This window comes from Vanacampus margaritifer, chromosome 7 (genome assembly GCF_051991255.1).
Source record: "Vanacampus margaritifer isolate UIUO_Vmar chromosome 7, RoL_Vmar_1.0, whole genome shotgun sequence".
NCBI lineage: Eukaryota > Metazoa > Chordata > Actinopteri > Syngnathiformes > Syngnathidae > Vanacampus > Vanacampus margaritifer.
In genome coordinates this window covers 6,608,013-6,752,191 of record NC_135438.1, presented here as the reverse complement: position 1 = coordinate 6,752,191, position 144,179 = coordinate 6,608,013, and the positions used below count along the sequence as shown (strand labels likewise).

The following is a 144,179-nucleotide window of genomic DNA, read 5'->3' as shown; positions in this document are numbered from 1 at the left end:
AACTTCTCCTTTCGTACTTCCCGTAAAAGCCGGCATTTTCCGCCTTACTTTAACTTGCTCATAGCTGGATGTTCTCCGCTTTTAATGCGGTTCCAGCCAGAAGTCTGCAAAAAGTGAACTCGAAACATCCGAGCGCTTAATTTGGGCGTTAAACGTGTCAATCTTAGGTTAGCTTAGCAGTTAGCACGGTTTCTCCGTCTTTTCTTGTCATCCCTTCACGAAAATTATACTAATCCGAAATGTAGCTTATTCGCCGCCACAGAAGCGATTATTTGCCACTTGATAAAATAGTAAATTTACGATTTTTTTTCTTGCAAATTTGCCACTTTATAAAGTCACAAATTTGCTACTTTATAAAGTTGCAAATTTGCCACTTTATGAAGTCACAAATTTAAGATTTTTTTCCTCAAAAATTTGCCACTGTATAATCGCAAATTTGTGACTTAAAAAAGTAGCAAATTTAAAATTAAAAAAATTCACGCAAATTTGCCACTTTATAAAGTCTCAAATTTAGGATTTTTTTCTTGCAAATTTGCTACTTTATAAAGTCAAAAATTTATGAGTTTTTTTTCTCACAAACTTGCCACTTTATAGTCGCAAATTTGCTACTTTATAAAGTCACAAATTTACGATTTTTTTTCTAAAAAATTTGCCACTATATAATCGCAAATTTGTGACTTTATAAAGTAGCAAATTTTAAATTAAAAAAATTCACGCAAATTTGCCACTTTATAAAGTCTCAAATTTAGGATTTTTTTCTTGCAAATTTGCTACTTTATAAAGTCAAAAATTTATGAGTTTTTTTTCTCACAAATTTGCCACTTTATAGTCGCAAATTTGCTATTTTATAAAGTCACAAATTTACGTTTTTTTTTCTCAAAAATTTGCCACTGTATAGTCGCAAATTTGTGACTTTATAAAGTAGCAAATTTTAAATTAAAAAAAATCACGTCAATTTGCCACTTTATAAAGTCTCAAATTTAGGATTTTTTTCTCACAAATTTGCCACTTTATAGTCGGAAATTTGCTACTTTATAAAGTCACAAATTTACGATTTTTTTCTCAAAAATTTGCCACTGTATAGTCGCAAATTTGTGACTTTATAAAGTAGCAAATTTTAAATTAAAAAAAATCACGTCAATTTGCCACTTTATAAAGTCTCAAATTTAGGATTTTTTTCTCACAAATTTGCCACTTTATAGTCGCAAATTTGCCACTTTTAAAGTCACAAATTTACAAATTTTTTTCAAAAAAAATTGCCACTGTATAATCGCAAATTTGTGACTATATAAAGTAGCAAATTTGAAAGAAAAAAATCCAAAATTTTAGATTTTATAAAGTGGCAAATTTGCTACTTTATAAAGTCTCAAATTCAGGATTTTTTTCTTGCAAATTTGCTACTTTATAAAGTCGCAAATTTACAATTTTTTTCTTGCAACTTTGCCACTTTATAGTCGCAAATTTACAATTTTTTTCTTGCAAATCTGCCACTTGATAAAGTCGCAAATTTTGGATTTTTTTCGCAAATTTGCCATTCTATAAAGTCGCAAATTTTGGATTTTTTTTTTTTTGCCATATTGCCCCCGGCCCTCTAAAAATATATATATTTATGCGTGGCCCTAATATGCCATCGTATCATGATATCATTTTTAGCAAAAATCCTATTTTTCCCGCCACTGCACTCGAGGTCACTGGGGTAAAAGTTCAAGCAGGTTCCTGGAAATTTGCTTCATGGAAGGTACGTTTATCATGCTTTTGAGTTTTTTGCCACTCAGACAATTTATCCTCCGAGTGTGTGTGTGTGTGTCCTGTCGGCTACATGTCACACGTAGGTGGGCCGACCGCGACGTTTACACACGACGCCACGGTTGCGGTGCGAGCTCGGTACCCGCCGGTCACATTAAGTGGCGGTCGTGCCAGCCGACACACTCTCCCATTTGTTTCACAACACACTGACAGTCGCACACTCTTGTCAGTGGCAGCCGGCCGCACGCGCACACACGCACACACACACTGCGTGAACTTTGGCTCACCCTCAGCGCTTCATCACACCACACAACCTCGCACCTGGATGTCGCTTGGCTGCCGCAGCATGTGGCGGGGTCGTGACCTTCAATAGGCGAAGGGGATGTCGAGGACGACTGAAAGTCAACTTGAGGGCGGAACAAGTACAAGTAGAAGAAGAAGAAGTGAATTCTCCATAGGTTGCTTTTTTTTTTTTTTTTTTTTTTGATGACGGTGCTTTTGCTGTGACAGTGCTGAGTTGCTGGGAGCTGCAAAACTGTTTTTTTTTTGTTTTTTTTGGGGGTGGGGGCAATATTTGAAACATTTTGGCTGAAATTATCTAGATTTTTTTTTTTTATTAATTCAATTCATTATTAATTAATTATCACATTAATTATTTTAATCAACCCATTCACTCCCAGCCATTTTCACTGAAGCAAGCCCCTTCGCTCAGAGCTGTTTTACTGGATTTTGATTTGATTTTCCAAGGTCCACAAAATCTTCTGTTCTATTGCTATAAAAAAAAAACATGGAACCTACCAAAAAGAAAGATTAGAGTCTAAAATCTGTTTCTGTTTTGCAGCAATTAGCATTAGCATAACATAGCTACGTTTCATCATTATTCACGAACCTGTTGAAAAAAAGGGTGTTGCAACATGGCCCTGGCTGATCTCTTATATACTTTTTGTAATAGCTACCATTGCTTTAAGCGACCTCTTCATGTCAGAAGCTGTATCAAAGCCTTCTGTATGCTCTAGCATTTAAAAAAATAAATAAAAATAAACGTATAAATACGTTTTTGGGAGTGAAGGACAAAGTAATAAAAACGTATTTATACATTAAAATGTAAAAATGTCTTTCATGTTCTCTTTTTCATGTCTGTTTTTACATTTTACAAAATACATTTAAAAAAAAAAATGTATTACTCCTGCTCTCGATCTTACCTCCCTTTTTCGCTGTGCGTCGGCCCGCCACAAATTTGGTACTTTCCCTAAAGTTCACACTCAATTTCATTTGTGCAAAGAATGTCGGGTAAGATTACGGGGCGGTGGTGTGTGTGTGGGGGGGGGCATTTAAATTTGGCTTAAAATGATGTTCCAAAACAACCAGCTGACAAAAATGTATCTCCTTATCATCCTTCTTGTTTGTGGTCAAGGAACAAAATGTACTTGTGGGATATTTACTTGAAAAAAATAAAATAAATCCAGGGTCACATTTTAATCATCTTCCCCTTCCCATGCTTCCTCTTTCTCCCTTATTGTTGTTGTTCAGTGCTGTTTGAACATGCTGGACTTATTCATGTTGTGCAGGCGTGTCAAACTCATTTTTGAATTCTGGTTTCCCTCTGTGGTTTTAACTCATTCACTGCCATTGACGGCTAGAGACGTCAAAAATTCATTAGAACTATGTCTATTAGTTTAACATTTTTTTACCACTTTTGTTTACAAGAGTATGAAAACCTAGAAAAAATGTTTTATTGTACATTTAGAACAGATATAAAATGTGTGAGTAGTTAACTAATAAAGTCATGCGATTAATTACAATTAAATTTTTTAATCGCCTGATGCCCCGAATTTTTAATGATCTTTTCTCCAAAAAAAAAAAAAAAAGATCATTTAAAATTATTTTATTTTTGTATTTTTTAAAGAAAAGATTATTAAAAAATTAGGGGCATCAGTCGATTAAAATTTGTAATCGTAATTAATTGCATGACTTCACTAGTTAACTAACTAACCTAATTTTTAATAATCTTTTCTTTAAAAAATAGAAAAATAAAATAAATTTAAATGATCTTTTTTTTGTTTTAAATAAAAGATTATTAAAAATCAGGGGCGTCAGGTGATTAATTTTTTTTTTGCGTAATTAATCGCATGACTTCACTCGTTAACTCACGATTAATCACAAATTTTATATCTGTTCTAAATGTACAATAAAATCAAATCTAGGTTTTCATACTCTTGTTAACAAAAGTGGAAAAAAATGTTAAACTAATAGAAATAGTTCAAATGAATTTTTGACGTCTATAACCGTCAATGGCAGTGAATGAGTTCATGTGAAAGCAAATAAATTAGATGACACCCATGATGTAGTGGTTCATATAGCTGATTTGCAGCTGCCGTGCATTATTTTCCCATTCACAATCCAGACTTTTATCTTGTTTGTGTCACTTGCACGTCCTCCTTGTGAAAAGTGCATTGTTTGCTTTATAACAGTGTAATAACACCGTATTGACTTAGCTGATTACCACTCATGCCCTACAATTAAGGTTAGAGCGAGTTGCATTATGTTGACCTTAAGCGTGCGCTTGCGTGCGTGTGTACGTCTGGGAAAGTACGTGCTGAGTCGCGATTCCTGCGAGAGAATCTGCTGACCGCGCAGTTTGAGTGACTCTTTCTCTAATTGCTTTGAGTGAACGTTGCGTATTTGCAGGTCATTTATCTTGTATTTGGTGTTTCATCGCATACCTTCGCCCTCCTCTTCCTCATTCGTCATGCGTCACACATACACACACACATACATAAATGCTCCCCCCTCCCTCGTCTCTCTTTCGCCATATGATAGTCCCCTGTTGACATGTCCGCTGGCCTGTTGCCACGGCAACCAGACATCTCCGCCGACCCTCGCGCGGACTTGGGTGACAGCCTGCTGCAAATGAGTACAAGTTACCCACTACAAAGACTTATTTGGTTTATAACTGTGTAATGACATAGTAATTACAAAGTTGTTTTTTTTTTTTTTTTTCACATAGTACAGTACTTGAATATTTGTTCAACAACTACTTTACTCCCATGGATGTGACAAAACATTCTTTTTTCGTCTTTTAACATTAGCCATTAATGAGAGGGGAAACTATTATGATTTTTTTTTTGCTTTTTCTTCCAAAAAGATATTACATATGATTGACAGTACTTTTGTACTTGAGTATTTACTTCTACTTAAGTACAGCATGAGTACGTTTGGCACCGGTCTCACACTCATACATACAAGTACACGCACTAAATTACATGGTTACTCTCACACAAACACACACTTTCTCTCACTCTCATACACGCAAATATAACATAACATCTGTTGAGCTTTTTTATTTTCTATGAAAAATAACATTCATTACAGTTACAGTGTGTACAACCAACAGTTCCTTTGACTTGAAACAGCAACAATAATAATATTCATCATAATAATAATTACACTTGAGAACCAAAGGACTTTGTTGTCCTCCATTTTGTTTGGAAATAAGTTAAGAAATAAAAAGTTGCTGAAAGTGTTTACACGTATATGTTGTTGCGCTACGAACTACGTCTCATAGCGTCTCTTTGTAAAGCCAACGTCTTTAAGACCGCTTTGAATTTGATGCTGTGCGTTGGTCCAACGTGAGCCAATTAGACGTCACCCAAAAAAGTTGCAGAAAGCCAAGCGACCGTGAAGAGTCCGTCCAGTGTTTAGTGTGACACAGTTCCTCCGCCATCAAGGAGTTCTTAAGATTGCACTTCTTTTTTTTTTTCATTTCGTCCATTGACGTCCACCCGCATTTGTCCTCAACGTCAGTTGTGTGTCCAGTGTATCCATTGTTTATCCAGTGTGTATCCGGTCCCTCACTAGTAGTGTCCAGTGTGTCCATGCACCCTTTGGAGATGGTTTCCCGCACTCCAAAGCCTTTGGTTTGCTTCAACAAATCCCTTTAAGGAAAAGAGAAGTTTGTTATTACCTCCTCCAAGGAAGCTTTTTTGTTTGTTTGTTTGTTAATAACGTCCTGTCTACTCTTTTTTTTTTTTTTTTTTTTTTTTTTTCCTAGGCTGGTATGAAGTGGTACGGAATACCAGCCAAGGTTATTTAACGAAAAAACAAATGAAAAAAAAATAGTAATTAAAAGGAAAATGCTTTAAAAAAATCCAACTTACTAAAACTGCATTTTATGTTTACAAAACTAACTAAGACTAACTATAATCATAGCAAAAATGTCCTTTGTTTTAGTCTTTGGTAATTAATTTAATGCATGAGCATTTGGGGATGATTTTAAATAATTCATTTTAACTCAGCCAAAATGCTATGCTAGGTAAGAATTTTTTTTTATTTTTCATTTTACATGGTGTTTAAATATCCCACACAAGTAATACATTTTTTTTAACTAAAACTAATACAGAAACTAACTAAAACAAAGCTTTTTTTTTTTTAAATAACTAAAACTAATAAAAAACTAACAGAATCACCCTGAAAACTAATTACATTTAACTACGTTTAAAAAACAAAATCATTTTTTAAAATCATATTCAATCGCTAATTTAGGGCGCTAAAAAAAACGGAAGTCATTGACGCCATCGTTGTATGATACGGCACATTTGGGCGTTAGCGGTTAGCATAAACGTTGACATCTCATGAGACATTCAAATGCAGTCGGATATTTCACATTCAAGATAGAAAAAAATATGTATTATTTATGTATTTATTTAATTATTAATTAACTTATAATGAGTTGGAAACAGTCAAATAAGCGGAATACTGGCATTAAAAAAATAATAATTTTAAATAACGTAAAACATTGTATATTAGCGACAATGCAGGTAATGGGGATGTAAAAATTCTGATTTAATTTTTTTTTTAATATGTTTTGCATGCAGTCTAATCGAGTCAATCAGTTAGATTAGATAGATTAGATTATTTATTCATCATAAATATATCTTCAGCTATCTATGCCAGCGACATACAAGGACCGCCGAGCGCTCACCTGCACGTGCACCCCTACATGATCATGTCCCTCATGGCTGCCTTGCTGATCCGCTTGCGGTGTTTCCTTCTGCGGCGGGGGGACGCCGGCCTGAAAGGAGTCTGGCGGTTGGAGGGCGGGGCCGCCGTCGCAAACTCTGTGGAGGATACGGGCCAATCGTATTAGAGAGGCGGAAATCATTTATTACGATTGAAAATAAATCTTTTTTCTTTCTTAATCCTGTTTAGGTCAGAAGGTAAACGACACCTACAGTCAATTCGAGGCCAGATGTGAACGGGTCATTGAGTGGGAATCGATCCCAGATCAGCTAAATATATATATATATATATATATATATATATATATATATATATATATATAAAGTCAACTACTGTATGTGAACCACTACACTACCAATTGCTACGACACAAAATGCAGCCCCCCCAAAAAAAAAAATAATCGAACAATCGTGCTATTTTTAATCACTATTCTCATTCTATTCCAGCTAAGCTAAGCTGTAGTCCGCAAAATGAACCACTACACATAAGCTACAGCTCGAAAATCAACAAAAATGAAAAGAAAGAACCAGAAAGTTAAACAAGCTTGTACTGATTTTCAGTCAACTGCAGTTGTAAACGGGGTCACCAACTGAGAATTGATCTCACACCAGATACATCATTTAGCTATGTGAACCACTAAACAACACGTAGGGCAGAACATTTCTGCTAAATTTCTTTTCAATGGGCATTTTAACTGAGGAAATTCAGGAATTAAAAAAAAAAAATTGCTGCTCCACTTAATCCATCTAGCTTGGGTGTAACAGAAAAGCGTGATACTAAGGATTTGTGAATGTGGACGATCCTAATCTAACTGAGTCCATTTTTGCACAGCATCTAGTTGTTTGAAGCAAGCTAACGTAATGCTAACATACAACGAGAAAGTCCATAGGCACACGGGCTAACAATTAGCGTCTATGGGACGGTGTTGTTACCCCTCAAGCAAGCAAAGACAGCCACACATGTAGTCAGATGATGAGTACTCACAGGCGGATATTCTTTATCCTCTACAAAGAGAATAAGAAAATAATATTACTGCCGTACTGAGAAGTTGGGAGAGAAGCTGAGTCTCCAATATAGAAATCCTGTATGTCTGTCTTAGGGTGAAATATTCATTGTACAGTTTCATTCTTTTTAATTCTATTTCATTGTGTCGTTACTGTTTTTATGGAGTATAATATTATAGGATGCTTTTCTTTTTCCGTTAAAAAGTAACACCACGAAAATTGAATATTTTTATAAATATTTGAATTCCTGAATTCATTTTTGAAAAATGAATAGTTCCCATTTAAAGCTTTGGTTTGGTTTGTACCTCTACAAACGTTCTTCCCCTTTTAGCCACAATACAAAAGATAAAGTGTGACAATAATGTTCTCGCGGAGGGACCGGATGCACATTTGTAGTCGCAACATTTTCATTTTGTGTCCAAGCTCCCATCAAGGACAAACACTGTGACTGTCAAATTTTCACAGGGGCTTTAACTACTCCCAAGGTTACCTGCTGACCTTGGAGCTTGCATTGAAAAAAAAAAAAAAAAAAAGAGGGCCTGCAGCTTTGAGTCATTGAGTTCTCTGGGGGGGGGGGGGGGGGAAGAATAGCAGGACACATGCGGCCTTGTTCATCGCTGCGTAACTTCCCGCTCCTTTTTACCCATCAGGAATTGTGTGCCGCAGACAAAATGGACACACATTTTCTCCTGTAATCATTTGGAAGTCATTACTTTGGAATCTGCGTCATACTAATCTGGACCCAAGATGAATCTAAATTAATTAAATTAATTTGACCTGCGAACTTTTGAATGCAAAACTGATTAACGTCTCCATATATTTTGCAAAAACTGTCTGCTCTCTAACAATCTTTTTTTAAATTTAAAAATTTTATTTATTTAATTTTTTTATTTTCTCTGGAGAGCTCGGTATTGTTCATTCGGTAATTTTGCCGATTTGACATGTCATCATCATTGCTCTCTCTCTTTTTTATTTATTAAATTTTAATTTTTTTTATTATTATTATTTTATTTTTATTTTTTTTTGTATGTGGGTGAGTATGTATATGTTCATGTGCGTGTGTGTAAGTGTATATTCATTAGTTCATCTAAAACCTATTAAAAAATCCCATACCGTTCACCTAAACCGAACACTTCAGAACCCAGCTCTCTGTCTGCTCTCTAACGATCTACGACTCAACCGATACGTTTCCCGGTCCGACTAGAATTCCTATTTTGACATCATGGAGGCGGCGTGGCTCGCAAACCCAGAGGTTGTGGGTTCGATCCCATGCGATTGTGAACATGTCGAAGTAATCTTGAGCAAGATACTGAACCCCCCCCCACAGTTGCGCCTGATGCTGCGTCATCAGTAGGTGAAGGAGTCGTCGGAAGTGAAGGGCTTTGATTTTCTGGTCATTTTCTGGATTTTCCACCAAGGTAAGGTGGAAAAGTGCTCTATAAATTTAGACAAAGTGCAAATTCTGTAGAAATTGCGTTGGAATGCTGAAAGCTGAATTCTTATGAAGTTTCTTGAAAGATAAATGATGTAAAAATGACAAAGTATTAATAGTGAAATAATTTGACAATGATTAGTATTCAATATTGCATTTGTACTAAAGAGTTGCCCAAGCAGGGTTTGAACCAAGGTCTGACTTAACTTGTCTTGTTCAAAAGCCTAGCTTATGGCGTATTCATGTTGAAAAGTGTCATCTGATGCTGAATGGGGGACACGAGCTTTTAATCAATTCTGTGAAATTTTCTGCATTTTCTAATATGATAGCCAGTTGCATGTGAAGAGTGTCTTCTGCCCAGATTTAGTCATAAGTGTTTTAATTTATTTATTTCCTCAGTAGAACTATTATCTGTGGATGTGTCTTTGTGAGTGCTGTCGCAATTTCTGCTCGTGCCGGCTTGTCTGTAGGGCCTCCTCTATTTCCACAACAATAAGACCATTTGTCTGTGTTTGAAGTCAATGTGTATTGAATGATGTCTGTAAAAGTCTTATCTCATGTCTGGTGAACTCCGGGTGGGCTTGGGGGTTTTGTGGTACCGCCCTTCAAGATAGTATAAGAATGTTGTAAGCGCTCTGAAATCTTCGCACTAGTGAGAGGCTGCCGCCATTGTCTGGGAACTCACTTGTGCCCGGAATATTCTGTAGAAATAAAAGCTTCGGAGTGACTGTTCTTCGAGCTCCAGCCTGCATTCGGATAACCAACTTTCTCACTACCCGAAAGAAAACAAACACGAAAAGATAATTTTCTCCAACACATGTTAGCATGTAATAATGATCAGTTGTATGTATGGAAGTGGGCGTTGAAAGTGTGACTTAGAAAAAGTTCAATGTCAGTCCCATTGAAAATGAATGGGAAAAAGTTGAGATTTAAAGTTAAATTGTGCCAATACTGTGAGTAATGTGGAATCAGATGATAAATAACCCGTAAGGCGTGAATTTTTGAAGCAATTTGAAATCTGAAGTATTATGTGGGAGTTGTTTCACGGCAAAAAAATAAAAATAATAAAATGTGTGTCAGCACCATTTACCACGAGAGCAAGATGGATACCCAACAACATTGCCAGGCTTTAAACAGAAAATTGCCACTTAGCTTAGAGGCACGGACAGCGACACTGGAGTAGTCACAGAAAGCACAGAAGTGGTCTTTCTTAAAGCTAATTCTAGCTAGCTGTGTCCCTTTTCCACAGGATGCTAACAACTGGCTCGTCACAGCTCGACAGCAAAAAAAACTTGCTGTAATCTTTACCTGGTTTTGGTCTTTGCTGAGGATGAAGAGGATGAAGATGAGTGGGCCGGTCTAGCTCCCCCTGAACCACCTCCAGAACTTTCTGCCTCCTCTCCTCTTCTGTGAGCTCGCCTCCACCATTGGCCCGCGCCAAGTCCTTAGCCTCGCCCCGATTGGCCGACTCATTGTCCTTCCTGCCACCCCCCGTTAGTCGGTCCGCTTGCGTCCTCGGGTGTGCCGGCGTCGCCTCCATGTTGGGCCGGCCGGTCACAGAGTCTTTGGGGTTGGTGGAACTGTGCAAAACAGGGGCGGGGCTTAGTTCTGATCGGCGCGACGGGGTCGGGTCAGGGAGGGAGGTACCGTCCGATTGGGCGGCATTGAGTCGATATTGCGTCCTAAGATTCCGATGGTCCGAATCTCTGTCGTCGTAGCTTTGACGATGCGATTCACCGCCTTCCTCGCGACTTCCCTCGTGTCCGCTCCCCTGGCCAACCTGCGGCGGGTTTCCCGTTCTGCCATGCTCGGCCCGTGAGTCCGACGGCCAGCTGTGCACCCTGGGCTGCGTGTAGCGCACCAACTGCGTGTACCCCCCTTGCCGCCACTGCCGCGACGCCGGCTCCTGCTCCTCGCTGTTGTAGAGCTGCTGGTTGCGCTTCAGGTCATCGTTGCGGTGGAGGTCAGCCTTGGAGCCGTGGGGTTTGGGCGGGGCGGGGTGGGCCGCCCGCGGGAGAGGCGGTTGAGGGTGGGACGGCGTGGTAAGCGCCGGCGGATTGGGCGAGGAAGGCTGGCACCTGCACGCCAGGTGGTCCTCCACCGAGATGATGGCTTTTTCGTAGTGGGGCTTCATGTTGATGTACTGGATCTTTATCACCTGCGCACACACACACACAAACACACACTCGTGAGAATGTGTTGTGCAAGTCACATTGGCATGAAGACATTTCCAGACAAGCTAATAACGCTTGGGAAATGTAGTGGCTTCCTGCCAGAACTGATTTTTCCGGTGTCATTTTCCAACATGTTTTGAAATTGATATCATGCATGCGGACGTGTTTTCTATGCTGGCAAACGCGGACCCCTTTATTGGTGTGTCACACACGACTGAACTAATTGTTACTAGCGCACGTCGACCCGATACCTCTCGTCTACGGTCATGCCTAATATCAAGCTTAGCTGCCAGCCTGGAGGTAACAAAATGTGCCCGCGGCATCTGTTCACATGTCCTATCTTGTTTGTATAATCGGAGCAAAAAATGAGAGTGTAAAAATGTCAAGGGGGCCGTTGGTGAGTTGATTTCACCTGTTTGCATTCGCACTGAGCCAACTTCCACAGTACTGTTCAACAAATGCTCCAAGGTCTATCAACACCAGAAGTCCGTTTGACCGTGGCAGATCTTGCCAACAAAGAGTCCCAAGAAAGTCAAAGTGAACATAACGTAAAGTTGTTGTCAAGACCAAACTAACCAAGACATTATTGAGACTGGGGAGTATCGAGGCAAGACTAGGACTAGGACAAGACCAAGACTTGTGGAGGTCAAGACCTGTCCAAGACCGAGACAAGACAGAGTCGTCAGCGTTTGATTCCAAGACGAGACATAGACCCTTAAAAAGTGATCTCGGGACATGTCTCGAGACCAAGACCGATCTTTAGAACTGCAACGCTACCATAACGACATGCCAAAGGGCAATCTTGTGTCTACAGTTTTAGAACCCCGTAAAAAAATACCACTTGAGGCCCCACTACTTCTTTCTTCTTATCCAAAGTCCTTATAATCCTTATCAGTCCCCTTGATTGGGTTTTAGGGTTAAGTCCAGAGGTAGAAAATCCAGGACCTGAAAGTAAAAACCCTGCCACAGTTTGGCAGCAGGCAGGTAAGAGCTAGTTGACCTTTCCGGTTGAGTAGAAGCACCTGTGACTAAAGCCAAACTGTGGCAGAGTTATCTGGACTTTCTGGACCTGGATTTGCAAACACGACACTAGCTAAGTCCAGGTAGTGCTCTGTTTGTCTTTGAAGACCTTTCACCTCTCATCTGAGTAGACTTCAGCAGTTCATGCAGCAGTCCTAAGCCTAAATCCTAAGCCAACGGGTCCAGCGGTATTAAGCAGGACATGGTCAGGTCTTAAAGACTATTGAGCGCTTTTCACACTGCACTCATTCAGCGTGAAAAATCTGCGTGCCCTGGTGTGCCCATATTCGGAAGTAGTGACGTAGCGGCCTCCCAGGAAGACTTTTGCTGCTCCACACTAAGTGCAGTGTGAAAAGTCTGCGTGCCCTGGTGTGCCCATATTCGGAAGTAGTGACGTAGCGGCCTCCCGGGAAGACTTTTGCTGCTCCACACTAAGCGCAGCGTGAAAAGTCTGCGTGCCCTGGTGTGCCCATATTCGGAAGTCGTGACGTAGCGGCCTCCCGGGAAGACTTTTGCTGCCCCACACTAAGTGCAGTGTGAAAAGCGGCTTTAGTGGGCGGCCATTGTGGTTTTTACCTGCAGGTATCTGCTGGAGGTGACGGTGGGGACGCACTGCAACAGTCTGGTGTTGCAGCAGCCCGAACATCGCTGCACCTCCACACAGGGCGGCCACAGCATGAAGTTGGCGTTGCGACGGTCCAGCATGGACCTGGTCACCTCCATCACCTCGGTCCGGACTCTGCACACCGCCTGCTGGGCGATCTCAAACTCCACTAAGGTTGGCGGGGGGGGGGAAATGGAGACATGCTTTTAGTCAAGAATTGGAAATAGAATTCAATGTAGTAGAATTCGACAAGTGGAGCCTACCGATGCTTCTGACGTGTCGTCCGTGTGTTTGGTTTGCGGGAATGCTGTGATCATCTTCTTCCTCTAAAGGTAGAGAGAGGAAAACATATTTGTAACCCGTGTTTCAAACGTAGCCTATAATCAACATGGAAACCAGGAACATAAATCTTCTCGGAAATGTTCTTAGGATTTTCTTTCTTGGCATTTGAGACGACGCTCTTCGTCGCTTCCTCTGGTGTCTGTTTGGTGCGGTACACGCAATGTCACAAAATAGAACCGTGACGACTTGTTGGCCAACTGACTTATTACAAGTTTGAAGACACCAATCATGCTAATCATGCAAGGACACACCTTGGTTGAACATCAGCATATGGTCAAATTATTTTTCATCGTTTCTACACAGTAAGTTCTCTAGAGCAGAGGTGGGCAATCTCGGTCCTCGAGGGCCGAAGTCCTGCAGGTTTTGGAGGTTTCCCACTTCCAACACAAGCTGATTCCAATCAACGGGATCGTTATCAGGCTTATGCAGAGCTTGCTGATGAGCTGATCATATATCAGCTGTGTTGGAGAAGGGCAACATGCAAAACCTGCAGGACTCTGGCCCTCGATGCCCACCTCTGCTCTAGAGTAAAATTTGAGTCTATTTAATGGATGGCAAACTGCGGTCCTCCGGGGCCGGAGTCCTGCAGGTTTTAGAGGTTTCCCGACTCGAACTGCAGCTGATTCCAATTAACAGGATCGTTATCAGGCTTATGCAGAGCTTGCTGATGAGCTGATCATGAATCAGCTGTGTTGAAGAATGGAAATATCCAAGACCTGGTGTAAAGGGGTACTATTATTTTTGTCCAGGCCTGTTTTTTTTAATTTTTAAAAATGTTTTTAAAGGGGAGGGTCCATAGTTTTCACTCAGAAATAAACACTTCATAAACACTGGACGTATACACATGAAATCCTTCTCAATCAACACCTCTGGGCCCATAAAAGGGACAGAAAGTCAATGTTTACCCCTCCACCCAATCACAGAGCTGGGGGGCGTGTCTCTGAAGGCAGACAGACACAACGTTGATGAAAAGAGTGGGGGGTTGAGTCCGTTTTTAATTGTTTGTTTACAAACATAAACGGTCAAAACTTAAGACCCCACCTTTAACCACCATTCAAAAACAACGTCTCATTTTTATCAGTTGTTTTTCATAAAAAAAAAAATTTTAATCACTTTTTTCACTTTTATAAGCGTGTTTTTAGCGAAAGTCATTGTTCACTGCAAAAGGAAGGATTTTTTATATATATTTATTAAAATCCTCTCATTTTAACAATTAGGCTATTTTCTGCTGTAATTTGTCCCGGAGCTGTCAAGAAACTGTTGAGGGGAGTTATGAGCCGTTAAATATAGCGTGCGCGCGCGCTCACACATGTCGTCAATTCATATTTTGCCCCTCGGCTTTAATTATAACCCTGAATGTGCATAAGAGCGAGGTTATCTCGGGATCTTTTCTTTCTTTTTTTTTCTTGTTGTATTGTTCTTAATGAACAACTTGATGCGCTTCCAATTATTCTCAGGAGTTGTTTTCATCTTCTGTGCCATTATCCAAGTTTTGCATGACTGATTCCTTTCTTCTTCTTTTTCATTTCATTTGCTTAATTGCGTTAAAGTCGCAGCTTGTCGGCGAGCCTCGCATGCCAGCGCGGGTTCGGCTTCTTTGTAGCTCAGCTGTAGAAAAACGTCTCAACAATGCATAAAAGTGAACCGAGTTTTGGAGTGGGAAATATATTCTTTCCCATTAAAAGCATAATTAAACGTTAATTTTAAATTATTCATTAAATGGCCCATTTCCAGACCCGTTTAGGCGGCAATTTCCCACGACAAGTGACTCATCTTGTCCTGTTTCCGTGCATACGTTTTCTGTTATGTCACGATCAAAGGATCCGCTTTTTAATAAATGCATGTGTGACTTCATTTTCATAGTCTGTGGCAAACCCCCCCCCCGACATTCATCAAGGTCACAGATACTCTGGTGACGGCTTGATTCTTGCCTCCGCTGACAGCCGTAACCCATTTTTAACGCTCGCCTCGTCCGCATCGGTCTTTGCTGATTACCTTTTTTTTTCTTCTTTTTTTTCTGTTTTTTGCTGCTTACCTATTGCGTCCGCCTCGTGCTGCAGCAGCAGCTTCAGGTCGTCCACGGAGGAGACGGGAGAGTTCCTCACCAGGTCGACCAGCGACGCAGGGAGCGGATCGCCCTGCACACACACACACACACACACACACACACACAGACAAACAAAAGCATGCATTGTTATCTAGTGTGTTGTTTTAGAATGATGTCCTTAATAATAATGATGCTTTCTTCGCAGAGATAATATTTGTACAACTAATGCAAGTTGTCTTCTCACGACAAAAACTTTCGAATGTGTCCAAGTGAGGTTAATTGGCTGCCCTCAAGCACACCATTTGAGTATCTTAGTGCAGGATGGAGTGCAGCGCTATTATAATTAGCTTGCAAAACAGCCTGGCCTTGTGAGAATCTAGTATGATTTTTTTTTTTTTTTTTTTGTAGTGAATGGTGGTGCTGTTAATTAGTGGAAAACTATTATATTTGCTGTTTTCATTTTATTCACTAAATATAATATTTTGTATTTATGTATATATTTGATTTTTTTATACATATTTATATGATTTTTTTCATTTATGATTTCATTTTTTTTTGATTGATTAAATTTTTATTTATTTATTTTTTTAATATAAATGTATTATGATGCAAGAATAAGTGAAACACACTTATGTCCATTTTTGTCTCTTTTTTTTAATTTTTTTTTTTACATGTTTATGTTTTCGGGATGAAACTGAATGCAAGCATCCCAAAAATGTAAGAAATGTAAAAAGAAAAAAAAAATGGACATAAGTGTTTTTCACATAGCAGCGACGATATGCAAATGTGTATATGCTCTTCGTGTCATGTCAACACATGGTCTAGTTTCACTTCCTCCCAAACAGGAAACAGTGAGGATGATTGATGTGTGCGCACTGTCACTCTCTCCGCAAACTTCCAACCTTCTCAGCACACCCTTAAATTGCATATTCACTCGAGCGCTAATACAAGAGCCGTATCACAGTTTGCCAAAATACACGCACTTTACATCCTCTTTTGGCCATTTACAGAACTCTGGCCTTGGGATTTTAGAGCGGCACGATTGGACTTTCACCATACTGTTGCAAGTTGGAGTCCATTCGGAAAAAAACGCACTCCGGAAGAGATCTCGAGGAGGATGAGACCTGGCGCTAGCGCGAGAGAGGATTGCTCACAGTTGGTGCTGCTGTTTTGGCTAGCAACAGTGAGTTCAAATGGGTTCGCCAGAAAACTCTTTGACAAAAGTATTTATGAGCTGGAGAAAAAAAAAATCTTGGAATGGAATATTTGTTCACTCATTTATGACAAAGTGGGACGCGGGGTTTATGAAATTGACGAGCACTATTTGATGACGTCATCGGCCTGCTGCACACACGCGGGAAAAGAAATGTTTACACAGCTGCCGGGGAGGAATTCTTCAATTCAGAATTGATAAGTCGCTTGTTTGTCGTGCTTTTGTGGAAAAGGTGATAAGGGCGGTATTCGGCGGGGCTTTAGCAGGGGTTTTAGGAAGCTCATTCATGGGCGAAGCGCACGCTGATTGTATTGTTACTCAACCTGGGCCAAAGTGGCATTTTTACGGCATAATCGGAGCTGCAAATGAGGTTTGTACGAGCCGCACGAATGATCTGAATGCTGAATGCTTTGCTTGTGAACGTTTCAACAGATAAGCATTCAAGTGATCAAACTTCCTGTTTTCTTTCTTTATTATCCATTTAAGTGCATTAAATAATTGTTAAGTTGATTTATTGTCAATAATAGAAGGAAAAGAATATGAGGAAAATAAACAGTTTTCATCTATTTTATTAAATAATTGGTTAATTAATTAGAATTGAATTAGTAGATATTCAAATGAAAATATGTGCAAATTAAACATCTTCACACATATGCTGCATTTAATATTTTGATTTACTTATTGAATAGTTGGCTAGGTAATTATATTCGATTAACTGTAATGAAATTACAAAACTAAAACGGATGGAAATGGGATTGAAATTTATTTTAGTTATTTTTAATTTCCTCTACCAATAATCTGGCCAATCAAAATCGGTAAATTCAAATGTGTGTAGTTACCGTATTGTATAAACCATATTTCTCATTAAATAATTGATTAATTGATTATTTTAAATTATCCGGTAAAAAGGTAAGTAAACATTTGTACATTTTAATGCATACAATGTTTAATTAATTCTAATTTAATAATGTACATTTAAATAAATACTTTATTAAATCATTATTTCATTTACATTTAAATTACATATAATATATATAATAATTAAATAATAACTACTAAATAAGACAATCTTTATGAATGCTATAGTTACAACAAACGATTTTATATGAACACCATTTTTAACCTCATCTTCAAGAAAATTGGTGAACAAAAATGTACTGAATGTATTTTGTAAATTAAATGATCCATGTATCTCATATATGAGTAAAATAAGAAATTGTACATTCTGATAAATACTAAATTCATTCAAAATAATAGCATAAAACATATACTGTAAGTAAAATGAATAATTTCACATGTACATTTAACAGTTTATTTAATTGATTAAATAATTGTGTATCATATTTAAATGAATTATACATTTTAAATAAACTAAAGGGAAGGAATTATTAAATGTTGCATTAATATAACTATTTCACATGCAAATATTACCTCTTTTTTTTAATTATTAAAAATATTGTTGAGTCTTCCACAGGGATCAGATCAGATCCGCTAACCAATCAGAATCAAGCAATCCCAGTGGTCTGATCTTGCAGCGTCTTCACATGTTTAAGATGCGACGCCACAAAACAAAAGTCCACATTGTGCCTCTCAAAGCCCCTTAGTACCGCCACACTGTGGAAGGAAGTTGCTGTCGGTCCGACTGGCCGCCCCGTCTCCAACGCTTTCACATTAGCGGACACAAGCCTCCATTGTTACACGTTGACACCGTCCGTACATCCTTCCATCCGTTTTCTGGACGGCTCTTCCTGCTCACGGCTGAGGGGAAGCTGGAGTCTGGCCCTGCTGACTTACAGTACGTCAGCTAAAGATCCAAGAAAATTACATTGAAGTACATTGAAGTCTTCATTTATGGTGCGCTTCAGACTTCGGCCATCACAAAATCAGTTAGGAGCAAAAAAACGATTCTCACCAATGGAACCTAATATTGCACCCTGAGGGGAACTATGTGCACTACTCTAAACCCGGTATTCAGATTAATATTGCATTCGTGCAATAAGAATTAAAAATATATTTTTTAAAGCACTTTTCATCCATTTCATGGCATTGTCACGATGGGCATTATCGCCCTCTGGTGTTTACTGCCCGCGTAACATGTGATAGCTAGCGTAGCTATGGATTATCATCAACCCGTAGTTAGGCTAGTTATCGCAGCATACACGGTTATCATCAACACGTAGTTATGCTAGTTAACGTAGAATCCGCGGTTATCAGCTCTGCTAGTCATCACAGCGTATATTACATGATCATCAATCAAGCCATAGTTATGCTAAATGTTACAGCATAACACATAATGATGCTAGATATTACAACATACGTGGTTATCTATCACAGCATACACGGTATCCTTAACAGTAACCCGTAGTTATGCTAGTTATCACAGCATAGGCTACCGTATCTGGCTATCATCAATTTAGCTATGCTAGTTTGCACATGTTGGCAATTTGCTTCACCAAAGTTAAGAATGACGTCTTAACGTAGCATTTGCGGTTATCATAAACCCGCAACTCTGCTAGTTATCGCAGCGTATATTACATTATCATCAATCAAGCCATAATTATGCTAAACGTTACAGCATACACGGTTATCATCGACACATAATTATGCTAGATATTACAGCATCACGGTATCCTTAACGGTTACCCGTAGTTATGCTAGTTATCGCAGCATAAGCTACCGTATCTGGCTATCATCAACTTAGCTATGCTAGTTTGCACATGTTGACAATTTGCTTCACCAAAGTTAAGAATGACGTCTTAACGTAGCATTTGTGGTTATCATAAACCCGCAACTCTGCTAGTTATCGCAGCGTATATTACATTATCATCAATCAAGCCATAGTTATGCTAAACGTTACAGCATACACGGTTATCAGCAACACATAATTATGCTAGATATTACAGCATCGCGGTATCCTTAACGGTTACCCGTAGTTATGCTAGTTATCGCAGCATAAGCTACCGTATCTGGCTATCATCAACTTAGCTATGCTAGTTTGCACATGTTGGCAATTTGCTTCACCAAAGTTAAGAATGACGTCTTAACGTAGCATTTGCGGTTATCATAAACCCACCACTCTGCTAGTTATCGCAGAGTATATTACATTATCATCAATCAAGCCATAATTATGCTAAACGTTACAGCATACACGGTTATCATCAACACATAATTATGCTAGATATTACAGCATCGCGGTATCCTTAACGGTTACCCGCAGTTATGCTAGTTATCGCAGCATAGGCTACCGTATCTGGCTATCATCAACTTAGCTATGCTAGTTTGCACATGTTGACAATTTGCTTCACCAAAGTTAAGAACCAAAGTCAGTTATATCCATCCACAAAACTATTTTCAAAAATGATCGAATTATGTTTCATTTGCATCCTCTCAATGATGTTTCTGCCCCAGCTAGATTCGACCTTTTCGTCATGTCTGTCTGCTGCAGGGTAGGCAGCAGCCTAGGACACCTGGATGACTTTCACAAGTAACTGGCTGACCTAGTTAAGTAAACACACACACACACACACAAAACTTTAAAAAACTTTGCTTTCCGCCCAATTTATCCAGAAATCCTCTGACAAACGTAACATTCAAGTAGCACAGCCACACCATGCCTAAACAGGCATGAATAAAATAGTTGCTCCTGAATGAAGGGAAGCAGCAATTAAGTGGACAAGCGGCGCTAATAATAACCTCCGGCCCCGCTTAATGAACCAGTTTGGATGCTGGGCAAGTTACTTATTTGCGCACTACAACTCAAATATTGTCGTTATCCTTTTCTGGGGAACCTTTTCCTCGGTGTTGTTTTGACTATTTCATAGTTTATACAGTGTTCACACACACACACACACACAGTGTGCAGTGGGCCTCACGGAACAGGAAGCCTGGAAGGCACAGAGATCTTATGGAATGTTTGTGGAGAAAGGTGAGGTGTAATGGAATGTAATTATGGGGCCGGTTGGCGGTGCTTACGTACGCACACACAATTTCTATCATGGAGACTAAATATCATTGATTTTAATATGAGGGGTAAAATCAAATGTTCTCAACCTCTGTTTCCATGAGTGTCATATTGAGCAGATTAAGAGTGCGTGCGGAGTTAATCAACATTTAATCGATTGTTACGTCCATCTCTACTATGGGTCAAACTGTACTTTTAGTGAGATTCAGTGGAATTGCCAGGCCTATTTTGCAGGCATTGAAAACTCCTCCCTGGTCGCTGCTGGATTTCACTTTTCTTTCTTTCCTTTGGTCCTTCCTCGGGTCTCCTGACGACCTCACGACTCTGGCTTGAAGTGTTCGGTTTAGGTCAACGGTATGGGATTTTTTTAATAGGTTTTAGGTGAACTAATGAATACACACGCACGCACACACGCACATACTCACCCACATACAAGAAAAAAAGAAGGAGAGCAATGATGATGACATGTCAAATCGGTAAAATTACTGAATGAACAATACTGAGCTCTCCAGAAAAAGAAAAAAAAGAAGGAAAACTCCCTACAATATTCTTAAAGACAGTCGAATGCTGATGTGAATATGAAACAAGTGTATTGAATTATGGCGCAAAAGCTGTTTTTCACCTTGTCAGTTTTCCTGATTTTTTTGGCCATGGCTAAAAGGTAACCAAGGACGCACTTGGGCATTCGACGCGAGTCACCTCCACTATATAAGAACATGTGTTTCCCAGTGATGTAGCTAAGCAACCAGCATGAGTCCCATCCCCTCCACTACATAATTTCCACCGTACGCGCAGTTAGTTAGCTAAGCTAACACCCTGAAACTGCATCTTCCCTGGATGATATAATTTACAGAACAGCTTGTTGTGGTGACGTAAAATCTCAAGTGAGGTGTTGACGCCACGGATAAGCCTAACAGCAGCCCTGGTAGCCTGTTAGCTTACAAGCTAGCTAGTGGCTAACATCTCTCGTTGTGGTGTGTCAAGACCCGTAATGTCCTGATGGGAAATATTCCAGCCGCGCTAGGCAGTAAACATTTATTTTCGCTACTCAAATATTTAGGAATGTGTTGATATAAGAAAGTTGCTTTGGCAGGTTTGTTAAAACACTCTTCACGGTGGCATGACAAATATAGAAGACATTTATTTTCACTTTACAGTGACTTAAAGCTCCCCTAAATAATTTGGTATTTTGTTTTTATAAACCTATGCGGATCATTAGTGTGCTAGCTTAATAGGCTAAAGGCCCTGGCTGTGTCAACACACTGACCAGCGCGGCTTTTAAGATGTATGGTGGTGTGGTTTATGCTAACTGGGATATGTTACATATTTGCACTTTTTATTTATTTTTTTACACAGTATTGTATCATTGTTAAATTTCTACAAAATAAAAGAAAGTTCCCTTTGCTAGCTAATTGTGAAGTTTTGTACTGGCATGCTACGTTTGATCACATCCTATGTGGGGGGCTGAGGCATCCATCCCGGCCATAAAATCTAGTGACACCCCTGCTAATGGATCCTCATGATTCATTACAAAACATCAGAACTTCGATTAATTAAAAAAAAAAAACATAATTATCCAGCTGATACACCAACGTAGATCAACTAATTCTAATTGCCCCAGAGAGCAATGAGAAAATTAGCATACGAGAAATTAGCATATGGCAGTTATGCCCGTTTGAATGGCCAACTGATGGAAACGAGAAAAACGCAATTTTCAGGATTGTAGAAGTTGTTTATGTATACATCTTCAAATGAAATGTATTCACTGCTCTGTATTCAACACAAAACGCATATTTTTAAGTTTGATGACAGTTGCCGCACAACAGCTGCAACTTGTCACATTTTCGTCCTCCCAATGTCCTTGCACCAAAGTGGGCTTAAAAATCAAATACTCTTACGAGCCTTTGCGCTTTTTTCTGACACGCAACACATCCACGAGCGCATATGTCCGTCAAACACACGCGCAGCTGGACATGCGCGCAGATGCGCACGCACACACACAAAGTCGGCGAAATCCCTGGCAGATTAGTAGTTGTTCTTATGTAAAATGGATCAGCGGCCGCCAATCACCCGAGCTCAACCTCAGGGGACAATAGTGAGAGGGCAACCTGCTCAAAAGTGCATTTACGTGCGTGTGCAAGTATTAAACTTTACTGCATGCTATTAGCTGAAATTGGATGGATGGATGGATGGATGGATGGATGGATAGATAGATAGATAGATAGATAGATAGATAGATAGATAGATAGATAGATAGATAGATAGATAGATAGATAGATAGATAGATAGATAGATGGATGGATGGATGGATGGATGGATGGATGGATGGATGGTTGGGTGGGTGGATGGATGGATGGATGGATGGATGGGGTGGGTGGGTAGATGGATGGATAGATAGATAGATACAGTAGATAGATAGATAGATAGATAGATAGATAGATAGATAGATAGATAGATAGATAGATAGATAGATAGATGGATGGATGGATGGATGGATGGATGGATGGATGGTTGGGTGGGTGGATGGATGGATGGATGGATGGATGGGGTGGGTGGGTAGATGGATGGATAGATAGATAGATACAGTAGATAGATAGATAGATAGATAGATAGATAGATAGATAGATAGATAGATAGATAGATAGATAGATAGATAGATAGATAGATAGATAGATAGATAGATAGATAGATAGATAGATGGATGGATGGGGTGGGTAGATGGATGGATGTGGATGGATGGATAGATAGATAGATGATGGATGGATGGATGGATGGATGGGGTGGGTGGATGTGGTGGGTGGGTAGATGAATGGATGTGGATGGATGGATAGATAGATAGATACAGTAGATAGATAGATAGATAGATAGATAGATAGATAGATAGATAGATAGATAGATAGATAGATAGATAGATGGATGGATGGATGGGGTGGGTAGATGGATGGATGTGGATGGATGGATAGATAGATAGATGATGGATGGATGGATGGATGGATGGATGGGGTGGGTGGGTAGATGGATGGATGGATGGATAGATAGATAGATACAGTAGATAGATAGATACAGTAGATAGATAGATAGATAGATAGATAGATAGATAGATAGATAGATAGATAGATAGATAGATAGATAGATAGATTCATTCATTCATACAAAAAAGCGAAGAGTCACCTCTACTCACAATGTAAACATGTCTATGACATTTTCTATTATGTGTTAGCATCAAGCTAGCAGTTTGTTTATAAGGCAAATTATTTGGTTGTTTTTAATACACAACAGCTTGAAGCCTCTTTTTTTTTTTTTTTTTTTTTTAATTGTTCACTATCTGCAAAACTGATGATTGTTGTTGAGTTTCTGGTCTCGCTACAAAAAAAAATCAAATCTGACTTCAAAAAATCTGCCAAACGATGGCTCTTGAGACACCCTGCATTACGACTTCCTTAGGGCAACATAGTCAGTCGGATTCAAACCACCAACCTTAACCTCAGAATTGTGAGGTGGATGTGCTAAACACTCAACCACCGTAACACACGCCTGCTTCCTCCCACACTCCCAAAACATACAAGGCTCTAAATGATCCATAAGTGAACGGTTTTGCGTGTATTCATGCCTTGTGATTGGCTGGTGACCAGTCCAGGGTGCTCGCCCAGTATGGAAAATGCATCCATAACCATCCTTTCCCTTTCTGTAGGCACATCACAGACTTCTGTGTTCAATTAGGCTATTTAAGCTCCAAATACTTCTCTTAACTAATGATGGGAAATAATAAAGTACAAATACTTTATTACTGTATTTACGTAGATTTTTTTTTCAGGTATAGCCTTCATTTTACTTATACTTTTATTTGTATACTTCAACACAACACATTTTATCCTTCCTTTTTCAACATAGTTTTGTTACTTCCTGCTTAAAATCTTTGAATGATTGACTGCAATCGCAGGTATACTTATAAGGCAGAACAGAGTCAGGGAAGCAAGATATTCCCCATTCGTGATGTTTTTGGCGAGAGTGATTATGGCGACTTGCAACCAGTTAATGCTGTAAGAGGGAAACTCGTATTTTTATTTATTTATTTTTTTTAGTTGTGCCAAGTTATCAAGTTTTTTTCAGGTTTTGTATAATTGACCGTAAAAAAAATATTTTTTAATTTTCAAAAACATAATTTAGTCTGTATTTTACTTTTCCTGAAGTTACTCATATATTATTATTATTATTATTATTATTATTATTATTATTATTATTATTATTATTATTATTATTATTATTATTATTATCATTATCATCTAATTGACACGGGTATCCGTATCCCGATCTGCTCTTACCTCAGCACTGCCGAGCCTCAGGCGCGCCCCCGAGAGCGCGGCCAGGAGCAGCAGCGGGAGCCACGACCTCATGTTGCCGCCCAGCCAGAGGAGCCGCCAGCGACCGGCTGGGCATTGAGCACCTCGGCGTCCACTCTCACCGCCGAGCCCCGGCTTTCCCCCCCTTCCGCTTGATGTGAAGGATTCCAAGTATGTTGCAACCTGTGACAGCTTCACGGTAATAAGAATGACTCACGGTCAGGCTAGACGGGAGAGTCTGGCCGTGGTCGGGCAGGTGCGTGCTCGGTGAGTTGCGGTACACGGATGAGGATGACGCGGAGCGAAAAGAAACGTGTCCCTCCAAAATCCACGCGCGTCCGAGTGCGTCAATACGCACACGTTGCGAACACAAAAATCAGAGCTTCCTATTTGAAGTGGCAGTCCGCTTGAATCAAGTCCAGACTGGCCAAATATCCGTGCGTAAAAGTTGCGCGCGTCGCGCGTAAATCTGTGGGAAGTCAGCGGTCTCCCTCCTCTTGTTCTCGCAGCAACTCATCCACAGCGAGCGCGTGTGTACGTGTGAGGGTGTGTGTAGTGGCGAACGGCGCAGACGTGTTTTCTCTGCGTCAACGTCACGGTCACGTCCTTCTCGCTCCTGCGCGCGTCTCCTCGCTGACTGCGTCTTAAAAAGCTCCGAGCGTCTTTTAACCCCCGCTACCTTCTCTGCTCAAGTTCATTGCGTCAATATACGCAAACGCCTGAAGGAAATGTAGCGTTTTTCTTTTCAAAATAAAACCTATACATAAGCTTCATCCAGCGTGTGTTAATGTTTTCAGTGATTACATTTATTTTGAAAGGTACTGTTGAGAAGCGTCTATTTCCACATTTCTAGCTTTACGTCACTTGCATTTTCCTCAAGGGTCTTTTTTAAGGGCAGGGCTTATCGCGGCTTCTTGTAGGAGTGTTCATATTTATATTTAACATTAAAATCACACAGCAACGCAAGTTCGAATATAAATAGTATGAATGAGTTAATGGGGCCTCACTTAATAGGGAAAAAAGGAATAAACACAAGAATAAAGTTGTATAGACTGTAAAACAGTACTAATTTTTCATTCAACATTGGGAGGAAAACAATATGAGAATGAAACCATAATTTTATGATAAAAAGAAGAAAGTCTGTCCCACTATAAGCAAATGGTTGTTTTTCATTTATGTTAAAAAAAATTGCTGTATAATCCAAATTTTTATTAAAATTATATGTGGAAAAATGCTGTATTCTAATTTATGAAGTTACAAGGAAAACAGCAATTTTATTTAAAAATAAAAATTAAAAAAGGGAATTTTAAAATTAGGTTCTGATATTTATTTATTATACGTCATAATTTTATAAATATAGAGTTGTAATATAGAAAAATACATGTTATTTTTTGCAATAAAATCACAAGATTACAAATTTTTACACAGGCGTATTTTACAAGAAAATTGGAAAAATGTCATATCAACCACTTAACATTAGTCCTTATTTCTCCTCATTTGTAATGTGCCGTTCTCCGAGACAAAACAACACACAAAAGTCAAGACAAATTCTTAGTTTACCAAAGTGGCCTGAGACTGTTTTCCAGGAAGCTCACTGTCTCGTTTCAAAGTCATGGCGGTGCGGGTCAGCGCCGAGGTCAAGGTTCATGGTGAATTCTTCCGCTTCGCTAATGCAGAACGGAGGAAGCAGGCCTCCCTGTGCGGCTATTCCTGGATGACACAAACATACACTAGCTGTGTTTATCAGCTGGAGTAAATGCTAACCTTTGACCTCGGCGTGCACGTGCAGTAAGCGTAGTGAGTGACAGCTTGAATATATCATATCAGATTTACACACCCTCTCTACATACAACATTGCAGTTTGAAATTACTACAAATGACAAACAATAAGAATTAAAGCAGCCACAAGTGATGGATTTATTTGTCAATTCTTGAAAAGATCCACTTTGACACAATGTTCTGCCCACATTAGATAAGGTTTAAAAAATTAAAAAATAAAAGCTTTGCAATTTGTCAGCTATTTATACCCGCTTAAGGGGCTTGTTTGACTGAATTCTCTCAAAGTACTTTGGTAAAGTTGGAAATTGCCCAAAGTGGCTGATTCAATTGAAAATGGCCGACTTCCTGTTCATTGTATTCATGGGACTTTTTCCTTCGTCTTATTATCATAAATATGTCTGCCCAATTTCATTTTGATCAGTGAAACTGGTTTCGGGGCCTTTTTAATTATCTTCTACAGAGTGATTTTTTTGTGTTTGTTTTTAAATGAGATTTGTTCAAGACCGTCTTTTATAAGTTTAAAATTGAATTTTTAGAATGGGTTTGATTTTGTTTAAAAAATATATATATTCTTTTTTTAGTTTTGTTTTACTGAGTTTTAGTATTAGTTTTAGTTTTTTAATATATTGAGAGTCTGTTGAGTTCAAGATATATAAATATATATATATATATATATATATATATATATATATATATTTAAAAAAAGGGCCACAAAGTACTAGATAATAAGTAAACTACAATTCCCAAATGACTGCTCAATCTTATTTCCTCTGATCGGTTGTACAAGAATATTGAAATGAATACATTTTAAATAAACACCAAAACTCATGTAAAAGTTAATTGACAAAGACGAAAACAAAGGGCAATTGCATATCGTTATAATTACAGTGTATGTAAAAATGTAGTTTCAGGCTAAAATGACTGACATCCTGAGTCTTTTTGGGCATGAATTCATGCGGCATTTTTATAGATCTAATTATGACAAACCTACAAACTAGTTAGAACTTACACAATGAATATCGCCACTTTGTGCTGGTCGAAGGAAAACCGATTGGTCTCAAACACTAACAGGCTAAAACTGGTTTTCACGAGACCTGAGGCACCACATGTGTGACTGGGTGAGTGAACTTCAAGCAGGTCCAGACATTCAGTTGTGAAGTCATCAAAAGGTCTCAGACAAGTCACATTTTAGTTTTAAGAGGCTCATATTGGGTTTGCTTATCAGCCCTTTGAAGGCCACGTCAGGCACGCCACTCATTTTCTCTTTATTTGATTAACTGCTTTCACCTGTGTTCCCTCTCGCCAGCCCTTCCTTTTCATATCTTCGCATCTCCCGTCACCGTCTTCCCATTCGTTCTTTCCACCAGCGAGTGTTAATTAACTTCCCGTCCCGATAGCCTGATCTAATTAGCAATTACGGCGCAATGTCTTTCCTCTCCTCGCCTTGCCTGTCGTCTCCTCTACACGGAGGCGCTTGCAAAGTCCCGGCGGAGTTCAAACTCAGGTCACAGACTTTACACACCTCTGCTGCTCTTTCCGCACTATATCGGGAAACTTCGCTCAGCACTTTATCACGAACAAGCACAGGTACATACAGTATTTGAAAGTGGTGGTTCCGAGCAAATGTTTGATTTTGACTTGGACAGTCAAAGACTCTCAAAACAGCAAAATGGAGTTTGATTTATTTCTTGCCACAAAATTGGATTAAGCTTGTTAAACTCAAAAATAGCTCGTTGGTCGAACATTAATTTTAAACAAATTGTGTGATTATCAAACACATTTATAATGGATGAAATATTTAAGTATTTGCATAGTTATGCTGTACTCTTTATGAACAAAACATAAAAAATAAAAAATAAAATAAAATAAATAGAAGCTTAGTAGACAACCCTATCCCTTGTTTTAATATTTTTTTAAAAAGACAAAAATTAGCAATCTAAAAATAATAATAATAAAAAGAAGAAAAATAATTATTAGAAAATGTATTAATTAAATGTTGAAAAAACTGGATTGTATTTCATTTAAGAAAAAATAATGTCTAAAATTCAGGCATAAGAAGAAATTTCTTATCCACAATATAAGTATATAGTCTTTCTCTTTTCTCAGTGTAATCGTGCGCCGACCATTTAGCAATCCGTTGATAACAAACAATAGGTAATGCCTAAAATCAACGTTCAGAAGACACACTGTACGTAATCTACTGTAAAATACCGACATCAAAGTGATTGAGGATAGTATTGAGTTCATCTGAGGCGTATGGGGGGGGAAAAGGGGAAGCAGGCAGACGATGCGGAGGGAAAGAGAGGAAGGTCTGAATCACGACGTATTGTTGTGGGTTTTCCCAGCATCAGCAGCAAAGTGGAACGTTGTAGCTAATTATACAAAGGGCACAATGAGGTAGCAAATGTGGAGTAGGTGTGGAACATGGATGTCAGCGTAAGTGTGACCTGTTTAAAGATTGGACACAAGTGAAGTCATCGTTTTTTTTTGTGTGGTGGAGATGTTTTTTTTTGTTTTTTGTTTTTTTAACGAAATATTAGGCCTACAGGGCTATACAGTTAAAAAAAATACTGGTACCTTTTGACAACCTTGATTTAAAGCAACATTAAGGAACTTTCAGTTTACATTGATTATGGCGGCCCCATTTGGACAAATGCGGTATTGTTATGTCTGAAGGAAGACCACATTTCCTATGAGGACAAGCGTATTGCGTCATTTTTTTTTAGCTCACACCAGCGAGTGAAATCCGGACCAATGTTGATCCTTGAACTGTCCTTTTATCCTGGTAGCTTCCCTTTTTCTTTTTTCTTTTTGTCTCCTGAGACCAAACTTTTCTTTTTTTTTTGGTGGAGATGTTGGTTGTTACCACGACAACTTGGCTAACAGTCCCTATGAGCTAAAAGGTCACAACATCCTATTGGTGTGTTCCAGCAAATAAATTCGGACTATAGAGATCTGGAAAAGGACAAGCCCAGATTTGAACTGGGACAACTGAGCTTTACCACCCTCACGCGAATGTCATTTTCATGACAAATATACCACTAAAGAAAGAAGCTCCTTGGTTCACTTTCTGCCAAAACGCTTGAAGTAGAGAAAAGTGGGAACCCAGAATTAAACTCAGGACCTCTTGATCTGCAGTCAAATCCTCTACCACTGAAGCTACACCCGCCTCGCAAATCCTTAGATTTAGAGCGTTCATGTTTCCTGACAAATGTGTCAATAAAGGAAATCCCTAATGGAATGCGGGATTCAGACCTTACCTGTAAAAACGAAGCATTACACACAACTGAGAACAGGTAGGCTACATGTTAAGAGTACGGTATGAGGTTCCGCCCCAGATTTTTTTTCCAGACAAGCTTGTTTTCCTCCAATAAACACAAATGGCAAACAGGCTCAAAAAAAAAAAAGCCCTCCAGTTCACGTTGGTGCGAATGATGAACACACACGTGCACGCACCCTGTACACACGCAGACACACACACACGTCAAGCCTATGCAAACAGAGATCACATTGGCTGAGAGGAAATAAACTCCCCGATCTGGCCATCTGGGGAAGTTTCGACAGTTTTTTTTTTTTTTTTTTTTTGGTATATATGCACAGTTGCGGTTTAGGAAAAGTCTATACAAAGATGTCGAAATACGTCATTAGGGGAATGACAAACATCCGTAGCCATCTCATCCATTCCTTTACAAACTTAGTGTGTATGCGCACTTTTGATGTGGAATTGACTTCCATCCCTCCCGTAGCATCACGTCCACTGTCCTCACAGCTTCCTGTTTACACGAGACCACTTCCTGTCAAAATGGCAGATACAGACCCGGTTTTCCCGCACTCCTTCCAGATGAGTCCGTAAACAATAACAAGCACGCAGCAAATGAATAACCCAACGACGTCTCTTCTGTTCCTCTGAAGGAAGGAAGTGATCAACGGCAAAGAGAAGTTTTCTTTTCTTTCATCTCTCGTCGATGCTTTTTAAAATATACAAACCAGGCGCTAACAGCTCTTTAATATGCCGCCACACAGGTGTGTTTTAATCTCCTAAATCCGATAATAATAATAGCAATCCTGATCTTTAACAGAGCAGCTGGGCAAACAATGTGTGTCTATGGAAGTGATGCAATTAAGTGTTCTTGAAACTTTTAATGGAATGTCAAGATGTCGATGCTACGGTAGATGAGTTCAAAGTTCAAAATCAGGTTTGACCTTAAGTAAATAGATGTGACTTAGCCAACACCTTCGGTTTATCATGTTAGCATTTAGCATGTTGTTGTTTTTTTTCAACAATTTGCCCATATCGTGCATTCGGCTTTTAGCTGGTGTACTGTAGCAGCCTGCTAGCTTGTCAATATCGCTGGCGTTGGGTCAAAATCTCCAGAGGTGTCGAATCCAGGTGCAGAAAGTAAAAACCCTGCCGCAGTTTAGGTTTAGCCGCAGTTACCCTGTACTTCCCGGTTGAGTAGTAGCTCCTCTGAGCTTGTTTACCTGCCGGTTGAGAAGAAGCTCTTGTGGCTAAAGCCAAATTATGGCAGTCTTTTTACTTTCCTGACCTGGATTTTACACCTCTGGAAACTTTCTATAGTATTTTCTATGAGTAAGTTTCTTCAAAATGCCAACAAATTCGACATTGACCTGAATCCCGATTTTTAAAGTTATTCTGGATTTAGAACTCGATCGGTGAACTGTAACATCTGTGACTTTGAATGTGTGCTCCAGGGGGCGTGGCCTGTTAGTGGCATGCGATTAGAGCAGCAGGGAGAGCCAGGTAGGGGATGTCGACCCATGTGGGGTGACTGGCCGTGGGTTGTGGCCAATAGGAGTCCATGTATGAGGACATTACAGTACTTTGATGCGAATATCGTTGTGTGTGTGTGAGTGTGCGTGTCGACACGTCTGATGTGATGTGTTGCCTCTCAGCTCAAAAGCATCAGAGTGGGTGACTAATTGTGCCGTCTGTTCACCATAACACTCACTCAGTCACACTGAGATTACGCAATCCCTATCAAGATAATCTCTTTGGCCGTGTATGATTTCCTTTTTCTTTTTCTTTTTTGCCCGAATATCAACACGTCTAGATTACGTCTCCGTCTGGTAACCCTTCACTTACCTAATCCTCGACCTCTACTTACTCCTATCTACATTTTACCGTGCTCACTCAGCACAGAATCAAAATCACAATTCAACACTTCTTGGAAAATGTTCCATTTGGCTCATCATGTGTCGGCTGAAGGCGACATCACAGTTGCTAAGGTCTCAGGTAACAACCAATCAAAGCTCATCTTCAGAAAACAGGTGAGCAGTGATTGGTCGTTGACTGAGCCCTGAGAAACTGCGATGTCATCTTCCGTCGACAGCATGCGACAAAATGGCCGCCCCCTGAGATGGACAAAAACGGCAGGATTTTGCTTCATAACTCATATTCCACAAAGGTGATATTAATCAGATTGTCATGTTTAGGCTAGTGAGGTCACATATGTTATTATCAAGAATTTTGTTGGGGGGTTGACTTTCCCTTTAAACATGAATTGCAGCTGACTTTAGAATGTGAAGCGAGTGTCGGATGTTTCCCAACACATCACTCAACAGTCTAATTCACTTGAGACGATTGTTTTGATGTGTCATTGTGCATTTGTGTGTTTGTGTGTGTCATGACTGTAGGAAAGGGTGTTGCTCGCCTCAGGCCAGGAGCAGCCAAATAGTGTAACAAGTGAAAATCAAAACACGAGCAGCTGGATACGATGGACGAATAGGCACAGAAGTTAAACACATGATATTATGTGAGTGACGGAACAACACCTACTTCCTTGACTTCTCTCTTCCGCCACCGTCATTTTTGAAAAGTAATGATAAAATGTTACTTAAAAACGTTTTTTTTCTTTCTATGTGAAGCAAAAATAGTAATAAATACCTGAATGATATTTATTATGAAGCAGACTGTCTGGTATTCATAATACGTCTACCTTGTTGCCATAATCATTTTGTAGCTGTATTTCCAGACAGGACCTGAGGTCGGGACTCCAGACATGAGCTCACGGGGGAAATAGCATCAGTTCGGTGGCCTGAAAAATGTGTGCTGTCTCAGTTGAAAGCGTAAATGTATGCAGAATTAAATGAAGGTACTTAAAAACTTACATGTTCCTATGCCAGTTTTACTTACACATAACACAACTAACTAACTAAGTAATTGGGCAAATAATAATACTATAGAGAGATGAATAGAGTAATCAAACAAAGCTAGCTAGCTAACTAGCTAACTGAGTGTGCAAACAAACTAAACAACCAACCAAATAACAGGCTAACAAATTAATACATCTAACCAATTAACTAAATAATTACCTAACTTACTGAACCTGTTTGACCTTCCAAAAGTTCATTCACAATATTAACTGACAAAGATGAAAACAACGAACATTTGTGCTGTATAGTAATAGCAATATAAACATACAATAAGATGTAGCTTCAGTTAGCAATGTTTTATTTAAAGCACTCTTTTTTTTATTTCACTAACGAAAATGTTAGTAGTTATTTTGTTCGTTTTTGTTAACTAGAAAAGCCTTGACCTTCACTTATACACACAGAATGTACCTGCGCCTTTGTGTCTGTGTTGTGCGCAGGTTAATAGCATTCAGAAGCACACAATTTAGAGTAAGGAACGACTCCTTTATAAGGTCATGTTCCACTGATCGGAACGCCTTATTGTATTTTTGCGGCTGATGTGGGTGTGTCCATTACTCAGCAATATGAAAGTAGTCTCGTTAAGGTGTTCTGTGACTCACGTATAAACAGTAACGTAAAAATCCTAAAAACGGTAATCCCTCACACATTACGAATTTACCTATTTGCATTTTTCCAGCAGAACCTTTCCCCTGTTATTCACTGAAAAACTTCTAAAACAACATAAGAAGCCACAAGCTGTCAGCAAATAGGAAATTAGTACATTTGGTCCAAGGATGCAAAGGTGTATGTTGATTCGTGACGGGGGAGCAGCTAAGGTTAGCCTGGGTTGTTAGGGAGAGTCTTCACCAATGTGAACATACATATACACAAAAGGTGTCCTTTAATTCTTGATTCTCGGTGCATTTGTGTTGTTATTATAGCGACACTTACACGTACGTGGACGCGATGAGTTGATGGGCTCTCACCTACCGGTCAACTCATCGCAACACAATCTCAGGAAGCCGACATGCAGGAAAACGGCGTTCTCCTTGTAAGGACTCTTTTTGAGCACGACTGCCTGAAACTATGAGTGCTTCTCGCGCCTGTGATGTCACCGACAAAAATTTTCCCCCTCGGCGAGACTGCAGGGAGGTTTTAGTTAATTATTGACAAGGTGCGACAGAGAACTTGTAACACACGCTCCGAGTCCTCATGCGGAAACTGTGTCATTTACAATGTCTGGATTTACTTTCAGTGAGTCTTAGTCACACGGATGGAACAGCGCGTTTATGTGGAATGATTACCTTTGGTCAGTAAGCGAGTGAGCTAGAAGTTTCCCGGAAGCAAAAAAAAATATTGATCTCACTTTTTTATTTGGTGTGTTCAATCGTTGATTAAAAGTTCTTTCATTCGTTTATTTCTTGGCTAGTTTTTCATGTTTACTGGGTTTGTTGGTTACTTTGATGTTTGAACATTTGCTTAGTATGCTCATTGGTTGGTTTGGTCAATAGCTTAGCTTAAGCTACAAGACACCAGTGCCAAATATGGGAACACTGGTACTGCTGGCACTTGTAATTAGTTTAATGGTTAGTTGATTTGTTTGTCAGTTAATGGTTTGGGTCATTATTAGTGTTATTTCCGATACCGTGTTTTGGCCCCAGATACCTAAGTTGTTTTTTTTCTCAACATGAAAAAGCTGTCCTGCCATTGGTTCAGAGCGTTCAAGGGCAAATAGGAAATCTTAGCTCAGCATGCAGTAAACATATCACACATCAGTGAATGTCGTGCATGAGCAAGACACTTTGCTGCATCCAAAGTCCTACAGTATATTAGCGGCAGAATTAATGGTATCGGCATGTTACTTGTTAGTACTCACCGATACCGATACCACTGTTTTAATGCATTATCGGGGCCTCTGCCGATACTGCCGTATCGGTATCGGAACAACACTAGTTATTATAGTTCATTCATTAGTTAAATGATGTGTTTGTTTAGTCTGTTATTTAATAGGTTGTTTAATTTGTTTGCATGTGCAGGTTGGTTGGTTGTTTGGTTGGTTGGTTGATTGGTTCGCTGTTTTGTTTGCATGCTCATTTGGTTGGTTGGTTAGTTAATTAGTTATGTTTATTCATTTGTTTGTTAGTTAGTTAGTTAGTTAGTTTTATTTAACCATTATTTAACCAGGAAAATCAAATTGAGATCCACAGATCTCTTTTTCAAGGGTGTTCTGGCCTAGTTAGTTAGTTAGTTGGTTAGTTAGTTAGTTCGTTTTAATTTAACCATTATTTAACCATTATTTAACCATTGCTTTTATTTCATTGTCATTTGGTTGGTTGGTTGGTTTGATTTATGCATTTTTTAGTTTTTTTATTTGGTTGGCTGTTTAAGTTGTTTGTATACTTAGTTAGTTAGTTAGTTAGTTAGTTAGTTAGTTTTATTTAACCAGGAAAATCCAATTGAGATCCACCGATCTCTTTTTCAAGGGTGTCCTGACCTAGTTAGTTAGTTAGTTAGTTAGTTAGTTAGTTAGTTAGTTAGTTAGTTAGTTAGTTAGTTAGTTAGTTAGTTAGTTAGTTAGTTAGTTAGTTAGTTAGTTAGTTAGTTAGGTTGTTACTTTTATTGCATTGTAATTTGATTGGTTGGTTGGTTTGATTTATTAATTTGTTATTTGGTTGGCTGTTCAATTTGTTTGCACACTTCGTTGGTTGGTTAGTTAGTTGGTTGGTTCGTTAGTTAGTTAGTTGGTTAGTTAGTTAAAACACATACTTTTGCAATACAAAATACAGTCATTACTAGTCTATCTCTTCCCGGCTAGCCCACTGATATAACAAATCACAGATGCAAGAGATTCTGGGTCACCATAACGACAAAGGAGCTCCTTATTACACGCCAGTGTGTCACTAGCAGCATGTTATTCTGTTATTGTAAACTTCAATTATTATAGAGTGTTGGATTTTTGCAACACTGCTTTGTGTGCAGTCATCTTAATAATACTCAGACATGCTGTGTGTGACAATCGTTACCCGGCGCACGTCTCTTACCATAACACTCCCTCCCTTGCCTGGAGCGACTCAAGTGACTCACTGCCATGACATCACCGCGGTGAGCTCACAGTCTCCTCGCTGGATGGAGACGGGATTAAATCTGCTGATGCTGTCACATGGGTCACCAGAGAGTTTAGGATTGACCACGAGGGGCTCAACAGATTAAGACGCGGGTCATGCTGTTGCTGCCAGTCAGTTGAACTCTGCTCGTGACCCAGATTGGGTGCGTCAGTCAGTCAGTCAGTCAGTCGACAAAACAACATATTCATATGATTTATCCGTCTTGTGTAAATTGATTGAAAAATGGATTAACAGTTTATCAAGCATACAGAAACAATGTTCCTCACTAGTACAGGCAGTAGTGATGTATATAAAGGTTAATGAAATCTAATATGACCATTGTAGTGGGCATTAGCTCTTGGGTTACACTTAATGAGGTTAATGAGGTCTAAGAATTTCCCTTGTACGTTTGGTAGAGCATATATCAAAATAAAAGTCAATTTCCTTTTGAGGATTAAATAGAAAAGGAATCATTGTTGATAATCAATCAAATGCATTATTGTGTTGTATCTTAATTCAAATGATAGAGTGACTTTCAATTTTTATATATAATAGCCTATACATCAATTCAAATCAATTCATAAAAAATGATGGCTATTTTTAATTTATTTGCTGAAATATATAGTTTAGTATTTTACATAATCAAAAAATGTAAAAAGTTTTTGATTAATATGTTTATAAAGAGTCCACATTTAAGCACTAACTCATTGCAAATATTTTGAATTGAACTTTATTTTTTTGTTAAATAGAGTAAATAATGCATGTTATATTTTCCTTTCTCCTTTCTGTGTGTTTTTATTAATTTTTTTTACATTTTTGGCAGCCATCATGACGAGATCCTGTTTATGCACATTCCAAAACTTAATAGAGGTCATACTTAGTCATCTTCCACAGAGAAAAAAACAGACTCAAGGCTGGAAATGACCCGCTTGGGCTTCCCCCCACCAAAGTCACTGCACTTTCTTGATTTGTGTGTGTGAAAGTGTGTGTGTGTTGGGGGGATGCATCTGTTACCTTAGCAACCCTATCAACAATTGACTGGGAGTATCCATTATTAGCGGGAAAGCCCTGAGAAGCGGGAGTAGTGAGGCGGGATTCTCAGCAACAATCATGTGACATATTCAGTATTTGATGCACATTTACCATTTCCAAACTATTATTCTTATTCAAATATATATTTAAAAAAATAGGAGCGGTCGCACACTTCTGCATGGTCGCACTGTAAAATCTCAGGTGATAATGGTTGATGCGTGGACGCCATCACGGATCTCACCATCTAAATTTAAGCTTCTCACCGGACATACATCATGAAATATTCAGTCAATGTGACCTAGAAGAACAAAGTGGAACAAAACAACGTTAGATCACTGAAGCTTGAGTGCTTTGTTGCAACATGGCGTAAATAACAAACTAGTCACATTTAGTTACTTTTTGGAATCCTGCACAGTAAATTCTGTAGAGTCAATTTGACACTATTTAGAGTGGGGCCAAATAAACTCCGTTTTAGAGTAGGCTAATATTTACACTTGGAAAAGAGTAAAAGAAAGAATTGGGGGGGAATGAATAAAAGTCACTCAAGGGTTGAGGAACGAAATCGAAATCTTAGGAGATTTCCACACTACCATCTGAGCAATGCCACTCCTACTCTTTAATTATCTCCAAGAGGAGACAAACAATTCCAGCTGACGCGAGCGATATACTAACACTCAGCAGGAGCTGCGTGGCTCAGGGAGTAGAATGGATGTCTCCCAAGCTCAAGTGCCTTTGTTCCTCAACCCTTGAGTGACTTTTATTTATTTATTTATCCAATTATTTTACTTTCTTCCAAATGTAAATATTATTCTAAAACTGAGTCTATTTGGTCCCACTCTAAATAGAGTCAAAATAATCTACATAATTTACTGTGTACCAAACAGTCCAATCATATTTGGGCTACTAGGAAAGAATTACAAGTGGCATCACTATACAACTAAAAAATATATTAAAATCATGTACGTAGTGTGATTGGAATTTTTTTCTATTATACTTTGGAAATCCTACTAAAACGAAATTATACTTTTTATAAAATTGCACAGTGAGAGAGAGAGAGAGAGAGAGAGAGGGAGAGAGAGAGAGAGAGAGAGAGAGAGAGAGAGAGAGAGAGAGAAAGAATATGTAAGTATGCGTGGGACACCGTGTTTGTGTTAAGAGTTTGAGAATGAGAAGTGCGAGAGTGTATGTGCATGTGTCTGTTTGAAAGTGTGTATATGAGCGAGTGTGAGAGTGCGTGAGTCCACGCGAGAGGGAAAGTGAGTGTGAATGCTTAGTCATGAGAGTCTGCGTGTGATGCATCTGTGTGCGTATGATAGTGTGAGAGCAATTGTGTGAGTGTGTAAGAGATTGCATGAGAGTATGTGTGAGATTGTTTACATGTGTGTTTGAGTGTGTAATGGATAGTGAGAATGAGAGCATATGAGAAATTATATGTGAGAGCATTCCGGCGGACTTTTTGTTTTCTGTTGCGTTTTCATTGGCTGCAAAGTTGATCCCCTTTTTAACATCTGTCACGTTCCCCTCTCCCTCTCTGTCTCGCTCTCACACATACGTACGCACACACACATATGCACTATTTTGATCACATTCCAACTCACTGACTTCAGGTCAGAAAAGGGACCGACTATGAGTGTGTGTGTTGTGTCTGGGCCGGCCGCCTGGCAGATAAGCAGAGTGGGAGCGGTTGCGCGTGCGTTTGGGTGTTGTCGGCGTACCAGTAAAAAGAGAGAAGGAAACGGCACACATGAAAGAGTGCATAAAATCCCCCCCAACCCCCCAAAGACGGGAGTGATGAGCCTGTCGGGCCTTCTCATTGTTGAGAAGCCGATGACTGAGTGGAGTCCTGCCGCTGCGTCTGCTTCTCGCTCGGGCCAGCCAGAGGAAACTGCTGCCTAACGATAACAAGACACAAGACAATGGCTTCCACAGGCGTAAACACACACTGTGTGTAGACGCACGACACACTTCAGCTCAGGCCCACATTGCCAATAGTCAGCCGACCTTTTGCCATTATTTATCAAAAATGCAACAATCCGGACATACCAGCCACATTTGGGAGCTTTTCCCTCCCTTTTTTCAAAAAGGGGAAATTGGTCACAACGTCCCCTGCCTGCTGTTTGTCGGCCTGTTGATAAGCTACCTTTGGATTTATTTTAGGGCTACCAAAAGAGTTGCTATTTGAGTTTTAGACATCATTTATACCTACAATTAACTCATTCACTGCCATCGACGGCTATAGATGTCAAAAATTCATTTTAACTATTTTTATTAGTTAAACATTTTTTCCCCACTTTTGTTAACAAGAGTTTGAAAACTGAGAATTTTTTTATTGTATTAGAACAGATATAAAAATTGGGATTAATCGTGAGTTAACTAGTAAAGTCATGCGATTAATTACGATTTACGGAAATTTTTTACTAATCTTTTCTTTAAAAAAAATAGATAATTATTATTTTTTTCATAAATTAGGGGCATCAGGCGATTAAAATTTGTGATCGGAATTAATCGCATGACTTCACTAGTTAACTCACGATTAATCAAAAAAAATTACAAAAAAAATATTCTAGGTTTTGTTAACAAAAATGGAAAAAAATGTTAATAGAAATAGTTCAAATGAATTTTTGACATCTATAGCCGTCAATGGCAGCGAATGAGTTAATATATGTCAAGTGAGGCCTTATTTATTGTTTTTATTTGGGCCGGGCTAAATAATCGATTGTTAGATGCATCAATTCAAGACTCATACAAATGTGTACAGGTTGTTTTCATATAATTTGATCAATAAACGGTGAAGACATACTGTACATACCCCACGGAATTTTATTTCGGTGTTGGAAAACAAACTATAGGAAGCATTGAACTGCCATGAAATGAGTGTATTTATCTCTTTATTGTCTTTACTGTTATAATCTAAAATTTCAGATTATCAATAACATCAATAACATTGAAAAGTAAGAATTCGAGCATGGCTGTTTTAGCATTAGAGACATTTACACATACCGTTATTAATTAAACTATATGTAAATTACTCGTTTGATTAATTGAAAAATAATGAGTTCATACGTGAATAATTACATTATATACAATGTGTTAATGATTTTGTTGTATGATTTATAGGAATGGGCAAGTATTGATATCAGGTATTGTTTCAGTGCTGATAGCAGCCTTGTTTTAAGGTGTCAGTACTCATGTGATGTGCCCTATAATATTCGGCTGCCCTCTTGTGGCTGTTTTATGAATAGAAATTTGAAGAAGATAAAAATGCCATTAATTTCATGTACTTTTAAGGAAAATGCTATATTTAGATATATATAGATCTTTCTTTAAAATAATCTGTCATTGTTTATTTGTGGGAATTTTATGTACTAGTGGGATCAGTATTTGACATCCTATTGGTGACTATTACTCAATTCTTGAGTACTTGTACTGGTATTGGTCTGAAAAAAAAAGTGATTTCAAACTTCCCTAATAAAATAAAAACAGCAATAAATAGAACTATAAAATTCATATTCTAATTATGTAATATACTATATTTATATAATAGACATTTTTTCATAATCAATATGAATACAGTAAATAAATACTATTATGTTAATCCTGATGATGTATAATTTACTATTTTGTTGTTTTTGTTAAGGATAAAAATTAATTGTATTAGTACAATTGTTAGAATTAAAAATGAATAAATTGTATTACTTGTATTTTAAATAAATAACTCCATGAAATGATATACTTGTAGTTTATACTGACAATAAATAATTGTGCATGCGTGTTTGTTGATGGTAGTAATACATAAATACTTATTTGTATGATACATTATATAATTTAAATTTATGTTTATTAATTCATTAATTGTTTTAATCTGCTTTTAATATTCATGCATACATTTCCCGAACTCACATAAATATACAATATTTAAAGATAGCACAGTATCTTTTTTTTTCCTTGCTGCCAACACACTACCTCACACCTACAATGTGATTGACGGGCCGATGGCGACCCCGTGTGTCGAATAATTGAACTGCAGCTGAGTAAAACCCCTTTTTTATGATAGACAGAGTACGTCAAGTTTCCATCGTGACTCTGTCACATACCGGAAATGCCGTCATACGTTTATAACGCTAAACACGACTAATGGCCTTGTCCTATTGTATTTAACGATGACATTGTGTAACATCACTCAAGATCGTGAATAATATGTTCTTTTAATGCTAACCAGTCAGCAGAAAAGAGCTCGTTAAAGTTAAAACAGATTTATTTTGGAGCTTTTTACCGGAAGTAGCTGTTTGCCTTATCTTGACTCGAGTGCTGTCAAAATTTGTAATCTTCGCAACTTGGACAAGACCACACCGCCTGTTGAGGTAAGTTAAGAGACACGCTAACGTCCCATTTCTCAGTTAAATACTCAAAATGCTCTTTTTTTGTCTTCTTCTCTCCTCTTCCTGTTTTTTCTGTCGTTTCTTTTTCTTTTTCTTTTTTTTTTTGGTGTCGTTTAGCTAGCAGGCAACGGAGCTAGTTTTATCTAAAGTAGTCGTGACATTTTTCAGCATTTGTCTTCGTGTTTAAATGTTTTTTATTTTAACGCTACTATTAAAGAGGGCTGCGTCATTTTAATGACGTATATTGAATAATTAATACAACTTTTTTGTATGTATCTTCTTGTCTTTGTTGACAAGCCGAATGATGTCACTGCATCAACAGGCTACTTTACTGATGGTCATATTTGGAGACAAAAACTAATCCCTCCTCCAAGTGTAAAAATTAATTTAAAAAAGTACTATGATATTTTTATTAAATAAGTCATAATCTCACGAAAATAAAGCCGTATTTTTGTGAGGGAGAACCAGTAATATTTTTGTATATGTTTGATAGTATATTTTCAAGAATTCTTTTGTAGATTTTTTTTTTTAATAAAGTAGTATATTACATTAGTTATGATATTGCCAAAACTTGTAAGAAAAAAAGTATATTTTTAAGCCCGTTGTAAAAAAAAAAATAAAAGTAAGAATTTGAGAATTCTATTTTTATTTTACAAAAACGTTTATAAATATTTTTTAATATAAAACTATATTTTTCCAAGTCATAATTTATGAGAAAGTTTTATATTTTTGAGACATTTATCTTTTCTTTTCTCTTATCTTTTTCAAAAAAAAAAAATGCATATATTTATTAGATTAAATTCATAATATTTGTACAGGGAAGTCACATGTTTCTGGGATCAAAAAGTTATACATTTTCGAGACAAAAGTCGTATGTTCTCGCGAATAAGTAGCATTTTTTTAAAATCAAAAACATATTTATTACAAGTCAAATGATAATATTATGAGAATAAAGTTGTATATTTTTTGAGAAATAAAGTATATTTTAGGATTGGGGTACAACAAGAAAGTCATATTTTTAGATGAAAGTTAGTATACGTAAAATCGTACATATTCGAGAACGAAATTGGTGCATTTTTTAGATTACGGTTGTATGACTGGAATTTTTCCCCCTCAAAATCATACGACTAAATTTGTACAATTGTGAATTTGTCTTGTGTAGTTATTTTTTAATTTCAAGGTAGCTCCTTTGTCCACATTCAAATTGACATCAGGATTTTTGCAGTACTGTACTTTTCTTTTTCAAACATACAGATGACTCACTCGCTCTGTGTGACTCATTCCCTCCGGCACGTTTGCCACAGATTTAAAAATGTTTGCCAGCCACTTGTGGCTTGGTCAAGGCACGGCAAACCCATTCATGTTTTTCCATTCCTTCCTGCAGCCCTTCAGTGCCTGCCATGCTTAGTACTTGCGTCTCCTTTAACCTCATGATCCACAAGTGAGTGACAGCGGACTAATGTTATATGTGGTATATCTGGTCGCGACACGTTTTTTTTTTTTTACTCATTCACTGCCATAAATTCATTAAAAAAAAAAAAAAAAGATTATTAAAAATTAGGGGCAAGAGGTGATTACATTTTTTTATTGTAATTATTAATCGCATGACTTCACTAGTTAACTGGCGATTAATCACAAATTTCATATCTGTTCTAAATGTACAATAAATAAATACAACTCTAGGTTTTCACACTCTTGTTAACAAAAGTGGAAAAATATGTTAAACTAATAGAAATAGTTAAAATTATTTTTTGACGTGTATAGCCGTCAATGGCAGTGAATGAGGTAAAAAAAATATATATATAAAATTTTCTTAAAATCTTCTTGGGTGGTGGCCAATTTACTCCGCCCAAGTGTTAACATGGTGTGGGAAGCTATACATGCAAACGCATGATGGGTGTTTGATTGATGCTTTTTGTCTCTTAGTGGGCCTAACATTTTTTGTTGTCGGCTTGTTCTTCTTTGCTTTGTAATGGAACGATCTCGACTTGTGTTAGGTTGGTCTTTCGCACAGACTTCCTGTCCCTATTTTTTGGGTGCATGTACGCCACCGCAACTTCCTTTCGTCACATCTCCTGCTACTCATTTCTGACATGTCACTTCCTTGCATTCTTAGCTGTCTATAAAGGGCCCATTACATTTAAGAAATATTGCAAATTTCTATCTACCAACACAATGACTCGAGATTTTAAATTAGATGCGATGACCTTCCAACTATGATTCCATTATATTCGATGGGATGCAATAAAGGGTCACATGCTGCGTTTGAAAGAAAAGCCGCAAGCAGAAAGATCACTTGATGAGATGCTGATGAAATCGTGAAATCATCATAAGCCCCTCCCCCCCCCCAGTAGCAAGCAAGTTTGTCTTAAATAGCTATTGTATTACATTGTGATGGCATTTTTTTATTTTTTTTACTTTCCTCATATGGTTCCTATGATGTAAGGATGTTTAGTATGTCAAGCTTTGTGTGTGGTGTTTTATTTATATATATATATATATATATGTCTTGTTTATATGCCTTTTTCAAGCCTTCTTGGTGCATATTTGTATGTGCTTATGATTGTTTCTTTGGTCTCTTTGTGTTAGTATTTCCTCCTGTAGATTAGCTGGATTATTGTGGAACAAGATTAGCATAGCATCTGTCAGATTTTTCTGTCTGACGCCACAATGAACATTCTTCCATTCTTCTCTCTGTATGTTTGACTTGATAATTCTTTGGACACAATATTAGATACAACTGCATGTTGTAATTGGATCAAAAACTGATTGACCTTAAAGAATCGTTCTTTTTTAACTCATTCACTGCCATATAAACGTCAAAATCATTTTAACTATTTCTATTAGTTTAATTTTTTTTCCACTTTGGTTAACAAGAGTAGGAAAACCTAGAATTTTTTTTTTTATTGTACATTTAGAACAGATATAAAATTTGTGATTAATCGTGAGTTAACTGTTGAAGTCATGCAATTAATTATAATTAAAAAAATAATAATTGCCTGACGCGATAAAAAAAAATTGGGGCAGTGAATGAGTTAAAGGGGAAGTCAACCCAAAAACTTTTTGGGGGGACAATTATCGTTCTTTTTAAAGGGGAAGTCAATCCAAATTATTATATTTTTTACAACTAGTCTAAATACGGTATTTTGGTTTATATTGCATTAGTGAAATTTGAATTAAGCAGCAAAATCAAGCCGTTTTTATCAATATCAGAAGGCCATTTTGCCACTTGTCGGGTAAAAATGACATCACTGTTGCTCAGATCTCAGGTAACAACAAATCACAGCTCACTTTCAAAAAACAGGTGAGCTGTGATTGGTCGTTGCCTGAGCTCTGAGCATCTGTGATGTCATCTTCAGTCGACAGCAAGTGGCAAAATGGCCGCCCTCTGAGATGGATAAAAACGGCTGGATTTTGCTACATAACTCATATTCCACAAATATAATATTAATCAGAATGTCATGTTTAGTCTAGTGAGGTCAAATGTATTGTCAAAAAATGTTTAAGGTTGACTTCTCCTTTAAAGATAATTGTTGGAGTGGTCAACAACAATAAATCTCCCCAAAATCATGTTGAGTTGCTAATTTAATTTAAGAAATCGCTAATTTAATCATACTGTCATTAATAAGAATAGTATTGCCATAAATGTGATTGACGTTGATAAAAACATTTTTTTAACAGACACAGTATGTATTTATGGGAAAAAAAGGTAAATTGACAAAATTGGGACATGTTACAATGATTGATTGTTGTATTTTGTGAATTTTGTGTAGCTTCACATACATGTTTTCCAGCATATAAAACCTCCACTTTGTCTTTCTGTTAGTCATGTCTCGCAGGAGCTGTCGCCTGGCGTCCACAGGCTACTACAACTCGGATGACGAATCCGACTCGAGTAGCGTGACCAACATTTCGTATCGGGAGAACCCCGTCAAGTGAGTAACGGTGGCGCGAACTTTTGCGTAACATTTGATCAATTGTTTTGTTTTTTGCTTTTTCTGATGCTTGTTTTGTTTTTCTTCAGAGTGTTCAAGAAGAAAGTGGGGACCCGCAAGGCCGTCACTCGCGCCTCCACCAGCTCGAGCAGCGTACAGTCGCCTTCCACCAAACGTCAGTGTGTAAAGCCAACAATTACTACAGAAACATCTAAAGTTGTTCAATTAAACTGAAATGTTCGTGGTACAAAAATCGGAACAGGTGTCGTTTATAACGTCATGTGAAACCATAAGCGAGACCGCAGCAAAATTCATAATAGTTAGGGATGTTTGATACCATTTTTTTCAGACCGAGACCGATACCAAGTATTGATACCACTAGTTCATATATATATATATATATATATATATATATATATATATATATATATATATATATATATATATATATATATATATATATATTACATAATTTTACATAAAGACCGACATATCCCAATATAGCATTTGTACTTAAAATTGCATGAAATTAATTGCAATTTTTTTATATCCTTTTTATTTATCGTCCCAGACTGTAAAACGGCAACAAGAGGTATTGCAGTCGTCGCGACTAATGATACCTTGCAATGATTGGTATATTTTTTCCACATTCAATAATTAACCTATAATTAAAATCAATTTACTTTTTTAATTCACTTATCACATTAAATAATCAGTTAATTATTTTATTAAGGATAATAACATCAATAGATTAACAATTTTGTATACTGTATTTCTTTCTATATTTAAATAAAATTGGTTAAATATCTAATTCTAAATCATAAAAATATAAATATAGAGAATGAATTGTTATATTATTAAAAATACATATTTTTTGGGGGGTATATCTTACATACACATTTTTATACACTCCGTCACCTGGAGCCCACTTTATCTACAAATTACCTTTTTTTTAATTTTTTTTATTTTTTTTTTTATAATGTGGCCCTAAACACAAAAGTACTCGTGTAAAAGATTAACTCCACAAGTGTTGATTGTGGAGAAAACCTACACAGCATGGGGAGAACATGCAAATTCCACACAGGAAGGCCATAGGCCAGATTTGAACCCATGACCTCTAAACTGTTAATTCATCCACTGTTAATTTGTTTCGATTATGTTCTTTTTTTCTTTTTTTTTGGAGAGAGCTCAGTATTGTTCATTCGGTAATCTTACAGATTCAACATGTCATCATCATTACTCTCTCTCGCTTTTTTGTTTTGCTTGTTTCCATTATGTTCTATTGGACCAAAAAATGTCAACACAAATCCCATAGTGACGTTAAAAATGTCTTCTTCAAAGCCCGCAGACCTTCCCTAAGCACCCAGACGGACCTGACCATGGGGGGCGTGTCTTACGCCACCCCGAGGGCCACCGCCCGGCCTGCCCTGATCTCGGCGTCGTCAACCACATACCAGATCGCCACCCGCTCAACACTGCCTCCTCCCGAGAGGATCCGCACCTCCGGCCAGGCTGTCGTCTACCGCCGATCGGAAAACAAGGATCAGGATAAGAACTGCGTAGACAGCTCGGGATACTCGTCCTGTGAGGGCATCAGCCTCAAACCTCCAACACCTTCCACCACCACCACCACCACAAAGGCCAGCTCCAGCACCAGCACCAGGAAAGCCAAAAGTAACAGCGTGGCCCCAGTGGCTCCCGCTGTCGCGTACAGACAGCGACTCAACAGCGCCCTCTGTGGTGTGAAGGGTGAGTACTTGCGTTTGTTTGCGATGTGTGCTCTGTATTTCACTCAACTGTAGAGTAACGCACTTTTTGTGTGTTTTTTGTTGTTGTTGCAGACTCGCTGTCAACATTGACTGCAAAGATAAACCATCTGACCACTTTTGGTATGAAGTGTATGCTTGTGTGTCGCTTAGCAGAGATGGGAAGTTACCAGAGTATTTTTTTTCAGTACTTTCTACTTTCCTATTTATTTTTTAGCATAATTTTTACTTTTTATCCGTTACATTTTAACATGACTTTTTACTTGATAGCATTTTCAAAACAAGGCCGTTACTTTTGTTTTTAAATGCACGAAAACAATGAAAATACTAGACCTAGAGGAAAAAGCAGCCGTTAATGTATCGTGGCTCCGCCCATCATATGAAGCGTAAACATGGTCTTCTACATCCCAGCTTGTGAATGGCTCTGCGACACTCCATCACATGTGCAATTGGCTAGATTAGAACAACCCGTAAATATGAGGGCGATGCGTGCCGCCGCAACAGAGCATCATTTGAACTTGATAGCAAGTCAGAGAGTCAATTGGCCGCCGTATACCCATTTTTGCGTAATATCTTTCAAATTGATATAGAAGGAAACATCAGGTGAAAATACTTTTTAATTCTACTCGGCAAGTACATTTCAGAGCCTGTACTTTTTTCTTTTTTTTTTTACTTGAGTAATTATTTGAGCGAGTACTTTTACTTCAACCAAAGTTGTTTTTTACACAAGTAACTTTTACTCTAGTAGAGAATGTCAGTACTTTTCCCATCTCTTGTCGCAAAGCATTTTAAAGTGCACATTAGCACACCGCTTACAGTCTTCTGGAAAGTCTGGAACAAGCGAGTGCCTTCGTCACAAAGTTAACAACAACCAATCACAGCTCAGCTTCAGAAAACAGGTGAGCTGTGATTGGCCGTTGCCTGAGCCCTGAGCAACTGTGATGTCATCTTCAGTCGAAAGAAAGCGGCAAAATGGCCGCCCCCTAAGATGGATAGAAACGTTTGGATTTTGCTGCATAACTCATATTCCACAAATGTAATATTAACTCATTTGCTCCCTAAAACTTATTTATATGTTCTATTTTAAATATTACCATGCTCCCAAAGACATTAATACGTTTTTGATGGCTTTGATGCAGCCTCTAAACTGTAGAGAATGCTTGAAGCAATGGTCATTATTACAAAAACAGGCCAGCAGGTGGCAGTAGAGTATACGAGATCAACCAGGGCCATTTTGCAAAAAGCTCTTTCCCCCACTGTTTTAAAGAGATGTGTTAATAATGATGAAACTTAGCTATATTCCAATGCTAATTGCTACAAAACGGAAACAGTTACTTTTTTTCCTGATGAAAGAAGAGACTCTAGTCTTTCTTTTGGTAGGATCCATGTTTTTTTTTAGCAATAGAACACAATATTCTGTGGGCCTTGCAAAATCAGTCAAAATCCAATAAAACAGCTGGGAGCGAAGGGGGTTGCTTCAGTGAAAATGGCTGGGAGTGAATGAGTTAAACAGAAGTGATTAAGTGCGTGTGGAAACTCCCCTAAACTAACTTGTCTTCTTGTCCTGCAGTTTATAGATCCTTCATCAGTGCCCGAACAAAGAAAATGTGCATTGTCCTCATCCTGCTCTTTGTTGCGGCTGCCTGTAAGTGTCACACATTACTCAGTACATGTTCTTCCATATACTCAGCCATATTTGCTTGCTTTTCTGCTCCCCCTCTCAAGGTGTTTGGCTCCTCCCTCACTTGTGGCTTCCTTTCTCCACGCTCATGGACGTCATAAAGGCCAAGTCACAGACCAACAAATTCATGCAGCGGCTTCTACCAAACATTATACTTCCTCCTCCTAACACATCAGCAAAGGTATCGTTTTGATCTTGGTACTGAGGGATGTTTCTAAGTAAACTCATGTAGCTATGATTTTGACAGAAAAAAAGGGTAGATTTTGAACACTTAAGCAGTTTTGAGCCATCTTGCTCTCTCTATATTTTTTATTTAAATTATACTGTAGAAATGGGTGGCACACATATCCTTCCATCTGTATATTCACAAAAGAATGGGTTGCACGCAATTGATCTTAGAGGGACACTTACTAAATAAACATGCTTAAAATAAGTGACCAGTAATTACCAGATCCACTCCAGCTATTAATAATAAAAAAAAAATGTTCCACTCTCCAGGACTCTGTCACACTTCCTGCTGATATACAAGCAAAGGTGCAAGATATTTTGGTAAGAAGCAGGTTGTCTGTGTAAAAAAGAAAAAAAAAGAAAAGAAAGTCAACATATAATAAATATTTAATGAAGGATGAGTGGAAAGACTTTGTGGTTTGTGCTTTCGCAGAATGATCTGCAGCAGAATCAGGAGCTTCTTTACAAGGTAAAAGTATAACTTTGCATGAGCTTCTACTTCAATTAAGTAAAGAATTAAGTAAAGTAAGTAAATTAAGTAAAGAAAGTAACTAAACTAAAACTAAGCATTTTTTTTAAATGACCCTGAAAACTAATTAAAACTAACTAAATTTAAAAAACAAAATCCAAAACTATACTAATTCTGGCTAGCATGCAAAGGAATAATCCACAAAAGCCTACTCGAACATCTGAATTTTGAATGGGGCTCACGAGAGGCAATTTAAAGTGTGTGATTAATTGATTTCAAATTTTTACTTCCTGAAAAGTAGATTTTTAAATTCTCAATTGAGTTGTGCAGATTCTAGGTCACAATACTGGTGGAAAAATCTAGAAATTATTTATCTTGGCAAAATTTTTTATAACACAAAAAACATTTGAACAGGGGTGTGAAGACTTCTTAGATCCACCGTAAAGTGATTTTTGTTTTCCTGTAGTATTCAGTTAAGTCATTTCTCTATTCTTTCCTGTTTCAGATGAGGGAACAATTTGAGGTGGAGATGCAGAGTATGAGGGACCACGTGAAGACGGTGGAGTCCAATAGTGCGGTGAATCTGGACTGGGAGGTCACCGTCCTGAGCAAGAAGATGGATGATCAAAAGCGGGATTTACAGTCCCTCGCAGGCCATAGTGTCAGAATGAAAGCTTTAGAAACCCAGATTGCCGAGGTAATGGAGGGGTTAAGAAACTAATGTGGATTTTTTTTTTCTCTCCCCCCCGCTTGCTGTGTTCAACCCAAATGACTTTCTGATTGCAGTTGTCTAAGGAGTTGCTGTCCATCCAATCACAACCTCCTACACTGCCTTGTCCTGACATCTCCGCCCAAAAACAGCTGACGCCGGAGCTCCAGCAGGCCATGGAGAAGTGGCTCACTGACCACATCCAGGTAAACGTCTTAGGGTCTGTTCCGGGACCGTGGTCCACCTCTTGTTTGTTTGGATTTCGGATTGGATTTGCTCCCATTCAGGATATAATGGAAATGGAAATCTGTTCACATGAAACTTTTATTAGTTGTAGAAATAACATGTTATTTGTAAAAAAAAATTTGGGGTGTGTTTATAATCCATGCAGAGTGAAAATAGAAGTTTGACATACCACAGAAAAAGTGTTAACAACCCTTCCAAATCTGAATGATTAAAAAAAAAATTACCATGCAAATATGATGACGCTTCAAAACTGTGGGAAAAAAAACAAGCCCTTGCTTCCGCTCTCAAATCCACTGAATGCTTGAAACTAGGGCTGTCACTAACACATCTTTTTACAACTGATTATCTTATCTATTCCATGGATTACTCTAGTATGAGCCGAAGTAGACATACTTAGCTGTGTTTTGATGAGACACAGGCAGCAAGCTTTGCTACGCTAAGTTAGCTGGAGAAACTTTATCAATCAATAAAACTTTATTTATATAGCACCTTTCATACATTAAAATGCAACTCAAGGTGCTAAACAATTAAAACATCCATAATACAATAAAAAGAAAAAAACACCCATCCCCCTTCACACACTCACAAGTTTTACTATCTTTGTGGGGCCATCTCATTCACATAATGCATTTCTTAGCCCCTTCCCCTAACCCCAACCATCAAAAATGATTGCCTACCCCCATTCCTTACCCTAACCTCAACCATAACCCAATTCAAACCTAAACTCTAAAACCAAGTCTTGACCCTCAAAAAGAGGAATAAACTTGTGGGGCCCAGCAAAATGGCCCCACATGAACGGGTGGGTCCCACAGCTCTGTGAAATCCCAATATGTTGGCCCCACTATGTAACAAAAACAAGACCACACACACACACACACACACAAACATTATCAGTGCACAGAGAAACCATGTGAGGAAAGGCACCCAGGAAGCACTGGAGCTAAATACTAAAAGACAACAAAATAAAAGCAGTGAATAAGTAACCCCTCGTTAATAAACGTCCCTCTTTTGGAATAAGCCTCACAAAAAGCATTAAAAAGTCGGCTGTCTTTTCTGCTTATCACACAGGTGCGTAATGCGGTCAACCTACAGGACAAAGGAGTCTCCTCAGCGTACGCGCAGCCCTTTGCTAACAAAATGGCTGACTTTGCTCTGGAGACTCAAGGTAAGACACTTTACACAATGTTTGTATCGAGCTCATTGACTGCCATTGTCGGCTATAGACGTCAAAAATTCATTTGAACTATTTCTAGTAGTTTAACATTTTTTCCCACTTTTGTTAACAAGAGTATGAAAACCTAGATTTTTTTTATTGTATTAGAACGGATATAAAATGCGTGATTAATCGTGAGTTAACTAGTGAAGTCATGCGATTAATTGCGAAAAAAAATTGTAATCACCTGACGCCCCTAGTTTTTTAATAATCTTTAATTAAAAAAAAAAAAAAAGATGATTTAAAATTATTTTATTTTTGTATTTTTTAAAGAAAAGATTATTAAAAATTTGGTTAGTTAGTTAACTAGTGAAGTAATGCGATTAATTACGATTACAAATTGTAATCGCCTGATGCCGCTAATTTTTAACAATCTTTTCTTTTTAAAAAATAAAGGTAATTTAAAATTATTTTCTTTTATTTTTATTATTAAAAAAACCAAACAACAACAACGATAATTTAAATTTTTTTATTTAATTTTTTTAAGAAAAGATTATTAAAAAATTAGGGGCATCGGGCGATTAAAATTTGTAATCGTAATTAATCGCATGACTTCACTAGTTAACTCATGATTAATCACAAATTTTATATCTGTTCTAAATATTTAAAAAAAAAAATCTAGGTTTTCATACTCTTGTTAACAAAAATAACAAACAGTTAAACTAATAGAAATTGTTTAAATGAATTTTTGACGTCTTTAGCTGTCAATGGCAGTGAATGAGCTAGCTATAGCATATCTCTATTTATCCCATGTCACCTGTTGCATTGTATGGGGCACCATTTTATAGTTTGTGTGTGTAATGTTCAGGTGCCAGCGTGATCAGCACCCGCTGTTCCGAAACGTATCACATCCGCTCAGCGTGTATCAGCTTGTTTGGATTCCCCTTGTGGTACTCGACGGAGAGCCCCCGCACTGTCATTCAGGTAATCATCGTCCCCTCTTCCTGATTTTGGTTTTGCTCCGAGGTTACCCCATCCAAGCCCAGTCCTGCCTTCTCTTCACTTCAGGGCGAGCCAATGCTGCCAGGCAAATGTTGGGCCTTTCACGGTGCCCACGGGACTCTCGTCATCGCCCTGTCTCACCCCATAAGGATAACCCACGTGACGCTGGATCACGTGCCGCGTCAAAACACCCCCACTGGCCGAATTGACTCAGCACTCAAGGACTTTGAGGTTTACGTAAGTCCCTCAAAACATTGCCACCAGTTTTTCAAGATGCAAGCCATCATTTGGCCGATTGTCTTAACTCACTCTGCCGTACAGTAAACAATTCATCATTTAATGCTAACGCTAAATAGCTTGTGTGATTTTTTTTTTGCTTTCGCTCCCTCAGGGACTGAAGGACGAGGCGGAAGAAGGAACGCTGCTGGGAACGTACACATACGACGAGGACGGCGAACCCACGCAAACGTTTGAGCTGCCCGTGAGTTTCCGAGCCGAGCAACTGCTTTGCTTACACGCTCGACCGCAAATCATGCATTTTCATTGCTCTCGCCTGACGCAGCCCAGCGATGTGATCTACCACGTGGCGGAGCTGCGCGTCCTCAGCAACTGGGGTCAAATAGAGTACACGTGTCTGTACCGCTTCCGAGTGCACGGTACCTTGGCAGCTGCGACGATGGATGAAGTGGTGAGTTCCACCGCAAAAGGCCGCACTGGCGCTGCTTCAAATATTGTTGATGAACTTTGAAAAACATGACCTTATGTCAATATACCTTTACCATAGCAAAGCTGGTACTCAAAATTATACACACCCATTCAAAAATTTCATTTTGTCCCTGGTACTTAAATACTTGAAAACTTTTTCTTTTTTTTAAAATACTAGCATCATGTGGATGCATGATGACTGTTCTTCTTTGACCTTGTAAAAAGCACTTGAATTTTCTATGAACGCAAAGTCAGGAAAGATGAAAATGTATTTTATGTGAGAGAAAATATTTTTGCAAACTTGTGCCTTGTGTTAAATTTATAAATGGCGTACAAGATGTATGACATATTACGGGGAAATTATATATTAAATAGAGAAAAATTATGAATGAAAAATTACTCAGGGTAGTGGAAGAATAACGTAGTAATGTGATGAGAATAAAAACACTCCAAAAAATTTACTAAAATAATTTAATAGATATAGAATAGAAAACCTTTTTTTAATGCAAAATGTGGTATTAAAAATCAATTGCAAATTATATTTCCTGATAATTCACATTGTTCTAGACTTTTTTCCTTGCTAAATTATGCATTTTTTCCCTCATATTACAACTTTATTCTCATCAGATTCAGAGCTTTTTAGAGTATTTTTTTAAAATTTGATTCATGAAGTAATGAGTGTAGTCTCTTAAAGGTACATTTTTTTGTAATAGTAAAAAATTATTCTTATCTTAACAAGTTGTACCTTAGTAACTGTCTTCTTGTTGTTGTTTTTTGCACTATTACGGGCCTATCCCAGCTGACTTTGAGCGAGAGGTGGGGCACACGCAGGAAGGGTCGCCAGTCAATCACAGAACTTTTATTATTATAAATTTAAAAAATAAAAATAATTGTAAAAATGGATCGTCATTGTCGGGCAGAAACCTCTTCTTTTTTTTTGTTCAAAATAGATACTATTTGTCAGTCCCCAAATGGGTCTGTTAGTTTTACATATGATTCTTTTTTTTTATTTATTTTTTTTTTCAATTTTTTTTTACATATGATTCTAAAGTGTTGGTAATCGGTTGCTCTGCTTGACAACAATGTCATGTTAATGACATTTTTGTTTCTGAAAAAAAGTGAGGATTCTGCCCACCGCCAGCAATAAAATAAAATAAAAAATGTTTTAAAGACCTAAATCATTTTGAATTTTTAAACTTTACAAATGCAATGCCTCAGTTTGACCTGCTGTTAGGACTTTATTCTCTTAAAATTATTAATGGTATGGTTTTTTTGGGCTGTTGTTTTTTTTTTTTTTTTTTTTTTTTTTTTAAATGTACTACTTTTTCTCAGATTTTCAGTCCTTATTTCTTGCTAAATAACGTTATTATTATTACATTATTCTCATAATTGACTGTATCCTTGTTTTTATATTGTTGACTATTTTCAGTGTCGTCTTAGCAAAAAAACAACTTTTTAAATATTGAAGATGACCGATGAGGTTGTAGAATTCCCTCACCAAAAAAGTTTAGCTTTTTTTTTTTAATTATTCATGTTTATCTTATTCGAATGACACTTTTCTCCGCGAAACCCGTGAGTTTTCTAATGAAGTGAAGTACAGGTTAATTCTGCTGAAAATGAATTGTTGCAGCTATTTGAAAGGAAAGCATACTGTTCTTAAAGAACGTGTAGAACATGTGTTATTTTCATGCAGTTTGAAAAGTTCTGTTTGCTTGACAAGTAAAGTTTGTATGGGAAGAGTTCATTATGCTACAAAGATACAATTGTATTTCGTCTGGAACTGATGTATTCTATTTGGTAGGTTATTTATAACAATGCTTTGAATATTATATTCAAGCTACTCACTTTCTTGAATGTATGAAATAAATAAATTCATCTTTGTTCAACTGCTAAATGTGTTTTGCCATTACATTATAGAATAGATCGTATTAAAAAAGAAAAAGAAAAAAGCTTCCCATATATATATATATATATATATATATTTTTTAAAGGCGACTAAAATGTGTCATACTTGTTGCAGCTAGCCTTATAGCTGCTAACACTATTAGCCATGAGTTCAGTTTTTTAAGCTGCACCGCACACATTAATTTCAACTTTTGTTTTTATTGATTGACTGTTTTATCGAACATAAAAACACATTAGAGTTGAAGAACGAAAGTAATAAAGAATTTTCAAATATTATACTGTATTGAAATAAAAACTTTTTTTTAAACATGCCTGTAGTAGCTAGCTGCTAACGCTAATGTTAGCTGTATAATCCACTTTTTGTTTTTATTGACTGTTTTATTGAACATTAAAACACATTAGAGTTGAAGAACGACAGTAATAAATAACTTTCAAATATTATACTGTATTGAAATAAAAAAAAAAAATTTTTAAACATGCCTGTAGTAGCTAGCTGCTAACACTATTGTTAGCTGTGTAATCCACTTTTTGGGTTCCACTACACACATTACACCATGGAAACACTATATATTAATAAATATAATACATGGCTAAGTGGCTAGCCAGCTAGCTGCTTGGGTCCCACTGCACACAATTTTGCCATTGAAACGCTACTCTGCATTAAGTACAAAACATGCCTGTAGCGATAGGCTGCTAATGTTAGCCATTGACTCTACGGAAACGTAAACTGCATGTGTTCATTTTGCCACTGAAACAATATTCTGCATTAAATATCAGGTATCTATGCTAATGTTAGCCACAAACTCCCTTTTTAAGTTTGCACAGCACATGTTTGGCTTACCACAGAAACACTACTCTGTATTCAATATATACACAGGAAAACTTTAAAAACAAGACAGGAGCCATCTACTGGATCAGGTAGGACACTGCATCACTTATTGCACCCTTAACACCAATTTCAATCCTAATTGCTTAACTGTTTGTTTTTTTTATTCCCAGCAGGCGTTTTTTTTTTTTTCTTCTCGAGCGCGCTGGTAAGACGTTGCATTGGATTTCTCAGCTTGCGTCACCTGTTTGCAGCAAACAGCCAGAGGCACGCAGACCCAGGATTAGCTTTGGTTGCCAACGCACTCGGACAGACGACGCGAAGATAACGTCAGGTGGCTATGAGAGCCTGACGACGCCCCTTTTTGTTTACCGGACCAACCAATGGCCAACCGGCAAGAATTCATCTCATGTGCAGTGTGTTTTTATGCAGATGGTCCGCACAGAAAGTTCTCGTTTCCAATACAGCGTTTAACTTGAAGCAGCTGCAAACGCCGTTAAGGTAAGAACTCCATTTTTGTGCGTTTTTTTACTCATAATATCCCCAAATATATTATTATAACATAAGGTGATTTTTGTAAAATAATTTGAAAATGTTGTTTTAAATAAACAATAAACAATTGTCTCATTAAGGCACTTAATTTCTCTTCAAATGTAACTTTGTTAAAATTGTTTTCCCTTATTTTAATAATGTGCATTTTCTTTTTTCCCCACATATTTACACTTGAAGATGTTTTGATGGCAATGTTAATTTCATAACTTTAACGATGCAGTGTAACTCAAAAAATGCCTTTGTAAGAAAAATGTCATTCTAATAATTCTTGACATTTTATTTTTGTGCATCCGATGTAAGAAACTGACGGCTACCCCCCACCCCTCCCTTTTTTTTTTTCATCCCATCAACGTCTATCACCTCCAAGATGAACTCAAGCGGCGCGGTTGGCCCCCCACTGTGGTACCAGTACCAGATGTGTGCCGTGGCGCCGTACGGCTTCGTCTTCTACTATGGCGTCAAGGTGTTTAACCTGGTGGTGGGCACCCCGTGCAACGGCCTGGTCATTTGGCAGATTTCTGCCAAGAAGAGCGACGCGTGCACCTCGGACGTGTTCATCCTCAACCTGGCCATCCTGGACGCGTACTTCTGCCTCATGATGCCCACCGAGCTGCTCAACTCGCTGCTGCTGGACGACGTGCGCATCTGGTACCTGCAGAGGTTCTCGTATGGCCTCAAGGACGCCGGGGTGCTCTTCTTGGTGAGTCCGATGGCGCAACTATGGGATTTGATGTGTCTGATTAAGAGTATTCATCTTTATTCAAGTACTTTTGGGTTCCATAAATACAGAAAAGGATTAGGGACAGTGAAGAGAAAATAAAAAGGTTGGCAGGATTCTGACTTTAAAGTGAGAATTCTGACTTTAATCACAGAATTCTGACATTAAAGTCATGTCATCTGAGAATTCTGACTTTATTCTCAGAATTCTGACTTTAAAGTGAGAATTCTGCCAACCTTTTTATTTTCTCTTCACTGTCCCTAATCCTTTTCTGTATTTATGGAATTATCACAGAATTCTCACTTTAAAGTCAAGTCGTTTGAGAATTCCGACTTTATTCTGACTTATGATTTCTAAGTCAAGTCATCTGAGAGTTTTGACTTTATTCTCAGAGTTCTGACTTTAAAGTGAGAATTCTGACTTTAATCACAGAATTCTGCCTTTAAAGTGAGAATTCTGACTTAAAAGAATTCTAACCTTTTTTCTCAGAATTCTCACTTTATTCTCAGAATTCTCACTTTATCACTTTATTCTCAGAATTTTGACTTTAAAGTCAGAATTCGGACTTTAATCTCAGAATTCTGACTTAAAAGTGAGAATTCTCACTTTATTCTCAGAATTCTGATTTCAAAGTGAGATTTCTAACTTTACTTTACTCACAGAATTCTGACTTTAAAGTCAAGTCTTATTAGAATTCTGACTTTTTCTCAGAATTCTGACTTTTTCTCGGAATTCTGACTTTAAAGTCAAGTCTTATTAGAATTCTGACTTTTTCTCAGAATTCTGACTTTTTCTCAGAATTCTGACTTTTTCTCGGAATTCTGCCTTTAATCACAGATTCTGACTTTAAAGTCAATTCATCTGAGAATTCTGACTTTAATCTTGGAATTCTGACTTAAAAGAATTCTCACTTTATTCTCAGAATACTGACTTTATTTTCACTTTATTCTCAGAATTCTGACTTTAAAGTCAGAATTATTACTTTAATCTCAGAATTCTGACTTTAAAATCAGAATTTTTCCTTTATTCTCAGAATTCTCACTTTCTGACCCCCCCCCCCTAAAATTCATAGTTCTACGTCACAAAGTCAGAATTTTTACTTTAAAGTTTCAATTCTGAGAATAAAGTGAGAATCCTGCCAAACCTTTTTGTTCCCCCCCTCTTCACTGGCCCTAATCCTCTTAATTCTCCCGTATATAAAGGTGCTATACAAAGGTACGTATTATTGATTGAATGATTCCTCTTTTAGGTGTGTGTCTGTGTGGACCGCCACATGGCGGTGGTCCACCCCATGCTGTTCGTAAGCATCCGGGACAACAAAATCCGTACGGGAATCTCGGTGGCCGCGTGGGCCGTGATCGCGGCCTACGCCCTGGCTAAGTGCATCCTGGGCTCCATGAGCGTCAACGGCGTGTTCAGCGGCATGGTGCTCTTCGCCCTGGCCGTCATGGTGCTGTGCAACATCTCCGTCATCTGGGTGCTGCGCCGCTCCGTGGCCGGCAAGGAGGCCATGCACCCGGCCAAGAAGAAAGCCCTCAAAATGGTGCTCATCGTCCTGGCCATCATCGTGGTCAACTACCTGCCGCCCGTGCTCATGCCCTTTGCGCCTTACTACTCCCTGATGGAGTTCCGTTGCCAGATCAGGATCAGCGTGTACTCCATCATGGACCTGAGCTGCAGCGTGGAGCCGCTGCTCTACATCACCAAGATGGAATGCGTAGGAGGTCGGGGCTGCGGGTGCTGCGTTGCAAGGACGCCGCACCGCGTCGATGTCTGACGCTGATATTACTGCATTTTATTTATTTATTTATTTTAAATTTAGATACTGCATACATATATGCGGCTGCAGTTGTAATATAATTATTCGCCACTAGATGGCAAACATGGCATTGGGTCTTTTACATACGACAACGTGAGCAGGCCAAATACTTTATATATATATTTTTGTTGTGGATTTGGATACGCAGGACAAGTGCCTCCATCATATTAAAGTTGATTTATGTGACAAAAAAATTATGATTGGTTATTTTTATGCCAGAGAGCCCTTTTCACTTGGGGAATTTACAGTATGTGCCTAATTTGTTGTTTGCTTCAACCCCTTTGTTGTTGACTATTTAGTGGGTCTTTTTAGACATGCATTAAGAAGTGTATAATGAAAATTTAATATATTAAGAGCCGGTACAGTATTTCGTCCATAATCTAAAATAGCAATTGTCATACATCTGATTAGGAAGTGCGTGGTTCAAAGTGGCCCCTGAGTGGCACTGGTGAAAAAAAGTTGTCTTTTTTTTTTCCTTTTTTTTTTCATCCAGAGGGTGAACACGTCGCAACCAAATTAGCTTTGCACAGCCAATCACAAGTCCACAACTACGTATGGTTCAGCCCACAGCCAGCACAAAATGATGTCATGTCGAAGACACACCAGGACACGCGCTCCCCAAAAAATAGAATTGTGGGTGAAACTAAGGATGATTTTGAACACAAAAACTATCAGGTTAAAAAACAAAAAGCTTACAGCACCTGGTATTCCCAGGCGGTCTCCCATCCAAGTACTAACCAGGCCCGACCCTGCTTAGCTTCCGAGATCGGACGAGATCGGGCGTTCTCAGGGTAGTATGGCCGTAAGCCGTTGGTTAAGGTAAAACACAGTCTTTTATAGGAGTAACAGTTCTAGTATAATGCCAAGAACAAAGCGTTTCGGTGATTACACCTGTCAAACTGAAGGCTACTAAAACATCCTGTGTGCTTCCATGAGGGTAGCTAGAAGGCTAATCTTGGAATGCTAACATTTACGTTCGCTAAGCCTTTTGACAGCCACCGAACTAAAAAAAAAACAAGAGCATATAACAAAGTACCCACAGCATTGGATCATAACATCCAAGTCACTGGTTTACGCCGGCCATACTAACCTGAAAAAAAAAATCTAATTTGCAAGTTCATCCAACAGATGACGCTATTGTGTCAAATGCTTCAAAGCAGTCGTTTTAGTCTCGTTTCGGCGCCCCCAGTGCGGGGGTCGCTTGTAATTGTGATCAATTCAGCCGGCCTCAGTTTTCCATCCCGAAAGCCTAGGTGCTAACTTTGCTACCCAGTGTAGAAAGACCTCGACATACAAGTGTCCAACTTTATTTTTTATTGTCAAGGCACCACTGTAGTGCGATACAAACATTCTGAATTAATGCTTAATTTTCACATACAGCTCTGGGCTACAAAACAACATTTGTGGCTGTAGTTTGACTACAATGCAAAGTTTGACTTAAGAAACTGAAATCAACAACGATGTGAAAATGTCTTTTAATGCCAACCTCATTGTTAACAGTTCTACTTTAAGGTCATTTTGGCATACAGCTCCTCCAAACTCTCCATGGACGCTCCGGGTCCATCTTGCGAGGTGACATAACCGGGATACGAGTGGAAGCACTGCTGAGGCGCCGGCTGCGCACTGTGATTTCCTTCCCCGGCAGATGGCAGCTGCAGCAGCGGGATCAACTTGGCGTGGGCGTAATCGATCTCGAAGCCCTCGAAGATGAGCCCCACCCCCCACGCCCCCAAACCCTTCTCTAGGAGATGAGACACCTTGCGGGCGGCCAGCACCAGCCCCTCGTAGTCGCTCTCCTCCAGCCCAAATATGTCGGAGGACAGAGGGCGGCGTGGCACGAGCACAGTGAAGCCGGGCGAGTTGGGAAACGGTGTGAGGAATGACACGTGGCCCTCGTCCTCCCACACCCGCCACTGCTGCTCCTCGCCCCGGACGATGCGCGAGAACAGCCCGGGATGAGACTGGTTGTCGCCCAGGAACGTCAGGTTGGGTTTTGCATCCGGGTTGGGGAGTTTGGCGCGGATCCTGGCCAGGATTTCATTCAGACGGGCATCGCTCCACCGGGGCGCCGTCTTGGAGGTGCAGTAGCCCGGATCGTGGGTGTGGTGCTCCTCCTCTCCTGCCTGGTGAGGACGCCACTCTGCATCCAGGCCGTGCAGCGGGAGGATACGTATCTGGAAGATTAAATCAACTGTAACTCATCATGACACTCATTACATTACCTTTGCCACTTTAATGCTACTTCCAACTTTTCATGATGACAAAAATAGGTACACACCTGAGCGGGTCTGTCCACGTGGGGTCTGGTTACCAGGGCACACCGATGCACCTGAAGCTTGTCGCACAGCAGCTGGGCCACCGCCCTGGCCCCCAGCATCCAGGATAAATACTCGGCCTCCTCCAGGTGAAAGATGCTGCCCGCCATCGTTGCGGGCACGCGGCGCTCCAGGATCACGGAACCGGGCGTCCATGGCCGAGGGTGAAGGTAGGCCACGAGGCGCTCCGACTCCCAGACAACATGGTGGGGATGACTGGAGAACATTCTGTGGGAACAGGAGGGAGGAAGAGTTTTAACGATTATTTTCAAGTATCTGTACTTTTTATTTTTATGACGACTTTATACTTTTACACCCTGATTTTGAAAACATTACAGTGGAAGAAAAAAGTTTACACACCCATGTTCAAATGCCAGTTTTTTATGATTAAAGAAATGAGACTAAGACAAATAGTTCCATTGACCTTTACAAAAAACTGGCGTTTTTAACTTTTTATATTCACTATACCTGGTATTTCTACTCCTCAGTGGATCAAAATAGGCTTTTTACTTTTTCAATCTCCGTGGATGACAAGACGTGAACAAAGACGATGGAGATAGTGACTTGTTATTTACCATTTTTACTCAAGTACATTTTAGTCTGTAGAATTTATTTTTTTTATTTAAGGAGTTAAATCAAGACTTCTACTTTTACCATAACCACAAAAACTCCAAATTTCATTTCCTAAAGTTTAAAAATATAAATAGCGATTAAAACACAAGCGCACAATGATGACGTCAGGTATGTGTCAAAGCAACCTGTACACGTGATAACCGACAACTTTGCGTCAGCACACAAGTACCCTGAATTTAACTTTAGCGTTTAATTCACTGACCAAGCCTACCTTGCGCTGAAAACCCTCGCAAACAGCATGCAGAAGAAACGAGAAAGACTCAAAACCGACCTGCCTTGCGTTACTTCAGGATCGAGGCGGAGTGTCACGTGAAAGGCACAAACAGCGACAATCACGTGACAGCAGAGCCACTTTCGTCACATGTTAGTTACAACTGAGAAGTGAAACTGGTACAATTCATCTCAAAAGTTAAATAATAATCTATAAATAATAAATCTACTCATAGATGCCGCCCATAAATTTGCTCTACTTTGTAGCTTTTTTGCGTCTGACGCCTCCTGCAGGCAGAGAGGACGGAAACGTGACGTACAAAGCATGCGGCGTTTAATACCCTCGGAAAAATGAAACATTCGGGTTGAGAGGAAAAATAAACCAAAACACAGCCTGAACTGCCATTTAAACTAGAGATATCAAACAAAACCTTCTAACTTCCAATGCCAACTTTCAAGACGGCCGCACTACGCATAAATTTCAGGTAAAAAGTGCTGCATGTTGTTTTGTTTTTTTGTGGTGATTACGATTTCGAGTGTCTTCAAATCCACCACGATAAACCATTTTGTTACCGGTGTGTTTTGATGCCTTATTTACATAGACGGCGTAATAAAAATAATATTAAGCAGCCTACCTGAATTAGGTATCACGACGTATCGTCCAATGATTTGGCGAATTGGAGCGTTAATGTCGTACTTCTATGAGTACAACCACTATAAACGTGTCCACACAAAACTCTTTACTGTCTGTGACGTGATCACTGCGTGTGGTGTCGTTGCTGAACAATACTTTAATACAGTAGTTTGTTTGGACATTTTGTAATCACCATTGGATTTAGTAGCCCCCTTATGCATTGCTAATTGAGCCTTATCCAATTGGATATTGACTTGAGATATTATTGATCCTAAATTTGTTGTCAAAGAATATTATGTTATTACAATTAATTCCTTATACGCTGTCAAATGTTTCAAGGTCACTTTAGACAAATAAAAGCATTTATGTGAGCTGTAAAACTGAAGCTTCCGTTGCCACGTTTTAATTAAGTTTGGTGCACAAATGTGTCAGTTTCCCATAAATTAACTAGAAATTATGTAATGAGCCAAAATGGTAAAAGAAAGAAAGGTCTCGCCATTGCTAAAACATCCTCAGTCACAGCATTGACCAGTCCTAACATGTCATGCAGATAGATCAGCTGCCTTTAGTGCTATTTGAATGCTTTTAAGAAATTAATCATGTATTTATGTAAAATAATGAATCTAATATTAGTTTTACTATTTAAAAAAAAAACATCTAGAAATTAATAAATATATTTTGTTTAGTTGTGTATTTTTTCAATTAGTTGAACCATTAATTAAAAGCCACATTTTAATTATTTTTTTTGATTTTATTTTATTTATACTCTTACGGGTATCACGCAAAATTATATTTGGGTGAGCTGCACAACGAAAGTATTCAGTACAAACGTCCATGAAGTCATCCCGTGCAGCAGGTGTCGCTATTAAACTGGTACAGTAGCCGAACCCGAATCCGGTTCCGACGTCACGACCTCCGCGGTGTCATTGGAGCGCCGCTGAGGTTGTTGAACAACAAACAATATCAGATAAATAAACGATCATGTCTGGCTACACTCCGGACGAGAAGCTCCGCTTGGAGCAGCTCGCCAAGCTCCGAAGGCAGTGGCTGAAGGACCAGGAGCTCAGCCCGAGGGAGCCCGCGGTACAGGCGAAACCACCCGGCGGCATCGCCAAATTCTGGGAGCGTTTTCTGGAGCCCAAAAGCCTGTGGAGGCTATACGTGAGTGATGCTAACATGAACTAGCAGTGATGCTAACACATGCTCTACGTTCATAGTAAGACATTTGGTAATTTTTTCGTTATAAATATGAATACAGAGGAAAAGTTTGACGTCTAGTAGCTGTTGTTCTTCATCAGAATTACGCTGCTATTTTTTTTATTAACATGTTTCTCTTTACAGACGTACAAAGCCTACAAGGGGAGTATTATGACATTTACTCGCTTGTTGATTCCTGCTTGGATTGTCCACTACGTCGTCAAATACCACACTGATGTAAGTTAAAGCTAACTTGCTCAAAGCATCACTGTAATGAGTGACATCTAATAACTACATTTTGTTGTTTTTGTCCCTCGCAGCTAAAACCATACGGCATTGTAGCAGTGAAACCTAGGCTTTTCCCAGTAAGTGTCACTAACTGTACATTTATTTTGAAAACTACGCTTTTGTTGTACTTCATGATCCTGGTCTGCTGTGGCATTCAGGACGGAATTTATTATTTTCCTTTTTTTTCTTATAAAATAGTATTTGTGTTGTGTTGTTAAAGGGGAACTAAACACTTTTTTTTCTTTTTTTGCAAGAGTATGCGCAAGCACTAGACGACAATCATATTGAGGTCCAAAATAAATAAATAAAAGTGAAAATAAAAACACTGATATTAAAAATATTTATGGATCTACATATATATATTGTTGTTTTATTTTCATTTATATTATTTGTGTTTTAATTTTTGAATTATATTTTTTAGATCCGTTTTTATTTTCACTTCTATGTATTTATTTTTAATTTTGGCAGTTTTGGTCCTCCATACAGTCCCCTTGAACTTTCGCATAGCAACTGTTACTATGGTAGAGTTCATGTCCCCAAAATACTGTCCTCTGTTTGGTCTATTGCCGTTTGTTCACGTAGCATAATAGACACGCAGTTCAAAGAGGGCGTGTCAATGTCAAATCTACCAATTCATATTTGTGGTAATGAGTAATGTAGTGCAGTGGTTGATTGTTCTGTTTTTGGTAATGCCAAAACCTCATTTTCTGAAATTTGGGCCTCTGTAACTGATTTTGCTATGCCAGGTCACAAAGGACAAACTATTCAGATTTAATGGTTAGGTCTTATGGAAAGCACCTCTTCATGGAGAAAAATGTGTGTGTATCCTTTGTTTTGTTTTTAGGGTGACACTATTATGGAGACAGGCGAAGTTGTTCCAGAACTCCCCGAGAGCCACAGTCATCATTGACCCATTAAATTTTAAAATGTCTGTAAAAACTGTATGCCAATTAAAATATTATAAGTCACAATGTGTGTGAGCCTGTTGTTAAATGTTTTATAACATAGTCTGGCATTTGTGTCACATTTTGCTCTTACTTGCTATTCAGTTCCACCCACCCGTTAAACGGAAGTGAAACCCTCTTATTGTGAAGATCGGAAGTTCACCGCCGATTACGAAAGACAACAATGTACCGTTGGAGAATGACGTCATCCAGGCACGCGTCGCGTCTTGGGAAGAGTGTTGGAATTTGTCAAATGTTGCTACAAGTGCGATTGTAAGACACGGAGGAAGTCGAATCAGTCGCTAACCTACCCGAGCGATTAAAAACTGGAGGTAAATGTGTCATTTTATGTCAAATCAAACTACTCAAGGACAGTTAGCAGGTCCTAGCTCGCTAGCATTAGCTTTAGCTAGCTTTCCTAGATGGCCGACTCGCTATCCAAGTACGATCTTTTTTAAAGCACAGATCAGTCTCATCTCTTTATAGCGTTGAGGTATTAAGACGTCCTTAAATGTGTACTATTAAAGTAAGGTTGTCTCGAGTTATTAACATTTAACTTGGGAGGTGTAAAAATAGTAGGAAGGGAGTACCCGGTTAGTGCTAGCCACGTAAATATGTCTAGTATATATTGCGATATAGATTCTATAACATTTGGCAATACATTTTCGATAAAGGTGTTTGCTTTAACAGTGATTCAAAAGTAGTAAGGAATCAAATGTCTTGACAGCACAAGGCTGCGTAGATTCAACGGATGAAAAACATTTCTACTGGTCATGTATGTTACAAAACACTCGTGTATTGTTGAGTAAGCACAATTTTGTCCTCGTTTACTTTCATTTAGATGTACGTTTTCTTGTTTTGTACCAAAAAAATAGATGATCGTCCTACTGCACAGTGCAGAAGCTGCACTCCAACGTCAAGTTTTTGCCTAAATAAATACAATTATAAATATATATTATTATAAATTCAGTTGGTCCAAAAGGAATTTACATAATTATAGTGTTTATATATTTTTTTAATTAATCTGAAACATTTTCTTGTTTTGTACCAAAAAATAAATAATCGTTTGAATAATTGATTAAGTGATTATTGCCAAAATGATGTTGATAATTTTTTCCATAATCGAGCAGCAGCCCTACTTGTACGGTAGATACTTAGAAGTCTCCAAAAAATGTGACTTGTCTTCATTAAATAGCAAATTTGAAATTGAACTTTGTTTTGTTCCAGACCATGTCTGCAATCAAGCTTGCCCTGCAGCAAAACCAGAAGAGGAACAAGAGGAAAACCCCGGACGCAAAGTCTGCCGACGTGTCCCCGGACTCCAAGTGTCCCATCTGCTTGGACGCTTTTAACAACATTGCCTACCTGGACATCTGCCTGCACAAGTTCTGTTTCCGCTGCATCCACGAGTGGTCTAAGAACAAGGCCGAATGCCCGTTATGCAAGCAGCCATTTAATTCCATTTATCACAGTATCAAATCGGAGCAAGACTTTAAACAGTATGTCCTGAGGCCGGTGACTAATGGATCTTTTGGGATGTTTGGTGGTGTGCGGTTCAGGTACCGCACCACTCTTACCGGGGTGCAGCGGCAGAGCTGGGGAAGGACTTCCCCCCCTCCGGACAACGGCGTCATATTTGAATCGGCGGCCAATCCTCCCCAGCAGCAGGAGACCCGTTACGTCCGGCGCATGATGATGAGGATGGCGGCCAAGAGGAAAGCAGCCAACGAAGGCCGCCTGTTGCACAATGTCAGAGAGCTGGAAATGGTCAACTTCCGGCGAGAACTTTACAGACAGGGGCTGAGGGTCCGCACCGTGCGCGACGGCGGACGTTCCCGGGACACCTCTGCCGAGTTCTATCGCAGAAACCCCGCCTGCCTGCACAGACTTATCCCTTGGCTGAAAAGAGAGCTGGTGGTGCTGTACGGCGCGCACGGCTCGCTGGTCAACATCGTCCAGCACATCATCATGTCCCGCATTACCCGTGTGGACATGGAGGACCGAGCCATCCAGGAAGAACTCTGGCCGTTCCTACAAGCCCGCACTGATCATTTCCTGCACGAATTCATCAGCTTTGCAAAGTCCCCGTTCAACATGGACGCCTACGACCAGCACGCCATGTACGAGTGCTCGGCCCACTCCTCCAGTTCGGACTTCAGCTCCGACTCATCCGTCATAGCCATTTCCGAGGATGAGGACGTGGACCTGGAGCCCCCCAGGACCCCCGGATACACCACCACGAATCTGAGCCGATCCCTGTGGGACGACGAGACGCCGGGGCCGTCGTATTCCACCTCGGCGGAGCAGAGTCAAACGGGAATGGAGTCGGTCCACGACTGCGACTCGGACAGCAGCTTGGAGGAGGAGGCGCAAGAAATCCCAATTTCGCCAGCGCAGCAAGGAAAGGCGACGCACATCCAAGTCGACGACTGCTTGTCGTCGGAGAGCGACGACTGCGTCATCGTAGGTTTCATCAAGCCGAGCGGCGAAAGAACCCCCGAGCTGGTGCAGCTGTCCTCCGACGAGTACTGGAGCGACGACGACGCCAAAGAAGTGCTGCCCCTGCCGCAGCACGTTCGCTTCGACAGTGACAGCCCCTCGACCTCGCCGAGGAGCGGGCCCACCGAAGCGGAGCCCCGTCATCATCTCGAAACCAAAGAGAGACTCGGTACCCTCAAGTCCAAAGTATGCAAGGTGTCCGGCGGTTCCGAGAGAAAAGACAGAGGCGGTTGCGAGCGATCCGGCCGGAAACGCGGCTCCAAGGACAGAAAGCACAAGAAGAAAAGGTCGAGTCCCGAGCGCCGACACCACAGCCGCAGCCCGGTTAACCGTCGCAGCAGAGAGAGAGACGATCACTACAACCGCAGAGACAGGAAGTGCGACAGTAAACACAAAAGGAAAGAGAGCGACTTCAACCGTCAAACTAGCCGGAAGCATTCCGACCGGCGCCATCGTTCCATCAGTCGCAGCAGGACGCCGAGGCGGCGAGATAGACGCAAGTCCAGGACCAGGTCCAGAACTTGCTCCACCTCGCCGTCGACGAGACGATCGCATCACGAAAAGCCCGCCGGCAAGAGGAAATACAAAACCCGACACCTTGAAAACCCCTCGTCCCCAAAGGACGACACCCGCGCAGCCGAGAAGAAATCCGCAGACGGGAAAGACGAGAGGAGTCCGAGCGTCCGCAGCAAACATCATCATCATCATCATAAGAAGAAGAAGAAGAAAGAGAAGAGAAGCAAAGAGAAACATTCGTCAACTTCCATCACCATCGAGAGTGACAGCGATCGTGCTGACGGAACCCGGGCCGGAACCTCCAGCAGGGAACAGACCCCCGTCAACGACGCCACAGATCAGCCAAATGACTCCATTTGTGGCTACGACGACTCCTCATGTTAAACCTCATTTAAAAAAAAAAAATTGAATTTTAAGATGTGTTCTCAGGGATTGATTTCTTCGTGTGATGTTATGTCCCCATGCACATCATGATCGCCATCCGTTGCTCATGAATCAACAAGAGTATTTGTATTAAAGTTATTTTTGGGCATTTTGTGTTTTTCAATTTCCACTCTGGGACAATTTAATTTTGTCCAGCATCCACATCCAAAACAGGCATAGAAACACATTGCAGACATTGGATTGAGATTTTTAATTTGCAGCATAATCACATTGTCTAATTTATTTATTGACAAATTAAATGGATTATGGTTTAAGAGGTTTACAAGCACTGGTTAGGGCATCATCGTGGGCTCGTTCTCAGCATGTCACAGTTCTGAGATTGAGGTTTGGAATTTTGGCTTGTTTATTTTTTAAACACACAACTTGAGAACAGATAATTGGTAATGCCAAGATGGTGGCAGACGGTAAATCTAAGCAATACCAATCACGAATTTATAGACAAACTGAAATGTGACGAGTTCAGCATTTATGTACTGTCTCCCGCACTAAGGTGAGTTATATTTGTTGCCGTGCTCCAGTATGGGTCAGAACGCTGGAATGGAGAGTGGGTGGTTGTATACATGGTGAGCAGAGAGCCAAAAACAGGCATAGGTATTCGTAAAGAGCCTTAACTTTCATAGGTAAACATGGGCCAGTGAAATTGACAGTGTGAGTGACGAGAGACAATTAACCAGCCATTACGGTTCCCGGCTCTGGTGATTGTGTGGAAGGTTCATGCTTTTACTTTGAAGGGCGCGTATAACCAGGAAGAGAAATGTGCCTTTTCCCAGCAAGTACTGCAGTAGCTGCAACTTGCTCACCTGGCAATTTACTCTAATATTGTCAATATTTTACCAGTGACATCATGACTTCTTCGGCACCCGTTAAGGTAAAAGAACAACAAAATGAATACACTTAAATCATGTATCCATATTTAATCGCTGTGTAACCTCGCTGACTAAGCAGTAAGTAGCGTGGCTAAACATGAGGCTTTTCAACACTCATAAGACTGACAGCAGGGACAAGCTAACAGTTTGGAGTCATTTTTGCAAACTCGTGCTTTTTATTCTAATTTTACGAGCAATATACGCGTCATTGTTAGCATAGCACTTATACGAGGACGCGCCTGTCTCGACTTTTACGTCATGCCAACTTTTCAAACTAAAAGTATGCCGAGCATCAGAACTCAGCATGTATGACAGCAATTGCAATCGTTTTTCTTTTCTTTCTTTCTTTATTTCCTCCCCAAACCTCGTAGATTGGAATAATTGGCGGCTCGGGGTTGGACGATCCTGATATACTGGAGGGAAGAACCGAACGTTATGTTGACACCCCCTATGGAAAGGTTCGTTGTTTGCTCGACATTCTAACTAACTTTTACCCATAAAATGTCTTTCTATTTTTTTTCTTTTTTTAAACTATCAATGCTGTTTTTGTTGACAGCCATCAGATGCCTTGATATTGGGGAAGATAAAAAATGTTGAATGTGTCCTCCTGGCAAGGTAAGACCCATCAATCTATAGAATAATATAATAGTGAGTAAAGTAGGTATTTATTTTTCCTCCGTTTGTCCATCTAGTTTAGTTGAATGTAATAAAAAAAAAAGTATTAGCACCATCTTGTGACTTTTACTGGAACTGTCAGTTATACTCGCCCCCTCTTTTCTCAGTGTTTCTCGGGCTTTTTAACATCAAGTGCCACCTAAAAAAAAATAATAATAATAATACTTGGCTCCACAAGTACCACCCTCATGACCAATGTGGATCTACAATAGTGTAATATAGATTTAACTTTAATTTAACTTTAATTACACTTTAACATTATGCAGTTTAAAAATTAACATTGCACGTGAATGTAGGAAAAAAGAAACTGTCCTTAAATAATGATTTGAATAAAATCTTTATGTTTTAATGTTTACCTAATAAATTAATATAAAAACATGTTTCAAATAAAATTCAAATAAAATAAATCTTTTCAGAAAAACAGTTAAACAGGCATGAGATTTTAGCTGTTTTTCCCCTTTGTCCATAAAAACAAACAAAATGGCAGACAGTTGGCAGTATACCTTTAATGCTTGTCAATACGTTCTCGGTCTTTTCAGGCATGGGAGGCAGCACACCATCATGCCATCAAACGTCAACTACCAGGCCAACATCTGGGCGCTGAGGGAGGAGGGCTGCACACATCTGCTGGTCACCACGGCGTGCGGATCGCTGCGAGAGGAGATCCAGCCTGGCGACATCGTCATCGTAGATCAATTCATCGACCGGTGAGCTGGTTATTAAAATCCGCATGTTAAAATGCAAATTTGAGGAACGTGAGTGGTTTCCAATTATTGCGTGGGAGTTCCGTAATACGTCAAACGTGTTCCCACACATCTCTGTGACATGATTCACGTTACCATGTGATTGAGGTGTCTGGGCAGGAACTTGTCGTGCTTGACACCCCCCTCCAAAGCAATGCTTTGTTTACAATCCACCTGCCTGGCGCTTTTTCAGTGTCAACAGTGAGCGTTTAAGAAAAATGTCAACAATGTGACATCGAACCTCAGGTGAGATGACGGATTACTACGGAGGGATTTCTCTAAACGTTTGGGAACGTCTCTTCCTGCTCATCTCACGTTTCTCGTATGACTTGTGAGAAGTTTAGCCGTTACTTTTTCTTTCTTTTTTTATGCAGACTTGCCAATGCATTGAAATTCTTTTTTCTTTTTCTTTTTTACTATGAAATGACACAAAAAATAAAATAAAAAATTATTTTCTGCAGGTTAGATTTATTTCAAAAATTTAAAGAACAATGCAAAATCCTCAACATTTTAAACCCGAGTCAATGGGGGGAGGCAGCATCTAACATCTTTTTGAGAACAAGTTGGACCTGCTGGAAGAAACTATGTACTTGAGTATGTACTGAGTCTCGCGTCACCATTGCGACCTAAAAGAATTTCCTTCCGGATTTGAAAGAATTGATATCTCTGCTCTGCGCTCTTTATTAGCTGACCACACAAAGTCAGTCAGAAATGATGTTAATATCCACTTTGATCATCCTGCTCAGGCATGTACCACAAAAGAAATGATCATGTGTGTTTATTTTGCATGGCTCCACCCACCAGATTTGAACACTTGTTGTTATAGTTTAGTGAGTCGTGTTTTTGTTTTTTTTACCGAGTCACTTCTGCATTTGTCACTCGTTGTTACATAAATGCAGTTCTTATGGATGTTTGAAGTTCAGCAATAGACGTCAAAAATTAATTAGAACTATTTCTATTAGTTTAACATTTTTTTTTCCATTTTTGTTAACAAGAGTATGAAAGCCTATAATATTTTTTTTGTACATTTAGAACAGATATAACATTTGTGATTAATTGTGAGTTACTAGTGAAGTCATGCGATTAATTACAAATTTAAAAAATCGCCTGATACCCCAAATTTGTAATAATCTTTTCTTAATTGTTTTAAAAAAAATTTTAATCATCTTCTTCTTTTTTTTTTTAAAGAAAATATTATTAAAAATTAGGGGCGTCAGGCGATTAAAATTGTTAATCGCATGACTGCACTACTTAACTTATTATTCATCACAAATTTTATATCTGTTCTAATACAATAAAAAATAATTCCATGTATTCATACTCTTGTTATCAATGAATTTTTGACGTCTATAGCTGTCGATGGCAGTGAATGAGTTAATATTGTCAAAACGAAAATAATGGATCGAGTCTGCACAATTAGTTTTTGCTGCTTTTTATATTTAGCAATTTTAAGTAATTCTGTAATTTGATAAGTTAATATTTTTTATATATATGGGGTGGGCATCTCTAATAAAAAAAAACACAACAATTTGATATGTATCTTGATACATGGATTATGATACGATTGAAAAACGGTCCATTTTTAAGCGGAACGAGTCGAGAGAATCACATGACATGTTAGGTTACGTTTTCTTGGAATCTTTTTCTTTCGTTTTGAGGCTATTGACATTATTGCATCTGTTTGAACTTGGAAGTTTCAATGACTTGTTTCCTTGTTTGTTGATGAGATTCTGCAAAACAAAACTACCAAACCAATTTCCTTGAAACCGTTGCAAGGATGCGGCTTGATCTTTTATGTGCGAATATACGTTCCCCAAAAATGTAGTTTGTCCATTTACCAGCTGTCATTTTTTCCCTTTTTTTGTGGAATTGCAGTGTTTTTTGTAAGCAAAGTTATTCTAATGAACATGAAGAATATAAACGTGTGCTTTTAGGACCACCAAGAGAGCGCAGACTCTTTACGACGGCCGGCCGACCAGCCCTCCGGGTGTGTGTCACATTCCCATGGCTGAGCCTTTCTGCAACAAGACCAGAGAGGTGAGCACCCAAACGCACCCAATCTTGAAACCCCGCCCACAACAACATAACTCCCGAGTTCCAACCCCGCTTACTGCTGTAGTGCTGAGCAAATCCAAATTGACATCACGTTGTAGTAAAACGAAATCCAGATTATGGTTAGGAACAATGTTGGTATTTTCATGGGAGTTTGAGCCAGCCTCTTTTAAAAAATTTTTTTTTTTTTTTAGCATATTTGGATTTTACTTGAATCACTGTATAATCAAATTAACTCATGTCATGCCACTAAGATGATGCACTTTAACAGACAAAGCTTTATATTTACATAGAACAGCCAGCCCATAAACCATTAATTACATTTATGACACATTGTCAGTTAACTCATTCACTGCCATTTTTCACTGTAGACAAAAAATTCATTTGAACTATTTTTATTAGTTTAACATTTTTTCCACTTATGTTAACAAGAGTATGAAAACCTAGAATTTTTTTTATTGTACATTTAGAACAGATTTTTTTTAAAATTTGTGATTAATTGTGAGTTAACTCGTGAAGTCATGCAATTAATTGCGATTAAAAAAAAAATAATCGCCTGACACTCCTAATTTTTAATCATCTTTTCTTTTTTTTAAATCGCCTTTGGCGATTACATTTTGTAATTGTAATTAATCGCATGACTTCAATAGTTAACTCACGATTAATCATAAATTTTATATCTGTTCTAAATGTACAATATAAAAATTCTAGGTTTTTTATACTCTTGTTAACAAAAGTGGAAAAAATGTTAATCTAACGGAAACTCACGATTAATCATACATTTTATATCTACCTAATTTTTAATAATGCTTTCTTTCTTTTTCAATTATGGGCATCAGGCGATTAACAAAAGTGGGCAAAAAATGTGAAACTAATAGAAATAGCTCAAACGAATTTTTTACGTCAATAGCCGTCAATGGCAGTGAATGAGTTAATAAATGATTAATTGATGAGTTAATGCTTTAACTTTGACACCACTATATATGTTTTTAATAAATGTGATTTTGTAATACAGATGGATAGATTTTTTTTTGTGTTTGTTAAAAAAAAAATACCTGGGCACAATGACTTGATCACAATATTGATGGGGAAAAATCAGATCGCAATTGGATTATTTTCCCAAAATATTTCCGCCCCTCACAGTTGCTGGTGGAGGTGGCGCGCACTCTCGGCATCAAGTGCCACGCGAGGGGCACCATGCTGAGCATCGAGGGGCCCCGCTTCTCGTCGCGGGCCGAGAGCCTGACGTTCCGCCAGTGGGGCGCCGACGTCATCAACATGACCACCGTGCCCGAGGTGGTCCTCGCCAAGGAGGCGGGTCTGTGCTACGCCAGCATCGCCATGGCCACGGATTACGACTGCTGGAAGGAGCACGAGGAGGCGGTGAGTGCATGTTTTTGTGGCTTGCTTTATCGTGAGAGGCGGTTTGTTGACTTTGCAGCTCGAGGCGTCAAAGTCAATTCTTTTACTTTTCTTTTCGGGCAAAGTTGTTTTGCCGGTCACGTTAAGTTGTAGGCAGTTGCAAACCGAGGATTTATTGTACATTTATAACAGATATGAATTTTGTGATTAATCGTGAGTCAACTATTGAAGTCATGAGATTAATTATGAATATAAATTTTATTCGTCTGACGTCCCTTATTTGTAATAATTTTTTTTTAAATTAGTGGCGTCAGGCAATTACATTTTTTTTATTGTAATAATCACCTGACTTCACTAGTTAACTAACGATTAATCACAAATTTGATATCTGTTCTGAATGTACAATAAAAAAAATCTAGGTTTTCATACTCTTGTTAGCAAAAGTGGGAAAAAATGCTAAACTAATAGAAATAGTTGAAATTAATTTTTGACGTCTATTGCCGTCAATGGCAGTGAATGAGTTAAATGTTTTATTACTTCTTGATAACTACTACTAAGATGGCGGTGCACATTTTAGTTAGCGGCTGACTAGTCAAATTCAGATGAAAGCATTAAATTCCATATGAAACTTATTGCGTGTCTTTGCGATTATGCATATTGCACGGGACAATATTGCGATATCGATAATATTTTTTCATATATTGTGCAGTCCTTCATTTTCTTTGTAATAAACGTTGCATTTTTTTTAAGAAACAAAAAGTTTGTCGAATTTTTTTTTTTTTTGCATGAGTGATTTAGTTAGTCAAAAGTAGTTCCTTGCCACCATTTTGTAACCTCCATAGGTAATTAGTATCTTTCTTCCGGGATGTACCGATTACTCGCCGTGACCTCGTTTCACCTTTCACCGCTTTTGTTTGTCGCACACTCGGCCTCATGCTGCTTGCCAGGATGAAGACAGTGAAGCTCATGAGTCATCATGAGTCAACCTCCTCTGGCGGGCCTCGCACCGGAGGCTGGCAGCTGAGTAGCCCGGGGGTGTGGGGGCGGGGGGGAGGAATGGCGGGGGGGGGTGTCAGGAGGTAGTTGTGAAGCGGGCGGAAGGATGTGGCGAGAGCTCTGTGACAGGACAGGAAGAGGTCAGAGGCAGGAACTTCGGAAGCCGGAGTCAGCTCGGATCGATGGAAGTCGCCCACACCCGGCGTTTTGGCGCACCTGCGAAAGCCGCCGCGCCGCCTCCGTGGCAATCATCATAAAACGGATCACTTTAGGTGAACGGTATGGGATTTTTTAATAGGTTTTAGGTGAACTAATGAATACACACTCACACTCGCACGCACACACGCACATACACGTACACATACTCACCCACATACAAAATAAAAATTAATCAAATAAATAAAAAAAGAGAGTAATGATGATGACATGTCAAATCGGTCAAATGACCAAATGAACAATACTGAGCTAAAATAATAATAACATTTAAAAAATAAAAAATAAAAAAAGAGAGCAATGATGATGACATGTAAAATCGGTAAAATGACCGAATGAACAATACTGAGCTAAAATAATAAAAAAAGAAAAAAAATTAATAAAAAAAAATTAATAAGAGAGCAATGATGATGACATGTCAAATCGGTAAAATGACCGAATGAACAATACTGAGCTAAAAATAATAATAAAATTAAAAAAATAAAAATAATAAAATTAAAAATAAAAAAAAGAGAGCAATGATGATGACATGTCAAATCGGTAAAATGACCGAATGAACAATACTGAGCTCTCCAGGGGAAAAAAAAAAACAAAAACGAATCACTCTCACTCTGTTTCTGCTCTTTATGCTGAAAAACGCCGAGACTGACACATTTGTCATTCGTGTCTCCAAAAAAGTATCATTTGTAAAAGAAACTTTCGTAATCCTGTTAATTATTTTTTTTAATCGCCCTCCCTGCAGGTTTGCGTGGACAACGTGATGAAGACCATGAAGGAGAACGCCAACAAAGCCAGCAGCATCCTGCTGACCGTCATACCGCACATCAGCCAGATGGACTGGAGCCAGACCATATCCTCCTTGAAAGTAAGGCCATGGTGGTTTTTGGGACCGGTGCTAGTCGCTCGCCACCGGACGTTTGATTAAGATCGGTTAGGGTCGCAAGGATCAAAAAAATAACTCCAATTATTTGAAAGAGGAAAATGGGTCAAAGCTTAATCGCTGTCTCAAAAGTTTTGCGGGCATCATTTTGAAACACTTCTCAGTATGGCTAAATTTAATCATGATTTAGATTTTGCGCTTTTGATTTTGCAACCAATAGACCTGATGGCAGTGAATGAGTTAACTCATTCACTGCCATTGACGGCTATAGATGTCAAAAATTCATTTTTTCATTCAACTATTTCTATTAGTTTCACATTTTTTCCACTTGTGTTAACAAGAGTATGAAAACCTAGAATTTTTTTTATTGTTCATTTTGAACAGATATAAAATTTGTGATTAATCGTGAGTTAACGATTGAAGTCATGTGATTAATTACAATTAAAACATTTAATCGTCTGGCGCTCCTAATTTTTAATCATCTTTTCTTCTTTTTTTTTTTAAATCACGTCGCGTGATTACAATTTTTAAATGTAATTAATTGTTGACTTCAATAGTTAACTCACAATTAATCATACATTTTATATCTACCTAATTTTTAATAATCCTTTCTTTCTTTTTTAATTATGGGCATCAGGCGATTTAACAAAAGTGGGCAAAAAATGTGAAACTAATAGAAATTGCTCAAATGAATTTTTTACGTCTATAGACGTCAATGGCAGTGAATGAGTTAATTGACAAGTGATCGATGATCAAATTATTTGAATACAATTTTAATAATCGAGTAATTGTTTGGATCCATTTTTTTTATTCAAAATTGTCCAAATCCTCTGATTTCAGCATATCAACAGTAATTGATGTCTGTAGTCCTTCATGAAAGAAGACCGATGATCTTCTGTGTTTAATCAAAATAAGACATTTGCAAACATCACCCCCCCCCCCCCTTTTTTTTTTTTTTTAAATCACTATACCAATACGAAGTACAAAATAAAATAAAAAACAATCACTGGTTCACAAACAATAATCAGGGGGGAAATGCTTTTGTAACACACTTTAAATGAAAAAATGAATCAGATTAGTCGATGAATCGATTAAATAATTGACGGATGAATGGATTCTAAAAATATTTGATAGTGACAGCGCTAAAAACAATTGCGGGTTGACGAATGATATTTTGCCCATCCTGAGTCTGCTTTAAGTTGTTGAAGCTATCATTTTAATATATTATTATTACAATCCTTTGATACCACTGTAATTTATTTTCTGATTGTATTTGAAGTTACATTTAAAGTTATTTTTTGGGTATTTGAATCTAAAATTTTAAACTCAATGAATAATCCTGTTTTTTTTTTCTTTTTATCGTCAGTTCCATATCAATCAAAAGCAATTGTGATGATTTTTTTCCCCAATATCTTATGCCAAACAATTCTACCCTACAAGCTACAACACCATTAAAAGTAATTATTTTGCAGGTGTAGCTAGTTGAGTGCATGCCGGCTGCACAACGGCGTTCCAGGAAAAAAAAAAAAAAAACTCTCACTTGTAGTGACATCCTTATTTGAACAATGTTTTGCATATGCATCCGCCTTTGTGTCTATGCACACATGATGATGATGATGATGATGATGATTTTGTTTGCTCTGCTCAGGGGATGGCCCAGTCAGCTGTCATGTTGCCCAAACATTGAACCCCGACAAAGGAAAAAGACGCTGGGCTCAGCTGTGGATTTGTCACCACCGAAAATAAAAACCAAGCATGTCCTTTTAAGCGATTTAAATTGAATCCCCGGAATTTCATATCCCCACACGTAAGGACTTCTCCCACTCTCGGATACTAAGCGAACATTTTCTTTAGATATTATTTTTGTATGCTTTTATATTTGTATGCTGTAGACAAATGTTTTTATATGGGCTTGTTTTTAACTCGTTCACTGCCATTGACGGCGATAGACGTTAAAAATTAATTTGATGATAACATGTCAAATCGGTAAAATTACCGAACGAACAATATTGAGCTCTCCATTAAAAAAAATAAAAAATTAATTTGAACTATTTCTATTAGTTAAAATTTGTCCACTTTTGTTAACAAGAGTATAAAAAACTAGATATTTTTTTTATTGTACATTTAGAACAAATATCAAATTTATGATTAATCGTGAGTCAACTTGTGAAGTCATGCAATTAATTACGATTGAAATTTTTAATCGCCTGACGCTCCTAATTTTTAAACATCTTAACTCTTTGACTGCCAGACGTTTTCAGAAAAGGGATGCTGTGGGTGCCAGTCGATTTAAGCATTTTGACTGATCTTTCAAGGTCAACAGAAAATTATGTGTTTGGACTATGGAAACACACATACTACCAAATGAAAGATTGAACTCTCATCTTTCATCAGAAAAAAAAAGTTTGTTTCTACCTTATTCCGTTTTTCAGTAATCAACAATAGAAAATGGTTAGTTTCACCTCTGTTTTGAAACAAACGTCTTTTAACGTCTTTGGCACTCCTCCATAGGATTTTACTAAACGTTATTTAACGTTTTTGGCAGTCAAAGAGTTAATCACGTCAGGTGATTACAATTTTTAAATGTAATCAATTGTTGACTTCAATAGTTAAGTCACGATTAATCATAAATGTTATATCTATTCTATATGTACAATAAAAAAAAAAATTCTAGGTTTTCATACTCTTGTTAACAAAAGTGGAAAAATGTTAAACTGATAGAAATAGTTCAAATGAATTTTTAACGTCAATAGCCGTCAATGGCAGTGAATGAGTTAATGGACATATGGAGTTATTTTTCTTTTGTTGGCAAGTCATCCCCACTTCTGGAACTATATCCCTACTGAAATGTGTGATGCTGCTTCACTTATCATTAAAAAAAGAAAAAAAAAAACAAAAAAAACTAATCTCTTCACCAAAGCACGCTGTATCAAGAATACACCCATCTGCATTAAATGAACCCCATCAGTTACGGTTAAGTGTCCTTGGGTGCCTTGAAAGGTGCTATATAAATTAAAGTTAGTATTAGGTGCACATGCTGCATGCCAGAGCCAAATGATTCATTCATAGAGCAATCTGAGTGAATGTTCAACTTGGATGGATCCTGCGTATCTGCTGTTACTTACCGTAAGCCAATCAAGAGAAAAGAAATGACAAATATTGACACTTTTGTACTTTATAATTCGTGACATCGTAGACATTTTGTGACAAAAGACTGTATAGTAATCCCAATAAACAATTCCCTGAGCAAGCATTTTTGGTAGGCCTCCTTCAATCAATGCACCTGACTAATATTTTTAGTATTACTTTCAACTTCATTTCCTTCATATGCCAGTAAATTAATGTAATGTGATTTGCACCACGATTCACTTTCATTTGACTTTTGTGCTTTGTCATAAATGTATGAGCACATCAAAGTGCGTATTCGCACGCACGCTTCAAAGGGAGTCATTAAATGGGAGCGTTGAACAGGTTTGTAATTCACTTTTATTGTCTTACATGCGGATTTTGTACAGTATACCGTATGCATACAGACACACACACACACACACACACACACACACACACGCGTAGCCTTAAAGGCACTTTGTGAAAAGATGAAATAGTCCAAATGGAAATGAAAAGCTGATTGGAAGGTGGTATAATTTGTGCAAATAGTGCTATTTATTCCCTGAATTATAACTCCCATATAACACAGTTTTTCTTCTTTACACATTAAAACTCATTCACTGCCATTGACAGCTATAGACGTCAAAAATTCATTTGAACAATTTCTATTAGTTTAACATTTTTTCCCCCATTTTTGTTAAGAGTATGAAAACCTAGATTTTTTTTTTGTACATTTAGAACGGATATAAAATTTGTGATTAATCTAGACTAGTGATGTCATGCGACTAATTACGATTACAAATTTTAATCGCCTGATGCCCCAATTTTTTAAATAATCTTTTCTTTAAAAAAATTAATGAAATCATTTTTAACAATCTTTTTTTTCTGAAGATGATTAAAAAAATAGGTATTGTATTACAATCTTTATCTTAATTGCATGACTTCACAATTAATCACAAATGTTATATCTGTACTAATACAATTTAAAAAAATCTAGGTTTTCATATTCTTGTTAACAAAAGTGGGAAAAAATGTTAAACTAATAGAAATAGTTCAAATGTATTTTTGACGTCTATAGCCGACAATGGCAGTGAATGAGTTAACTGACAATGTGTCATAAATGTAATGGTTTATGGGCTGGCTGTTCTTTGTAAATATAAAGCTTTGTCTGATAAAGTGCATCATCTTAATGACATGACATGAGTTAATTTGATTATACAGTGATTCAAGTAAAATCCAAATATGCTAATAAATAACTTTTTTTTTTTTTAAAAGAGGCTGGCTCAAACTCCTATGAAAATACCAACATTGTTCCTAACCATAATCTGGATTTCGTTCCAAAAAGTCACGCAAGTGTCCTTAACGCCATACCTTTAATAAATAAATTCAATGCCGGGACATCATGCCGTCCCTTTTCCAAAACTGTCCTTCACAGAGACTCCAGGAAGGCCACGGCGTCGGCGTGGCCCTGCCTCCGAGCCACATCCACGGGCCGACAGTTGGCGTAATCCGTGGCCGACGGAGAGGCACCGAAGCGGACCAGAAGCCTCGCGGTGTCTCCGAAGCCTGTCCGGGCCGCGTCGTGCAGCGGCGTGCTCCCGGTTCGAGCGTCGGCCACGTTCGGGTCGCCGCCCCCCTCCAGCAGCAGCCGGGCCACCGGCGTGCTTCCCATCATCATCACCTTTGGAAATACACACCAACACGTCTGCTTTTATAAACGTTATACGCTTTTGGACCTTTTCATTTCGGGGCTGTGTCCGAAAATGCCAAATTTGGTAGCACATTTATTCATTTTTCTTTAACCCCCCCCAAATACAAATTACATAAGAATTTGTTATTTTGTCAAATCGGTAAAATTACCGAATGAACAATACTGAGCTCTCCAGGAAAACAAAACTTGTTAACAAGTGGGGGAAAAAAGAGAAAAAATAATTTGTTATTTTCTATCAGGCCTACGTCACAAACTCTCATTTATCGACTGTTTGTACTGTATTTTTAATGCGAAACTTTTATTCCATACATTACTGTATTTTTAATTTTCTACTTGTTGCTACATTTGTCAAGCACTATACGTAACTTTCTCATTCTCATTTTCTAATGAAAAAATTCCCTGCAGGTTGAAGAAAAAGATGAGGGGCTGCCTCGGGGTTGTACCGACCTGCAACGCGGTGTAACCCAGCCGGTTGGCCGCGTTGACGTTCGCTCCTGCCCGCAGGAGTCGCTCCACCTCGGCCGTGTTCCCCTTGGCAGCCGCGGATGTCAACTCGTCCTCCAGCGTCCCCATCGTCGTCGTGGTGCTCCCCCGCACAGCCGGGCGGCTCCCCAGGTTGACAGGTACTCCGCGGCAGTGGACAAAATGTCTTGCCAATCCACGCGTTTTGTTGTTATTGTTTATGTTCTAACTTGCCTCGCGGTGCCGGACCGGTACGTAAAGTGGAGCAGCCGTCAGTGAGGCGACATTTAAGTACAGTAATGTGTCCGGGCTTGTTTCTCTGAGTGCGTTGAATGGGGTGATGTCATCGCCTTTGTTTGCCGCGCATGCGCATTACTTTTGTTTTGCTTCCGCGTTGTAAGCAGCGTGACACGTAAAAGCCATCAGATGAGATGCCATCATGTCAGCAGTTGTATTTGCTTTCGGTTCCAATTCTAAGAACATCCATAAACTGTTTTAATCTTGTCACTTGTAGCAACGGCGCAGCGGCAATATTATTCATATGAACAATTAGCCTACACACAAACAAAAAGACTCACATTCACCTATATATACTGTATTGACAACTCACAAGTCAAAATGGCGGTCAATTCAGTGAAAAAAATCACTCAGCTCATTGCAAAAATAATTTTGCATTTTTATTTTAATTTTAAAATGTGATGAGATGTTGTTTGATTACTATAACAATCTGTGTGGTTTGTATGATAGTCACAGGCAAGCGCAATACAATCCGTCATTTGTTTAGCCCTTATAAAGGAAGCATTTGCATTGTGTTGCATTTGAGAAGTATCAGAAAATGCCCGAATGTTCGGAATTGCCAAGAGACGATTAAAACTGTTCGATCAACCAAAGGTTCACCGTACACTGAGCAATGAGGCCAAATGCAACTGAAGTGGAACAATGTGGTAAAAAATATAAATTAATTAATTAATAGTTGCAATTGAGTACTACACATCCAATGGCAGAAAAACTGTGACCCGTTATCATATGAGGCTCCACATAAAAGACTGTACTGTACATTTTTTTATTTATTTTTTTAACCACAAAAGCATGGCATGGTTATGAAGGAAGAAGTAGGTTGCCACAAAGCAAGGAAACTGAAAATAAAGGAAAGATTGTGCATGTTTGAAGCTGTTGGCAATGATACATAAAAATATTTTTGGGAACTCGTAGTTTGTTGAAATTGCCATCACTTGTTTGAACTCAAAAGTACAGTTTTTAAATCAAATTAAATTTATCTGATGCAGAGAAAAAAATGACTTTTTAGGATTAAAACCCCTCATACAAAGCATGCAGAACTCTATAATTCATCTGTGTGTATTGTTTATGGCTAAAATCCGTTACACTTGTCATTTCATATCACAATTTCTTCTATCTGGATCCCCACTTGAGGATGTATAAAGTCAGGGAGACTTTTACAACTCTGCAAAATGATCATAAGGCCATCACTTATCACATTGAATGGGTTGTAAACTTAACGGGCGAATTAACCTCATTTGTGAGGTAATCTAGCAGGAATGCGCACGCGTGTGTGATTTAAACGCTCAGCACTTTGCCCCGATTGGCATTATGCGCCAATGGGCAGCATTGACGGGCGGAGACTTAATCCTGGATTTAAGGTGGACTTTGGCATCAACCTTCAATTGTAGGCCATAATACAACACGTAACAACAATAACACTGGTTTCGATCTTGCTCACTAGATTACAATAAGTGAACTGTACAAAACCTTCTCAATAGACGACTTGATGAAATGGCTGAAATTCTTGTGCGCGCCTATGTCATGTGAAGACAACGCCGTCCTCTGTGGGAGACAATAGCCGATACAAGTGGAGGCTCTTAAGGCTGTACAATTTGCACGTGGGCAAGGAGAGCCACAGTCTCCGATGCACTTTCAGCAATTTATCGAATGGAGCAAACAGCCAAACACCAGCGATACAAAATTAGGACACTGAAGAGGAGCTGCTGTTGGCCACAACTCACAACTAGATGCTCACTCGTGTATTAACCGACCAAGTTGGGCCAACTCTAGGTAAAGGCACGGATTTGATCAGCTGATATTTATTATTAAGGGTGTGCCAAAAAAATAGATTATCATAAGAATCGTGATCCTCATTTAGTACGATTCAGAATCGATTTAAATGTCCCAAAAGCGATGTTATTTAAATTATTTTATACTGTCTTGCCTTTGTCTGTGTGTGCCTTTATTTGGAGCGCTGTTCATGTTGTACCCGATTTGGCCACTTAGGGGCAGTGTGGTTCCACGCGATCTAATACACTGTTAAGTTGTAGCCACATTAGAGAGTAGAAGGAAAAAGTCACGATCAAGTTATTCCTATAAAAGTTGTTTTTTTGCAGTGTGGAGCCGTTCTTTTGAGTGATAAAAGTGCAGCGGGTAGCGCGCTAATTAGCTTTAACAAGTCAGACTGGAGTAGATCATTACGATTCCTTGAACATCTATAAATTGAAGCAAAAATAAAAAATCGCTCTTAATTGAAAATCGATTCCGAATCGAATCGCAGACCCAAAAATCAGAATCGAATCGAATCGTGAGACATTCAAAGATTCCCACCCCTATTTATTATACATCGAACCTCAGGCCGTTGCATTCGGTAGGCGTTTCATGCAGGCTTCAAGAGGATTGTCTTCAGCAAAAAGTAGGTTGGGCTTGAAATGCTTCCTGTTTTCGTTCTTCTTCTTTCAGAGTTCAATGTCAAACATAATAGTGTGTCGCCATCTAGTGGCAGAGAGTGTAAATACACCCAACATAAAAGAGAAGCAGAACAAAAATAATTACTATATAATTGTACAAAACAAATCAGCAAAATAGTGGGACCGCAAACTGGGAAACCATGATGGAGGAGGCTCGGGGTTACTGTATCGGGTGCTATGCTCTATATGTGTGTGCGTGTGTGTGGTCACGTGAGCAGACCTGTGAGGAATGCAAATATGTCCCAAAGCTTCTCAGCCTGCAGCCACGGAGGTTGGGCGTGGGTGGAAGTCTCTGGAAATCCCCTCCGTGAGTGTTTGTTTGTTAGGTGCGCGTATGATGACAGCAATTGCATGCGCTGTAGTTTTCTTTTTCGTTTCATGATTCCGTTTGAGTGAGTAAACAATCTGAATGAAAAGTCATCATCGAGTGGCATCTTGTGAATTTTGAAAAGCGTGATGTTAATGTGACATTACATTCTGTACAAATATCCCAAAATGCTTTATTTTGTCATTTCTCTCTCTCTTTGAATTTTCTTTATTTCAGAATTTATTCTAATAGTTTTATTACTTTGACAGCGTCCCCTTGTTTTCCGCTGGGGTTCCAAAAAATATTCGCAATAAATGAAATCCGCAAAGTAGTCGGCTTTAGCTTTTTTTTTGTCGTACTGTACATGAACGTTGGCTTGAGCCTCTGTCCCGCTCACCCACTGGCCCGTCACACACATCTGCCACATGTTATTTGTGTCCCATCGCACCCTGGCGACAATTACTAAACGAGTTCTTACGTTGCTCCAAAGTTGCACAACAACACAATTCCTCCTTTCGGGACACTCTTGACCCTTTTTGACGGACTGACGCGACCTCGATGTTTGCAAAATGGGGCTTAGGTTAACTCATTCATTGCCATTGACGGCTATAGACGTCCCAAAAATTATTTGAACTATTTTTATTAGTTTAATATTTTTTTCCACTTTTGTTGACAAGAGCATGAAAACTTAGATTTTTTTTATTGTGCATTTGTAACAGATTTGTGATTAATCGATTAATTACAATTTTAAAAAATGTTATCGTCTGACGCTCCTAATTTTTTATAATCTTTTTAAATTTTTTATTAAGGGCATTAGGCGATTACAATTTTTAATTGTAATTAATCACATGACTTCACTAGTTAACTCAAGATTAATCACAAATTTTACATCTGTTCTAAATGTACAATATTTTTTTCCTAGGTTTTTATAATCTTGTCAACAAAAGTGGAAAAAAATGTGAAAGTATTAGTTCAAATTCATTTTTGACGTCTATAGCCGTCAATGGCAGTGAATGCGTTAAATATGATTGGATTATTTCCTTTGGACAAAACAAGTGGAATCCGTATTGAAAACTGTAGTAGGCCAGGTCGTCGTCCACTTCCATGACACGCAACCGGCGGTCTTTTTATTTATTTTTTCATATACCTGTATTTTTAAATTCAAAGTCTTAATTAACTCATTCACTGCCATTGACGGCTCTAGACGTCATACATTTATTTGAACTATTTCTATTAGTTTAACATTTTTTTCCATTTTTTTTTTTACCTAGATTTTTTTTATTGTACATTTAGAACAGATATAAAATTTCTGATTAATTGTGAGTTAACTCGTGAAGTCATTTAATTACAATTTAAAAAATTAATCGCCTGACACCCCTAATTGTTTAATAATCATTTGGAGCCATTTTTTTTTATTTAAAAATTGTCAAATCTGATTTCAGCATATCATCTGCAATGAACTGATTTCAGTAGTCCGTCATTAAAAAAGAAAATATTATTAAAAAGGAGCTGCGTCAGGCGATTCAAATTTTTACTCGCATGACTTCACTAGTTAACTCGCGATTAATCGCAGATTTTATATCTGTTCTAAATGTACAATAATTTATTTCTAGGCTTTCATACTCTTGTTAACAAAAAAGGAAAAAAAAATGTTAAACTAATAGAAATAGTTCAATTTTTTTTTTTTACGTCTATAGCCGTCATTGGCAGTGAATGAGTTAATAACCTCTGTGTGTGTGTGCGGGTGAGGGTGAAAAAGTGTGTGTGTTTGTGCGCATGTGTCGGAAGGACACAAGATGGCAGCGATCCGGCTGCGGACAGAGCAAAATGGTGGGAGCGAGGGAAGATAATAAATGTCAGAACAGCTTCCACCCACACGGCCAACAAAGTTGACTACGCACACAAAAATCAAACCACAAGTGTTTGCGTTGGCTCACTTAGCACGCATGTTAGCATCAATCATATTTAAGCTGCTAAGTGAACCAGATAAAAACATACAATGGAGTTGATGTTGCCTTTTTTTTTTTTATCTGCGGGGTGAAACTGCAATAAAAGACGATACATTACATATCTGCATTGCGGCTGGTTGACGATTAACCGCCAGTGACATCATCCCGTCATTACCGGCGGCGTCTCGGCATGCGCCCACACAGTTTAAACAGGTGGCTTTGAAAGGGATTATTTACAACCTAAATGAAAAAAAGTCATGTGGGACATGTTTGCTACTGAACGATAGCTGAGGAGCGCCCTTTATTTGCACATACTTGGGAAAATATAAACAATGTTGGCGCTATTTTTACTGTTCCCATAAAAAGGACAATTGTAGTTTTTCAAGATACGAAAAAGTATGATGCAAAAGTTTGAGTTGAAGTTTACTGTAAAACTAAACAGTGTATTTAACCAAACCCGCCGGCTATTAATGCTAACACACAATGCAAAACAACATAGGCCGGCTAACAAAAATAGCATTGCTATTTCTCCAATTATAAATGTAATATATATATTTTTTAAATCATGCTGTGTATATTTTTAAACGTTCAAAGTCAGCTCGTCCTAATGAAGAAAATCAGTAGGGGAGTGCCAAAAAATCGATTCTCATAAGAATCGCGATTCTCATTTATTACGATTCAAAATGGATTTTAAATGTCCCAAAATTTATTTTATTTAAATTATTTTATACTGGCTTGCCGTTGTCTTTGTGTGCCTTTATTGGGAGCGCTGTTCAAGTTGTACCCAGTTTGGCCACTGAGGGGCAGTGTGGTTCCACGCGGTCTAAGACCCTGTTAAGTTGTAGCCACATTAGAGAATAGTTTTAAATTATACCCAAATATATATATATATATATATATATATATATATATATATTTATATTATTTTTTTAACACGTTTTTTATTGAACATGGAATAAATGTCACTTTAATAATAAAAAATATATATATAATGGATGAATAAATTGTTATATTTGTGTTTTTTTTCTTTCTTTTTTCGTTTTGAGTAGTTTTTTTTTGGGGTGGGTGGGCAAGCATTTCTCGTGCACATTGTAGGTTTAACAGCATTTTGTGAAGAATTTAGGGGGTTTGAAAGGCTGGAGACACAGCAAACACACATTGACTTTTCTTGAAGAACTGTTCGCTAGCAGGCGAAATAGGGAGGATGGTATAGTATCAGGTGTCGTAGTATCGGAGCATTTTCATGCGCCAGAGTACGATCACAGACGGACTGATTGGACCCGAGTTAAGATATGACAAAAAATTATGGAAATTTATCAAATGAAAAAAAAAATCATAGCTCTTACTCATGTACACAGACATCGCCTTGTGTCTGTGACGACCTTTGAACTTTCCCCCGCCTGATTATCGTCCAGCAGCAGGCTTGAGGATGTCATGTTTGAGGCTTCATTACATCCTATCAACTCTTCCCCTCAATGGGTTCCGGCCCAAAGTTAGTCACGTCCGCTGTCGGAGGCGCGTGGGAGGAGGTGAAAGAAGAAGAGGAAAAAAAAAAATTGCTATTCACATCACATGAAGCTTTTAAAGCAGAAGCGCATCATTGTGTGAATAAAATCGGTGATTGATGGTTGGCTTTTATCATAGTTACGCTTTCTCCTCTACTTATAAGACGTAAATTAAAACTCACAGGATGGTGGATGCTCAATGCTCGGGTTTCGATTGACACTGCCTGGGAGAAGATGATTATGACGATGATGATTATTATTCTACTCTTTGTAAAACATGTAAAAAATTAGTTGGCAAGAAAATTAATGGAATTTTAAGAAACGGAAATTAATTGGTATAAAAGAATTGATCCATTCTGGTGTATTGAAGAAAAATTAAAACTGGCTTTGGTGATATAAACCTTAAATTGGCTGTTGGTCTAATTCATTTGTTTGTTAACTCATTCACTGCCATTGACGGCTATGGACGTCAAAAATTCATTTGAACTATTTAACTATTAGTTTAACATTTTTTTCCTCTTTTGTTAACAAGAGTATGAAACCCTAGCAAAAAAATATTGTACATTTAAAACAGATATAAAATCTGCGATTAATCGTGAGTTAACTTTAAGCATTTTTATATTTTAATGAAGGACTACTGAAATCAGTTAATTACAGATGATATGCTGAAATCAGATGATTTGGAAAATTTTAAATAAAAAAAATTGGCTCCAAATGATTACTTGAGTTGATTATTAAAAATAAAAAAAGATTATTAAAAAAGTAGGGATGTCAGGCAAATATTTTTTTTAGTTTTAGTTATTCGCATGACTTCACTAGTTAACTCACAATTAATCAGAAATGTTATATCTGTTCTAAATGTACTATAAAGAAAATCTAGGTTTTCTAGGGAAAAAATGTTAAACTAATAGAAATAGTTCAAATGAATTCTCGACGTCTAGAGCCGTCAATGGCAGTGAATGAGTTAAGCTACGCACATATATAATGAATGAAATAAGTCCAAGCGGCTTTTCAAGTGCAATAGATTTGTTATTTTTTCTTCTTTTTTGGAATTATTTAGCATATTTAGTACATTTGTGTATATATTTTTTGAGAATATATTTTGTATATATTATGTATATAAATACATTTTTGTAAAAAAAAAAAAAAGAGTTTTATATTTTAGAGACAAGGGGAAAAAAGTCTTTGGGGTTGTGTACAGTTTAAATGCAAGATGTTATTTTTTATGTATTTATTTATTTGTTTTCCCTTAAGATATGTTAATGGTGGGAAAAAAAGCTTTGAAATTATTTCTCTTGGTCTCATTTTTTTTATATCACAAAAACCTGGCATTTGAACAGGGGTGTGTAGACTTTTACATCCACTATATTAAAACAAAAGTGTCCAAAAAAATCACATCATTTTGAGAAAAAAAAAGTCATATATATTCAAAAAAAAGGAGCATGCAAATCTGTATATTTTAGAGAAAAGATCTTATACGAAATTAATCATATATTTATGAAACAGTGACTTTTCACCCCCCCCACCCCGCTATATTGTATAGTTAAAAAAAATAGGAATAGTAATTTAGTATTTATATGAACATTGACACTTGCAGGCAAATGCATATGCACACACTACTACTGCATGTCTACAATGAAATATATATATTTTTTATTTTTTATAATTCATCATTCATAATTACGCCACACCTGGAAAAGAAACACAATAAAGCAACTAAGTAAACCAATGTAATTGCACCAATAAAGCAGCTGACTTTTATATAACTTCACAATCATCACTTTATGCCTCTTATGTTGGACTTTGGACACGTTACACTTCTTATTACGCTATTACTTTTTTTCTTCTTCTGGAGAGCTCAGTATTGTTCATTCGGTAATTTTACCGATTTGACATGTCATCATCATTGCTCTCTCTTTTTTTTAATTTTTTTTATTACGCTATTACAGGTGTATGTGGAACAGGAACTGTTTCGCCTGCAGGGGGCGCTGCATGAACGCCTCATGAATCCATGTGCTCAGCTCAGACCTGGCAGCTCACCAGCGTGCATGTTAGCGGGAGCTTCCATTTTGAACTACTTGAATGTATTGAGCGTCGCTGCTCTAATAAGAACGATCACAATAACAAAGAGCGATGGTGGTAGCACGTGGAAGTCAGCTGTTGAGTAGAAGGTTGCAGGTTGAGGTGGTGTTGATGGTGGGATCAGACATGCCCCCCCCACACACACACACACACACATCAACACCATCCCCTCCGGGCAATATGAGACGTCAGGGGAAGCTGCAGGAAACGGCGCAGTCACTGGCCCATGTAATGGAACCACAGAGGTATACACACGTACACTTGGGGTTAATGTGTGTGACTGAGCTTTTTGATTTGGGGGGGGGGGGGGGGGGGGGGGTGTTCTCGGGACACTTTTGGAAAACAATGACCCGCTGCAAGCAAATACTAGATTCAGTTTTTAAAGGGGGATATTCAAAATCTAAAGTAACATAACTGGTGCAATTTTGGAGTTGAGTTCAAATATGATGGGGGGGAAAAATAGGCCTCAAAAGTTAATAAAAGCTTCTCAAAGCGCAGTGAAAAATTGAGTCATGAACTCAATTGGTTGTGTGAAACCGTTTGTAACCCGAATCGTTCGTAAATCGAGTCATTGTTTCCCCATTGAAATTAACTCATTCACTGCCATTGACGGCTATAGACGTCAAAAATTCATTTGAACTATTTCTATTAGTTTCACATTTTTTTCCCACTTTTGTTAAGAGTATGAAAACCTACAAAAAAATGTATTGTACATTTAGAACAGATATAAAATGCGATTAGTCATGACTTAACTATTGAAGTCATGCAATATTAATAAAGTATTAATATAGTAATAAATTACAAAAAAAAAAAAAATCGTCTCAGGCCTAAATTTTTTTAATTAATATTTTCTTTTTTGTTTAATTACTTAATTATTTAAACTCAAGATTAATCACAAATTTAATATCTGTTCTAAATGTACAATACATTTTTTCCTAAGTTTTCATACTCTTGTTAACAGAAGTAAAAAAAAAAAAAGTGAAACTAACTAATTTTTTACGTCTATAGCCGTCAATGGCAGTGAATGAGTTAATGATGGAAACATTTGAAATGAGTTATGCTGGTCTCATTTTTTTTTTCATATCCCAAAAGGGTAGCATTTGCACAGGGGTGTGTAGACTTTTTAGATCCTCTGTAAATGGCTCACTGACGCTGACATTACTAATGATACTGTGTGAGGAGAATGTGCAAAAACGTGTCGGCCTTGTAAAGCAGGATGATAATTTGTTTGTTTACAAGTGGCGCAACAGCTTTAACAGCTTCCTGTCATGTGACCAAAGTGTTTCCAAGAGGTCCCAACACCTGTCTGTCATCAGGAAGGGGAAAGGAAGCCTCCTTCTCTCATTAAGGGTCGGGGAATCACCATCAACATAAGTTTACAACCTGCTCTCTTTTTGTCTCTGCATGGCACATACTGTACATTTACTGGCCATAACATTAGGTACAATCTCAGGTTTCAAAGCAAACACGGTGAAGTGACATTTAACTGTTATGCTGCACACAATTGGAAGAAGTTGCCAACGGGTGAAAGCAGCTCCAAGTAAAAATTATTTTAAATCCATGCATGGCTTGAAATTTGAAAAAAAATAAAAATATTTGAAGGAGCAATTTTGTTAATCAATTGCTTCATTTGAGGAGCAACTTTCCAAATCGGAGTTTTTTTTTTGCAGGTTCATCACAGGGACCTGAAGGGTTTTATTTAAACAATAAAAATATAACATTTCTTTTCTATATGATAAAATTTTTATTTCTTTAATTAACATCGCAAATAGCATTTTATTGTGCAGAAATATTATAGAATTTCCGAATGGGTTGTATTGTCTTTTAGCAAAACTAAATTAATTAAATAAATAAATAAAACGATGAGATCTACTGTAATGTCATTTATTGTGCAGATTTCAGAAGCCAAAATGAAAAGGGAGTTCAGAGATGGGAGTGGATTCTAAACTGGTGATTAAAATGTTCATAATAAAATGTTGAACTCATTCACTGCCATTGACGGCTGTAGACGTCAAAAATTAATTTGAACTATTTCTATTAGTTTAATTTTTTTCCCCATTTTTGTTAACAAGAGTATAAAAACCTAAAAAAAAAATATTGTACATTTTGAACAGATATAAAATTTGTGATTATTCATGACTTAAATGTTGAAGTCAAGCAATTAATTACAATTTAAAAAAAATTAATTGCCTGACGCGATAAAAAAAAAGGTTATTAAAAATTAGGGGGCATAAGGCGATTAAAGTTTTTAATTGTAATTAATTGCATGACTTCACTATTTAACGCACGACTAATCACAAATTTTATATCTGTTCTAAATGTACAATCATTTTATTCTCTAGGTTTTCATAAACTTGTTAAAAAATGTTAAACTAATAGAAATAGTTAAAGGTGGCACCTGGCACCTGCTACCAATTGCCACCCCGTAAAACCTCTAATGATTAACTTAAACTACTGTATATTAGGAAAGGATGTATTAATTTGATGGATTAATGAATCCAATTTGAAATTCATCCTCACAGGGCGAGAGCGCTGGCCCTCGATGACATCAGCATTTTCCATCCTCTGATTGGTTGGTCAGAGCAGAACTTTAACCGGCAAAGCACTTCTGTAGCGATCTGCACGTACTTATCATAACCTCGCACAATATTGAATGTTTTTTTTTTGCCATGTTAGAGGAATACTGCTTGTGAGATGCTCCATGCAGATGTTGTACATATTCCGTTTGTATAAAACTTATGGTTTCTATAATTGGGATGTGATCGTGGTGGTACGTAAGAGCATGACCAGGTACCAAATTCACAATTCGACTAAGGAAAGTGCGTGTCTTGTGGGAGACGTTGTGTTGGTCCGCCGCCATGCATTTAGATTCCTGCAGAATCGTTTGATGTCGGAAAGCCCTCACTTGGCTGACGGCGCGTGACGGCAAACGTGTCCGTGATTCGACGGCGCGCGTGACAAATGTGCTGTTTTGGAAACAAGCGATTTGTCTCCGGGATGCGCGGCGATCTTTCATGAATCATTATTAGCGCCTCATTTGATGCCCTCCCATCACGCGCCCCGTCGCATGTGACCCCTCGCCACTAGATGGCACTGCGCTCGCAGGCATTTCAGCACCCCGCCCTCGCTCGCATCACCTCCCCCCTCGGCACACACTAACCTTATTCCCTATCTATCTAATTACACATTAGAGCTGTAATATGCCATTCCACATCCATGGGTCTCAGATGAATGGTCAACCCCCCCCCACCCCCTCCTTCGTCGCTCTTTTCATCTGCCGCCTTCCATCCTTCCTCTTTTACCTCCTTCCACCCCTCCCTCCATCTTGTTCCGGCCAGCTTCCCTCAATTACTGTCACAGGCGGCCCACAACATTGCATCGGGGGAGGGGGGGGGGGAGGAGAGACAGCCGCTGACATGGCAAGAGTGTGTATTCACAGGTGCGTGCGAGTGATGGACGACAACACTTTTTGTGAGGAAAAGTACTCAATTTTTCTTTTTCTTTTTTTTTAACCAGCCAATGTTTTAACCTCGCTTTACTGGGTCGCCAGTGGACTGGTGGAGCATATCCCGGCTGTCCGCCTAAGAGAATTAATTCCACGGGCTTTTGTTTTGCAAAAAATAAATTAAAAAAATTAATTCCCATGATGAAGTGATTCGAAAACTTGAACCCCAAACGAGCGAACCAATACTCTCCAGATCTAAGATCAATTAGTGTAAAATAAATTTTTTTTAAAAAGTTTGCGAAAAAACCCTCAAGGTAAGCATGTCAGGTCACAATTTTGGAATATGCTCCCGCTCATCCATGATTCCAAACAGGATAAGCACTCACTACAAAACTGATTCTTAGCGTCTCTTGCTTAAGGGACACTTGTTGCAGGAAAATCTGCAAAAAAGCCAAAGAAAAAGCAAAACACGCGAAGTTGACGTCTCGTGAGGTATACCTTCTTGAAATTACGAAATTCTGTGTAATTTTAGATGCTAAATATTTCCTGAAATTCAAATTCGCATTCCAACGTGTATGCGTTTATTATTCACATTAAATTTGCAAAAGGAACACTGTTTTTTTTTTTTTTAATGTGTCATATACAGGACAGGTGAAAAGTAACTTGGTTTATGTTTCAAAATTATATGTGTAATTTATTACATGGGAAAATTAAAGTAAATATAAGAAGACATAAAATAAGAAAAAGAAACTAAGCGCACTAGCATTGCAAAGGTGATTGACGCGCAGGAAAATTTGCTGCTAAAAAACTGCTGCTAAGTGAACTGTTGTGCTTTATTTAGACAAAAGTTGTGTTTTGGTGGCATCTCCTTGTCAAGGAACCATGTTAAAGTTAATTGTGGTGTTTTATTTGGACAAAATTAGTGCTTTGCTGCATCTTGTGGCGTCTTGCTGCCAATGAACTATGTCCAAGTGAACTTTGGTGCTTCATTTAGACAAAAGTAGTACTTTGCTGCCATCTTGTAGCATTATGCTACTATGTGGAAGTGAACTGAGGTACTACATTTAGACAAAAGTAGTGCTTTGTTACCGTCTTGTGGCATCTTGCTAGCAAGGATTTCTGTCGAAGTGAACTGAGGTGCTTCATTTAGACAAAAGTAGTGCTTTGCTGCCATCTTGTGGCATTTTGCTACTATGTCAAAGTGAACTGAGGTCGCTTTAATTAGACAAAAGTAGTTCTTTGCTGCCATCTTGTGGCATTATGCTACTATGTCGAAGTGAACTGAGGCTATCATTTAGACAAAAGTAGTGCTTTGCTGCTATTTTGTGGCATCATACTACTATGTAGAAGTGAACTCAGGTGCTTCATTTCATTCAAGTAGTGCTTTGCTGCCATTTTGTGGGGTCTTGCTAGTTAGGATTTCTGTCGAAGTGAACTGAGGTGCTTCATTTAGACAAAAGTAGTGCTTTTCTGCCATCTTGTGGCATCTTGCTAGCAAGGATTTCTGTCGAAGTGAACTGAGGTGGTTCATTTAGACAAAAGTAATGCTTTGCTGCCATTTTGTGGCATTTTGCTACTATGTCAAAGTGAACTGAGTCGCTTTAATTAGACAAAAGTAGTTCTTTGCTGCCATCTTGTGGCATTATGCTACTATGTCAAAGTGAACTGAGTCGCTTTAATTAGACAAAAGTAGTTCTTTGCTGCCATCTTGTGGCATTATGCTACTATGTCGAAGTGAACTGAGGCTATCATTTAGACAAAAGTAGTACTTTGCTGCCATCTTGTTGCATTATACTACATGTAGAAGTGAACTCAGGTGCTTCATTTAGACAAAAGTAGTGCTTTGCTGCCATTTTGTGGCGTCTTGCTAGTTAGGATTTCTGTCAAAGTGAACTGAGGCGCTTCATTTAGACAAAAGTAGTGCTTTTCTGCCATCTTGTGGTATCTTGCTAGCAAGGATTTCTGTCGAAGTGAACTGAGGCGCTTCATTTAGACAAAAGTAGTGCTATTATTTTGAAGGGAATTGAGGAGCTTTGTGGTGTCTAAAGGCAAATAAGTCTTCTGGTGGGGCATCAATTACTTGCGGATTTTCCCTATTCGCAGCAGGACTCAGTCCATATCCACCTTATGTGTGTGTGCGTGTGCGCGCGTGCGTGTGGTCAGGTCAGGTCACAACGTTTCCCCCCCATCTGTCAGATATCTTCATTACGAGCTCGCAGGCCGGCGTGCTTCATTAAGAAGCCCTTTCACGCTTCTCACGCCTGCAAAATACTTCACACATAAAATCCCTAATTTCCTGTCTGGCTGAGTGTAATTGAATCATTTGACAGGAGGAAGATAAGAATCATTCATTCTGTGAGGTGTCCTCGCCAGGCCGTCCTTTTCATTATGCGCGCGTGCGCGTGCGTGCGCGTATGCTTGACGTGATGTTCGCAATATTGCATATGCATATTTTGATATTTATTTATTTTTATTTACAGCTGGTATCGCAGCAGCAGCAGCAGGTGCTTGTTGTGTGCAGAGGGACCTTAATAAACGCGCCGCACGCCACCTGCAGCTGCACACGCGTGAAGACAAGACAAGGTGGTGATTAGCGACGTAGCACGCGCGGCATTTGGCTGCGACCAAACCCAAAAGGATTCAGGGACGGCCTAACCTCCAAAGTTGAACGCAAGCCGTTCGGCCTCGCTGGGTGATTTTTTTTCGAGGCAGATTTTCTCATAGCAGGTAACGTCAAGTGAATTCCTTTGTTTAATTAGCATCTACTGCAATTGTGCGCTAAAGTTAGCTTCGTATCAACCATAAGAGTTGCACAAGACAGTTACACTCTTTGCCTTCAAATTACGGTAACACTTTCATAAATTCATTCACAGACATAACATCATCCGGATTTCTGTCTGCTTTTGTGTGAATACAAAATGGCTGCCACATCCTGGCACTTCGGATCACAGATCCCTCTGGTGTATTGCAACAACATCATGATTCATTTGGGGCATAACAATAAACAAATAAATAAATACATTTTCACTTTAGAATTTTTAATGTTTTTTTTACAACTGCCAATAAATACAATACTTTTATCAGTTAAAAAAAAATCAAAATAAAATTTAGTGGAGTATGTCTTTACTGTTGTTGGTCAATTTAACAACACATATTCTACTGCCCCCTGGTGGCCAATGGACACAAACTTGAAGGAGCCAAGCGTAAAATTATGATATGCAAAATGGTTGATTTTTTGTTTATATATTTATATATAACATACAGTATATTAAATATTGAATTATTTCATTAGCATATATAATTCTCTAAAGTACAATGATACAGACTGCAGTTTTTCTTTAAAAAAATAGGCATGCACTCTAAAAACAGTTGGGTTATGGATTTATGGATTATGGCTCAAAAATGGACCGATCCACTTTATGGGTCAATTTGACCCAACTTTCTGGGTTGTTTTATACAAAATGACCCAATTTTTCAACCCAAGAATCTGATCAATATTTATGAGTTGTTTGATACTAAAAGACCCATTACTTGACTCAAAGTTGGGTCAAATTAACCCAAGTAGAGGATCGGTCCTTTTTTTTTTAACCCCTAGTTGACCCAAATGTTTTTTTTGTGCTATAAACCTTTTGTGTGTGTGTGTGTTATATGGTAGGATGGAATACATTGATGGCATTTTGCAATGCTGGGTTGTTTTCGGGTAGATTACTTTTACACAAGTTTGGGTTCATTTTTGACCCAACATCTTGGGTTGAAGATTGAATTTGGGTAGACTTGAACTGAGATGATGCTGGTCGCCTTTTTGGATAGTTTGTTGACTAAAGTTGATGTAATTTTTTTTTAATGGTTTTGGATCCAGCACTGGTTTATATTTCACCCAATTTTGGGTTACTTTTGACCCAGCAATTTTAAGAGCATTACAATGCTAAGAGATCATTTGTTTCCTGCGCCCAAAAAACAAAAACAACATTTTTCGAGCTTGATGCCCTATCTACATAACAAATAGCCAATATTTGTGCCGGCGGACGAGCAAAACATTACATTTTCGTTGACTCGGGGGCTGTGCCCTCTTGCCCCCCCTGTGCACGCCGCTGCTTCGTTAACTCTTACCTCTGCCAAATTGTATTGCTGATTAGTTGTTGGGTGCTGAAAGTCTTTCATTGTGAACTCTTTGAGTAAAACCTGTAATGCGTTTTAAGAAAAAAAAAAAAAAAAAGATGAATCAGCCCCGCTTAATGCGAGTGAGCTGGTCAGCTCGACAGGCCGCTTCATCAGGGCAGCTGGGGGTTAAGTGCCTCGCTGCAAGGCGAAATGATGATGGCGCTTTCTCACTCTCGGCGCCGTGCCTGAATACCCCCCATCGTCCCCAACACACACACACACACACACACAATCCAATCCCTCCCCCACCCCCGCCGACCATCGCAGGTACTTAAAGCGGTGGCATCACGGCCACGCGCTCGTTTGTCTTTCCGCTTCGGCGGCACGGCGGCCGTGCGTCACGTCGTCATGCGTATGCATCACGCCTCCTCGTTAGGCCCTAATCATGCACCGCCGACAAGGCGCTCGCTAGCCTCCTGCACTTAACCGCCGACAAAAATGTTGTCAGCCTCTTCCCCTTGAGAAATGGCAATGATTTTTTCCCCCCTCATACTTTGTTATTGCACCTTTTCCAAGGTCAAATGAAAACATCACATGACAGCAACAACATTGCAGGTAAAAGTAGTGTTGGCAGTGTTGCCACAGTTACCTTGTAGAAGTAACTTAATTATTTTACTGATTATTGATTGTAAACAGCGTTGCCAGTTACCTTGAAAAAGTAATTTCATTACTTTACTGTTAACTGATTGTAAACGGTGTTTCCACGGTTACCTTGAAAAAGTTACTTAGTTACTTTGCTGATTACTGATTGTACATAGTGCTGCCAGTTACGTTGAAAAAGTTACTTAGTTACTTTACTGATAGTACACAGTGTTGCCATAGTTACCTTGTAAAAGTAACTTAATTACTTTACTGATTATTGATTGTAGACAGTGGTCTCAGAATTTACCTTGAAAAAGTAATTTAAATACTTTACAGATTACTGATTGTAAACAGTGTTGCCACATTTATCTTGAAAAAGCTACTTAGTTACTTTACTGATTACTGATTGTACATAGTGCTGCCAGTTACGTTGAAAAAGTTACTTAGTTACTTTACTGATTGTACACAGAGTTGCCACAGTTACCTTGTAAAAGTAACTTAATTACTTTACTGATTATTGATTGTAAACAGTGGTCTCAGAAGTTACCTTGAAAAAGTAATTTAAATACTTTACTGTTTACTGATTGTAAACAGTGTTTCCACGGTTACATTGAAAAAGTTACTTAGTTACTTTACTGATTACTGATTGTACAGTGTTGCCACAGTTATCTTGAAAAAGTTACTTAGTTACTTTACTGATTACTGATTGTACATAGTGTTGCCAGTTAAGTTGAAAATGTTACTTAGTTACTTTACTGATTTTTGATTGTAAACAGTGGCCTCAGAAGTTACCTTGAAAAAGTAATTTAAACAACATGCAAAAGAAAACACTACAATGTGCTAATTCAAACTTCTTCAACTCACTGAAATGGCGAAACAACGTCAAACTTCAGCCAGTATCTCAAATGAAAACATAAACACAGGTAAGCTAAGGCTAATGGTAAGTAATAACGAATCTAATTCTAAGTCTTTCTGAGTTAATTATTTCAGGAGTGAGGTTTTAATTCCACCTTTAATTGGCTTTATTTATATTTTTGGGCTTAATTATAACAAATTTGGCTGTAGCTTATGCCGAATCTACTAAATTGTGTCTGTTTTCACGCTTTGTACCGTTAGCAGTAGCCTACACGTAAGCTAGCTTTACACTCACCAACTATATTTAGTATGTGGTGAGACAGAAAAAAACAAATACTTTCTCTTTTGGGTTTGTTTTTGATATATCTGTGCGGCCCAGCACCAATCCTTGGATGTGTGTTTGGGTACCAATCGTAAATTACAAGGGAGAACATGAAATACTTCCTCTAAAGGTTATCTATTGTCCGTGTTCATCCTCCATACCTGCTCCTACCACCGAAAGGTTGCAAAGGCCTTTTTTTTTTGTTTTTGGGATGGGGTGAAAGTGGTGTTAATTGAATGGTGCTGGGGGGGGGGGGGGGGTCCCGAGTCCCTAATTAGGCACAAGAGGCTGTGACATCAACAGCATAGGAAACAACAGATCTTGGGAAGACACGCAAGCGGGGAGTTGAAGGACAGCCACGGGGAAAAGCCTTGCACGCTAACACATCCTCCCAAGGCCTTTGAGAGGCTATTGTGGAGCACGCACACACACACACACGCACACACACACACACACACACACACAAACGCACGCACGCACACACACACTCGCACACACGCGGGGTGTGGAAAGCGGATAAAGCGAGATGGCTCTCCAGCAGCCTCCTCCTCCTTCCAGCTCATTGACTAATGTCACGGCAGACTGAGATTGTGTGGTGGGGGGGCTTACGGGGGGGTGTGATGGGGGGCTGCGCCATCGGGGGAAATAAAAGGAGTGACGCAAAAGCGCGGCCCACGTCAAGGGGGAAAAAAATAAACACCTTGCTAAGCCCGTCAGGCAGCAGCGCCGCCGCTTGCGCAAACACGACGTGAAATCGGGCCGCTTTCACGCCGCCGCCGCATTCTGCCGCTGCCAAAATGGCTGTCTGCGCGCCATATTGCGGCTTAGCGCGTCCGCACGCAAAAACGTGTCCAAGCGACGGGTGCCAGCAGGGTGCGGCGAGACAATCGCAATTACCCCGACTTCTCGGAAATGGCGGCGAGCCAAAATGACAAAGAAATGTATGCGTTGGGGCCTGTAAATCGTACTTAGCAACATATCATAACAACGGTGAAAAAAGTCGCAAAAATGTACTCAGCAGTGAAAAAAGTTGCAATACTTCGCTTGCCAGCAGGCACACGCACAGAGAGGCCCCTTGTGGTGCTTGAGCAACAGCCCGAATTAGAAATTATTCATGTTTTGTAACAAGTTTTTTTTTTTTTTTAAGTCAATGAGACAATTTAGTCTTCAATGACTAAATGCCCAAAATACTGGTTCGCACAATCCTCAAAAACAATGATGTGTCTTTGATGAATTTTAAGTGTTATTTCGGGACATCAAAGACAATTTAGAGTCTTTGATTATCCCATAAGTTTATTTTTTTTAGTCAATTTAGTCTTCAGTGACCTCAAGATACTGGTTTTCATAATCCTCATACGCAATGACGTGTCTTTGATGAATTTCACGTGTTATTTCGAGACATCAAAGACAATTTCGAGTCATTGATTATCCTACGAGTTTTTTTTAAGTCATTTAGACAATTTAGTCTTCAATGACTCCAAGATACTGGTTTTCATAATCCTCAAAAACAATGATGTGTCTTTGATGAATTTTAAGTGTTATTTCGGGACATCAAAGACAATTTCAAGTCATTGATTATCCTACGAGTTTTTTTTTTAAGTCAATTAGACATTTTAGTCTTCAATGACTCCAAGATACTGGTTTTCATAATCCTCAAAAACAATGACGTGTCTTGATGAATTTAAAGTGTTATTTCGGGACATCAAAGACGATTTTGAGTCATTGATTATCCTACGAGTTTTTGATGTTGTCAATTAGACAATTTAGTCTTTAATGACCTCAAGATACTGGTTTTCATAATCCTCATAGTCAACGTTGAGTCTTTGATGAATTTCAAATGTTATTTCGGGACATCAAAGACAATTTCGAGCCTTCGATTATCCTACAAGGTTTTTTTTTAGTCAATTGGACAATTTCGTCTTCAATGACCCCATGATACTGGTTTTCATAATCTTCAAAAACAATGACGTGTATTTGATGAATTTAAAGTGTTATTTCAGGACATCAAAGACGATTTCGAGTCATTGATTATCCTACGAGTTTTTGATGTTGTCAATTAGACAATTTAGTCTTTAATGACCTCAAGATACTGGTTTTCATAATCCTCATAGTCAACGTTGAGTCTTTGATGAATTTCAAATGTTATTTCGGGACATCAAAGACAATTTCGAGCCTTCGATTATCCTACAAGGTTTTTTTTTAGTCAATTGGACAATTTCGTCTTCAATGACCCCATGATACTGGTTTTCATAATCTTCAAAAACAATGACGTGTATTTGATGAATTTTAAGTGTTATTTCGAGACATCAAAGACAATTTCGAGTCATTGATTATCCTACGAGTTTTTTTAAGTCAATTAGACAATTTAGTCTTCAATGACTCCAAGATACTGGTTTTCATAATCCTCAAAAACAATGATGTGTTTTTGATGAATTTTAAGTGTTATTTCGGGACATCAAAGACAATTTCGAGCCTTCGATTATCCTACAAGGTTTTTTTTTAGTCAATTGGACAATTTCGTCTTCAATGACCCCATGATACTGGTTTTCATAATCTTCAAAAACAATGACGTGTATTTGATGAATTTTAAGTGTTATTTCGAGACATCAAAGACAATTTCGAGTCATTGATTATCCTACGAGTTTTTTTAAGTCAATTAGACAATTTAGTCTTCAATGACTCCAAGATACTGGTTTTCATAATCCTCAAAAACAATGATGTGTTTTTGATGAATTTTAAGTGTTATTTCGGGACATCAAAGACAATTTCGAGCCTTCGATTATCCTACAAGGTTTTTTTTTAGTCAATTGGACAATTTCGTCTTCAATGACCCCATGATACTGGTTTTCATAATCTTCAAAAACAATGACGTGTATTTGATGAATTTTAAGTGTTATTTCGGGACATCAAAGACAATTTCGAGTCATTGATTATCCTACGAGTTTTTGATGTTGTCAATTAGACAATTTAGTCTTTAATGACCTCAAGATACTGGTTTTCACAATCCTCATAGTCAACGTTGAGTCTTTGATGAATTTCAAATGTTATTTCGGGACATCAAAGACAATTTCGAGCCTTCGATTATCCTACAAGTTTTTTTTTTAGTCAATTGGACAATTTCGTCTTCAATGACCCCATGATACTGGTTTTCATAATCTTCAAAAACAATGACGTGTCTTTGATGAATTTCACGTGTTATTTCGGCACATCAAAGACAATTTAGCACTAGGAAACTATCTTGTTTTGAGAAACATTGCCCACCAGTGTAAATCCAGTTTTCTAAATTTGAATCTGAATTTAGCCTTCCATGAAGTTAACCCACCCATTTTCGTGAGCGTGAAAGTCTTCAGTGAACCTTAATAGTCTTTGTCAACAATGAAGGCAATTTCCAAGTCTTTTCAGGTGTTTTTGGACCGGTACCAAACAGAAACTCCTCGCAAAAAGACACAAGACATCAGTCATTTAAACCCACAACCTTTTTCTAACCCAGCAAACCATCGAGCTGCCCAACAACCGGTTCTCCCGAGCAAACCAATCACCGTCCAGACTTCTCCAGGAGAAACACAAGCGGACACGTCCGAGGCTCAGGGTGTCAGCCTGCTCGCCCCCCGACTGTGCGGCCCTCCCTTACCTCCTGCGGGCCTCATTATGAGGGGGAGAAAGCTCTCAACCCCCCCCCCCCCACCCCCGAGTGGCGCCGAGGTGGAAATAAACGAGTCAGGTGCTAAATGTGAACGTGGATTAGTTTCTATGCCAACGGCGGGAGGACGCACGCACGCACGCAGCCGCGGTCCCTGCAAGACACTTGTTTTTGTCCCTCGCCCCCACCCCCCCCACCCCCGCCCTGCACCTCTTCCTCCTCCTTCCTCCTCTCTCCATCAGCAGGGAAGATAAGGCCAGGCGGCGTGGCTGGTATTAAACCTTATCTCTCCAGCTGGGGCGAAGGCCTGCCGGATTTGACTGCACGGGCGCTCCGGCTCACCTCCAACGAGCCTTGTTTTAATGGCCGCCCATTAGCGCGGCGCGGCGCCAGGCGGCTGCGGTTTTATCTGTTGGCTTCTTTTTTTTTTTTTTTTCTATTATTTGCATCCGCCGCCAAATTCCACGTCTGAACGCCCGCAGATGCGAGCTCGCTCCTATTGATTTGACGATTTTGACGTTTTTTGTTGTTGTGTCGCCACAAGCTATAAGCGAAAATCTCTTTGTGTGATGCTAGCAAAGCCAGACTGGGTAAATTTATGTTCCTAATCGTTTGCGCCCTTGATACATTGCATTTATAGGGCCCGACCAATATGGATTTTTTTTTTCAGGCTGATGGCGGATGGATTCCAATATTTGACAAAATAGAATTCTGTAGTGATAATCAATTAAGAAAAACACATCAATACCTCCAATAATCGTTCCCACAAAAAAAAATGAAGGCTGTCCAAAACAAAAAACAAAAAAATTGTCTTTCAACGTAGACAACAATAACGACATGAATTACAGAAAATTGGACAGTTTTACAATACTTTGTCATGTAGTATTTATTTAACTTTGCAAACTATAGAAAAAAAATTGAAAACATTTTGCTGGGGAGTAAATTTTTCTTTTTTTTTTAACCCCCCCAAAATTATTAAAAAAAAATGGCATCAAAACTTTAAAAGGAGTTTTCCACAAAAAATGCGAGTTGCCCCCCCCTCCCTACTCCCAATCTGAACAAAAATAAATACAACAATAACTGTATGAATTTGATGTTTTACAGTACTTTGTCCTTCAGTTTTTGCTAAACTTTACAACATAGACGAAAATCGAACGGTTTAAAAAAAAAATTGGGTGGTGGTTTTGTAGTGGGAGAAGCAAATAAAAAATCCAAAAATGAACCCGATGTTTAAAAAAAAAAAAAGTCAATAAACCTTCAATAAGAGTTTTCAACAAAAAAATGTGGGTTGGCTTCTTCTAAAAAAATACAAATTAAAAAAAGATGAAAAAAATAAAATTTATTTTTTTTTTTAATATGGGAAACGTATGCACAAATAGGTAATAGTGTGCCGAACCATAACGATACGGTGGTCCATTGTAAATGAACCAGTATGAACACGAATACCCAGCTTTGGCACCATCTTGTGGCATCATAGGATGTTGCAAGAAAAACTCCAAAAACAGCAAATAGGAGGAATTTTCAGTGAATAGTGGAAGAAAGGTAAAAATAAAATTTGAATGGCTACATTTCTGAGTAGTAAAATGCAGATATGCATATCAATATTAGTGTTCTCCACTATATTGCGGTCCATCATTTGTGACCCCCCCCCCCCCACCAAACCACCATAAGCTCCAAATGGGAGCCCAGGTAGCGAAGAGGGGGTTAAGGTGAAAACAATAACAAGACCGGCAGGGGCGGGCGAGCGTTGCGTCCTCGGTGGAAGTGTCAGCCTGTGTGTTCGTTGACAGTGTCGCGCCCCCCCTTCCCCCCTCGCCCCTGACCCCCCCACCCAAGAGCGCCGGCAGCCTCACAAAGACAGACAGCTCGAATTAATCCCACGAGGGCAGCGCGTGACAGTTTGGCAGAGCGGAGAATTGAAAGGGAGGAGGGACGCTGAGCGGCGAGGAGGCGCGAGCATTTGTCAAATCATAATTAAATGATGAATCACTATTCCGTTATTGACGACGCGGGCCGCGCCGAGCACGAAAAAAAAAAAGTTGCAAATGCAGGAACGAGCGGCCACCAGCAATTTAGTGAAAAAAAATGGAATATTTATACTGTAGAGGATTCTGTTATTGTGCAAAGCGACGGTTGCATGGATTTAGGAGCCAAAATGTTTTTGTTGTATGTACGAAATATTTTATGATTTTAAAGATGTAATGAATGCAATGGAGTAATATTTTCTTGTGTGTTTTAATGAACAAAAAATGGCACCGTCCCGTATTAAAGCACAGTAAACAGTGTAATTACTGTACAGTATGTACTGTAGAATTCGTGTTTGGATGTGTGACTTTAGGGGGCGTGGCCTAGTGAGTAACATCAGGCGCTGGAGTCGGGTTGGTTTGTTAATCTGCGTGTAAACTTCACCCGCGTTGTGGCGTACCTGAAGCTACTGGAACTTAAATTTGAGCTTGCGATAGGAAGCAAAAAGTTGACCAAGCGATTTAGATTGAGAAGCTAACCGTTAGCAGCTGATCAGCTTACATTGAGAAGCTAACCGTTTAGCAGCTAATCAGCTTTTACCTTCCTCCACTGCCAATAGCGATCCGGACCTTTCTCTGCATCTGACTGACACAAAGTGGAAAAGTTTGCTGTGGTCTGATGAGTCCACACTTTAAATTGCTTTTGGAAATCATGAACATCAAGAGAAATCAGCGCAAATGTTCAATATTGACGTTACCGTCAATATTCAGGTTAAGGTCAAAATTTTCTACATCTCCCTACATGGTAATGCAATCAACCTCTGTCTAAACCACGATACATACAGAATGATGAAGTATTCGGGTTGGTAAAGGGGCAACTAGGGTTTTTTTTTTTTTTTTAAACCCCGAATAAGAGCATATTTGGCTTTTTGCGTATGTTTACATGGCCTTTCAAAACCTGCGCATTGCCAATATTCAGGTTTTAAAAAGCGTATTGACTGCATGTAGTCATAATCTCTGATGGTATGGGGATGCGCTCGTGCCCATGGCTAACTTTGGGTAACTTGCACGTCTGTGACGGCACCGTTAATGCTGAAAAGTACATTTGGGTTTTGGGGCAATATGTGCTGCCATCCAAGCAATGTCTTTTTCAGGGACGTCCTTGCTTTAGCAAGATGATGCCAAGCCACATTCTGGACGTATTACAAGTTACAACATGACTTTGTAGTAAAAGATTGTCACGAGGGACTTGAGTGGATGCGGGATGGCAGACCCAAATGCAAGAGAATAAGACGGCGAAACAGGAATCAAGTGCAATCCGTGGTTCTTTAATCAACTACATTGAAAACGGTGAGCGGACAATCTTGACTTGGTGGGACATGAATGGGCTGGTCGTCATGACTGGACAGAACGGGACTGGACTGGTCGCCATGACTGGACAGAACGGGACGAGACTGGTCGCCATGACTGGACAGAACGGGACGAGACTGGTCACCATGACTGGACAGAACGGGACTGGACTGGTTGCCATGACTGGATAGAACGGGATGAGATTGGTCGTCATGACTGAATGACGTGATGAGACTGGTCGCCATGACTTGACAGAACGGGACGGGATTGGTCGCCATGACTGGACAGAACGGGACTGGACTGGTCGCCATGACTTGACAGAACGGGACGGGATTGGTCGCCATGACTGAAGTACGTGACAAGACTGGTCACCATGACTGGACAGGACGGGGCGGGATTGGTCGCCATGACTGAAGGACATGACGAGACTGGTCGCCATGACTGGACAGGACTGGACCTGATTTGCCTTGACTTGCTGTGGAGTGACGATGACTTGGCTGTGGCGATGGCTTGGCTGTGACAATGACTTGGCTGTGACAATGACTTGGCAGTGGCGATGACTTGGCTGTGACAATGACTTGGCTGTGACGATGACTTGGCTGTGGCAATGACTTGGCTGTGACGATGACTTGGCTGTGACGATGACTTGGCTGTGACGATGACTTGGCTGTGACAATGACTTGGCTGTGACGATGAATTGGCTGTGGCGATGACTTGGCTGTGGCAATGACTTGGCTGTGACGATGACTTGGCTGTGGCGATGACTTGGCTGTGACAATGACTTGGCTGTGACAATGACTTGGCTGTGACGATGACTTGGCTGTGGCGATGACTTGGCTGTGACGATGACTTGGCTGTGACGATTACTTGGCTGTGACAATGACTTGGCTGTGGCGATGACTTGGCTGTGACAATGACTTGGCTGTGACAATGACTTGGCTGTGACGATGACTTGGCAGTGGCGATAACTTGGCTGTGGCGATGACTTGGCAGTGACAAAGTCTACTTGGCGGTGACAATGGCTACTTAGCTGTGACGAAGACAACTTGGCTGTGACGGCGACTTGACGCACAAACTTCCACACATTGCATAAGCAACGCACCCACACCGACTGGACAAACACGACAGACCAAATACACCAATACTAATGAGAAACACCTGGGGACGTGGTTAGACATAACGAGACAAGGGGAAAAAACAGGAACGCAAGACAAAAAACACCAATCACAGACAAAAACAACAAGAACACCCATAAACAAAAACTCAACCCCCACAGAACCGAAACATGATAAAGATGTGCTAGATTGGCCTGCCAGCAGTCCAGACCTGTCTCCCATTGAAAATGTGTGGCGCGTTATAAAGCGCAAAATACAACAATGGAGATGTTTGAACATTAAATATGTTGTGTATGTTTACGATGTCCCGACATCATTGAAATTGGGTTTGACGATTAGTTTAGTAGATTTGCACCTGTGCCAAAAATGTACTTTTTCCTTTTTGAATTTTCAATTGTCAAAGGAAAATGCAAAAAACGAATTATACAAGAATATTGCGCTTTAAGTGTTTTTATTGCTTTTCAATTGAAGTGGGTGCATGAAATCATCAGATATCACTGAAGTGGCTGCCCCCCCCCCCCACTTCCCAAGAGATGTGCGAATATTTATCGATTGATTTTTTTTCCCCACTCGGCCATTTTGTATAAATTCTGTCAAAACGACGTCAGGCAGCACATTAATTAGGAGTATCGACGAAACATCAGGCAGCCGTGCTGGTTCAGCAGAGCTCACATTATTAGGGAAAGGTTAAGTGCCCCGTCGACATTTAATTTCCGGCCGTCATCCCTCGATCTGTGGCCCTGCTCTTCCCTCCTTCGTCTTCCTCTTTCCCTCGCTTTATCCATATCTGTTCCCCTATAACCCCAACAGCAACCCCCCCCCCCCCTCACACACACACTCTCATTCTCGTCTTCCTTGCTTCCTGCATAAACACTTGAAGCATAATTCTGTGCGGGATTTTAGAGCAGGAGCTGAGCTGCAACGAAAAGTTGGCCTCTCATTGGCTCCCTGATGCAAACGCACACGCACGCACACACTGTCATTTAGCAGCATCCTCTCCGGCAGCCACGCTTTTGCAAGATGGATGCCCTCTCGCACGCATTTATCTGCCAGCGCGGCGGTGCTTTATTATCTAATTTTGACAGCGCGTTCCCGCCCACCGCGCCGCCGTAGCGCCGCTGACGTCGCCTCCAGGGACCTTCTGGGCGAGGCCCCCGCTGAACTCAATCGCAAAGTGCTAAATGCGCCGCGCCGCTCGCATGCTAATTTGCCACAAAAATCAACCGAGCGACTCGTGTTGTTGTCATGGTTGTCGGTTGGCCGTTCCGAAAACGCTTTCCCACCCAAATGCAACAACAACCACAAAAATAAACACTCAAACTCATTTCAGTGTGCTTGCCTGGATGGGCGTTTAAAAAATAAATATTTATTTATTTATTTATTTATTGACGTGCCCATAAAAAGTCCAAAGTAGTCTGTGGTCCAAGGTTTACGAAGGCCGATTAAACTGTTGATGTCGAGAGGGATGAGGTCAACATTTGAGAGGGAAGTAGATTGGACACTGACTGCATCATTACAATTGGTATGACTGTGGATTATTTCTATACTCTTTCTGTAAATTTTTATTCTGTGAGGTGTCTTTTTTTTATTTATTAATGAAAAACTAGCTAAAGAAGCCATCATATTAATCACACGACACATATGCTTAGCAAGCTACTAGCATACAGTTTTTTTCTTTACTCTGTAGATTATTTCTTATTGTTTTAGTTATTCATATTGAACAAGTTAACTGTCATCATGAATAACTGGTGAGAGGAGAGATCACATTCATCATGTGATTCGTATTTTACGGTGACCGAGCATGCCATGTTTTTTTTTTTTTTTTTTTTTTACTCTGTGGATTATTTCTAATCATTCTGTATATTCTGTACATTTCTAAAGTGCAAAGTGGTGGTTATCATATAGAAATGGTGAGAGGAGCAATCCCATTAATTATATGTCATATATATTGTCCCAATGCATGTTTCCACATGCATGTTTTTACTCTGTGGATTAGTTCTAGTCACTCTGTTTTCTCTCATGTGCAAGGTCACATGAATCACCATGAATAACTGATGGGAGGAGTGATCATATCCGTCACGTGACGGATACAGTGTGGTGACTGAACATGCCAAAGTTTTTTTTCCTTTTGACTTTATGGATTATTTCTAATTATCCTGTGCCTACATTTATTGTAGAAGGTGGCGGTTATTATCAATAAATGGTGAGCAAAATGATCACATTATTTATATGACAAATGCATTGCATGAGTGCCATGTACATGTGATTTTTTAACTTTGTGGATTATTTCTAATTGTTCAGTCTTTATCGATTGTGGCGGTTAAGTGAGGTGATCACATTATGTGATACATGTATTGCACAAGTGCATGTTTCCACAGTGACTGAGCATGCCATGGACGTGTTTTTTTACTCTGTGGATTATTCCTAGTGACTATTTATTTCTAATGTGCAAGGTGACCATTATAATGAATAACTTTCGAGAGGGAGTTGAGCGGGATGAGGTAAACTTCTTGGGGAGATGTAAATATACACTGCTGGATTATTGTAGTTTTTCGGAATTTGTAGATTATTTCTCACTGTTTATTTCTGTTATGCAAGGTGGATGTTATCACGAAAGAAGTATCAAGAAGAGTCATCACATTAAATCATGACATGCAGCAAATAGATATTACCAGAATCCAGTTTTTTTTTTTACTCTGTGGATTATTTCTAGTCATTCTGTTTATTTTTCATCATTAAAAGCCAAATTTAGAAACAATAGAATCTGATGGCCAAAGTGGCGAATATCATGAATAAATATATATGACGTGTATATGTGCCCATGGTCTCAGTGTGCCGTTGACTTTTATGTCTGTGGATTATTTCTATCTGCTGTGATAATTATTAATTATATAAATATAATTATTCTATTGTGCAAGGTGCCATGAGACTCGAAGTGTACCAAATTTGAGTCGGCCTCGCCAAACGTACCAGACCCAAGCACGGGTTGGATGGCCTACAGCAGAATGAGTTTTTTTTATTTCATTTAAATCTTGAGGATGCTCCCAAAGCCAATTTCTTTACTGCGAGTGCAACCGCTGGCCCAAATCTACTAACACAATAAAAAATATTGCAATCTAAAGTGCATAAAGTCGAGCAAATCTTGGCCCAGCGGAGACGAACTTGTGCATCCTTGTGGCCCCATCACCATCTTATGTCCACGCCTCGTCGCTGTCACGCGCCGCTTCAGCCATTGAATTGGTAATTTAATTCCAGTAACCCCTCCCCACCCCTCGCTCACGCCCCCCAGCCCCCGCCACCCTCTCACCCAAGGCTCCCCCCTGCAGCCCTAACAGCCCCCCCTCCTCCCCTTTCCGATCCTTACATGCAGCCCCGCCATTTGCGCCAATTGCCTAAACCCTGAGCGATTGTAATTTGTGAAGAGGCTGCCGAGTGGCGCTTTAGAGGCGGCGGGAGGAGGGGGAGGGGGGAGGCGACGGCGGGAAAAAAACAGAAGAGGCGGTAATGGCAATGGCGGTAGGCCATGCAGGAGATGGAGGGGAAGGAGAGGGCCAGCAGAGAAGGCAGGATGGATGGATGAGAGTGGAAGGAGGTGGAGGGAGGAGGAGTCGGGCGCCGCTTGCGCACGCTTCCGAGCAATTAGCCTTTCACCTGGACAAGCTCATCGTTCAATCCCTCAGGTCAGCGCCTCCATGCCGCCCTCCGACGCACTCGCGCCGACGTGGCAGCACTACAGACGCTCCCTCGAGGCAATCGCGGAAAAAGAAATACACTTATAAATTGAATTGATCTCAAATCATTGTTCATCATTGAAATGAATGGTAATGCCATTAATCCGTTCCAGCGCCCCCAAAAAAACACCACCCAAAACAATATATCGCTGGCGTCGGGCCAAAACCTTGTACTTTTGAAATGGCCACTTTTCAGGAGACACCAAAAACGTCACGTTACATTACTAAGAATCGTTAAAGAAAGATCTTAAACGTGTATCACATGACGATCTGTCTGGTAAGGAAACGTTACCTACCTTACCTACATTATTACGCAATGTACGTGTGTCTCTCGTCTGTTTGATTTCGTGCTGGAGGGTCACATTTGGACTTTTATTGGTCGTTATGAGCAGTTTAGGAACTCTGGGTTATTTCGGAGCAGGTTCCGGAGACGCATACTAAAAACATGCGGTACTTTATGATGCATATTGTGTACTAATCACTTGTTTTCATAAACTTGGGAAATGAAAAGAGAGACCTAAAGGAGGTTTATGTTTCAAGAAATTTCAAAATTGACATTTTAGTATAAGGCTCAAGCGATACATTTTTTTGTCAATAACGCAAAACTAATCTCCACGACCTGATTTCGTGAAAACACGTCACATATACTGTATTATACAGACATACAGTATATGTTGCTACCAGTTTGTTTAACCCGTGGGCAGTATTTTATTTTGAAATGGCTTGGTTAGAACCACCAAAAAGCCAAAAAATGGTCACAATAACACCTAGGGGTTAAATTCGCTTAAATATTGATAATTACCACAAAATTGATGCTAGTTTTGTTACCTTATCTGCGGTGTTTTACGTTGTGTGTTAGCATTAGCATTAGCTGACTTTTGCGATAAAGTTGATGTGCTTTTGAAATGCATATTTGCTTTATGTTTATTTGGAAAGTAAACAACCGGGAGTGGCAATAAAAAGTTTGTTTACAGTTTGATTCCACCTTTTACCGCTCAATTTTTATTTCATTTTTTCCCCAATTTTTTTCAATTAGCCTGTTCTTCCGCATGTTTATGTGGCTTTCTCACGTTACATAAACTTTCATATTTGATTCATCACTATGATATTGTATGGTGGCGGCGTAGAAGTGAACCACATTGTAAGAGATGACCTCATATTTTGACACTCCCGTGTTGCTAAATTAGCTCGCCCAAACTTTTGCTTCATTTCGACATCAGCAACAAATAGCAAAAGTTTGTCTCATGTGCGCGTACAGTGCACGGAATCTATTATTTTTATGCGTGTATGCGTGTGTGCGTGTGTGCGTGCATCTCACAAACGACGTGCTAGCCTGTCGACAATTTGGGCTCCTGCCTGGTCCTGTCAGGGGCCTGCGCGGCTAATCTTTATGCACTCTGTGACCCGCTCACTGCAAACCCTGCTAAATATATTATTCCCCGCGGGCCTTTCATTGCTGCTTGGTGTCAGAAATCAATATGTATGAGGCGCGTAGATGGGAATTTCTAATAGATCTCTGCGGCCCCTGCGCGCGAGCTGCTCTTCAATATCTGCCTCGGACTATTAGTGCCGGCTCAGTGGCGGTGAAATAACCGAGATAATCTTTTAAGGTGGCGTTCTTAAGGTGGAACGGCAGCTTAGGGTTGCTGTTTTTTTTTTTCATCCTTGCTTACGTACGGAGCCCCAAACATGACATGGGGATTTTTTATTTTTATTTTATTCTGGCCACTAAACAGATGTAACAAAATGCTCATTTGTGCCCTTGAAATATGTGTAACGTGCACACCAAATACTCGTTTATGGGTTTTATATCGTTCCCATGAACAACTTGGACATCTGGGTACGCAAAATGAGCTCCCCTTGCTACGCCTTTAGGGCAATTTTGATTTATTTTGATGCCTCTGGGTCAAAAGAAATTACTTCCAATGACAGGTTCTTCAAAATATCGAAATTAAAAAGTCACTGACACAATCCCTGTCGATTTTCTTTCGCCATAGCTTCTAACTTACTGATTCTAGATAGGGTGCGCTTGATTTCGTTTACCCAACTCTCCTTTTGGGGGCCACGGCTACTTCATAACCACGCCCACATATTAGCATTTTGTGCACACGTTATATTGTTAACTCTCGACAACAATATAGTAGTTTGTGGTCGCAAAATCCCTTTTAATTCGCATGTAATTAGCATTTTTGCACACATTATACATAAACCTGGAGAGCAAAATAGTATTTATTGCACACGTTATACCAACCTTATGGCCACAAATGAGTATTTTGTGCACATTACAGGTACAGCCCCCCCCCCCTGTGGTGAAAATCTGTGTATAATTGATGCCATTGAAATGGATTGGAGAGAAAAAAAAAAGTGTAACTGTAAAAAAATCTTCAAAACACGCTAATAAACATGATTTTGACTACAATGAAAAATGGGTGTGAAATGGTACACCCTCCCCTGCGAAAATAAATAAATAAACAATGCATAAATAAATACTGTAAATAGTAAAAACGTAAAAATACGCAAATCTGCAGATGCTGAACCACGAATATGCCTATGAGTAGGTTTCCCGCTTTATACCTATTTTGTGGACACAAGTTAGGATTTTGTGCACACACTTTGACTATTTTGGGGCCACAAATGAGCAAATAATGTTATGCCCGCTTCATTGCCACAAATAAGAGTTTGGTGTGCACTTTGTGTGTATTTCATTGCTATTTGCTATTTTCAATATGGACAAAATAGCGAAATATGCAAATATTGAAAATCCAGTGGAACCCCCTCCCCACAAAATCATTTTTTTAAGGGGGGGGGGGGGAGCTTTCAGTGAAAATACAAGGCAACAAAAATTTACTGAAAAAAATGAGCGAATGCTACAAGATGATTCTACGGGTGCCGAGATGCGAGTACGCGGGGGTCTGCGGTTTAGCCGGTTGCCCATCCTTGACCTTTATTTATTTATTTATTATTTATTTTTTCACCCTTGACCTATTTCATGGCCACATTACGTCATACTTACTTGGTGGCCCCAGATGAGTATTTTGTTTCCACCTGCACGTACTTCATGGCCACAAATGAGCATTCGGTGCATACGGTTTTTTATCCACTTTGTAGCCGCGCATTAGCAATTCATGGACGCGTTAGATCTATTTGGTGGCCACAAATTAGCATTTTAGGCTAATACGTCGTTACATATGCCGTGACTATTAGTTTTTTTCTGGTGCACGTTAAAACGTGTATGTTTTTATTTAGTGACTCCAGACCTGTACAGTAGGTTACATATCTTTAAGTTTGAACAGTGCTGATAGAGGATGGCCCTTTGTGTGTGCGTGTAAGTGTGTGTGTGTGCACGTGCGCATGCGCGCTCACGCTGCGGCGCTAATTGCCCGTATTCCTAATGTGGGAATGATTTGCAGCAGCACTTAGCCACAGCAGCAGCACAACCTGACTCTCCTTTCTCTCCTTACACCCCGCCTCCGCTCCACCTGCATCTGCCCCGCTCCTCTCCCTTCACACACACACGCATGCACACACACGCACACACACACACCCCTCCTCCTGCGGCCCCACCGCCGCCGCCGCCGCCGCCGCCGCCGCCACCCCACCACGCTGAGGCGGAGAAGAAGAGACATCCGGCGTCGGCAGGCAGTTAAAGGATTGGAGGCGAGGGGGAAAGTAGGGGGTGGGGAGGGTGTGTGTGTGCGCGCGTGTGTGTGCGTGTGTGCGTGTGTGTGAGCGCAGGTTGGCTCAGACGGCGTGTGGTCTCCAGGGAGGAAAAGAGGCTGAAATTATTCTACGGTCACAAGCTGCCCCCCCCCCCCCCCGCACCCCCCACCACCACCCATCACCGCCTCCTCCCCCCACCCTCGTCTTCCTCCATCCTCCTCATCTCGCTGCGAGGACCCGATGTATAATCCTCGCCGCTCGCCCGCCTCGTATATCTGCCGTCGCCGAGACAAAAAGGTTATATCTCTCTCCTCCAGGACCGGTGGCCACTAACCTGCCCCCCCCCCCCCACACTCCACCCCCCCCAACCCCCCCTCCCCTATTATCTGCACATCATCAGCTCCCCGCAGCCGCCAATTAATCGCTCCGGTGACCTTCATTTTTTCTTTAATAAACGCAAACCGTACGAGGGGGGGTAAAAAAAAAAAATGCAGTGATGCCTATAACAGGAAGTTCGCTCATCAACGTCGTCGTGGTTGCGGGAAATGGCCACGCTTCGACCTTTTCCGCCGTTAATTCACGACGGTTCGTTATCCAGGCGTGGCGCGGCGAGAATAATTACGACTCTCCCGTGGCGTGGTATCAATCATAGTGACGGAGCTGTTAGGTTATGTTTATACGCATTACCTGTTGATTGGGAAAAGGTCGCTCGACAGGGTTTGACGCCGTAACGGGCGATAAGGGGGGCGCGCGTGTTACAAACGTAAATGAACGCGCGCGCCTGCTGATTAGCGCCTCCATCACGGATTCGGAAGCACCCATAATTACCTCCCTCAGGTTTAAGCGTGTCGGGATAAGCGGACTGGGTTACGGCTGGAATACTAACATGGGCGCGAGATCCGGTTATTTTCTATCAGGAAGAAAAATCTCTTCTACCCTAAGAAAATTGGGTTCTTTTGTAAAAAGCAACCAACATAATTGGGCTTTTGATATGACCCAACATTTCGGGTTACATAAATAACCCCACTTGGTTGAAATTGACCCAACTTTATGGGTTATTCATTCAACCGAGAAGTTAGGTCAAATTGACCCAAATGGGGGCGGTCCCTTTTTGACCCACAATTGGGTTCTTTTTGACCCACAATTGGGTTCTTTTTGACCTAAAAGTGTGAAAATCAACAGGCTTTGAAGCAATTTTTAGCTAGTTTCACGCAAATTGATAATCGGGCCCGATTATCGGATGTCACAAAAATGTTGTCCTGCACAGTCAACCCCGGCGTACATACCAACAAGCGTAAGAGACCCTCTTAACTCAATTCACTGAAGCAATCCCCTTCGCTCCCAGCTTTTTTTTACTGAATTTTGACTGAAGGCCCACAGAATATTGCGTTCTATTGCTATAAAAACAAAAGAAAGAGACAAAAGAGACTCTTCTTTCATCAGGAAAAAAATATTTCTGTATATTTATCTGTTTTCCGTTTTGCAGTAATTAACATTTGAATATTAGAATATAGCTACTGTAAGTTTCATCATTATTCACAAATCTGTAGCTTTTTTTCAACATAGCCCTGGTGGATCTCTTATACTCTGCTGCCACCTGCCGGCCATTTTTGTCAGAGGTGGGCAATCTCGGTCCTCGAGGGCCGGAGTCCTGCAGGTTTTGCAGGTTTCCCTCTTCCAACACAAGCTGATTCCAATCAACGGGATCGTTATCGGGCTTATGCAGAGCTTGCTGATGAGCTGATCGTATATCAGCTGTGTTGGAGAAGGGCAACATGCAAAACCTGCAGGACTCCCGCCCTCGATGCCCACCTCTGCTCTAGCATATGAAAAACTTTATTTAAAAAAACGTATAAATACGTCTTTGGGACACTTAACACATTTAAAATAGACTGTATTTATATGTTTTTTGGGAGAAAATTAGTTAATGTTAATCATGACAAAAAACAAACTCTTTCATACTCAAAGAAAAAATTGGGTTCTTTTGTACAAAACAACCTCCCCAAAAATTAAGTTGTGTTGTAGGTTTTTGATTTGGCCCAATGTTTTTGGTTAAATTAATTGAAAAAAATAATTAAAACTCACTTGGGTGAATTTGAACCAACATTTTGGGTCAAACTGATCCAACCGGAGTCGGTCCCTTTTTGACACAAATAAGGGTTATTTTTGACCCAAGTGTTTTTAGAGTGCAAGTGTGAAAACCTACAGACTGTGAAGCAATATTTAGCAATGTACACAAAAACAATAATCGAACCTGATTATTGGATGTTACAAAAAAAATGTATCTTGTACCCTAACATACTCGTGGTTCGTCACCCACAGATTTTTCTCAATTTCAATAAAAAAAAAATATATATATTATTAAATATTTTTAAATACATCAGTGTGCTGTCATAGCAGCTAGCTAGCGCTAAGCTAATCTGGGAGGGTTGGTTTCTCCGGTCTCCGGTGTCCAAACTCCCTTCACGGTAAAACCAGATGCCGACAGCAAACATACACTGCCTAGATGGGCTTTAGTGACTGATTGTTTAACAGTTTAATTTAATGCTCATTAGCCAGCTAAACACTCTCAAACACACGCAAACAATTCCGGCTGTCGCTCTCGCACAACGCCGTACAATCCCCACATTCTAACACGACGATCTGTTATGTTTCATTGTCACTGGAAATTATGATTCGGCAAGAGTGGGCGAAGGTTTGCGAGTGGTTGCGAAGGTAGCCAACGTTGATATTTGGTCAGGGTTTGTTCAAGGTCGCAAATGTTCACCAGATGTTTACCAACCGTTTTAAGTCATAAAAACTGTTGGTGAACATCTGGTAAACGTCTTTTGCGACTGAACATCTGGCGAAAGTCTTTTTTTGCGACCTTGAACGAACCCTGGTGAAAAAACATTCGCTACCTTTGCAAATACTTGCAAACGTTCGCCACTCGGTGGGATATTGGCTTTATATGCATTTTTTTTCCTGTCACGTGGCCAATGCCCACACTCTAATTGGCTCCTCGATTAATAAAAAAAAGAAAAAAGGGGGGAAAAAAAGAAAAACATCATCAGATATAAAAATCAATAAATCAATCACATTCATTGGGTGGCGCATAATCACAATGTCCCGAAGTGAATGCGGATTGGGCTCATTTGCCGTTTTTTTCTTTCTTCCTGTTTTTGTTTTTTTAATGGCCTGGCTGGCTGGCAGCTTCACCGCCATCCGGCTGACGTCACACTGTGCGCTCTTCTCGCCTGCAGCTGCTGCCACGACACACACATCCACGCACACGCACACACACATAAGCAGCCCCCGCCTGTCCCCCGTGCCGCCGATTTAAAGAGCCACACGGGTGGCTGCGCTCCACTTGACATGTGAGCCCACATTCTCACCTTGGAGACACAGGATGGGCACGCTTGCACGCTTTGATGGCTTAATTATCACTGTGGAAACAGGAGTGGTCGGGGAGGGGGGTGGCGGGGCTTTGGGGTGGGGGGGAGGACGGACGTTTAGACGTGTTAGCGGCGGCGACGCGCTGACGGATCATTAGCGCGGGGCTAAAATGGCAGCTCCCGTAAGGCATCTAAAATGCATGCGCGCTGGCTGATGGGAATTCAAAAGGCTCATTTAGGGCTCATTGAACGAGGAAGCATCAGATCACGTTTTAACGCGGAAAATACTGAGAAATGGCGGCGCCGCCTCATATTCCACACTCAGCTACATTAGCGGCCCAAAGGGGGTTATAGCGGATTTTTGTTGCACTTTTGTTTGATCTCCGCTCCCTCTCCCAAAATCAAACCACTTGATGATTGGAGGTCTGTCGTAAAAAATGGTGGCCATACAGTAACTATTGATTCCAGGTTAACATAGCTGACCTTAATTGAGGTAATAACGGCTTGTGGTCCCAAAAGGTCACGTTAATGGCGGACCCATTTTGATGAGACCCAGAGGGACTACTAGTGGCCTACCTCGACGTTAATCCATTTGTGGCAATCATGTAGAATAGATTTCACGAAAAGAGTACAGTATTCGGGGACACATACCTAAGAGGGGAAAAAATTACAGTTACGAGGGGGGGGAAAAACTAGGGGTGTGCCAAAAAATCGATTCTCATAAGAATCGCGATTCTCATTTAGTACGATTCAGAATTGATTTGAAATGTCCCAAAATCGATTTTATTTAAATTATTTTATACTGTCTTCCCTTTGTTTGTGTGTGCCTTTATTGGGAGCGCTGTTCATGTTGTACCCGATTTGGCCACTTATGGGCAGTGTGGTTCCACACGGTCTGATACACTGTTAAGTTGTAGCCACATTAGAGAGTAGAAGGAAAAAAGTCACGATCAAGTTATTCCAATAAAAGTTGGTTTTTTTTGCAGCGTGGAGCCATTCTTTTGTGTGATAAAAGTGCCGCGAGTAGAGCGCTAATTAGCATTAGCAAGTCAGACTGGAGTAGATCATTACGATTCCTTGAACATCTTTAAATTGAAGCAAAAATCATTGTCAACCAAATCATTTTGAATCAAAAATCGTTCTTAATCGAAAATCGATTCTGAATCGAATCGCACACCCAAAAATCTGAATCGTATCGAACCGCGAGACAGTCAAAGATTCCCACCCCTAAAAAACCCATCATTGTTGATAAAAAATTTTTTTAAAAAATGGGAGAAAAATAAAAACGTTACAATAATAATAATACCCAAGGTTGGGTTCATTATTTTTTACCCAGCAGATCTGCTGTTATTCTCATTAAATTCTGCATTTATTGTTTTACAGTGTTCCCTCGTTATAACGCGGTTCACTTTTTGCGGCCTCGCTATCTCGCGGATTTTTGTGTGTGCAATTTTGCATGCATTTTGTTTACAGTTATGTATCTATTTGATCAAATTTATGAAGGTTTGAACATTGAGAATGTTTAAACAAGAGAGATGTGACAAAATGTAAATGCCTGGATGAGAAAAGTGTCTAACTGTGCGGTGAGGGGTTTCAGAGCCTTAAAACATTTATGATAAATGTAAAACATAAAGCTAACTACTTTGCGGATTTCATTTATTTAAAAAAATAAATTCTAATATTATTGTTGCTTACACAAAAGTATGATTTTAATTATATTTTTTTCAGAATAATTATTTCCTTCACAAAAATATTTTAGCTTTCATTCTTGCTCTTTTCCCGTCATTGATGTAAAAAAAATTGTTTTTAATTTGAGCTGTATTGTATTACTTTTTCCAATTAAATATTTACAATTTTTCAAAGTGAAATCTCTTAACGCAGCTCAGCTCTGCCCATTCTTCCCCCCACATAAGCATACAAGCAAGTTTCTTATTCAGAATAAAGCAACAGACTTGCAAGGTTTAGAAGTAGGAAGTACGTACCATTCGTAAAAAAACAACAACAACATCAAAGTGGCGGCTGGCGCTCGCTCGCAGCGTCTCGTATCGACGTGAATGGTTTTACATCGAAGATAATTAACAGCACGCTGTGCCTCGCGCAAAGTGTCTCTAATAATAACCAGGGAAGAGAATGTTTAAATCTATGAGTGCGTGCAATAAATTTTGATGGCGATTCTAATTGCGGGAAATCCACTTAGCATGCAGCAGCCTCATGCTGCGAGGCGGACATGTTGCAGAGGCGGCTAAAATCCCCAGTGAGCTAGCGGGAAATGCTTTGCGGTCACTTTGGGGGAAGGCACTTGTGACTTCCGCGGCGCATCTTGAGATCTTAACATGCACTTAGTTCTTAGAATCAGCGGTTCTTAAAGTTGAGTGGGCGGAATTTTGTAACGGTGGCGAGCATCGAGGGTTCGTTCAAGGTCGCACAAAATTTGCGAGGAAATTTTCATTTTAGCTTGGAATTCGTTCTCCTTGCATGAGTTTTCATTTTGTAGATGTTGTGTTTGACTGTTTCGTTCAATAAACGACTTCAAGTTTTATCATAATTAATCGCATGACTTGAATAGTTAACTCACGATTAATCGCAAAATTTTACATCTGTTCTAAATGTACCAAAAAATGTACAATAAAATATTTTTTCATACTCTTGTTAACTCATTCACTGCCATGGATGACTATAGACGTTAAAAATTCATTTGAACTATTTCTATTAGTTTAACATTTTTTCCACTTTTGTTAACAAGAGTAGGAAAACCTTGATTTTTTTTATTGTACATTTAGAACAGATATAAAATTTGTGATTAATTGTGAGTTAACTAGTGAAGTAATGCGATTAATTATGATCACAAATTTTAATCGCCTGACGCCCCAAATTTTTAACAGTTTTCCTTTTTTTCTTTTTATTTATTCATTGCCATTGACGGCTATAGACGTCAAAAATTCATTTGAACTATTTCTATTAGCTTAACATTGTTTTCCACTTTTGTTAACAAGAGTATGAAAACCTAGATTTTTTCTTTATTGTACATTTGGAACAGATATAGAATTTGTGATTAATCGTAAGTTAACTAGTGAAGTCATGCGATTAATCGCCTGTCGCCCCTAATTCTTAATAATCTTTTTTTTTAATGAATTCATGGCAGTGAATGAGTTTAACATAAAAGTGGAAAAAAAAGTCAAACTAATAGAAATATGGCTGCATAGTCATTTATACAGTAATTTCATAATAATTCATAAAATTGAGTTACAATTAAAAAGATGTACTGTACTGTAAAAAGTGTGATATTGATTTGTGTTGAGGCCATTTTTCTGCCACTAGATGGCATAATTGCATTTGTAAGACGGTGACTTTAAGAGCTATCTAATCTTTAACATGAAGTAACTTGTGAAATTCTGCACATTTTTAAAATTGTAAAATACAACTTGGCCCCACTTTCTACAAATATATGCATTATTATTAAATTTATACATTTATTTATTATAATCTATTTATATGTGTGCACATACAGTATCGCTGTAATTTGCAGACTGTAAACACGTGTCGGCCATGCAAATGCTGAGGTCCGCTCACAAATAAAATGGCAAACAACCCCGTCATAAAGCACGCCGGCGTACGCGCCCGCAGCGGCGTCCATTTATCTTGGGGGGGAAAGACGAGCCGCTCGCCTCCGAGGCCCATCTGTCTCAAGACGACGGGGGGGAGGGGGGGGTCCCGCACGCGCGATGGGGTCGAGCTCAGTTTAATTGAAGATTATCTGCTTAATTACTCAAGCGCAGCCAGCGTTAAACAGCCATGGATTAAGAAAACGTCAGCCAGGCAGACCTTGGGGTCTAGTGTGGCGCTCAATTAGCGAGCCGGCACCAGATATGACGGCAACGCACGCCCCGCCCTCATCTTCGGAAAGCGGCAATGTTGAGAAGAAGCCATGCAGATTGTAAACAAGAACATAAACAAGATCTGTTTACACGGCTCCATTTTGAACTGAAAACGGATCCAAAGTGTGTTGGATTCCTGAAAAGGTGCGACTATTACTAATTGCCATTGAAGGGCCTGAACGCTATCAGAACCACTACATTTACAACCTAAATTCTAATATTTGGTCCTTAAAATTGCGCTTATTTATTCTCAACGATCGACTCTTTTCATTTTGTAGGATTTCGCTCAGTTGCACTACTTCCACGATATGAACGTGGGTGTTCAAGTCCTTGTCCAATCAGATTTCAACTTCTACGTGTTGCCATGTCAATCTGATCTGCCCGCCTCGAGCCTTCCGAAGCAGTAGATGATGTCATCTTTTTCCAAGTAAAAATAAATTAATACATTAATTATAATGTTGTCATTAATAAATTAACTCATTCACTGCCATTGATGGTTATCGACGTCAAAAATTCATTTTAACTATTTCTATTTAACATTTTTTTCCTTTTTTGTTAACAAGAGTATGAAAACCTAGAAAACGTTTTTTTATTGTACATTTAGAACAGATTTAAAATTTGTGATTAATCCTGAGGTTTTTTTTGGGACTTCTTTCTGCCCCCTTTCATTCTTTTGCTTTACTTGGAATTTAAATTTAGCTTTTTATTGTCTTTTTAAAAATTAATGAAATAAATTGATTGATTGAGTTAACTAGTGAAGACATGCAATTAATTATGATTAAAAAAATGTTTCGCCTGACGCTCCTAATTTTTTAATAATCTTTTCTTTAAGATTTTTTAAAATATTTATTATTATTTTTTTAATTAAAAAAAAAGAAAAAAGATTAAGAATTAGGAGCGTCAAGGGATTAAATATTTTCCGTAATTAATTGCCTGACTTCACTAGTTAACTCATGATTAATTACAAATTTTCTATCTGTTCTAAATGTACAATAATAAAAACATTTCTAGGTTTTCATTCTCTTGTTAACAAAAGTGGATTTTTTTTTAAACTAATAGAAATAGTTCAAATGAATTTTTGACGTCTATAGTCGTCAATGGCAGTGAATGAGTTAAATTAATATAATACAAAAGTTCCTGGACCCTCTTGCTAATTTATCTTGGATGACTTGGCTGATGCAGCTTGTGATGGAACTCTATGAGGGCATCGCCAGCAAAAGTCTCAAGGAATTTATTGCAAATCTCACAAAATCCATTTGTGGTGCATTTGGAGTCGCAGCTTTAATCTGACACCGCAAGGCTGAAATTCCTGCTGCGTGCTCAAGAATGTGGCGTGGCGGAGGGGCCACTCTGTTTAATGTGATGATGTTGGGGATTGCGTCATGGTTGTGGTTTGGATTTCTGTTGGGGTGAGGGTCATATTTGGGCCTTGGTTGAGGTTAATGTTAGTGTTAGGGTTGTTGTTGTTGGGGTTTGTGTTATTAGAGTGAGTATTTGATTTTGGTTTGGGTAGATGTCGTGTTTAGGGTTTTGTTGTTATTGTCAGTAGTGTAGTGTGAACCTTGGGTTGGGTATTTACATCGGATAGAAAAAAGAAGAAGACAGTAATTAATCAGAGGCACTTTAAATGGTGTCTCAAAAAGATGGCATTGGAATAGGGGTGTGTAGACTTTTTATATTCACTGTATGTTAGGGCTGTGATCAGAGTTTGTGTCTATAAATCTACCAGTCTCCGGGTTCAGGTCCTGAATACATTAAAGAAATCCTAAAGGGATATAATCTGCAGATTCAGAGTTCAAAGCAAACATGGTGAAGCAGCATTTAGCTGTTATGATGCACACAATGTCCAGATTAAAAAACAAAACAAAAAAATTTTTTTTTTTTTTTTACATGTTTATGATTGAGGTCTTTTAAATAATTTTTTTAATATTTTTTTTTCATAGCCTTTTTTTTGTTGTACTTTACATTCTTTTCAGTAAAATAGCTTGTATTTCTGCACTTTGTTACGAGTTACCATGTATATGAAACACACTATAATTATTCAGTCGTGTTTATTTGTGGTTTTTCATTTAAAGAGGTAAAGTTGGTCGCCTCCTCGCGTCATCCAGCATTTCCTCTCCTGTGCTGCCACGTGACATTTTGACAAACAGATTTATAGGTGACGTCATATTTCTTCCCTCTTTTAATCAAACGCCGGGCCGTCGGGGCTGACTCGTGCGCAGATTAATATCGCCATTGATCAGATTGGATGGAGGTGTCCTCACACCCCACCCCACTTCCTCACCCTCTGCCTCCCTCCCTCCATCTTGCTGACTCTCCCTCACTCCTTCACTGCCGGGAAACGGGCTTTACACTCGGAAGATTCCCGTAATGGGCCATTTGCCATTCACGCACACACAGGAAGTGTGGCGGAGTTGCACAAGTATGAAAGTGTTCCAAGATGGCCTCACCGTTGTGCCACTCAGTCAGCAGTCTGACACTTACCCCTACGTCCATCACACGTGACACCGGGGTCAGTGGGGAGATGCCCCCCCACCCCCTCCCAACGCCCCACCGCGCCTCGTCCCACCTCGCCGCGTGGCGACGTGTGGGAAATGACCACACGTGTTGTCTTGCTAAGTGCGTGGGTGAGTGATGAAGAGAATCGGCCTTTGGCAGCTGCTAACTGCAGGGTTGTCGCGGGAGGCGAGGAGGAGGGAGGGGAGGGGTGGTGGATGATGGAGAGAGGACAAGCGTAAAAGGAAAGAGGGGGGGGGGGTGATGGGAGGGATGGGGGGGAAGGGCGGACGAGGTGATGAGGAGGACGTGCGTGGGCGGGGGGAGGGGGTCGGCGGCCGCAGCCTTCTGATTAAGGGCGAAAGACGACTGTCGGCTGAGGTGCTGGGGGGAGGGGGTGGGGGGGGAGAGAGGGGGGGAGGGGCACGGAAGCTCAAAGTCATCCAGGGAGGAAGACGATGGGAGCTAGCGTGTAGTTGCTAACGTGCTAACACTGGACATGCTCTTTGTTTACTAAAATGCTCAGTATGCTGTGGAGTGTAAGCTCTGTTACATGTGTCAAACTCAAGGCTTGCGGCCCAGATTCGGCTCTTCGTAACATTTTATGTGGCCCGCAAATGTTCGCCAGCAATTTTTGAAACACAAAATAAAAATGATGACTAAATGCGGCAAAAAAGTGGACCCCCATTTTTGCAAAGGGATATTCTCCAAAACCATCCACCAGTTAATGGAAAATCTGTGATATAGAGGTCACGTAAAATCGTTTTTGTGTGTGTGTGTGTGTGTTTTCCCCCGTCACATGATTTAAAATGACTATAAAGTGAAAATTAAAAGTGTTATAAATTTGACACCCCACGGTGTTAACAAGCCTGCCTAATTTGAATAACTAAAAACAAACACGCAAACAAAAATAATAATCACCAAATCGAGTATATAAAATAATCAGTAGCCGCAGATTCACACATTCACAGATAAAAAATAATAATTTATTTTTGTAATATTTCAGAGCTTTTCTTTTTTGGGGGGGATGGGGTTTCCTAAAATTTCTCTCCATTTTTCAAGAAAAATATATATTGAAAGTTTATTGTTTATTGTATTGTTCACACATTTGCAGATAAAAAATATATATATTTATTTTTTTAATATTTCAGAGCTTTTCTTTTTTGGGGGGATGGGGTTTCCTAAATTTTCTCTCCATTTTTCATGAAAAATATATATTGAAAGTATTGTTTTGGGGGTTTATTTTTTGGGGAGGAGATTCATCAGCCAGACGTGGAAAAAGGTCTAACAAATCTATTATCTGTCCTGCTTATCCTCATTGTGTCCAAATTGATTCCTGTTCTTATACTCTATTAGTCACACCCACGGGTACCAGGTAACCCCCTCAGACTTCATGAGTAGCCCACAGACCTGTACTTGAGACTCGTTATCTGAGCCCTTAGGCACTGTGATGTCATTTTCAGTCAACAGCAACAAAATGGTCGCTCCCTGAGATGGATAAAAACAGGTGGATTTTTCTGCTTAATTGGTATTCCACAAACACAATATTCATCAGAATCCCTTGTTGAGACTAGTGGAAGTGCATAGAAAATAATTTTGTGAAAAAAAAAAAACACAACCCCGATCCTCTCTACTCCACACTATTCAATCATTTGAAATAAAAAAAAGTTGTCCGAATGGACCCCGAGTGATACTAGCCTGAATCCTAGCACTTTGGTCCACTATAGCCTCCATATGAGCGCATTGATTTTTACCCTAAACGTCTCCGTGGCTGCTTCCTCGTTTGCATTCCGTGATGCGGCGTGTGTGCGGCTGCCAACCAGATGAAGACGGGTGATATGCTCCCCTCACTTAGCTCGGAAAATCGTTACGGTGACGTAACAGATTAGACCGCGGATTTTGGATTAGCTTTTTTTTTTTTTGCACGTAAATGCTAAATATCTGCTAATCTTACACATCTTGAATATGTAAGATACATTTTTTTGTATTTCAGGGAGGAGCTAAGTTCACCACGAGTACAGTTTAAACTGCCAGTTGAGCGACATTTCTTCTTTGTTTGTAGTGCCCAGCAAACTCTTTTCCTGTTTACGTTTTTGGTGACCAATAAGAAAGGAGAGCGGCGTCATGTGATCTCATTTGTGATGATGCATATTGGTGAGCTTGGAATGTTCACCAAACCACTGTTAATAAACTGCTGCTTGAATTTCTGTCATTGACATTTGTAAATAGTAACGTACGTTCAAAATTCAAATAAAACATTATATCCGCTAATGGTCAGAATATAATAATAATAATAAACATGTATTTTAATTTTTTTTTGTGCATGTGGTTGTATGGCTCTATGACGCACAAGTGTCATTTGACGTTAAAGCGACTGGGAGGATGCAGAACAATGAGAGAAGGGGAGAGAGAGGCAGCGAGCACCTGTGTCATTGTTATGCCTGTTGCCTAGCAACAACATTTTTCACTGCGCCGACGGCGGAACCCATGCATGAAGAAAGCTTTGCCGTCAAAAGAAAGAAGTCCGCGGCTTAGAGATGAATCTTGTGTGGGCATGGATGCCAATTAACTACACGCACACACATTTTTTATTTTTTTTGAAATTATATTTAAAAAAAACAAAGATTTGATGATCGCACCCACTGCCACCTCGTGACTATTTTTTTTTTTAATCAATAGGGTTCAAAGTCTCTTAAATAATTATATATGAAAGTTGTGACGCTGTTCAAAACGTACACAAAAACAGAATACAATTATTTGCAAATCCTTTTTTAACCTGTATTCAATTGGATACATGTGCACTACAAAGGAAGAATGTGTAACGTTCAAAACGATAAAACTCATTTTGATTTGGACGTTCCAAAAAACGTAACACTGAATAAACATTTTGGAACTGAGGACACTAATTGTTGAAGCTTTGTAGGTGACATTTTTCCCCCCGATTCTTGTTTGCTTACTCCCCATTGTCATATTTTACGCTCCAAACGTTTTCAATAGGAGACAGGTCTGGACTGCTGGCAGGCCATTTTTTAGCACTGGCATTCTTTTATTACAAATCTATATTTTTTTAACACAAGTGGAATGTGGCTTGGTATATTGTCTTTCTGAAATAAGCAGCGATGTCCCTGAAAAAGACGACGCTTAGGATGGCAGCATGTTGCCCTAAAACCTGCATGTACCAAAAGCAATTTGAAATATGGGCTCGTCAGACCGCGGCACACTTTTCCACTTTAGCACAGGCCTAAAGAAGCAGTCGTTGTTGTTGTTGATATTGTATAGTCAGGTTTCCATCCAATTCTTTGAAAATTTTAAGCGAATTTACTGAAAATGTATTTACTGAAGCGACTGCGCCGTGCGATGACGTCGTATGAGTTTGCTTTTGCTTGATAAATCTTTGCTGTTTTCTATCTAAAATTGCATTAATATTCGCTTCTTTAATTCATTAAAAAAATATTTCAGTTTCATCCCCCCCAAACATACCTTACTTTATCGTCCGCCATTGCTTTGTGACAAACATACGTTGTGACCTAATATTCTAGTCAAAAACGTACGACGTGTATCCGGTCTTGTCAGCGTTTATTCGCAAAACCTGTTCCAATAGCCCAAATTTGCATTTTCCTTTTTTCGATACGCTTCAAAATCCACCCCTTCCAAGCATTAATTTTTTTTTGCGAATTTTGGGCCCTTTTTCAAATTTCTAGCGTTTCCATTCAGTTTTATTTTCGCATTTCTTGAAAATTCAAACAGAAATGGGTGGAGGGAAACCCAACTTATGTCTGTTCACACCAGCTGCAGTGCGGTGCGGATGCGGTGCGGATGCGGTGCGGATGCGGTGCGGAAGGGATGCGGAGCTGCCGAAGGTTTCCGCAAGTGTTCTATTTTTTTCCGTCGCATGCGGATTTTTTGGAAGCTTAAGAAATTACACGAGCCGGACAGGAAGGTGTCGGCATCAAGGTTGATCCGGTATATTTCAAAATAAAACCATTTGCGGGGGCGGGGGCATTGTTCTTTAACTGTTGGACTATTTGCAAAATGTTGAACCTTGCTTGTGAAGAACTGAGCCTTTTCGAGACACTACTTTTATACCCAATCATGACGCTCGATTCCTTTTAACCCGTGGGCAGTATTTTATTTTGAAATGGCTTGGTCAGAACCAACAAAAAGCCAAAAAATGGTCACAATAGCGCCTCGGGGTTAACCTGTTCACCTGTGAAATGTTCTAAACAGGTGTTGTTTTTAGCATTCCTCAACTTTCCTAGTCTTCCGTTGCCGCTGTCCCAGCTTTTGTGGAATGCGACGCAGGCATCAAATTAAAAATGGTTGAAAAGGATTTGCAAATCATTGTGTTCTGTTTTTATTTCAGTTTTACATCCCATCCCAATTTGGGTGTTTGCAAAAGGATTGGCCAAAGGATTTGTTGAATTTACAATTTGAAATATACTAATTTGGCCAAATTGTCTGATCGCTTTGAAAGTAAATCGGATTCTTGGCCCATGTAGAATCTTAGCCTTTGACATTTGGGAAAAGATCTGTTTAAAGCACTGATGTCAAATGTGTATTGATTTAAACTTTTCAGGTGAGCAACCTCAAACATCTGTATTTTAAGATGTTCAAAATCAATAATGATCTTTCATTCAATCCAGGGAGGGAGGAAGAAGCTGTGTTGAAAGTTGTGATGCAGAACATTTATCGATTTTAACTTTTGGGCTCAGCTACCAAAAGCGACTACATTGGAAACCATTCAAAATCAATAGTGTTCTTGTTCTCGATCCAGGGATGTGGAAAGTTGTGATGAGGAGCAAAACCTTAAGTCTACAAAGTGAAAATAAAGATGTCTGATCAATTTGACACACCATCAAGTAGAACAACGTTGTTAACAACCTCGCCAATTTTGAACAATTAAAAAAGTCATCAAGATTATAAAATGAGACCTGTTGGTGTGTCTGCTAAAAACACTTAAACCCCGCCCCCTCAACTTCAATCAAATGGCACAAATAAAATATAAAAATATCTGGTTATGATATCATTGGTTGGTCTTAGGAGTCATTTGTTGGCTTTTCATCACCAGTCATGCAATTATTGGTAAGTCGTTTTTGGTCGGTTTTTCTTTTCTTTTGTGTGGTCATTGTTAAGATAATCGAAAAGGGTTCATCTCATTTTAAAAAAAATTTTTTTAGTCATATAATTTCTACAATATGGAACCAAACGGCGATCATGCAGTCATGCTGAGAAGCAAAAAAATGATATTCAGCTCATCTTGAAGCCAATCATGAGCCAAAGTAACAGCTTGGATGGCGGCAAATGAGCCCCCGGCCCTCGGACGGGCGGTGCGCTAATGGCTCGATTATACGCGCTCGTCAGGGTGCAACCAGCGTGACCGCGCACACCTGTGCACGTGCACTTGACCACTTTTTTGGGTGGGGGAGGGGGGTGCTGCCGGCGTTGATGTTGGGGAGAGGGAGCAGGTAATAAAAGCCGGCGCCGCTGTCACAAAACTCAGAGCCCCGCCATCACAGCCACACCAAACCCCCCTCGCTCGTCTTTTAAGTGCTGCCTGCATCAGGCGGAGCGGCGCACAACACAAAGACGGGAGCGAGGAAGACGAGAAGAAAGGCGACGAAAAAAGAGAGAGAGGGTGAAACGAGGAAGGTTTTTGGAAGCCTGTGGCTGGAAGGATTGATTTAAAATGTGGTGCAAAGGCAGTGTTTACTATCCTCTCTGGCTAGCCCCCTTCACAGCGGCGCCGCCATCAAAACAAAGATTTGCCCCAACCCCCCCACACCCCACTCCACAACCTGCCAAATCACCCCAACCCGAACCACCAAGGATAAGAAAGGAGCCAGAAAGGTTGCTTAAAAACACCTCAGCCCCATGAAATGCCACAAAGTTCAATGGCAAAAAATGAGTTGAGTTGCTTTCCATTAGCCAACTTTTCAGTCAATGGTCCAAAAAATTTTTTTTTTTTATTGATGAGCAGCAGAAAGAATTCTCCAGTCTATAAAACCACCCAAAAAAATCATCCAAACTCATCAGCAGAAACTTCATCATGCATCAAGCGAATAAGCAAAAACATAGAGCCGCCATAACAAAAGGACTTCATCAGGGGGTCAAATTGGAAGGTCTCAGACTGGCCAAGTCATTCACTGGACCCCAACTCAATATGCATTTTACCACCTGAAGAGGAGACTAAAAGGCAAAATCCCAATAAACAAACAAGAACTGAAAGAGGCCACATGTAAAGTGGATCTAAAAAGTCTACACACCCTTGTTTGAATGCCAAGTGTGACATAAAAAATGGACTCAAAATGATATAAATCACAGTGAGTAATGACATGTACAATCCCCTCCAAAATGATTGGATTCCTTTGTTTTTGTTATATACTGAAGACATTTGGCTTTCAGTTCAAAAGATGCGACAAGTTCAGAATTCCAACTTTTATTTCACGGTATATACATCTAAATGTGTTGAACAATTCAAGACAAAAAAAGCAAAAGTATTAGAATAGACATTACATTCATTTCAAGTGAATAACATTAAATATTTGGTAGAATAAAACGTATTTGCTTCAATCAAGCCTCTGACCCATTAACTGTTGCGTTCATTTGAAATGCTTTTCCAGGCTAACTCGCTTTTCAGTCATTAGACGGTCTTACCTTGATATTCGTACCCAAACCAAATGACATTTTTCTCATATAAATCTTGGCTTATTATTCATTTACTCTAATCAATCAAGTTATTAACTCATTCACTGCCATTGTCGGCTATAGGCGTCCAAAAATTCATTTGAACATTTTTTTCCCGATTTTTGTACGAAAACCTAGAATTTTTTTATTGCATCAGAACAGATATTAAATTTGTCATTAATCGTGAGTTAACTAATGAAGTCATGCGATTAATTACGATAAAAAAATTTAATCACCTGACGCCCTTAATTTTTAATAATCTTTTCTAAAAAAAAAAACAATTATTAAAAATTATTATTATTATTATCTTTTTTAAAGAAAAGATTATTAAAAATTAGGGGCATCAGGCAATTAAAATTTGTAATCGTAATTAATCGTATGACTTCACTAGTTAAATCACGATTAATCACAAATTTTATATCTGTTCAAAATGTACCCCCCCCCCAAAAAAATTCTAGGTTTTCATACTCTTGTTAACAAAAATTCAAAAAAAAAGTTAAACTAGTTCAAATGAATTTTTGACGTCTATAGCTGTCAATGGCAGTGAATGAGTTAAGCACACCCAGAGAGACTTTTACTGTCATGCCGCAATATAAAAGGGGATTATTTATCCATCAATATCTTAAAATGGCTCCGGAGAGCTCTGAGAAATGACGTTGACCCACCAGCAGGAGATTACTTAATTGATTCGTTTAACAGTTTCGATTTTAACGAACGCCCCGAAAGAAGCCGTTTTCTTTCCGTGTGCAGCGCTGAAAAAAAAAAAAAAACATTCTCTTTTTCCGCGGCTAAAACTCCAACCGTGCAGCCTCCCATCACTTGCGTTCACACATTCCTCGGCGAAAATTCCCTTTCATGCCACGCAGGCCCGGCTCGTAATTATCACGTTGTTGGCGGCCATTAGGCGTTTGATTTATCGTCCTTTGGCAGGCGGCGACAGCGGAGGTCTCTCCCCCGCCCGCCCGTCTCGGACGTGTGTGAAATGCGCGAGCGCGTAGAGGACTGGTGGGGGGGGGGCCTTTGGGGGAGAAGCATATGTCTGCGCTGTCACACAGCCACTTGTTAGAGGAAGTTTAGCCTCGCTGTGCCTGCAGCCACTGCCTTTATTATTAACAACACGTCTGCCCTCGCGGGAGACGCTCCAAGGTAACATCGTGGACAGAAAAAAATTGTGCTAGGTGTTCAACTTCCTGTCATGTGACTCCTGTGAGTACATCCAGTACTGGAAGTTGGGCTGTCGTTAGTTTGAGCAACGCTATAACGACCACAATTGCAAGGATTTTGGGGTGCACGTTTTTTTTTTTTTTTTTTTACAATTTCATACTGTTTGTAAGCAACAGGTGCCAGGATAGCGAAAACTTTTCCCTGGCATGTAGTCAGGCCATTCGAGGCCTCTGCAGGCCCGGTCAGAAGCACGGACCGACATTTTGCTGCTGTCAGGCGGAATCCTTGTAGCTCCAAAATCATAATTTTTCATAAGAACCCCCAAAACAGCATGTTTGTTCAACCATTAAAATTGCCTCGTCAAAAAGAGCAAGCCATTGTCAACACTTAAGATTTTGTAAAAAATGGACATTTGCAATATGTGGAGAGATTGCCCGAGAAAACCAAAATGGATGCCTGTGAAATGATATGAAATGATGCACAATGATATTAAATAATGTGGAATGGGATTGAAATGGGGATTTTTTTTTGGGGGGGGGACTTGAAAGTTTTTGCCAAGCTGAAAATCGTTACCAACGTGAATTAAATGTGGTGAAGGTTTTGAATTTCAATTGGGGATGATGAATCTGTTTTGTTGAATGTCATTGGGAATGAATGGGGGAATTTTGTGGGAATTTTAGGGGTAAAAATGCACAATTGTTGGTCAGTGAGAATTTTTGGCAAGTTGAAAATTGTTTGAATTGTCTGAATTTCAAATAGGAACAATGCGAATCTGTAAAGTTGAATGTCTCATTGGGAAGGATTTTTGTTGAATTTGGGGAAAACTAAATTTTTTAAATGATAAAAATAATAGCCCACATTTTGTAAATGTTTAGATTATGTTGAAATTTGAATGATGTGAATCGGATAAATAATGTGCAAGTAGATACAAGTCAAAACATCCAACCGTCACACCCATAGCGTAGAAACAATAACTTTAATTTTGAAACTACATTTTATATATGTGGAAGTTGTTTTTTTTTTTTTTTAAATCATTAGAAATTCACAGTTTTGCTAACACCACTCGTGAAATTAATTTTCACAATTTAATAAATGTAAAAACAAATTCTATCGGGTGGGTGGGGGGTGGGTCTAAATGAACCAGTAGAAGATGTGAGTGAGAAGGATAAATCAAGTGGATGTTGTAAATAGTTGAACAAAGATTGAAAGACTGACTTCTGAAGAGATTCTAAAGGGACAGACTGGGAACGAAGGCATTTTCTTGAAGGTGCGTATTCATTTATTGATTTATTTGGTGTCATGCGCCATTAAAGGTATTCATTCATTCATTCATTCTGCGAACCACTTATCCTCACTAGGGTCGCGGCAAGACACTAAAATGAACAGTAGGCATCCGCAAATATATCAAACAAAGAGTGTCCTCATGCTTGGGAATCGAGCACTTAAAAGAAACCCAGGCAAATAAAATGGTTTACCTTTGAACAAATGCTTGAGCCTTTCTTCATCTGACATTGTAAACAAATATACACACACATCAGACAATCTGCAAAAATAATTGCCTCCTCAATTCAGAATAGAGAAAAAAAGACAATGAAACAAAAAAAGTATTCAAAACTGGGTTGACTTGAGTCATTTAGCAAGAACGGCTAGCTTGCTAGCATGACTGCGCGCTATCCATTCCAGGAAAGTAAATTAGTTAGCCGCTCCCTCACTGATCAGGTCAACTGTCTGAATTTTCCATCAACATATGTTCCATCTCCCTCGGAAGCAACTTATCTCACGTGACATCTTCTTTTCCACGTTTAAACGACGGCGGTAGAGAAGAAAGCTAAAATCATCATTGGAGCCATTTCCCCTGTTATCGCAATGGCGTCGCCCTGATCAAATGACACGGGAGGATTTATTTGCTAGCGCTGCCATCCCAGATCAGCACAACCGCTGCCACCCGGAAGAAGGCATGACGTCATGTTGAAAAGGTAGATCGGCTCCTTAGAGACAGGAAGTCTGGCTTTTCCGCGATTGGTCACATGCGACGCAGCGCGCATGTAATCTGATCGCTTGTAAATGTCGCCTGCATAATTCACTGCAAATGGTCGGACACCGCGAATGTCTTTTGTTGGATTCTGCTCAGCTCGGAGAAGTGGAAGCCAAATGGAACCATTTCAACCACATATAACATTTTTGTGTCAATAATTTCACACGTACTGTCTAATGTGCTGCAAAACCATACATTCATTTGAAAATTGTATTATTTTTGTAAAAACACAAACAGTTGCCAACATTTGGGAAAATTCACCCATTACAACTTCATGATAAGGACGTTCGATACCACTTTTCCCCCCTACACCGATACCAGTAAAGAGTTCTCAACACTTGCCTGAGGAATACAATGACAGGATGACAAAATAATAAACTTTTACACTGGTGCTTGTTCGTTGACCGAGTTTGTAACTCAAATCATCTTTCTCAACTGAAATGAATTGATATAGCATTAATCCGTTCCCACATGTTAATTAGTCAGAAAAATAATTGTATGCAGTATAGTAAAACATGCAGCAAAAACAAATATAATTTTCCATTGCGGTACAACTGTAGTAGTAACACAGTGACTCGTTTACCTACCGTAATTGTACGCCTTTTTTTGTCCGCGTCGTGCCCAGTTGGTAAACTTTCGCCGTCTCCACCACATCCATAATTTCAGCGACCTTAGCACACAGTAGTGGAAGGACATTAGTGTGGTTACCAATACCAGTAATCCTTTTGACAAATAACATTTTAACATTTCCCCCCAAAATAATGACAACGTTTTAAAGAAAGACCTACATTTCTCAATATAGCATTTCCCTTAAAATTGCATGAAATTTATGGCAATTTTTTATTCTTCTAATTTCTAGTTCCTGATCATGAAATGGCCACAAGAGTAGCAAGTGCCATTACCTGATATCGATACTCGCCCATCCCTAATTATTATTCTTTAAGTTTTAAATGAAAAGTTTTTTTTTTATATTTCTTACACTGTTAGATAGTTAAACAAATGGACCTAAAAACATTATTGGTGTTGCCGAGGAAATGAACACCAAAAATGTGAACTATTGGTATTGTGAAAAAAAGTATGGCACACCACTAGCGATGATGAGGAGCTTCCAATGGAAGGTCGGTAGCATCTTCTTCTTTCCTTGCATCCCCTCCTCACTCACTTGCCAATAACGGCATATGCAAAAATGGCACACAAACACACACAGTGGGAGGAGAAGGAGCAGCCATCAGTCAAAGAGTGTTGGCGCTGCAGGTCTGGGGGCATTTACATAGATAGATGATGGAGAGATTATGGGGCGTCAAGGTTATTAATCACGCCGCTGAGGAGGAGGAGGAGGAGGAGGAGGAGGAGGGGGAGGAGGGCGCCTGCCCGGTGTCACTCTTCTCTCCGGGGATGCCTCTTTACGCCGCATATGTCTTTTGTGCCGTTCCCCGCTGCTCCATTGGCCGCCTCGCTCAACCACAGAGGAATTGCAGCGGAGGCGCCGCCGTACAATCCAATATGGCTGCAGGGGAGGTGTCGTGCTGACAAGTCTACCTGCGCACCAAAGAATCACAGACACACAAATTTCTTTGGGAAATGGCGCGCACACACCCACACACCACTTCTTTTGGGAAATTCGTTCAATTTATTGTTGTTAATAATGTTGTGCCATGTGAAGCATTTGTTTTTTTCTGTCTGTTCTATCTATCTATCTATCTATTTTAGCTAGCTAATCTATCTATCTATTTAGCAAGATAATCTATATATTTTAGCTAGCTAATCTATCTATCTATCCATCTATTTATCTATCTATCTATCCATCCATCCATCTATCTATCTATGCATCTATTTTAGCAAGCTAATCTATTTTAGCTAGCTAATCTATCCATCTATGTATTTTAGCTAGCTAATCTATCCATCTATGTATTTTAGCTAGCTAATCTATCCATCTATCTATTTTAGCTAGCTAATCTATCCATCTATCTATTTTAGCTAGCTAATCTATCTATCTATCTATCTATCTATCTATCTATCTATCTATCTATCTATCTATCTATCTATCTATCTATCTATCTATCTATCTATCCATCTATCTATCTATCTATCTATCTGTCTATTTTAGCAAGCTAATCTATCTATTTTAGCAAGCTAATCTATTTATTTTAGCTAGCTAATCTATCTATCTATCTATCTATCTATCTATCTATCTATCTATCTATCTATCTATCTATCTATCTATTTTAGCAAGATAATCTATATATTTTAGCTAGCTAATCTATCTATCTATCCATCTATTTATCTATCCATCTATCTATTTTAGCAAGATAATCTATCTATTTTATCTATCTATCTATCTATCTAGCCATCCATCCATCCATCCATCCTATAAATACCATGGTATAATAAACAATCGCCCAAAAAGCAGTTGATTTTTGCTGATTTTAAAAGATCCAATATCAGCCAATTCAAGTGATTACCCTTAGAGAGAATTGATTACCTTTACTTACAGAGAGAAATGGGCAAAACTCAGCCGATTCCCCCACATTTTTTTTCACGATCTTTCTCTTATGCTAATATGTTAATATGTAAAATATAACTACAAAATGTTGTTGCTGATTTTGCTTATGTCCGCCGGATTCATCGGTGAGGCACTTGTTACTGCTGAATGTTTAAAAAACAAAAACAAAATTAGAACCATATTTATCACTCAAGTATGTAAAAACACACTACGAATTTGTCTTCAGTTTCAACTCCTAGAAAACAGGAAAAATAACAATGACCAATAGAGGGAGACCGAATGGGAAGCCTGGTGGTTCGCAAATTAGCATCCCGCGTTTCTTAGATGGAAAAAAGGAAATTTGAGGGAGGGGAAAAATATTGAAATAACGTGCAATAGTGTATTAATATTTTCTTTTTTTATTTATATATATACATATATATATTTTTTTCTTTCTTTTTTTTTAAATTTTAATGAAGATTTTCTTTTACTAAAACATGCTACCAATTTTTTTTTTTTTTACCTGCGTTTTTTTTTTTGTGGAGAAAGATGATTTGAGATATGTTGACATTTTGAGTTACGAGCATGATCACTGAACAAATGAAACTCATAAGCCAAGGCACTATTGTTTAATTTCTTCACAAATGTTCATCCATTTCTCCGACGATATTCCTCGGAATCCCGGTTTGTCACAGGAGGGGACGTTTTCATTTATGTTAAAGCGTTTGCTCGCGCCTGCGTGCAATCCAGCCCTGCTGACTGATTGCCTAATTCCTCCGAGATCTCGCTCGATCGCTCTCTCTCTCTGCCGGAGGAGGAGGAGGAGGAGGAGGAGGAGGATGAGGGTTGGGGGATGGGCCTTGGCTGGATGTGTGGAAATGTCACCAGCCGTCACGAAGCCTCGCGCCTCAATCAATCAATCAGCACGCTCTCACCTCCAGGCATGTGTGTGCGTGCGTATGTGTTTGTGTGGACAAAAGGGTCAAGATGAGAAGAAGAAAAAGCAGACGGAGGCCCTGAACGCACCACGGCCAACACCGCCATCATCCTCTCTTCCACGACTGTTAAGCGGCGGAAGGTTGAGTGGCAGGTGTTTCAAGCGTGTGAAGTTTTGATGCAAGGGGGGGGGGGGGGTACGTTCAGGTGCGTCGCACCAGGAGAAAAATGTGGAAGTGCGAAGGTCACTTCAAGAGTGGGCTGACAAAAACACACCCAACGTCAACAACAACATTTCTTAGATTCGGATAATAGAAACACATGGGAAAATATGTTTTTTCTTTTTTTTTTTAAACACACATAAGTAACTCGTAAAAACAAACCTTTGACACGAAGTACCACCTAAAAAAAATACGGAGCGCTCCATGTGCCACCATCATGGCCAATACTAAAATAATATTTTTTAACATTATGCACAGGTTGACAATATCAAGAAACTCGGGGCGCTGAAAGGTGACCCGACAGGCTTTTCAATCTTGCAGCGTATTACTTTTAAGTAAAAAAATATATATATAAAAGGAAAGACAACCTCCGAAAAAAATAATCCCAAAAATTCTAAATCATGTTGATTTAAACGATTTGCTTATTTTCTTCAACAGAGGAAAAAATTGATTAAATGATTGTTAGTTATGCTTTAATGCTCCAATTTTGGTGTAAAAAAAATAACATTCCGAAACATATACTTGGCTCATTCAGCCATCGTCTAGAATTCATTTGATGACTTCATTATTTTTTCATGAACAATTAATACCTTTAAAAACAAATTTTGCTACTTGCTTGTCGACTGACGATGACATCACCTGTGCTCGGCCAATCATAGCTCAGTTTGCTGACCAAATTCAGAAAGCAGGTGAGCCATGATTGGCCGTTACCTATTTCCTCAGCGCAGCTGATGTCATCTTCAGACGACAGCAAGTGAAAAAAAAAAAAAAAAGTTTTAAAAGAGAAAATGTCTCAATGAGTCTAATATTGCGTTTTAATGTGTTGTTAAAGCACCTCATGATTCTGGATGGTCTTTTTGAGACGTGTGGTCTGACGAGTCACGGCCCTGTGGATAATCTCATCGCCATAGCGATGAATGACATCATCGATCATTTTCAGACCACAAGCTACAACCTAACTTTGTGAACATTCGAATCCACTCGCCGCCCCGGTGTTGTTGCCTTTTTGCAAATTTTCCCGTTTCAGTCACGGTGTGATGGGCGGGGGGTGTTTTTTTTTTTTTTTTTTTTTAACTCCCCCTCCTGCTCTTAAGTGTGTACCAGCGCTTCTACGGCCTGTCATATTGCATCAGCGTGCTGCTGATTACTTCCACCTTGTCTCCTTCGTCAGGAAATGATTGTGACACGCACTCACACCCGGCTTTTCCCCTGCATCAATATGCGTGCCGTGGAGAAAAAACTGTGCGGGGTAAATAAATAATGAAAGACAAGGCTGGAGGAAGAGGAGGGAGGAGGAAGGATGAGGCGGGTAGGAGGGGGGGGGGGGGGGTTGCTCTTTCGCCGTCTCGTTATGTGCGAGCACGGCCGCGTTTCTCGCAGTGTGCCTTCGCCTCATGCTGGGGCACACAATGTTCGGGGGGGGGGGGGGGGGGGGGAAATGTATGGAGGAAATGGGAAAGGTTTGCTGAAATGAGACGTCACATGCTCATTGGGGTGGAATCAAAGTGACACGTTCATTTGACTTCCGTCCCTCACTGTTAACATGCTAATTCTTACAAATGTGCGTGGGAGATGAAAGACGCAACTCGGTGTGGGCGAGAGAACGTCGTGGGAAATAAATACGATATTGATACAGTGGCTGCCAATAAATATACGTCAAGAGAGTCCAAATTTCAAGTTGCGCGCCTTTGATGTAGTACCACATTGTACCACATACATACTGGGCAGCGCTGAGCTTTACTGGATGTCGATACAGCGTCATTAAGAGCAGGAAGACACATAAAAAAAATAAAAAATATATATTAAAAAAAAAGAAAAGAAAAAGAGAGCAATGTCAAATCGGTAAAATTACCGAATGAACAATACTGAGCTCTCCAGAAGAAAAAAAAAACGAAAAAAAAAAACAAAAAAAAAAAGAGCAAGAAAGAAGACAAGGCAGGAAAGTTCCCCGACTAAATTGCTGTAAGAGTTGCTTCCAAAGGTGACTTTGAATTAAGAAATATGCATATCATGCCACAAGCTACAAACAAGAAGGTCAAAGTAAAGAGATAAGGAACTCATATTTTGGAACAACGTTTTATGGACTGGTGAGACCAAGATGAACCTCTCCCAAAATGATGGAAAGGCACGGTGGACGTAATGCCACCTTAACCCGTTTAATCAGTGAGTCCCAATCAACTTGAATGGGCTACTAATACACGTACAATTGCTGAAAAACATGTCATAGTGAAAAATGTAATTTCATCACAATGGTAAAAAGTAGAGGTGGGATTCTTTGAATGTGTCACGATTCGATTCAGAATCAATTTTCGATTTAAGAACGATTTTTGATTCAGAATGATTCGTAACGGTCTAGTCCAGTCTGATTCGCTAATGCTAATTAGCGGTCTACTCGCGGCACTTTTATCACTCAAAAGAATGACTCCACGCTGCAAAAAAAACCCCCAAAAAAATCCAGACTTTTATTGGAATAACTTGATCGTGACTTTTCCCTTCTACTCTCTAATGTGGCTACAACTTAACAGTATATCAGACCGCGTGAAACCACACAGCCCTTAAGTGGCCAAATCATGACCAGCGCTCCCAATAAAGGCACACACAAACAGGGACAACGGGAGACAGTATAAAATAATTGAAATATGAATCGATTCTGAATCGTACTAAATGAGAATCGCGATTCTTATGAGAATCGATTTTTTGGCACACCCCTAGTAAAAAGAGTGCACTTTATCTACACCATATGTTGTCCAAACTCTCCAGTAAGGAGTAGGGATGTAACGATATCCAAATATCACGACACCATATCACGATAAGAAGGTCACAATCCGATAATTATCACGATGCTGTGGCAGTTTTAATATCGTGATATAGCGATATTGCCGTTAATGCTACATCCCTAGTAAGGAAAGTAGCTATAGGCTGTACTAACGAGAGAGGACGTTAAGCTAGCTTAAACGGTTTAGTGTGCAATGTTTGTAATGAAGTCTAAGGTTTTCATTTGACTATTTTTTTTCCCTTTTTTTCTCCTTAAACTTAATGATTACTTTTCCTCAACGTCTGCTCAGCTCGCTCCCCGCCATCAAACGACTTCATCTCGTGGGGATCCCGTTTTATTTGTCCTGCCGCTATAGCTCAGGTATAGCGTCAGCAAACACAGAATATTTTTTTCATGTGAGAGCGGTTCAGATTGAGTTCACCGTGGGAAAACGTCTATTTCTGCAATCGGCCTGGAAGGAGGAGGAGAAAAAAAAAAAACTCATCTTTAAAGTTCTATATTTGTAAAAGGATTGTTTTTTTTTCTAATTTGTTGCTCATGTGACTTGAGCAACAGGTGAGTTTATATCGACTTGAAGACATCCAGGGTTGTGCAGGCGCTCCACTGATACCGCATGGGACAGAAATGGTCTCATAATACGCAACATGGCCGACTGCAAATGGACAACGGAACAGAAAATGGACGACAGGTCGGATGAACCCAAAATACACATTTGAATGGCCATTTCCATACAAAACTACACTTTTTCTTCCTCCCTCATTGCAAAAAACATGCTCGCCAGGTTAATTGTTGTCGTTCTAAGTGTGAAAAACAATAATGTAACGAAAAAGGCTTAAATTAAACAAAAATGAAAATGGGCCATTCCGCCAAATCAGCACCATAAATGCATGATAAAATGAATTGCAAAATATGTTCGTTTTTTTAAATAAAGTCCCCTGTGCATTCATCTGGTGGTGTTTTTAATAGATACATTATAAAATATTAATTTAAAGCACTTTTAACACTAGGGGGGGTGGGGGGGGAGGGATTTGTTGCCTGTTTGCTAGACTTTACCATGAAATATTATACTTTTAATTCTTTTGAAATGTTATATATTTTAAATATTTCTGTTACTCCTTACCCCAATTACTCATAGTATACAAAAAATTAAATAAGCTCACACTTTAGTCACTAACAATTAATCCCCCTAAAAATTATGGATTTTTTTTTTTTGGGGGGGGGAAGATACATAATTCACAGGGAAATCCTATAATTTATCATCTGCAGGCCACGTGAAGATGAAAATACATACAGTAAATTCAGTCCATTTATTTTCCCGTACATTTGTTAAGGGTTTAACTTTAAATTGAGGGGTTAAATGTTCGGCAAAGTCCAGTTATTTTCGTGACAATTTTTTTTTAAAAATAATAATAATACAGTTATCTGAGATTGACCAATGCACATTTAGAGTACAGTACTGTAGTTTATTATCATCACTGTTGGATGGAAACTTTTTACATTTTTTTCCTCCTATATATCCATAAATGTTGAAAATGTTTTAATTTCTTTGAGGAATGCCATGAAAACATGCCCTCTTTTTTTGTTGTTTTCCTGAAAAGGATTCTGCCTGACGCCAGTGATTTTTGTGCGTCATCAGATTTAGAGATGAAAAAAAAAGCAGACGTTTGTTTTTTTGACGGTTACAAGCAAATGGCAAGATTAGGTGCAATGGCTCGGTTTGTCCAGATGTTAGCACGTGAAAGACAAAGGACAGCAGGACCAACAGAGGGGGTTGTCCACAAATCTCTCAATCAGGGAAAATACACCAGACACGGATCAACCCGCAACCCGTTTCCTCGGACCCGTATTATACAGAGCCATCACAACTAGCGTTTACATTTCATCTAGTTTAGCAGCAGTGGAAACGTAAACCAGATTTACCATTCAAAGATTACTTTGAAAAAACGTGGCTGGTACCCTGAGGTACGCCAATTTTTGGTACAATTCGAGCCCAAATAATGTAAGGAAAATTCACCCCAAAAATCAAGCTCGGTTTTCAATGCCATGACAGAAAAGGGCAAATGTGCATTCGGTTGCTTCTACTTCCTGTTGACATTTTGTAACCGAAGGACTTTGATCTTGTTTTTAACGACTCGATATTCGACTGGCACATCTCTCACAGCCCTCCAAATATTTTCCATATATTTTGAACATGAAAACTCGGCCTTTTGCGTGGATTCGTTTTCTTCCACAGGAAGTCACCCACTTCAGCTTTTGTCACTTCCTGCCAGGAGGACGAAGCACATCATCTCATCAACCGCCAGAAGCCTGACGACTTTTAATCCCAAACACAGAGTGTGTGTGTGTGTGTGTGTGTGTGTGTGTGGCGGTGGGGGGGATTAAAGCAGTCTGTGATATTATTTAATCTCGCCGGCCAGGGAGCGGGCAAGCAAACGAGTTATCCGCCCTCTGATGACCGGCGCGGGAGCGAAGGGGGAGGGCGGCGGCGGCGGCGATTGAATGCAGAAGACGCCACACTGCCGTCAACGTGGCGGGTTTTGCAAGGAGCTCAATTTGGGTGATTGCGAGCGGCGGCGCAGTCAGTCCTGGATGATTTCCTCCTCAGCCCCCCCCCCCCCTTACTACCCCCTCACAGCCACCCCCCCGCCGCCGCCCCTGCCTGAATCCCAAAGACCCGGCAATCACTCTGATGCTGGCGCTATCTCAGGAGCACATCTCGCCTTCCTTAACCCCCCCCCCCCCCACCCCCTCCCTCACACAGTACCCGTCATCATCCTCAGCCCCCCCCCCCCACCCCCCAACTCTTCTCTACGCATTCTAGCATGACAAACCGCATGGGATTTCGCTCGTCCTTTAAAGTCTGCTGCCTCCGGGAAGCACTCTTCCTCGGCGCAGCGTTTTAGTATT

At 39.3% G+C, this 144,179-nt stretch overlaps 7 protein-coding genes and 1 non-coding gene across 13 annotated transcripts; 4 read left to right on the top strand and 4 right to left on the bottom strand.

Moving 5' to 3' along the window:
* Nucleotides 1-5,072: 5,072 nt before the first annotated feature.
* Nucleotides 5,073-25,576, bottom strand: pdgfba (platelet-derived growth factor beta polypeptide a). Its single transcript, XM_077572048.1, has 7 exons — nt 24,885-25,576; nt 15,377-15,479; nt 13,263-13,325; nt 12,972-13,168; nt 10,510-11,359; nt 6,728-6,863; nt 5,073-5,681 (listed from the first exon to the last, which is right to left on the bottom strand). Exons 1-6 carry the CDS (start codon nt 24,954-24,956, stop codon nt 6,742-6,744), a joined length of 1,407 nt encoding a protein of 468 aa, XP_077428174.1. The 5' UTR covers nt 24,957-25,576; the 3' UTR covers nt 5,073-5,681; nt 6,728-6,741.
* Nucleotides 25,577-41,148: 15,572 nt separating this feature from the next.
* Nucleotides 41,149-57,037, top strand: LOC144055793 (uncharacterized). 3 transcript variants are annotated; one of them, XM_077572111.1, is made up of 20 exons: nt 41,149-41,331; nt 45,176-45,284; nt 45,374-45,459; nt 46,626-47,033; nt 47,126-47,173; nt 48,621-48,695; nt 48,776-48,912; nt 49,230-49,280; nt 49,393-49,428; nt 49,934-50,125; nt 50,215-50,343; nt 51,452-51,548; nt 52,405-52,520; nt 52,605-52,775; nt 52,930-53,019; nt 53,101-53,226; nt 56,026-56,066; nt 56,151-56,308; nt 56,407-56,475; nt 56,894-57,037. In XM_077572111.1, the coding sequence occupies exons 2-19, from the start codon at nt 45,178-45,180 to the stop codon at nt 56,451-56,453; spliced, it is 2,115 nt and encodes a 704-aa protein (XP_077428237.1). In that variant the 5' UTR covers nt 41,149-41,331; nt 45,176-45,177; the 3' UTR covers nt 56,454-56,475; nt 56,894-57,037. The 3 variants fall into 3 exon arrangements, with proteins under 3 accessions (XP_077428237.1, XP_077428234.1, XP_077428235.1); XM_077572108.1 differs by having other exon boundaries at nt 56,151-56,475; XM_077572109.1 differs by lacking the exon at nt 41,149-41,331 and adding an exon at nt 42,687-42,790 and having other exon boundaries at nt 56,151-56,475.
* A 2,715-nt stretch (nt 57,038-59,752) lies between these two features.
* Nucleotides 59,753-59,871, bottom strand: LOC144055841 (5S ribosomal RNA). Its single transcript, XR_013294943.1, has one exon. It is a non-coding gene; the product is annotated as a 5S ribosomal RNA (ribosomal RNA).
* Nucleotides 59,872-60,362: 491 nt separating this feature from the next.
* LOC144055218 (uncharacterized) lies at nt 60,363-63,024 on the bottom strand. Of its 4 annotated transcripts, none has more exons than XM_077571016.1 (3): nt 62,857-63,024; nt 61,342-61,606; nt 60,363-61,237 (listed from the first exon to the last, which is right to left on the bottom strand). In XM_077571016.1, the coding sequence occupies exons 2-3, from the start codon at nt 61,603-61,605 to the stop codon at nt 60,566-60,568; spliced, it is 936 nt and encodes a 311-aa protein (XP_077427142.1). In that variant the 5' UTR covers nt 61,606; nt 62,857-63,024; the 3' UTR covers nt 60,363-60,565. The 4 variants fall into 4 exon arrangements, with proteins under 4 accessions (XP_077427142.1, XP_077427140.1, XP_077427143.1 ...); XM_077571014.1 differs by lacking the exon at nt 62,857-63,024 and adding an exon at nt 62,223-62,543; XM_077571017.1 differs by lacking the exon at nt 62,857-63,024 and adding an exon at nt 62,283-62,542.
* A 698-nt stretch (nt 63,025-63,722) lies between these two features.
* ndufb6 (NADH:ubiquinone oxidoreductase subunit B) lies at nt 63,723-65,311 on the top strand. Its single transcript, XM_077571019.1, has 4 exons — nt 63,723-64,016; nt 64,197-64,289; nt 64,373-64,417; nt 65,185-65,311. Exons 1-4 carry the CDS (start codon nt 63,837-63,839, stop codon nt 65,248-65,250), a joined length of 384 nt encoding a protein of 127 aa, XP_077427145.1. The 5' UTR covers nt 63,723-63,836; the 3' UTR covers nt 65,251-65,311.
* Nucleotides 65,312-65,425: 114 nt separating this feature from the next.
* Nucleotides 65,426-68,831, top strand: toporsa (topoisomerase I binding, arginine/serine-rich a). The gene is made up of 2 exons (XM_077571013.1): nt 65,426-65,616; nt 66,512-68,831. Exon 2 carries the CDS (start codon nt 66,515-66,517, stop codon nt 68,681-68,683), a length of 2,169 nt encoding a protein of 722 aa, XP_077427139.1. The 5' UTR covers nt 65,426-65,616; nt 66,512-66,514; the 3' UTR covers nt 68,684-68,831.
* A 657-nt stretch (nt 68,832-69,488) lies between these two features.
* mtap (methylthioadenosine phosphorylase) lies at nt 69,489-79,783 on the top strand. The gene is made up of 8 exons (XM_077571894.1): nt 69,489-69,611; nt 69,981-70,067; nt 70,166-70,224; nt 70,824-70,991; nt 72,962-73,064; nt 74,223-74,462; nt 76,393-76,515; nt 78,179-79,783. The coding sequence occupies exons 1-8, from the start codon at nt 69,588-69,590 to the stop codon at nt 78,215-78,217; spliced, it is 843 nt and encodes a 280-aa protein (XP_077428020.1). The 5' UTR covers nt 69,489-69,587; the 3' UTR covers nt 78,218-79,783.
* Nucleotides 79,784-79,998: 215 nt separating this feature from the next.
* cdkn2a/b (cyclin-dependent kinase inhibitor 2A/B (p15, inhibits CDK4)) lies at nt 79,999-82,179 on the bottom strand. The gene is made up of 2 exons (XM_077572096.1): nt 81,797-82,179; nt 79,999-81,319 (listed from the first exon to the last, which is right to left on the bottom strand). The coding sequence occupies exons 1-2, from the start codon at nt 81,920-81,922 to the stop codon at nt 81,068-81,070; spliced, it is 378 nt and encodes a 125-aa protein (XP_077428222.1). The 5' UTR covers nt 81,923-82,179; the 3' UTR covers nt 79,999-81,067.
* Between the last annotated feature and the right edge of the window lie 62,000 nt (nt 82,180-144,179).

What these genes read in the sequence shown, in the direction of transcription:
- pdgfba (XM_077572048.1), bottom strand. Translation starts at nt 24,956, where the DNA reads ATGAGGTCGTGGCTCCCGCTGCTGCTCCTGGCCGCGCTCTCGGGGGCG. An exon ending in TGAGGCTCGGCAGTGCTGAG is followed by an intron (nt 15,480 to 24,884) that starts GTAAGAGCAGAT and finishes GTGTGTGTGCAG; the next exon opens with GGCGATCCGCTCCCTGCGTC. An exon ending in CCTCCAGCAGATACCTGCAG is followed by an intron (nt 11,360 to 12,971) that starts GTAAAAACCACA and finishes GTGTGTGCGCAG; the next exon opens with GTGATAAAGATCCAGTACAT.
- LOC144055793 (XM_077572108.1), top strand. Translation starts at nt 45,178, where the DNA reads ATGTCTCGCAGGAGCTGTCGCCTGGCGTCCACAGGCTACTACAACTCG. An exon ending in GCTCTTTGTTGCGGCTGCCT is followed by an intron (nt 48,696 to 48,775) that starts GTAAGTGTCACA and finishes CCCCCTCTCAAG; the next exon opens with GTGTTTGGCTCCTCCCTCAC. An exon ending in CAAAGGTGCAAGATATTTTG is followed by an intron (nt 49,281 to 49,392) that starts GTAAGAAGCAGG and finishes GTGCTTTCGCAG; the next exon opens with AATGATCTGCAGCAGAATCA.
- LOC144055218 (XM_077571014.1), bottom strand. Translation starts at nt 62,251, where the DNA reads ATGCTGTTTGCGAGGGTTTTCAGCGCAAG. An exon ending in GCGAGGGTTTTCAGCGCAAG is followed by an intron (nt 61,607 to 62,222) that starts GTAGGCTTGGTC and finishes CTGTTCCCACAG; the next exon opens with AATGTTCTCCAGTCATCCCC. An exon ending in ACGTGGACAGACCCGCTCAG is followed by an intron (nt 61,238 to 61,341) that starts GTGTGTACCTAT and finishes TTAATCTTCCAG; the next exon opens with ATACGTATCCTCCCGCTGCA.
- ndufb6 (XM_077571019.1), top strand. Translation starts at nt 63,837, where the DNA reads ATGTCTGGCTACACTCCGGACGAGAAGCTCCGCTTGGAGCAGCTCGCC. An exon ending in AAAGCCTGTGGAGGCTATAC is followed by an intron (nt 64,017 to 64,196) that starts GTGAGTGATGCT and finishes TTCTCTTTACAG; the next exon opens with ACGTACAAAGCCTACAAGGG. An exon ending in TGAAACCTAGGCTTTTCCCA is followed by an intron (nt 64,418 to 65,184) that starts GTAAGTGTCACT and finishes TTTTGTTTTTAG; the next exon opens with GGTGACACTATTATGGAGAC.
- toporsa (XM_077571013.1), top strand. Translation starts at nt 66,515, where the DNA reads ATGTCTGCAATCAAGCTTGCCCTGCAGCAAAACCAGAAGAGGAACAAG.
- mtap (XM_077571894.1), top strand. Translation starts at nt 69,588, where the DNA reads ATGACTTCTTCGGCACCCGTTAAG. An exon ending in GAATGTGTCCTCCTGGCAAG is followed by an intron (nt 70,225 to 70,823) that starts GTAAGACCCATC and finishes CGGTCTTTTCAG; the next exon opens with GCATGGGAGGCAGCACACCA. An exon ending in TCTGCAACAAGACCAGAGAG is followed by an intron (nt 73,065 to 74,222) that starts GTGAGCACCCAA and finishes CGCCCCTCACAG; the next exon opens with TTGCTGGTGGAGGTGGCGCG.
- cdkn2a/b (XM_077572096.1), bottom strand. Translation starts at nt 81,922, where the DNA reads ATGGGGACGCTGGAGGACGAGTTGACATCCGCGGCTGCCAAGGGGAAC. An exon ending in TGGGTTACACCGCGTTGCAG is followed by an intron (nt 81,320 to 81,796) that starts GTCGGTACAACC and finishes GTATTTCCAAAG; the next exon opens with GTGATGATGATGGGAAGCAC.